General features: G+C 37.7%; 5 protein-coding genes, 1 long non-coding RNA gene, 1 other non-coding gene and 1 pseudogene across 18 annotated transcripts; 5 read left to right on the top strand and 3 right to left on the bottom strand.

Moving 5' to 3' along the window:
- Positions 1-18,059: 18,059 nt before the first annotated feature.
- On the top strand, positions 18,060-19,841 carry LOC139140523 (alpha-amylase-like; annotated as a pseudogene).
- Positions 19,842-23,148: 3,307 nt separating this feature from the next.
- Positions 23,149-24,066, top strand: LOC139139590 (uncharacterized). The gene is made up of 3 exons (XR_011553822.1): positions 23,149-23,249; positions 23,542-23,729; positions 23,981-24,066. It is a non-coding gene; the product is annotated as an uncharacterized lncRNA (long non-coding RNA).
- A 1,512-nt stretch (positions 24,067-25,578) lies between these two features.
- LOC139140020 (uncharacterized) lies at positions 25,579-29,656 on the bottom strand. Of its 5 annotated transcripts, none has more exons than XM_070709014.1 (4): positions 29,496-29,656; positions 28,738-28,867; positions 26,944-27,078; positions 25,579-26,568 (listed from the first exon to the last, which is right to left on the bottom strand). In XM_070709014.1, the coding sequence occupies exons 2-4, from the start codon at positions 28,851-28,853 to the stop codon at positions 26,190-26,192; spliced, it is 630 nt and encodes a 209-aa protein (XP_070565115.1). In that variant the 5' UTR covers positions 28,854-28,867; positions 29,496-29,656; the 3' UTR covers positions 25,579-26,189. The 5 variants fall into 5 exon arrangements, with proteins under 5 accessions (XP_070565115.1, XP_070565116.1, XP_070565117.1 ...); XM_070709015.1 differs by having other exon boundaries at positions 28,738-28,939; positions 29,496-29,638; XM_070709016.1 differs by having other exon boundaries at positions 28,738-28,891; positions 29,496-29,603.
- Positions 29,657-37,861: 8,205 nt separating this feature from the next.
- LOC139140019 (large ribosomal subunit protein eL42-like) lies at positions 37,862-41,685 on the bottom strand. The gene is made up of 5 exons (XM_070709013.1): positions 41,626-41,685; positions 40,385-40,490; positions 39,299-39,366; positions 38,857-38,973; positions 37,862-37,952 (listed from the first exon to the last, which is right to left on the bottom strand). The coding sequence occupies exons 1-5, from the start codon at positions 41,626-41,628 to the stop codon at positions 37,932-37,934; spliced, it is 315 nt and encodes a 104-aa protein (XP_070565114.1). The 5' UTR covers positions 41,629-41,685; the 3' UTR covers positions 37,862-37,931.
- Positions 41,686-51,067: 9,382 nt separating this feature from the next.
- Positions 51,068-51,556, top strand: LOC139140519 (fez family zinc finger protein 2-like). Its single transcript, XM_070709849.1, has one exon. It carries the CDS (start codon positions 51,068-51,070, stop codon positions 51,554-51,556), a length of 489 nt encoding a protein of 162 aa, XP_070565950.1.
- A 6,954-nt stretch (positions 51,557-58,510) lies between these two features.
- Positions 58,511-85,933, top strand: LOC139140018 (116 kDa U5 small nuclear ribonucleoprotein component-like). Its single transcript, XM_070709011.1, has 24 exons — positions 58,511-58,863; positions 59,364-59,599; positions 60,296-60,371; positions 60,733-60,798; positions 61,298-61,333; positions 61,682-61,772; positions 62,230-62,479; positions 63,120-63,311; positions 64,307-64,397; positions 75,837-75,972; positions 76,559-76,690; positions 77,087-77,279; positions 77,994-78,096; positions 78,871-79,020; positions 79,351-79,444; positions 79,908-79,998; positions 80,650-80,736; positions 81,233-81,359; positions 81,804-81,891; positions 82,232-82,350; positions 83,159-83,253; positions 83,536-83,689; positions 84,054-84,161; positions 85,045-85,933. The coding sequence occupies exons 1-24, from the start codon at positions 58,750-58,752 to the stop codon at positions 85,138-85,140; spliced, it is 2,925 nt and encodes a 974-aa protein (XP_070565112.1). The 5' UTR covers positions 58,511-58,749; the 3' UTR covers positions 85,141-85,933.
- A 1,405-nt stretch (positions 85,934-87,338) lies between these two features.
- Trnat-agu (transfer RNA threonine (anticodon AGU)) lies at positions 87,339-87,412 on the bottom strand. Its single transcript has one exon. It is a non-coding gene; the product is annotated as a tRNA-Thr (tRNA).
- A 1,283-nt stretch (positions 87,413-88,695) lies between these two features.
- LOC139140016 (CMP-N-acetylneuraminate-beta-galactosamide-alpha-2,3-sialyltransferase 1-like) lies at positions 88,696-143,176 on the top strand. 8 transcript variants are annotated; one of them, XR_011553926.1, is made up of 10 exons: positions 95,517-95,783; positions 110,670-110,833; positions 120,093-120,572; positions 126,532-126,702; positions 129,722-129,878; positions 131,098-131,209; positions 132,724-132,836; positions 138,290-138,402; positions 138,899-140,136; positions 140,170-143,176. XR_011553926.1 is itself a non-coding variant. In XM_070709005.1 (9 exons), exons 5-9 carry the CDS (start codon positions 129,841-129,843, stop codon positions 139,003-139,005), a joined length of 483 nt encoding a protein of 160 aa, XP_070565106.1. In that variant the 5' UTR covers positions 88,696-88,754; positions 110,670-110,833; positions 120,093-120,572; positions 126,532-126,702; positions 129,722-129,840; the 3' UTR covers positions 139,006-143,176. The 8 variants fall into 8 exon arrangements, 7 of the variants coding, with proteins under 7 accessions (XP_070565106.1, XP_070565111.1, XP_070565110.1 ...); XM_070709005.1 differs by lacking the exon at positions 95,517-95,783 and adding an exon at positions 88,696-88,754 and having other exon boundaries at positions 138,899-143,176; XM_070709010.1 differs by lacking the exon at positions 132,724-132,836 and adding an exon at positions 134,067-134,176 and having other exon boundaries at positions 95,516-95,783; positions 138,899-143,176.
- The last annotated feature ends 1,003 nt before the right edge of the window (positions 143,177-144,179 follow it).

Here is a 144,179-nt window from a genome sequence, read left to right as displayed (position 1 = left end):
TCGCCAAAACAAAAGGCGTGAACAACCTTCCAGTCACTCCTCATGGGTACGAAGCGCTAACGTCAGTAAAGTGGAGGTGCCCAACGTCCACTGTGAGGTGACCGGAATGTTGCTCACGTTTATGTTTTAGCGACGTGTCCGTCGAATTCGGCCGAACACGAAACGAGCGTTTGTGAAGCAAATTAAGTACCCGGTACGAATATGAGAATGATAGGGAACAGTCGACGGTTACATGATAGATGAACTTGCTACTTTTCACGGTAAAATCGATCGTCGAAGATGACATGGTGGCACAATCCCTATACGAAATAGCCGTTTCATTTCCTGACTTGGGTTGTGTCTCGCTTATGTACACTCGTCTATGGGGCGAATAGTCCCACAGCTGAATAGCCCACGAGGGACTGTGTACGGAGTTCAAATAGTGAGTGCATGCAGACCGAAACGAGGACCACAGCGTGGTGTCTTCTGGTTCGTTGTTTTTCCGTGTTTTTTTTTCTTTTGCGTTGCCCTTTCAATGCTGTAGGACTCTATTCCGAAACTTTCTAAACCACATAGTAGCAGCAAATCTATCTTTTACTATGGTACTTGGTGCAGTCAGTCGACGTATTGGTGAGATTACCTTTTCGAGCAAACTCTTTATTGCCCCTCTCTGCAATTCATAGCCAGGTTGTCTCCTGCTTTTGATATATTTTCAAGGTTTTTTTGTCCACTCATTTCCCTGATTTCCTCCAAATCAGGTCGAAGTCATTCGGCGCTTCGCTTGTCAACACAATCTTGATGTCGGCTATATTGATTTGCTTCTGTTGGCAGCTGAATGTCAGTCCGGACCAGAATTCGTTTGTCGACAACAACATGATACAATGTACACAAAGCATCATGCTGGCAAGGTCTATACTTTGTATTTCAACACATTTTAGGGAGCAGAATAAGAAAATGCGTGTCTTTACAGAAACATATAACGAAAACGTCATTAACTTTAAGGTAGAATGCGCCACGGGGACAGATATTTGGACTTTCAAACTTAATCAATTCTTTTCTGATCTACCACTTGTGGAGTGTTTTTTAAGCTCTTGGTGTAAAAAAACTTTACATCGTTTTAGTTTTTGAAAATTTTTCTCTCTCCATAGAGTTAAGACGAGAATGGTGGCCATTTTGAATTTCAAATATTGGTAAATCTTGGGTAATTTGTTTTTCTAGTACAGTACCAAAATTTGCATGGCGACCCGCAGTTTTTATTTTTGGTTTTGAAAGAGAATGGTTAAAAGATTACTTGAGAAAAATTCGAATAAAAGTTTAAGTCTATAACCTTCGAGGCGTATACTACCTTAAAGTAGCCTAAACAGCGAATAACAGACAAACTGCTCTCATTTAGCAACTTAGCAACCTAGATCTTGCTCACATAACCGCGTTTTGGTGAGTGGTTTTAGTAACCAAGGCAATAAATCAAGATATTGTCATACCCGCAATAAGCGCTTCGAAGATTAACTTTTGCTAAAACTCTCCTGAGTAAACTTTTAACCATTCGCACTAAATAAAACAAAAAAAATTGGAGTTTGGCACTAAACAAACAGATTACCTGACATATTTCAAATCCAAAATGGCCGCCATTTCTCAGAACTGTTGCTATACAAAAATACTAAAGCAACACTGCTGGTGCATTTATCTCTGCGTGCATTCCTATGTCGTTTTCGTGTTTTCTTGTTAGTTGAAGAATAAGAAAAATTGAGAAGAAAAAAACCTGCATCATTTTTGCAATATGTCTAGGATGAGAAACACACTTTATATTTTCCTTGGCCTTACAAGAGTTCACTCATACATTCATATTAGATCCCTGCATATTAATCACTGATACGCTTACCTTTTTCAAATACACCCGATGGAGATTTCAAATAACATGAAAAATCGTCAATTGCACGAGTAAATCATTAATATTCACTAATACGCAGTTATATCAGTCCTGAAGGAAAAAGGTCTTCCGTTTTGTAGCTGGTCCAATTACTTTGTTAAAAAATGTTTTGTGTTAATCACATTTATATGCGAAGCAAATAATCCCCACGACTTGTCTGTATGACTTTTGTTGCAGCACGAACGACTAATTAGATCTAAATGTTGCTACACTACTGGAATGGGTTTGGAAAGTTGTTTCTAATCTTGCTATTACAACCATACTTTCTGTCTGAATTGTAGCCATACATAACATAATAGTTTTCTTTCTAGGGAGGGTTCTCTGTGTAAACCAAAAGCCGCTCATTCCGCTGCTTTTGTTTCATCAGTACTTATTCTATCCCTTTAAATTTTACCAAACTAGCCTAAGAACTAAACTGCATAGCTACTATAGCAAGAGTAGAAACAACTTTCCAAACCTATTCCAGTAGTGTTACAACATTTAGATCAACTTAGTCGTTCGTACTACCATAAAAACAGTCGAAACACGATTAATTTACTGCAAAAATTTGTAGTAATTTACGCTAAACGGAAAAAATTAATAGAAGAAAAGAAAATTGAGTACAAGACCATGTGATAACAAATCGATCTGTAGATCTATTGACCAATTTATCGAATCGAGCGATCGATCTATCGATTAATTGATCTATCTTTCTATCGAATTGATAGATCCTTCGTTCTATCGATCGATCTGCCTATCAATTTATCTATCGATCGATTGATCGATCGATAGATCGATCGAACTATCGATTGAGGGATCGATTTATATATCGATACATTGCTCGACCTATCTTTCTATCTACTTATCTATCTATCTATCTATCTATCTATCTATCTATCTATCTATCTATCTATCTATCTAATATCTATCTATCTATAAATCGATCAATCTCTCGCTCCGATGCGGTATTGGTTGACTTTTCTACGTTATCAGTTGATTCAATCCGTTATTGGTGCATTGATACGTTATCGGTAAATTTGTTGATACGTTATCGATTTGGAAAAATTATTTGTTATCGGTAAATCTTTACTACGTTATCGGTTAGAAAAATTTACAACGTTATCGGTTCGTTACTACGTTATCGGTTGTAACACGGCCTCGCTGACGAACATCAGCTTTGCGTGCTTTGGTTGGAGGTCATAGCGCCCTCTTGTGAGATGACTAAGAAGCCGTGATTGTGGATAATCAAATTTTCTCGATATTTTTCTTGTAAAGGGTTGATATCAAGTGGCACACCTCCCTGAGTACAAACATGACATAATTCAAGTTAAAATAAAATCATAATAAAACATGAAAGGCTGACGCTTCTGAGGGTTTTACAAAATAATGTTGTTTCACACAACGATTTTACCCGTAGAACACTACTGTCTGTGACTGAACTGTCTGCTTGAGAGCACTATAAGCAAATGATTGCTCTATTCTATATATTTACGTTGTTGGAAGCTTTGTTGAAAAAAGGTTAGAAGACAAAAATGTCAGAGAAATATGCTCCTTTTGAAACTTAGTACACCTGGTGGGCGGAGCTTTATAAAGTACGTCAGGTGATCTACATAAACGAGTGTTCAGTTATTCGGTCGCAAAATTCAGATATGCATCGGAAACTCAGTCAATACTGACATCGCCTACTTCAATGCTTTATGGGAGTATGTTGTTTAGTCATATCATAGACCTTTATTGTGACGCCAAATAAAGTTTCTGCATCATTCTCTTCATGTGGGGCACTTTGGTGTTAAGGCAATATGACCCGACCTTGTCCCACTTTGGCTAGTCATAGCAGTTCTCCGCTGTTCGGGAGAAATTAGTTTAAAGTGCGTAAATAACGCTCGACAGCAAACCAAACATGTGTTTACGGTTGTTTACATGCGTGAAAAAGCGTGAACATGTGTATCGTATATCTTGTCAAGCACACAGCAAAAGCGTGATATAATTATATGGCGTTAAAACGATTAAATGTGAAGATCTATAAATGTCAAACACCACATGCTGGTTGAAGCTATGTCGCAAATGACCTTTCCATACAAGCGACAGGTTCAAGTTGACCTTTTAAGTTCGACTTTTCGTTGTCGAATACACGAGTTAAGTCTTGTCTGTTTATTTCTGCTTGAGCCGTCGTTATATATTCTTTTGCATGTGAATTGTTTAGTCGTCATCGCTATATTTCTTCTGCAAAACTTGCGGATGTAAACATTATTTCTTTGAGGGGTATTTGGCGGAAGTTAATCCTATCAAGAAATGGATGGTTTGAAATTTGTGGTATTTTGTCATTTTGAATATACTCTGCCAATATGTAACGACATACATAGGGTATCGAAAGGCGGACTGATCGGATCGCAGGTTTGTTAATAAGACTTATAGCATCTTGTGCGTGACACTATAGCCGCCTCTGACAGAAATCCAGCCTTACAAATCAAAACTTGATATGGCATGATCCTTTGATGAGAGAATTTATGGCTTCTTCAGACCCCTTTTGATAATTAGTACCACAATCATCATTCTTGCATGTTGAAATTCCGATAGTCGTGTCCCACATTTCGGACAAAATTTAACTGAGACATCATCATCATCATTATTATTATTATTATTATTATTATTATTATTATTATTATTATTATTATTATTACAAGTTTAGGGGCTATAAGTATTATATAGAAATCTAATAACAGTTCATTGAAGCTGTGGGAATTCTGAAAAAGAGGTGTTGTTTATTTTAATTTTGTCAATAGGGGTGACTTCTAATTGTCGTACGTATATTCTCTCCGCCCAGTTAGGTGTTCCTTTTGACATCACTACCCTTATGAATATTCATATACTTGCAAAAACTGACAGTCGCTGTGTCTGGCAGCGCGTGCTCGAGTCACAGCTGCTGAGCGGCACAGCGTACAGGCCCATCGTGGCAGTCGTGGGCGTGTGTAGAAAACAAGGCACAGCGACTGTGGACAGTCTATGCCAGTGTAATTGGCCTTGTAAACGTATCTTCAGCGTGGCATTTGTAGTTGTGGCGAAAAAAATAACCCTCTCCGTATACTGACGTTGTTGGTTTTATTTTGTTCATGTGCATTAACTGTAAGCAATCAAGGAAGTTTTGGGATGGAAATAGAGCAAAGGCATGAGTTTCCACGAGATCTGTGCTACAAATATAACTTTACGCATGCGCACTCTTTTGCCAGTGGTGCGTGAATTTGGTGCGTGTAGCCTGCCAATATGAGCATGCGCAATTGAGTGAACGTGCGCGTGAATGTGTCGTCTGCACACTACGTCCCGTGTTATAATCATGTCATTCAGCTTTGCATGTTGACAGAAACTGGAATTACTGCAGAGAATAATTTTCAGGACATCACATGTGAGTCTCTAAGGTAACAAGTAGGACGTTTAGGAAATCCTTTCAGAAAGTTCACGCCGCCTGTGGCCATTTTGTGGAGTATATAAGCTTATAGTTATACGTACCTGGAGCGTATACAGTATTTCTACTGTACAGTGTACATATTGCCGGATAATATGCGATGGAATTTTGCGTTTCACGTCGTTCAATCATTCAGATGGAAATGCTGCCCTTCTCCAAACTTTGAAAAAAACAGGGTGACAGATTTGGAATGCTAACAATTGTATATCAAGAATGACGTAATTTAATGAGAAGACATTGTATTCGAGCACGGCTACAGTTTTTGATTCGAGAACTCTCATCATGATGGACCGTGGCGTGGTTGTATTCAACAATCGAGAGGGCAAGGGTGAGTCGAACTTTTTCGTATGTCCATGTAGCACTTGTGCAAAAATAAGCGAATCCACAGGCCTTTGGCGAATCAATAAATGCGTTTTTCACCATGCTGAAAGGTTGAAAGATCCGTCCGTCACTTTGGGACGAGGTAGATAAATGCAGTCAAACCCAGCTGGGCACATAATGTGACTTTGTTCTGGAAATTACGAAGACGACCGGCCGTGCGGTGAAACTTTGCAACAAAGTTTCAATATCTGAACTGACGTACTTGAATGACAGGCACAGGAAACGATGGCCAATAAAAACGCATTCTCGTTGCATTTTGATAATAATGTATCAATCAAAATGACACAGAAATTATGCCTCCTCCCGGCAGAAGGGCCATGGCCAATTTTTAGCCCTGCTACAGTATGTCTCAGTGCTGAAAAGGCCATGTTGTTGTCAGGTTGCCATGGCGACTTTTAATACGGATAGTTTTCAATCGGATTCGAACCCATAACATACGGCATCAAAATAAAATTTGCATACAACTTTGAGAGTGAAACGGGTTGTTAATAGGTCACAAAACTTTTGAGTCCCACTGTCGTCCATTATACCTGTTTCCTTGAGTATTAAAGGTGTGCAAGTATACACATCAAAAGACTAGAAAATTCACTTCATGGGCAGAATCTCGTAAAGAGCCTTTTCTTGTCTGGTTAACGAAAACAGATACCCCTGATTTTAAAATACGCATGGTTTTAAATAAAAAAAACTGTGGTTACCAAATGGTTACTATGGCAACATGAAACAAAAATGAACATGGAGTTCATGCTGTGATAAATACACTTAGGAGAGCATTTGCATAGTAACTGTGATTACTTTTAATGGAATATGGAAAAACTTTGAAATTTAAAAATGCAAATAGGTTACTATGTAACACAGGGCAGTAAAACTGGATATCATCTTTTGTCTTTCTAACCCAAAATAAGCGTTTGGTATAATATTTCTATTGATTACTGGATTTTTACACTGAATATTTGGTTTTTCTAACCCAAAATATCCCTTTGATATAACATATTCTGTTGATTACTGGATTTTAGGTGGAATCTTTGAAAAACTGGTAATTTTTACTCCTGAATGGTTACCATGGAACATCTCACATTAAAATGAGTGTGATTTTTTTGGTGTGCTAACAAGAAAAACCCTTATTATCAATTTTTTACATCAATCAATAGTTCTTTAATAGGAATTAGGGAAAAAGTATCATTTTCAATCCCAAAATAGTTACCATGGCAACTCGAAACATTAAGATAAGTCTTGTTTTTGTGTTCTCTGACCCGAACTCCCCCACTAGGTAATTTTCATATCAATCAAAGTAACTTTTCATGGGATATTAGAAAAACTGAAATTTTCAACCCCTAAAATGGTTACCATGGAAACATGGGGCAGTGAAATCGATATCATATTTGGTCTTTTCGACCCAAAATACCCTTATGGTGAAATTTTCACGGAAATTGAACCTATTATTATTCGCGTTATTATTTCTATATAATACTTATATTAATTATTGTACTTGGGCCTCAGCCCAAGTACATTTGTTTTCATTCCGTGGGAAAAAACTGTAAGGTATAACCATTTCTGGCTGAGACCAGGGAGGGCAAAATGTATTGGCTTCATCTTTCTTGGCATAATAAATGGCGTAATGATGTTAACTGAATGGAAGTGCTGCTCTCAGCCAGTCTTGAATAAGTGAGATGTGAATATAAATGCTTCTCTATCTGAGTTTTTGCCACAAAATCTTCTGAATATAATCAAAATGTGCATCGAAATGCAACAATTAATGCACCCTCCGTTTACTAGGCGATGGCACGACCCTTGCTACACCCACTGGACGAGCCAAAGTGGGAGGGGTAATTTCGGTTTGGTCGAACAGGAGGGCTCGAGACCAGAATTTAACATTTAAACTTGAAACATGTTTAATCACTGACAAGATGTGGATTAGTGTTAATCAAGGAGAAAGTTTGAAAAGGAAAGGTTTTATATCCCGGACACAATGAAAAACATTACGACTGGAAACTGTACCCCCGGTTGAGAATAGTAACGCCCACAGCGATGGAGAACACTTATCCTTGAGCTGAGAAAACCAGACCATCATTTCGAAATAGAGCTGCAGATTCGAGAAGCTCGTTAAAAATAGCTAGGTACACCCCATAAGGGGTGGTTTCGAGTCTTGAGGGCAAATTTCGCCTCCTTCATTTAGAAATCGTACGTTTGTTTTTCCAGGGGAACACATCATTTGACACAAAATTTGCATGAAAAGGGGTCGCCAGTAAGCACGTGGTCAAATCTGGCATAAGAAACAATATGAAATGTTGGTAAAGCCAGTCCAAATAAACTGATTTGAACTTTTGTGTTTTGTAATTTATACCACTGCAGTAACATGACTTTTTTTGACAACATCACACAATGTAATACGTTTTGAAACTGAATACTCCGACGTATTCTGTGTCCCCTTTGCTAAAAAATACGGTATGCCGATTACCATGTAAGGAGATGATGACGTCAAGACAGATTTGTAGTGCGTTTGGTCTTGATGGTGCACGAAGTTTTGTCGAGGTAGCTTGTGTATTTATTTCCTAAATGGGAGATATTAGGGTCGATCTAAAAGGCCGAAAAATGTTATGATACTCTAAGCGAGCTGAACTCCAATGCGAATGGTTGGATAATTTGGAGGATGTCTAGACTGATCTCGTCACATTAAGATTATTGGCGGTCAGTATTGAATTTCAACTGCGTCACAAGTTTGCGTCGAATGGTCAACGAACGATATTTTAGAAATCTGGAGACATGGCACATCGCAGTTTTATTTTAGTATTTTATATTTTACAAAAGATGTAAGAAGCAATGATTTTGTTGAAAATTCTGAAAAAAATATAGGAAGATTTGATCGCGAACACATTTTCACTTGGGGGTCAACTAGCCCTGCGTACGATGCTGTGTGTTCCGCTACAGCTAACCGCCCCGCTCACCACAGCCCTGCAAAGACCCGTACGTTGGATCGGTGACTTCAAATCCATTTTGGGACTTGACGTAAAAAGCCAAATTACTGCCGAAATTCAGCGTTCTTGGGCCCAAGTCGTATCCCAGCCTACCTCAGCTACTCGATCGCTTCCAAAAATGACAGTCTTTTATTCACTTCTCGTAAATAACCGTCGATGTCGGCAACTCTCTCGCTAGCCCTGCGTACGATGCTGTGTGTTAGCTGTAGCACATAGCATCGTACGCAGGGCTAGGGGTCAACATGGGGTCGCAGCCATGTTGCCTCAAAACTTATTTCTGTCTGCACTCAAAACTCAAAAATGTCGCATATGAACCTGAAAAATCGATGTAATTTTGTCAAACTTCGGCGAAATTTCAGCCTATAGACAAAATTTCATCTAGGTAAGGTAAATTTACTGAAATTTGATCGACAAATAATCCTGAGCTTGAACGTGACAGCTCGCCTTCTCCGGGAAGTCATGCATCCGGCCACAGTCGCTCGAGAGCTATTCAGCTCTGGGACTATTCGCCCCATAGACGAGTATACAGAAGCGAGAAATACCTCGCTTCTGTATACTCGTCTATGGGGCGAATAGTCCCAGAGCTGAATAGCTCTCGAGCGACTGTGATCCGGCCAGCTGCCCATATGGCCGGGTGCATGAGATTGTTTTCAAGCGACGGCGGCAGACCGTACGGGGCTCTGGATATGAACCTACCGCCGGTGTAGCTGTAATGCTGTTGCGTTGTTTTTAATCACCACGGACGAAGTCCGAGGGGACTTATAGGTTTGGTCATGTCCGTGCGTCCGTCCGTCCGTTCACGCCTACAGTACCCAACCCCATACAGATGCACGTCGATTTGTTTCACAATCATGATGCTATCAAATTTGGCCGTGTTAGAGGACTTTTTAGTTTACACCTCCATAGACTCCCATGTATAAGGCAGTTCTCCATAGACTCGCATGTATGATGCCAAGAAAAATAAAAATTAGTTTCTCATCGTATTCATATTGCCTAAAGGATGCAGTGACACAGGTTTTTTTGTCCCCACGGATAAAGTCCAGGGGGCTTATAGATTGGCTCATATCCGTCAGTGAGTGCATCAGTGAGTCCATCGGTTCACGCAGATATCTCAGACATTTTGACAAAATATCATGTGACCTTGGTGACCTTTGACCTCAAATATACATTATTGTCCATGACTCAGTAACCACAAGTGCTAAACCTTTCATATTTGGTATGAGGGACACCTTATGATGCCACATATTGTACTCCATTAATTATGTGCATATCTAATTATGAGCGAGCCAATAGAGCAAGAGGTCTGATTTCTGGTATATAGGGATAAGTTAACAATATAATTTGTTTACAAAACTTCACGTGACCTCAATGACCTTTGACCTCAAATATACATATTTGTCCACAACTCAGTAACCACAAGTGCTACACCCTCATATTTGGTATGAAAGGACACCTTATGACACCATATATTGTACCTCATTAATTATGTGCATATCTTATTTTGAGCGAGCCAATAGAGCTAGAGGTCTGATTTTTGGTATATAGGAATAACTTAGCAATACAATTATTATGACAAAATGTGACGTGACCTCAATGACCTTTGACCTCAAATATATATATTTGTCCACAACTCAGTAACCACAAGTGCTACATCCTTCATATTTGGTATGATAAGACACCTTATGACACCACATATTGTACCTCATTAATTATGCGCATATATAATTTTGAGCGCGCCAATAGAGCTAGAGGTCCGATTTTTGGTATATAGGAATAACTTAGCAATACAATTATTTTGACAAAATGTCACGTGACCTCGATGACCTTTGACCTCAAATATATATATTTGTCCACAACTCAGTAACCACAAGTGCTACACCCTTCATAAATGGTATGATGGGACACCTTATGACACCACATATTGTACCTCATTAATTATGCGCATATGTAATTCTGAGCAAGCCAATAGAGCTGGATGTCCGATTTTTGGTATATAGGGATAACTATAGGGTAGAAATCTAAATATGCCCATCTAAATATTAGACATCTACCATCGAGAACAAAAGAAATTTGCTGTAATTTGAATATTTAAGGAGTTTAAGCAATTCCCGCTATAAATAAAGAACCCCTGCCTCAAACTCCACAAAAGTTGCTAGACATATTTTGCCGTTGTCATGCCATTGCTTCGTTTAATAACCAGTTAATCAAATGCCTCATTGACAGGAGGAAATTCAAGACCATATTTGAATAGTAGTATATATTGTCCTCAAAATTACTCTATCACGGCCCAAGTACTCATTGCCTTCAGCAATACTGCCTTGTTATTATATTATTATTATTATTATTATTATTATTATTATTATTATTATTTTTTATTTAACGAGGGTAGTCTGATTTACAAAATGAATTGTAATTTCCATCAGAGCCCTCTAAAATAAGTCCATTGTCATACAAAGAGAAAGCATACATGGAAAAAGTATTGAATTGGGGACATTTCGATAAATAAACAGATTATAAATAAATATGCGAAACTAAAATGTAACAAAGGTCCAACAAGACACATCAATCCAAATCAGAGCCTCGTCCATGAACTTAGCATACAGATAATTACGTAATGTGGATTTAAAGGATAACAAAGTTTCACAGCTACGAACGGACGGGGGAATAGCGTTCCAAATTTTAACTGCTCGATAAGCGAATGATATTTGACCCATAGCCGTTCTAAATAACGGCGTGTATAAATTACCATGACTAGTGTTGCGCGTATTTAAATGATGCATTTCTGTGAGAGGACGGAATAGATTACATAAATAGGAAGGTGCAAGATTGTGCAGAGCTTTAAAAGTCATTACAGCAGTAAATAAGTAATACGAAAGTCTATGGGCAACCAATGGAGACTAGTGAAAACAATTCGAGAGGAAACAGATGTATCGACACCTAAAATAACCCTGCCAGCTCTTTTCTGGAGTTTATACAATTTCTGGAGATTTGTTTTGGAAGTGCTACCCCAGACAGTGCAACAGTAATCGACTACAGAAAGAAATAACGCATTGTAAACCAAGAGTAGTACATTTCTCTGAGTGAAAGGGCGCAGTTTACGCAAAATTCCAATTCTCATAGACAAATTCTTACATAGCTTATTAATGTGATCATCCCAACTTAAGATGTTGTCAATTTGCACACCTAGAAGTGTGTGAGTAAAAACATTTACAATTGGAGTGTTGTTGATTTGAATAGTGAAAGGGGCATCAGAATCAGTAAAAAGCTTGATTTTAGGACGTGATGCAACAACCATACATTTTGTTTTAGTGGTATTAATTGACATAGCATTGTTGGAAACCCAGTTTGAAACCGGTATATATCCTCATTCAAACTGAAGTGACATTTTCTATGGTAGCCCCGGAAACACACATGGTCTGGTCATCTGCAAACATTTCCAAATTGCTCCCATTGAGACACAGTGGAAGATCATTTATGAAAATTAAAAACAGAAGTGGTCCCAGTATAGAGCCCTGTGGGACTCCACAAGTAACTGGTAACACGTCAGAGTTTTCAGACATATAACTGACAAGCTGGTTTCTACCGGTCATGTAGGAGCGGAACCAATTTAAAGATGACCCAGTTACACCATAAGTAAAAAGTTTCTTAAGCAACATGTCATGATCAACAAGATCGAAAGCTTTACACAAGTCTAAAAACATTAAGCCACTGTACAAACCCTGATCCATATTGTGAGAAGTTGATCGGTTAACTTAAGCAGAGCAGTATGACATGAGTGTAACTTTCTAAAACCAGATTGAGAGTCAACAATTAATTTATTACTATGCAAAAAATTGTACAACTATTATAAACATGTTTCTCTAAAATTTTTGATAGAATAGGTAAAAGAGAAATAGGCCTATATTGTTAATGTCACTTTTTGAACCACACTTATGTATAGGAACAATCTTGGCACTTTTGAAAGCAATCAGGAAAGATGCCATTGATAATAGACATGTTGAAAATACTGGTGACAAATTATTGTAAACTAGGGATATCTATGAAAAGATAGAACGCAGGCGTTTTTGCCAACACCAACTTTGAGATTATTGCGTCGTCACTACGCGATGAAATGGAGTGTATTTCAGTCACAGAGATCTTGGTCCATCAGGTCCTGTGGGGGCCCATTAGATCTCGGGGTATCAAAATCGTATGAAATTCTGCAGACCAACATTATTTCAAACTTAGTCATGCCAATTAAAAATACATTCAGATGAAGGTCGGTTGAAAAAAGCATGGAAATTCAGCATATGGGTGCCATACAAAGTCCGAAGGAAAAATGTAGAAATTCGATAACGAAATAAATTCCATATTGTCATCCTGGCCACTCCTTCAAATATTTAATAGACCCTACGATGTTCATTTGAGTCGTAACTTTGTTTTCACAAAATACAAAGACCGGGTCTCCTTCACCAACGCAGGAGCCTTACAGTTGAATATGTTATCACAGATAAATTTCTCCTTGTCTGTAATGTTATTTATGTCTCCAAGCGAAGTTTGCACCATGCCCTACAGCGTGACATATGCGATCACGATGATCGGCTGTGTGAACAAAGACACAGTACAGTAAATTACCCACAACTCTCTTTGATTTGTATCCCTGAAGGTTACTGTACTTACAACTTTTTCAGTTCTGTATGCAAGCAATAATGTGCAGCATCAGAATAATTGATAGATAATATCAAGTAAAAGTACGTTTAGAAATTTCATTGAAAGTTTCTATTAAACAACCCTGGAAGTCACATTCTGTAGGTAATACAAATGCCATACTTTTAGGCACAATTTATAATAATAAATAATAATAATAATAATAATAAAGGAAATTTATTGTGCGCCTAATCTCGCAGAGCTCTAGGCGCATGGCTACAAAAGAACTCTCATCAGGTGTGAGATTTAAAAAGGTGTGTTTTAAGAGTAGAACGAAATGATGCTAAAGATTGAGTATGACGGAGATTTGCAGGTAAACTATTCCAAGTCGTAGGACCAGTATAGGAAAATGATCTTTCGCCGAAGCTTTTCGTGACAGCACGAGGTACTCTGAGTACACGAGTATCAAAGGAAGAAACGCAACTGTCTTGAGGGACAGTACTGTTGAAGAAGGTCTGTAGGTATTGCGGCCCAGATCCAATAAATGAATTGAAACAGATTACTGAAAGTTTGTATTGTATGCGAGATGTAATTGGTAACCAATGTAGCGAACACAAAAGAGGTTGGACGGAGTCAGATTTCTTGACCTTATACACTAGTCGTGCAGCAGCATTTTGCACTCTCTGCAACTTTTGGAGTAAATATTTGGGACAACCAGCTAAAAGAGAGTTACAATAGTCCAGGCGCGAAAGTACATATTTATGACGAACTGAAGGGTCATTCTCTGAGAAAACTTAGAATGCAAATTTCTTTTTTCATTTCCTTTGGGAAAAATCAATATCCTTTTGTTTCAAAAAACAGGTGCAACTAGTCTCCCTACTTTCTATCACATTATTCTGTATGGCTGAAGACACAATCAGTGGAAGATTTTACAAAGACTCTATCTCCTCTCTCATTCTTGCATAATTTGCCAAATCATTTGAAATGAGAATTGAGAAGAATGGTGTCCTTAAAAGTACATTTTCAGACATATGGGAGACCTGGTCGACATATCTGGGGAATCTCTGAGGATACAAATCACAATGGATTATGGGAAATCTACAGTACTGTGAAAGAGTCATGCCACCCTGAAAAATGTGAGAAAATACCAAATTTTAACATGTGTACAAAGATAAGCTTAATGCTTCTGAGAGTAACATATAACTTTGCAGCAGGCTGGCGCTGTGCTGTATATGGCTATTCATGCACGTAGATTTTGACCTCCACAGTCTCATTTCATTACATAGAACTTTCCAAAGAGCACAACTCTTTAAGAATTTAGAATAAGGAATCCTCCAACAACCTTCTACCACGGTTTCTCAAGTCGTGAAACGGGCCAGTGGCTGTAACTGTTGATGATTTTTTCATGATTGTGTGTGTGTGTGTGTGTGTGTGTATGTGTGTATCAATCGCAAGTTCTTGTGCTATCTCCTAAAGCATGTTGAAACATCTACTATCCAGCTTATCAACACAGCGTCTATACGTGTAAAACCACTGTTACTGTTACATTTAAATTCTAGCCCGGGCCAGAATTCACTTGCCAACAACAACAACAATGCAGTTTATACATGTACAGGTTGATTAGGCAAGCTAAATGGTGCATATCTCAACATGCTTTGGGTAGAAGAACAAGAAATTGTAGTTGACATTAAAAACCAATATACGGAAAAAATCATCAAAAGTTACAATTACTGTCCTTTTAAAGTTGACCGGAACTCAAAATATGAACACAGACAAATATACAAAAATACCATTTATCGGGACCAGCAAAGACTAATCAGTTATAGAATTATTACGACCCTCATTATGGGTAAATTATATACAATTATGTGCATTAAGTTTATCTTGGACAAATTAGCAACTTAATGGTGTGTCCATATAAAACTTGCGAAACAGATGCAGTTTTCTCACAAACTTTTTCTGTCCAATGCGATTGTTACCTGATGTATAAAAAGACGTGTTGCTCAATCGGCACGACACCTCTATACCAAAATTTTCGAAGCTGGGATTGGCCGAGTATGGTATAGCGACTGCAGGTACGGATAATGACGGGTGTCCTTCTTTTCCCTTTTGAATTCTGTGAAGTTCATGATCTGTTTACTGCGATGACACAGCCTTCTCTATGAGCGAGTAGTTTTTTTAGGTCCGCCTGAAAATATTTCAAACTGGCCGTTGTACAATCACGGATCTCGTGGCGTCAACGCAGGAGTTTTGAGAGCATTTGACAAATTGCGTTGGGGGACCTACTTCGCGGCACATTCAATGTCTACCACAGTACAGTTGATTACAAACAACGTTCAAAAGGGTTTACTTAAGTCTGGTGACAAATTGTGTGAACATTTTCACATCATGATCATCTCTTCCTCATTATCTCTCTCTCCAAGGATGAGGCTATGTTTGATTTGCGTGTTGCTGTGGGCAACCACTGCTTACTGCCAATGGAATAGCAACATGAGAGACAACCGTGAGGTTATGGTCCATTTATTTGAGTGGAAGTGGTCGGATGTCGCTAAAGAATGTGAAAAGTGAGTGTAACTTATTTGTCTATATGGTCAACACAGAGTGACATTGTTAAGGTTGTAATGGTTGAGATGAATTACTATACTTAGTCTATAGTGATTCATCTCACCATTACAAACTTAACGGAAGCGACCTCCGTAAATTCTGAGACATCATCTTAGTCCGTGGGCTAGAGGGGGTCTACGTGCACCCCCCCCCACAGGATAACAAACCTGTATTTTTCAGAACCCTTGGGATCCCCAGAATACGAAATGGAATTTTAACATAAAAATATCTGTCTTCTGTAAGTCATGTGCTGAGCTCATTTTTTAACATAACGTCACTTGTTTGGTATCATTAGAAAGGAAATTTATTCTTCTTTAAGATGGCATATTGCATTATGCAATATCTTCTACAGTTTTTGTCAAATATAACCAAAACTTACCCCTTACCCCAAAATTTAACATTGTTCAGTAGCCATTTGAATGGTTGGGTACACAGCTTTTAGGTAGCTAGATGTGCTTCCAATATACTTTTTCGGATTCTCAAATTGTCACCATGATTTGCCACTTGTGGTGACTTGTCAGTCGTGTGGAGTAACTGGAATCTTCGGTTGTGAAAATCGTCAATTTAATTTTCCCCATTGAGTTAACAACAGGTATTGCGCCTATTTTCATTTTCAAATATCCACAAAGTCTACTTACTAGTTTGTTTGTCTAATTACCACGGCAAGTCCTGACTTTCATTCCAGACTGATAATAAAAGACAATCGTTCAATATTTTCTCGAGGAAAGTTTGAACGAAAGTTTGAAACTGTAAGTTTGGAGACGCGTACAATCTTCACTGAATATTTTAGTAAGAGCGTGGGCTCCTTATGCCGACTACACGTTGTTGCTGTCAGCCCTGTTTTCCGATGTACGTGCACTTCATAGTGTCCGAGAAGCTACGGCACACATCTTTAGAGGCTTTGATTGTACCAATTCCGACGTCCAACTTTTCAACGTGTACTTCCGCAATTTGACGATTTTTGCATCTAAAGCTGAACTTTGTATGGCAGTTTTGGTCGACCTTCGGGTGCACTTTTTGAAACGTCTTTATCTCTGCACCAATTTGACAACAGCTTCCAAATATTTAACGGTCAACCTGTAAAGCGGTAATGACACTTGTAGATATTAGACAGTAGTAGATAGTCAGTTTAGATGGGTGTTCAATTTTTTCAGTCAATAAAATACTTAAAAATAGTGTTGGATAAAACGGTTTGTACCCAGAGTTGGCATGGTATCAAATCTTTATCTCAATAAATTGAAGTTATCCTAGATGGCAATGTCGAACAACCTAGCGCTTGTAAGGATATTTGCGTGACGGTGCTCAAACGGTGAACAGTTGTTTATAACACCAGTTGTTTCATTCAGGATGAAAAATATATGTACTAGTAAGCCTGATCACAAGTCATATGCTGATAAGGCATTTACCTTTTGACCGTATGCGTAAAACTCCATCGACTATTCACCTGGTAGACGGCCAATGAAATGTGGGCCAACACCGATTTATGCATACGTTGCACGGGTATAGGAATGTGCTCACCTTACGAAAGTAAGCCGCTTACGTGACTGGAAATTACAGTGTCATTGAAACGATGTTCTGCTTGCTCCTGCTAGTTTCCTGGGACCCAGATTGTACGGTGGTGTTCAAGTGTCGCCCCCAAGCGAACATCGCACGGTATGGAATCCATTCCGGCCATGGTGGGAGAGATACCAACCCGTCAGTTACCAGTTGGTCAGTAGAAGTGGTGATAGAAATGCCTTCATTGACATGGTCAACAGATGCAACGCTAAAGATGTTCTTATTTACCCAGATTTGGTCATTAATCACATGACCAGCAACGAAGGTGAGTCTCTCTCTCTCTCTCTCTCTCTCTCTCTCTCTCTCTCTCTCTCTCTCTCTCTCTCTCTCTCTCTCCCCAAAGTAATGTAACATCTCTCCAACGCAATGTAACGTATGTATGTATGTATGTATGTATGTATGTATGTATGTATGTATGTATGTATGTATGTATGTATGTATGTATAGTATGTATGTATGTGTATGTATGTATGTATGTATGTATGTATGTATGTATGTATGTATGTATGTATGTATGTATGTATGTATGTATGTATGTATGTATAGTATGTATGTATGTAGTATGTAAGTGGACATGCAAGCTTATGCACGTGTCTATCTATTCCTCTTTCTCTATGTTGGTATTTATGTATATTTAGGGCCTACAGGCATTGGGTATGGGCAATACAGGGTTGACCATCATAACTTGGGGGTGGATGGTCGAAAAATGGTTAAAATCAGGAAACGGTGACTTATGAAAACAGTTATTCACATGAAGTTGACCGAAAATCCTTGGAAGTTGGGGGCAAAGGATGCATGCCATGGAAATGCGAATGGACCATACTGAAAAGAAACGTTAAATTAATTTATGTGAGTATCGCGTTGAGTCGAGTGTGAAACATATGAAATTGAAAGAGGAATTAACATTTTGCGGATGACAGAAAAAAAAACTTGATTTTTGTACATGTCTTACAGTGAACGGAGTTGGTACTGCAGGCAACGCATACGATACCAGAAACTCTGCCCGTGATTTTCCAGCTGTACCGTATACACACTGGCATTTCAATGACGATATCTGAGACCGAGATATTGTTAACTACAACAACGCATGGGAGGTCCGCAACTGTCGTCTGCTCGACCTTGTCGATTTGAAGTTGTCCGACAACTACGTACGTGACAGAGTAGTTGACTTCGCCAACGACATGATAAACATCGGTGTGGCTGGTTTCCGCGTGGTGCATGTAAACATATGTGGCCCAGTTACTTGGAAGCCATCTACAACCGATTTAACAATCTGATAACACCTACATTCCCGAGTGGAAGCAGGCCGTTTATCGTACAAGAAGTCATCGATCAGGGTGGAGAGCCAATCAAAGCTACTGATTACACACACCTTGGACGCGTGACTGAGTTCAATTACGGTCTGGAGCTGAGCAACTGCTTCTTGGGTTATAACCAATTGAGATGGTTGGCGAACTGGGGTGAACCATGGGGTTTACTGCCACGTAACGATGCACTTGCTTTCATCGACAACCATGACAACCAGCGTGGCCATGGAGGAGGCGGTGAAATCCTTACTCACGAACGATCAAAAGAATACAAGATGGCAGTAGAATTCATGCTGGCACACGATTACGGCATTCCTCGCGTGATGAGCAGCTACTATTTCACGGATACTGAAGCAGGCCCGCCTTCCCATCCAGATGGATCGACCAAAGATGTCGTCTGCTTTGGTGAATGGGTGTGCGAACACCAATGGCGACAGATCGCTGCAATGGTTTGGTTGCGTAGGGCTGCCTTCGGCACGGGAGTTGACAGCTGGTGGGATAATGGCGGTAACCAGATAGCTTTCTCTCGTGGTAACAGCGACGAGGCTAACAAGGCGTTCATTGCGATAAACGGAGACAGCTGGACTATGAATGCCTCAATCTACACAGGTTTGCCCGGTGGCAGCTACTGCAATCTGATTGTGGCTGACTACAACTCTGGTTCAAGATCGTGCACTGACGTAGAACAGAACGGCACCCCTCACATCGTTACGGTCTCTGGCAACGGTTATGCTGATATCAATATTCCGAGCAATGGCGACCCGGTTGTCGCTATTCACGTTGAAGCCACTGTTTAAATTCAAATGGAGAAAACTCTGTTCAATCGATGCAAACGCGATAAACATGTTTATGTGCGTTCTATTAATAAACAATAATCTGAAGACTTGACAAACTGTCCGTTGGTATTGATTTCCTTCGCATCTATAATCATTCTTCTGGCTGACGCCATGCAATGAGATATACAGAGTCAAAATTGTGAGTGAACGCGGACCGAAACGAACAATAGCGAACCATAGGTTGGTTGTTTTTTCGTGCGTGTGTGTATGTGTTTGTGTGTGTGTGTGTGTGTGTGTGTGTGTGTGTGTGTGTGTGTTTGTGTTTCGTTCGTTTTCGTTGCACTTTCGTTGCTGTGGGACTCTATTCTGAAACTTTCCAAACCACATAGTAACAGCAAATCTGTCTTTTACTAAGGTACTTGGTGCAGTCAGTCGTTGTGATGGTCGAGATTACCTTTTAGAGTAAAGTATTTGTTGCCCCTCTCTGCAACTCATTGCCCGATTGTCTCCTGCTTTTGATATATTTTACAGGTTTTTTTTTCCACTCATTTCCCTGTTTTCCTCCAAAATCAGGTCTAAGTAATTCGGCGTTTCGCTTGTCAACACAATGTCCGCTATATTGATTTTTTTGCTTCTGTTGGCAGCTGAATGTCAGTCCGGACCAGAATTCGTTTGTCGACAACAACATGATACAATGTACACAAAGCATCATGCTGGCAAGGTCTATACTTTGTATTTCAACACGTTTTAGGGAGAAGAATAAGAAAATGCGTGTCTTTACAGAAACAATAACGAAAACGTCATTAACTTTAGGGTAGAATGCGCCACGGGGACAGATATGTGGACTTTCAAACTTTATCAATTCTTTTCTGATCTACCACTTGTGGAGTTATTTTAAAGCTCTTGGTGTAAAAACAAAACTTTACATCGTTTTATTTTTTGAAAATGTTTCTCCCCCCATAGAGTTAAGATCGGGATGGCGGCCATTTTGAATTTCAAATATTGGTAAATCCTGGGTAATTTGTCTTTCTAGTATGGTACCAAAATTTGAATGGCGACCCGCAGTTTTTATTCTTGGTTTTGAAAGAGAATGGTTGAAAGATTACTTGAGAAAATTTGAGCAAAAGTTTAAGTCTTTCACCTTTGAGGCGCATACTACCTTGAAGTATAACAGCTAATAACAGACATACTGCTCTCATTTAGCAACTTAGCAACCTAGATCTTGCTCACATAGGCCTAACCGCGTTTTGGTGAGTGGTTTTAATAACCAAGGCAATATATCAAGATGTTGTCATACCCGCAGTAAGGAAGATGACAGATTTATAACTTTTGCTAAAACTTTCCTGAATAAAACTTTTAACCATTCACACCAAATAAAGCACAAAAAATAGGAGTTTGGTACTAAAGAAACAGATTACCTGACACATTTGAAACCAAAATGGCCGCCATTTCTCCATTGTCTCATTGCTATTGGGGAATATATTTTTTTTTATTTAAAAAAAAGACGGTGAAAGTGTAAGAGTTTTAAATGACTTCTCACAAGTGGTAGACAAGAAAGGTATTGGGAAAATTTGACACTTCGAATATTTGTCCCAGAGGAGCATTGTATCTTAATACACCCATTGCGAATCTCGCGAATGCGCAAGGTTACATGGGAAATCGCGGACCGGAAGTGCGGTAAACGACCAGACGACGCCTATGCTATAAGGGACCGTCTCAGATTGTCGCAGAAGTTCAAAAGCGAAATTCATTCGTTTAGGGGGGGGAGGGGGTTTGACCTCCATTCAATTAGTGAACTTCACTTTCGCACTTTTATTTTGTGATCACAAGTTTTCGTGTGTTTATTTTAAATTAAAGAAAACTGCACACTTGTGCCAACAAATTTGTAACCGTTTCCATCTCGTTTGTGCCCCACACACAATTTACTAATACTAACATTGTATCCTAAACCTTTCACTTATCAAATTCAACAAAGACAAAAGTATCATTTTTTAAATGTGCTATTTATAAGCGTATGCTCTAACCACTTGGTGTCTTTATTCTCACATGTTATGCGTCTGGTCATAGTCGTTTTAATATGATTGAACATGCCTGGGTCCCCTTGTCAAAGTTTCTCGCTTATTTACCGCCCCTACCAAGTACAAATTGCGTGTTCGCAGAGACAAAGAACAGATGCAAAAAGGGAAAGTAAAATAAAATGAAACTTTTATGCGGTAAAATGCCCTGTTAGTAGTCAAATCTGATCGATTACTTTAATTGTAATGTGGCATGGGGAATGCGTCTTTAGAAGCTATAGCAAAATGCAACATTGTACCCTCAGGCAGACATAAACATTTCGCACTTTTGAAGTTTCGTTTAGGGGGAGGGGGAGGGGGTTTTGATCAAAACGAATTAATTTCGTTTCTTGAACTTCTGCGACAATCTGAGACGGTCCCTAACACGGAACCGGTCGATTTTTGTGTGTAAAACCCAAAAATACGAAGAACCATATCGTTTTCAAGTAAAAAGAAACCAAGTAGTCGTTGAAACTCTCACTGGTGAAGTATCCATATGCATGTTTTTAGACTGAGATGTTGTTCATTGGAAAGATATCGTAGATAGTTTTTCGTGTCGTTTAGCGGCGAGCGAGAAGTTCCGCATAGTATACACACAGGCCCAGCGCCTTGCTGCTCCTGAGAAAACCCGTTTATTTCATGTACATGGGAAAGTTACGATGAAATTCACTCGAAAGTATTTTTCCTCACTCGTCTGTATTTCTCTGGCATAGGCACATTTAAATATATTTGGAAAAAATAAGGCGTCCACGAAAAAGTGAAGCAGGTGTCGCATCGCGAGACTACGGGGCACACGTACGCTAACGGCCGGGCGCTGCTGTCTCGAGCGCCGCGAACTTGTGTGTTCGCGTCACGCTGTCGATGTGCATGTGACGGCCGGTTCCTGCGTGCGCCCAAGCAAACTTAGGTCGACGTCGATATAGAGGAAATGGATTTGGATATAATTACTCTTTATGTTCCAACAGGTAGCCTGTGATTGATGGTATCAAATAAATTTCTTGGAAGTTCAACTTAAAATATCACAAGAAAATATGGATGAAGATCAGCCTACTTTAGAATATTTCCAGGCATGGACGATTGACTCTCTGATGTCTTTTTTATCGAAACGTGGATTGAAGACCAACGGGAACAAAGCTATTCCTGTAGCTCGTACTTTTAGTGCATATGAGATGAATATACCTGTTCTGAAGTCGCACGCCGAATTACAGGCACAAAAGGCTCTTGAATATAAAGCTTTGTTGGAAGTAAAAGATGATGGGGGCAAACTGGTAATTTTGCCCGATCCAATGATCGACCTAACTGACTGGATTGGTGAGAAAGATGGCATGAAGAGTTGGCCTCCGATATATTTTGATGACATTTGCATGTTCATTCTAAGCAGACATGCAGGGGGATCAGATGTAGACATGCGGAAAAGATTATTAAGCGATTACAAAGAAGGCAAAGCTTACAGATTATACGACAATCAATGGATGAAGGAAGTTTATTTCCATGCTGTTGGGAATTTCTGTTTTCTCAAAGGAGAGTGTACGCCTTCGCAAAGAATAGGTGACATTCCGCATAAGATGTGGGTATGTGTGCACAGAACTGGCGACATAAGAGCTGCATATTGCACCTGTTGTGCGGGGTTAGTATTTATTTTTATTCATTTATGTCACATAATTGATATTGATGGGTTTTTTATCTTACTTTGTATTCTGTTCTCGCGTAATGTTTTCAAATATATATGTTGTGATGTAGTTACCGTAAACATATTAATTCAAAGTATTTTACTGTCTGCTTTATATCATAAGCATTTGATATGTAAAATATAAATAATTAACATGCATATACAGTACACAGTTAAAACAAAATATATGACCAAACCATATTGCCATCGGATATAAATTGACTAAAGAGTACGTGTAATTGACTTCCAGGTTTGGTGAAACATGTAATCATGTAGCAGCATTACTCTTTAGAGTTGAAGCAGCATGTAGGAGAGGCTTGACAAATCAACCATGTACATCAGTTTTATCAAGATGGAATGTGCCTGCTAAAAGAACCAATGTCGACCCTAAACTAGTCTCTGAGATGGATTGGAAACAAAACAAACATGGGCAGTCCGGTAAGCTTTAATCAAATAATTGCGACATTTGTTTTTAAATATGGCGAAACTAATGATATTCTGCGACGCATATCATATCATGAACACGAAATTAACACTTTCGCTGGAGGAAGTTCCAACTGCAAAGTTCGTTTTAAAATATGAGGCCTGTAACTTGCTTCGCCCTTAGTTATCAACAAAACTATCAGTCTGATAGTTTTGAAAATCACCGAAGATTTGTAAATTAATACAGTTATCATTTTCTGCTGCAGGGAAACGGCCACTCAATCATCCAAAGAAGCGGCTTTTTTCATCGGAATCGCCGACAGAACATGAAGACGTCCATGTCACTAGAAATAATTTCGCGTATTTCATCGCTAGAACAGTGCCGTCATCTTGTCTAAATTACTGACTACGCATGCGCAGATTCATAATAAACTATGTAACCGGAAGTGTAGGCACAAGACCACTAATTTACTTCCGGGTTCGAAGATTTATTCGGAAGAAAAATAGTGCAGACCTTGAAGTTTTGATATATGCATGGATGCTTGTTTAGTTGTAACTTTAACGTTAAGAATTTTTGTAAATACATGTATATTTTTCGGCCTGAATAAAAATGCAGACTGTTGTGAATAATGGCTGAAGCATTTGGTGGTAATATGAGGAGTTCTAGGGCTAATAGAAATCATAACAATAAGCCTGAATTTTGTCAAAAACACCACTGACGGCGCTATTTCATCGCTATCTCAAAATTTCTGTGGACTTGCCCACACGAAAAATTAATCAGTAGTCAAGCTGACATTGACCTAACACCTGTTAAGAGGATTCGTGCCGCTGAATGTTTTAAAATAGGAAAATCGAGCTCAACGCTACTGTGGTGACCTATGGGAATTAAGCCTTAATTAGTGGTCTTGTGCCTGTACCCTATTTGCACGGGCGCCGCCATGTCTTTTTGAGTACTCGTAAATAAACAAATATGAAACGTGCAAATTATTATTTTATAACATGCCATTTATAAAATATATCTGTTTTATTAGCCAGTATAAAGTGTTATTATCTACCTTGTCGCTGATACAAAAGATCGTTAATATCACGCATAAAAAATAGAAAAAGGGAGAAACTGTCGTGCATATGAACAGGGGGGGGGCATACGCAAATAATGCTGGGATTGAATTTAGAAAAGCGCCCCTGTCAATAACCAGATTCAAAATTGCCAGTTTTTAGACGGAACGCTATAGTTTTCAGCTTGCAAGTGGAAGGTGGGCAGTGAGGTTACCATTGCAATGATAATGATGCATAATACATCCCTTGTTTACACAATAGGCTGTTATCATGGTAAAAATTGCCAATTTTTGTCCGACATTTTTACACAATATAGAAAATCTATATCTGCACTGCTGCAGGGTTTGACGTCGTGTACGTACGTGAACTGCTATCATCAGAGGGAAACTAGGCATAGTTGTCATACAAACGTATACAGCAAGTAACGGTTAATTCTATTTTATCATGAATATATACAATAGATATCAAATTGGATCCAATAATCATTATCATTCAAGGTAACTATGAAATTTACCAGGTCAATACAAATAACATTGCCAATCTTAACCCCTGGCGCGACATCAAGGGCCGAGCCCTATGATATTATTAGGTACGACATATATATAGTACGTTTTTACACTTATCACGTTTTCCCAGCTGGCTATAAATGATAACCCGAATTCTGATTGGTGTATTGATGACGTCATCGTTTTCACATAAACACTGCTAAGTATTATAAACTTGGCATTCTTTCCAAATATACGACTGTTTATCTCGCCACACGACGTTCTTTCTTATAAGCAACTGAACACACTACTTGTCACGGTGCTGCAGTTTACTGGAAATAACTTTGTTTTATTTCAACCATACAACAGACACTGCTGCGCGTAACTGTTTACAGCCTGATTATAAAAGCAACATCGAGAGACTGTGTCCATTTCAGTGACGTGTACAGTGAAGGAAATGAGCCGAGGCTCGGAAACTGTTTTTAAAAATAGGAGTTTCGTATTGATTAATATGATTTGTGTATAATGAGTAATTATCACCACTTTACGCTATGTCATATGGAACAATATCCTTATCCAAATGAAATTAGGAAATATACTAGTACTTTTTATCGTATAGGTCTGGGTGATAAGTGGTTAGTGTGCCATTCGCCACATAGTGACATCCATTCGCCATTCATGGTTATGTGAGGGATGTATGATTGCTGATCGATGTGACAACAGGCTAGAATCTATTTGAAGGTGCTTTCGAAAAAAATTCTCGATGTATTCCACAGACCTTTACTCTACCGTGATGTGTGTCTGAAGCTAACTGGTTTGTAGTTCGTTTTTTGTATAGGGCCTCTACTGAATTAATAAAAAAAGAAAATCTCGACATAAGTGTTTTTGCCTCTGAAAAAAGTTAACTTGCCAAATTCCCCGGATCACGTTTTGCTCACACAACTCGCAGTTTGCCAGAGTACAGTACACCGTTGTGAATAATTGAACCGCCCTGTATGACAACACGGGTTCGCTCCCAACAATCGCCGTCATTCTGCGAGTCCTTTGCGCAGGTGTCAACCGTGACCGATGCCCTTGCCAGACAACCCGGATGTAGCGACATGTACGAACGACCAATCTCGTTTGGCGTACTGTAGGACCAGTAGTCTTCCTCGCCGATTTTCTTTGGCAGCAACTGAATCCAGTCAATGGCATGCATTGGATGATGGGTCACCTGACTCATAAGATACTCCCCACGGGGCACTGGTCCACTGTAATGCGTGTCATCTTTGATGCTATTGGCCATGGTGCAGCAATGGGACGAGCCAGTCGGGCTACAAAATATGGGAGGTACACACAAAAAAAATCATATGCATTTTTCTTGTATGCAAATACCATGGGCTAAGTTTGCTGTGACGTTTCAATTCTGGCAATGTTACTTGATTTTCGAAGTCAGTATAATTAATGACTTGAAACTCTGGGATCTGACATTTTTTCTCGATCAGCATAAATGTACACTCTATAAACAGTATTTCTATTAAAGTCAAGCATTGATTTTTCGAGACAATGAATGTTAATCAAACCTACACAGAACCTCTAATGCTTTTTCCTCATTGCTTTTTTCAAAAATCCTCCACATACCCTATATTATCACTATGACGTAATTTCGCATATTAGTGTGATGGAGAGATTTCAAAGGTACTTCTCACCTGTTGCATGCCAAACACCCGCTGTCTCGATTAAACACACATTGGGTATAGCTGACTGATCCATCTTCTGATAGCTTTGGATTCACATCAGCCACTCTTTTCAGAAAGTCGCCGCAACAGCTGGGGATGCTGGGCCTATGATATGAAGCATAGATAACAATGTGGTGTTATTCTATGTAGGCTTGATGAGTATAAACAAGTTTTGCTGCTTAGAATCATGGAAAGAATCCAGTGCTGAATTTGTCTGGTTCCCCGCCCCATTTCTACCACTGGCTGCGCTGCTCAAGTAAAGTTGCTTTGGCTTATAACCAGAGTACGATCATAGATGTTTTTCATTCAATTTCGACAAAGAATACTTGGTTCTGCAAACGAGATTTGAGCTCAAAGATAACTCTGTGTGAGAAATAACTTTAATGCAATCACTGCGCTCGTTACAATTGACCAATGACAGCCATGCTTGCAATAGCCTTGCTGCGGATCCGTAGCCCTACCACTCCCTTTGCTGGTTGTGTTGGGGGAGTGGCTCCCCAACACAACCAGCAAAGGGAGTGGTAGGGCTACGGATCCGCAGCAAGCAATAGCCCTGCCTTACCTGACCCTACTTTCGTGAGCAGCGCAAGCCAGCGGTAGAAATGGGGCAGATATGACGCAACAACTTCTGATGTTATCTATCATGTGACCAAAGGCCAGATGTACAGCGTTAATCCAGAGCGATGGGTTCGCACTGACTCTGTCCTGAGTTTATAGGGTGTAGTCTAAGAAAACCTCCGCTTTGGCTATGTGATTTTGTTCCGTCCTAAAGGAGGCACGATGTCAATATTTGGTGTGCTTGCAAAACAACCGTGGAACCAAAATAACATTCTAATCACAGAACCTCTACCCCTGATGTTTACTCACTGAAACTTAACTTACGTATAATGCTCTACTTTTGTCCTTATTTTATTTAAACTGTTCTGGTCCTCAATTATATCTTCTATTTTAAGCGAGGAAGCAATCCTTTCACCCCTTATCACGTAGTAGTATTCCTTTTTACTCCGACCATGGGACAATACATAAAAAACATACATTGGGAAACTGATCTTTTTTCTACCATTTACGCTACGCTGCAAAGACTGTTCCTTGAAGTCGAGGAATTGGGGCATGTGCGTTTAAGATGTTATACCATACTCGGTAATGTGTTCCTATCGAATTCACACTTTAAAGCCCCAGTGACTGTAACTCTTGAAATTTGTTGACCTCCCGGTTCTCTCTGAATTCTACCCTCTGAAGGGGTATGGGTTTTTACTGCATTAGGAAACCATTCCTTTGTGAAACATTTGAAAAGTAAATTTAAATTGTAACGGTCATTTTGATTTCCTGCCATTTTCAAAATTTGGTAATGTTACAAAAGAAACAGAACATACAATGTCACAGTTGAAAATATTCAGCCAAATGCATTACATTGGACTACTCTGTGCAGTTTATGTGAAGATTTCAGTTCAGATATGCACCGTATCCATGGTTTTTGCTTTTCCACATGGGGCTTTAATCGCAGTGTAATCCTATCAAAATTGCATATTCAGTTACAGCGGGTAGTTAATCATAAGTACATACACACGCCTAAATTAGTACATTCTCACACCACTAGTGGGGCTTTAAAAACTCTTTGTTTTGGCCTCCGTTCTCTATCATTGTGAAAGCTATATTCTCCAAATGACTTTATGCAAGAGAAAATCTCGAGGAATTTTCAAAGAACAAATTTCAGTACCCCAACTTCATTTTGTGAATCCAGAAACGGATATAACATATAATCACCCTTCGTTTTCCTCTTCACTGTCCTTGTTATCGGAACGACTACAAGCCTTCACGGTCACTGCTTGCGAAAACACAATCACTGAAATGTACAACCACAGGGATCCAACGAGCGCCATCTTTGAAGAGGTGACTGGAAAATCAAATGACAAATTCACTGTCAGAAGAAAAAAGAAGAAGATGGAGACCTTCTTGAGTTCTGCACCTGTAACGATAACACAAAATGTATCGTTGACTAATGTTCCGCCCCTCCCCCTCCCCAACTTTCAAGGTTGCGTTTCAGAGCTTTAAGAATGATCATAAACGCTCATAACCAAACTTTTTAAGTACAGAGGTCTGCCCAAGTGCATAGTCCCTGCTATGGTCTCAGAAGACGCTACGGGTTCGCCTTGGAAAATTCTACAATCAAACATCGATGGTATTCGAATTCCGTCAAAGGTCATCGGCTCGTTGCGAAGGCCTTATGGCATGAATGGCCACGTAGGGGAACCGGTACGCACGACTGCTACGTGCCGATGGTCAGTCTTCGTCTCCGTAGTTTTGACACGGGTATCAAAACTAAACAGATTCTGAAGTGTCAATCCTCCACTGAGGGACCGTGGTTAAACGAGTCGTACCTCAAAACCTGGCCTTGACCACGGGACCCTATCATATATCTGGACGCTTACCATTTAGCTCTCCATTGTAGTTTGTACGAATGTTTTTTTCAGCTAATTTCTGATTGACTGGTGACAGCGTATAAAATTAGTCAGAAAACTTACCTAGGAATGTAGCGATACACTTCTTACAAAGGCTACGGACACTTTCTTAATATGAACACCAGTACACCCCAAGTGTTTACGGCAAGTTTCTAAATTGTTTATTTCAAAGAATAGACAAAGGCCGTGTAACATCCTGTTTACTGTCTGAGGCATCCTCTGTGTACACACGCAGCGGATTATCGACTTATATGGTTGGAATCTGGCCTCGTCCTGCGCATCACAGTTCCCGAGAACGTTGCGTCACGTCGGCGTACACCACGGCAGAAGCGTTTTTTAGTGAAAAAACGAGGATCTCGGTGATATCGTGTGAAAGGCACAGACCCTTCGAAACGGACGGCAAACAGCGAGAAGCAACGAATTGGAGAAAATACAGTTGTCTACGATAAAGGCATTTGTAAAAGACGAAGTGAACTTTACTTGTTACCATGCTCCTCGGTGACAGGGACCTAAACACTTCGCATCAAAACTAGCCTCATATAGCTTCTTCCAAAACCACCTGGTCTCGGGAACTACATCGTCCCACGCCACTTTGTTCCAAGGATACCACCTCGTACCAAAGTCCCATCAAAAGCAGCATGGGTCGGCTGTTATTCTGTGAAATAGTGAAATGTCGAAATAGCGAAATGAAGAAATAAACAAACAAACAAAGAAACAAAGAAATTTAGATGGATAGAGAGAGGGGGAGAGAAATGAATCGGACAAACAGTACAGTAAATTTTAGGGCCGGTCAAAATATAACAGATTCAACGGGGTCTCACTATGCATGCCACGGAAACTAAGGGTAACCCTTGGGGTCGAAGGAATACGTTAAAAGGTCAGAAATTTCTCGTAACCTTGCCAGCCAACCGTGATGAATTTAATTAAACGCCATCTATGACACACAGAAATGTAATTTAAGGGTACAGCCTGGTTTACCCTGCTACATTACAGTTTCCCGATGAGGGTTACAAAGGGTGAGACAAACAAAATGAAATTCTGAGTCATAACAGAATATAGACTCACCCTATAATCAGCATCCAATCATATAGCATTGTTTAATTTGGATGATGGGTATGGTTTAATGTCAAAACGGTTATGGAACGTAAGTCAATGAAAATATGTATTTCGATGTTAATAAAGGATGAATTCATAACAGTTCAGTTTATTGCTTGGGAAAGGAGAGCACATGGATCACCATGGCATAGAGACCACATCTGATCACAACTTGACATTGTTGAGATGAATGCTTGTAAGGGACCGTCTCAGATTGTCGCAGAAGTTCAAAAAGCGAAATTCATTCGTTTAGGGGGGGAGGGGGTTTGACCTCCATTCAATTAGTGAACTTCACTTTCGCACTTTTATTTTGTGATCACAAGTTTTCGTGTGTTTATTTTAAATTAAAGAAAAACTGCACACTTGTGCCAACAAATTTGTAACCGTTTCCATCTCGTTTGTGCCCCACACACAATTTACTAATACTAGCATTGGATCCTAAACCTTTCACTTATCAAATTCAACAAAGACAAAAGTATCATTTTTTAAATGTGCTATTTATAAGCGTATGCTCTAACCACTTGATGTCTTTATTCTCACATGTTATGCATCTGGTCATAGTCGTTTTAATATGATTGAACATGCCTGGTCCCCCTTGTCAAAGTTTCTCGCTTATTTACCGCCCCTACCAAGTACAAATTGCGTGTTCGCAGAGACAAAGAACAGATGCAAAAAGGGAAAGTAAAATAAAATGAAACTTTTATGCGGTAAAATGCCCTGTTAGTAGTCAAATCTGATCGATTACTTTAATTGTAATGTGGCATGGGGAATGCGTCTTTAGAAGCTATAGCAAAATGCAACATTGTACCCTCAGGCAGACATAAACATTTCGCACTTTTGAAGTTTCGTTTAGGGGGAGGGGGTTTTGATCAAAACGAATTAATTTCGTTTCTTGAACTTCTGCGACAATCTGAGACGGTCCCTAAGGTATCATTGGAAACGTAGCGATACTTCTTTTTTTTCACAAATAATAACAATATAAATGTTCAGCTTCGAATTGTTTTGTGATTGGCTGTCATGATTGTCTACGTATTGATTCTTATCAAGATTCCTTGAGTCCAAGGGGCAATGCAGAAATATAGGATACTCATGACGCGATAGCGAGTTCAATATCACGTTAATTATTGGGGCGACTCGCAGCGATTCGAAGCTGTTATCCAATTGGGTGGCTGAATCTTACCAATATAATGAAAACAATACAAATAGACTCCCTAAGTGGCTGTGAATAGTGACAATCGACCAATCAGATATAATCTTGCAAACACGCTGCGAGTCAGCCCTAATTATTGCTTGGTCGAAGGGAAGGGTTCACCCAAGGTATCGCGGGCAATATTCGTCTAGAAATTATGAATAAATAAATATCATGTATTCAACTTTTTTATTATACAAACCTCACCCGTGTCTAGTGTGTGCCTATCACTTTACCCTAGCTATCTCTGTAAAGTATTTCAAAGAAACAGTCCATATCTGTTAATGGCTATCCCTAATCCCCTTCATTAATTTGTTCTGTCGATCAAATAACTCCTTAGCAGTTCATAGGGTACGTAGTAGACTACCATGGTGATGCCCAAACCGAAGGAGATGGTATATCATGATTAATATTTTACTAGTTTTTTAAAGTAGCGCCTTCGGCTCCGCCAGCTACAATTTTGACTTTCATGATCACTGTGACCCTTTTGGCAAGCAAGAAATTTTGATAAGCCCCTGCTATGAAGGTCTTATGGTTCCATTGCATCCATTGCATCCTTAGTCTGCCGCATGTCCTGTACCTATTGTCTGCCAATCAATCCTTGTCTTTCCCTAGTATTTCGGGCACAATTTGCCAAATACCGGAGTCAAACATAAGAGATCTCACGATGCTTTCGACCAGTGATCAAAAGAATTAAGAAGCCGAATTTATGGTATTACAAACCATTCTATTTTTTTCTTCCGAAAATAGAACATAATCATCTCATCTTAGGTGTTGGAAACAGTTACATATTTAACGACAGCTTTTAATCTGAGTTGCCATGGATGATTAGGAGTAATTTCATTTATTTGTTTGCTTATTTAATTTTTTACTTATTTATTTATTTATTCTTGGGTTCGTTTGGTTTAACTGTTTGACAAAATTTTTAAATGAAATCCTCTGCTTACGTCGAGTGCTTGGTTACACCGACTTAATCATTTGGTCAAACTTAGAAGTACAACCCTATGTTTAAATAGCCAGAATGATTGTGTCTATAAATCACAGACATCAAGACTAACACGCCCCTTTTGACGTCTCCAAAATAAAGTTTCATTGAGAAGAGCCGATAAACCTGTTCTAGTTGACATTGTTAACAGGCGGGCAATTTAGCTCTCGTATCAGCGCTAGTGTACTTTGTTCAGCGTACGGACAACTTTTGACAAAAGTCAAGCGGGTCAACTTTTCGATTTGGTTTTTTATAGAGTTTGCCTACGAGAGGAGACATGATTTGGAAGGAGGGGGGCTAGTGGGTACTTTTCCTGGGTAGGAGTAGGGCGAGGGGGGCATCAGTAGACGCAAGGGCAAATTTTACAAATCGCAGCAATATCATGAATATAGCAGTAACGGTTCCAGTAGTTTTTACCATTCCAAGTTTTAATATTTATTTAAAATGCCTTTATATATTATATTTATGTCTAAAACGATAATTTTTGTTTCAAAATCTTTAATTTTCTACTTTAATATCAGGTTCAACATGAACCATAAAATATAAAACCAATACACAAAATGCAAAATCGCATCACTTATGCAAGTCTGAAAGAACAACCAAAATATGATGATATCGTCGATGCGACTGAGGCACAGAAGCATTTTTGGTCTAGCAATCAATCAAATTGGTAACGCTGGTGGCGTCGTTTATGACATCAAAGTAAGTTGAAGCATAGCAGGACTTCCATAAGATCGATTTCAAAAGACATTGCGCCATTGCAAACCAGGTGAAAAACATACGTCTCCTTCACAGGCTGAAGATTGTCGGCATGACTTGTTGGACACCAAAGACTTCACAACTCAGTTCAAAAGAAAGTTGAAAATATTGCAAAGTCTGGTTTGATGTAAATAAAAACGTGCCCTGTAAATAAACATGGGTGTAAATGGTAAATATATTATCATTGTTCATTACATTTTCAATATTTGTTATTTATTTATTATTTACTTACTTGCTTGCTTATTCATCTATTTGGACATTACGTCATGAGGTTCACTCAAAAGGTTCGCTGAAAATTCTATGCCTTTTACCATAAACTTTGTCGACAGCAAGTTTTGTTTTCTGAAAGTCTTACACAAAATGGTCCAACGTTATGAAAAACTAACTTTTTACCTTGACCAACGTCTCTTTGTTGAGCCGTTATTGTGAATTGGAGTTGTTTTCACATGTCTGACTTGACTCTGTCGAATTTGAAGTTGCAGCTCCACAGAAGACCAATATGCTTGTATCTGGGTCCTTGCATCTATTTTATTAGCAATGGTTGATAACAGTCGGGACACACGAAAACCTGTTCTGGAGCTGATGTCGGAGACGCTTCACGACTGTTCACATACTCCATCATTCTGAACATTACGCAAAGAAATTCGATTCCACTGAAAATTAGCGTTCTAAGGGGCGACGTCAAAAGATCGATGTTTGAAAAAAAACTTAATTGCTTAAGTTTGGGGGTGGGGGGTTTGACGAAATTAATTTCTGTGCAGTCAAAAACGATTTAACGTCTTTTTGGCAAACTTTACGATTTCAAGGCTGTTTTTTGTATGCTAAAACCGATCCAGTCACCTGTATTTTTGTTACTTTATAATGGTTTTCAATTTTTATTTAATTTGTCGTTCGACCAAACAATATGTCTGTTAGTTTGTATCATAATCAGAACCATCGCGTGTACAAATTCACTGAAGAAATTGTATTGGAAAAGAAGCATTTTCACGTACTAGTATATGTTGATACGGTCTTGCCTAGTAAAACTCAGTCTGACAGACAGACAAAAATGTAAAGATTATTCTGAAGAGCACACACATATGTCTTGTCCGACTCCATACTCCTCTGCTTTACTCTTCCTTCTGAACAACAGACTGACCAACACTGACACTGTTAGAAGACCTAACATGGTAAGAATATTTTGAAGTATTTCAGAGAGTCTCAAAGTTTGGGGAAAACACTTGATACACTTGATAAAATGCGCACTTATGATGTGTGCTGTACTCGTCACTTTTAGCATTAACGTGAATTGAACGTTCTAAATGATTGTTCTTGTGACCTTCACATTCATTGGTCAATCTTGACAGAATGCTGTATTATTCCGTGATGCTCATTGGTCGAAAGTGATTCCCGATAGTTGTGGAACGATGTGAATCAAAATGATTTGCGCCCTCTAGCGGCAATTGTTTGTCAATGGCTTTACGGCAGCGATTTGAGTGGCTATGTATAAACAACTAAACTTTACTTCGTTGCTCTACCATGGGCTTAGAAGGCAAATAAGTTACATCTCTACGAGAAGTGATTAATCCCTTTCTTGTTGGACAGTCTGCACAACAGATGACCGCCTTGGTCAGTTTAAAATATAACTAGCGGAGGAAACTGATGACGTATTTTTTACCCCCACACTTTATGGATGTATCACAGGTAAAAGTGTGTAGGCCTAATGTTTATTAGTCTTACGGAAACATTATAATCTCCGCATATTATATTTTGAAATTTCCTACAATTGTAATTGCTAAACAGTTGCTAAAGTATACTCCGTGTTCGAGTTTGCAATTTCTATAGATTCAAGCAAAACCACATATTTGAATATTTTTACGTTTGAATTCAACCAGTGGAAATTTCGATTTCAACCATAAGATCAATCGTTTAAGTACGAAGGGTTAAGGTTTATGGGATTGCAAGTACACTTTGCAATGGCGGAGTGGCAACGTGAATGCGGAGAATTCCGGCTGAAACTCCGGATCCGTACCTTACCTGTAATTATAAACTGGCGTGCGTTGAAATATGTTTGTTCACCGCATAAGCCATCTGTAATTATACGGGATTACACAATAGACGCAGAAAGGGAAGACGACACTAAAGGAGTATTTGTCATGTTGTTTGTGGTAAATACTGTCACTAAATATGTCGTTAATTACAAGGGCCAGCAGCTGTAACTGTTGATGACTTTTCTCACTGTTCTTGTTTTTTTTTATGTCAGATGTAGATTCATGTTTCTAGTACTCCCCAGCTTGTTGAAGTACAGTATTCAGCTTATCAACTCAAACTTGTACAACCTGTATTGGTATTGTTGACAACCAAATTCTGGTCCAGATAAGAATTCAAAATAAAACGATGACAGAGCATTTAACAGGTATAGATGTTGTGTTGACAAGCTAAATATATTTGGTGTTTGCTAATTCTTTGGGGAGTAGAACAAAAAGTGTAGTTGACATTACAAACAAAAAAATCATCAAACCTTACAGCTACTGGCCCTTTAACGATCTCATATGGTCACATTTGAGCATTATTCAATTGATATATCCAACCTATTACATTATTCTCTGTCAGACTTCAACACCGTGCGCATTTTGATCTACGCCAACGATGGACCAAAGAAAGTCCTCTACGGCATGAAAGTGCGACAACGCCCTCAACCTAGTTATTGTCACATAGAGGACAAAGTCAGGGTTCCCCGTGGGATGTTCATTTTAGTTGACTACGATTTTCGAAAATATTCATTTCCTAACATCAACAATTAATATTCATAAATTTATCAATATATGCAAAAGCTCATATTTAACACACAAGATCATGACATTTGCGGCAGCAGCAGATTACATATAATCACAGTCCCTCCACCCACTGTGATATAATGCACATTTCCAAATTTTTAACACAATAGAGAGAATTGATGGGTCAAATTGCAACACCACTTGGTTTAAAGACAAAAAATATAAAAGTAATTTTAAGTTCTCATCGTATGGTTCGTAGAGGTATAGCATTTTTTTTATTCACTTGAATTTGCGATGGAGATAGACATACTATAATGCACATGTGTACGCAAGCCATCATGTGGAAATTCTAGGACGACAATGTCGTTTTTCTTGAAGAGACAGGGGAAAACGTGTAACGGATTCCTTGTAGTTATCGAACTCTTCCTTGCCCCTCCGAAATAGCCTTGGATGTCGTTGAGGGCACCGCGCTTGTAATTTTGTCGATGAGGGACTGAAAAGTTGAATCTTTAAACAGGTGCTGCATTGTCCGTTTAAGAATGAACACTGGAGCAAGTCTATGGTTTGAGACAGAATTGTGCTGTGTGCTTCGTACTTCTTCCATCACTGATTTCAAAAGGTGTCAAAAGCTATAGCTTGGGGTGTCAAAATCTATAGCTTGGACAGTTTTCACACATGAACTTGATTGACAACAGTGCAGAGGATTGTCAGTTCAGAAATGTTGTGTACAGGCAGTTTCTCAAACACTGTGTTGAGGTCTAATTTTCATCCATAGCAGGTGTGGGGGCTGGGTCAAAGGAATAGCTATCAGTGCAACTTGCAGAAATAAATAGTAATTTTATCTTCTTTATACACAAACATGCTTCCAGGGCTGTCAATTTTAGGGTTGCACTGATAGATACTGCATCAAAGTGGAAAATTTAATTCTAAATATGGAAACCACCTTGATTTGGAAGGGAGTCTGAAATGCTCAATCTTTTGTTATGATTCAATGATCACCATAATGTGACTGATATGGGGATGTGTATGTCAGAACACCAATGGGAAACAAAACAGCATTGTAGCCGTAAAACATTCCAACTTCCAGCAACTATACTTCTCCTGTGAAGTTGTCATGTTTGCAACCCTCAATTGCAAGAATTTGTATTCAAATAATATCACAAGGCAGTGCAAGGTGTTTATGCTAGTACGATAATAAAGCATAGTGGTGCAAGTCAAGTGTTGAACGAATCAATACAATAGCTAATCACCTGCTGTAACTTTTGATGATTGATTCACCATTTTTGTTTTTCATGACAACTAGAGTTTCTTGTTCTACTTCTAAAGTATACTTTAAATATGCTGTGTTCAGCTTGTCAAACTCAGCCTGTACGTGTGCAGACTGCACTGTTAAAGTAGACAAATGAATTCTGATCCCAACTAGAATTCAAATTTTAAGAATGACAGTACATTTTACACACACATGCTATGTTCACAAGCTAAATGCTGGGAGTTTCAACATGCTTTGGGGAGTAGAACAAGAACTTCCATTTGTTCAGTTGGTTGAAATATTCAGCAACATTCAAGACTGCATTGGCTGTGTTGACAGATAAATTCTCTCTCACAGTATACACTTCATGAAAATGTACAAAACAAGGCCACACAATTTTTACAGGAAATAGTCAAAATTATTTATTTCCAGCTTTCTTCTCTTCTCTTTACAAATGACTTGATATTTAGAACTGAATCATTTGTCCCTGGGAAGGAAAATCAGAAAAAAAAGACATATTAGTAAACGAATGGCAATTGAGAATCTGCACATTTTTTGTTTGTCTACTGCTTTGGTTTTTATCTAGGAGATCGTGAAATGCCCTGCTGTCAATGAAGATTTCACATTTTCATTGTTGAGCTCTGTGGATATATTGGGTCTCTACACTGAGAAATGGGGGTTATATGGTTAAAACTAAACCATGTGGAAGAAATTGGTGATGACATGTGTAGGTGATTTTCAAGCAGTTGATTGAATTTTTGGACTTAAATTATATATAACAATATTGAGTATCATTTTACATTTTTACATCCGCTTAAAGACTACGAAGTGATTTTGAAGAGAAAAACAAGTCTCAACTTGTAGGAGCATGACCAATAGTTCCCAAGAATTGGTGTTAAAGAAAATACTAGAATTCACTCTGTCATTGGACAGCAAATAAGTATAATAACATCATTCCTAAGTAGTCAGTGATCATGTGATTCAAGTCAGCATTTATCCAGTTTTGCCATTGATGAAAGATTGGAATATATGGCTGCCTATTAACTGACTGACAATAGACCTAACAATGTCTGTTATCAGAGACAATGGACACATCAGACAGCGAAGGTCAGACAATGTATGGAAGCCTATGCATGATGGACAGTCAAGGGGTATGAATAAAGGTACAGACAGCTCTTATTACTGATGTGCTTTCTAAGATAGATAAACACATCACTCACTCATGAAACCTCTCTCTGGTACAAATTTTTTACATACTACAGGTACCAGTATAAGGTGTATAGGTGTATAGTATAGGTTGAGAAATGTGTAGTTCTAGAGCTTACTCAAAATTATTTGTGAGTCAGAGGATACACTGTTGATAGGATAAACTGTTGATAACGTTTTCTTACCTTCCTCTTCTTGTCACCACCCAACTCAAAGTGCTTACATCTCTTTATTGGAAGTTGTTTACGCACTTTGCAGGTTGTGCATTCCAACCTCAGCACGATCTTTTTGGTTGTTTTGGCCTGTGAGAGAACAGATGCACTTGTCAGGATATTTGTTGTTGGAACCATGATAGGTCTAGAGTACCATGGGGACTAACACCATGGTAGCACAATAAATGGCCTTTGCATCATTTGTAGAACACATCAGTCAGTGCAATTACCATTTCCGAGGTATGAATCACAGTCTTTCTGGTACTCATAAACAGACTGCTCATAAACCACTACTGTATCTGAAGATCTACATGGGCAACCACTTATAACAGCGTTAATATGTGTTATAAAATTGCGTGGAATACTTGTACATGGGTCAACTAGTTCATGGCAATTGCATGGATCTGTAACTCACCTTTTTGTGAAAGATGGGTTTGGTTTGACCACCATATCCAGCCTGCTTACGGTCATATCTTCTTCTGCCTACCGGACAGAGCATAAGATAGTACGATTTATATTACTGGAAAGAAATCACATCAGGAATATCAGCTGTCTAAGATACAGCCTAACACCCCATTGACTTTAAGGTCAAATTTGGTATAGCGTAGTTTGTACATGGCCAATGACAAATACGCTTGGATGATTAAAATTCAGTAATTTTTCAGCTGCATTTGAACTCACAACATGCAGTACCTACTCGGCAATCAAAGAAGTCAACAATCAAAACTGCTTGGATACATCCCACCTTAATAAAGGTATGTTCAATAATCAAAGCAAGTTGTTGCAAATTCCACCATGATCCTTCCATACAGCCACAGTTCAATGACACACACACACACACACACACACACACATGCAGTGTTTCATCCAGAATGGCATCAACAGGTGGGATTCCCCCAGTCAAACGCTTGGCCAGTACGATGTTTCATTTCTGTAACATTGAGTACACAAACTGATCTCAAGCTTTTGTCACATTTTGCTAATCCTGCAAACAGAGTTTATGCAAGCTTTTGGTTGACGGCCAGTTCAAATCGCCAACGGTCATTGATTCCCCACCACAAACGCTTGAATTTCCTAAAAATTGTCTTCCAATCACGTTAGACTTTGAATATAACCACAGAGTTCAATCGGCAGCAACTTCGCGCTGCCCGCTTGGCAGTCTGTCTGTGTTTTTGCGGCAGGGGAAAACTAAAAGCTGCATTTTCTGGAGCGTGTGCCTGCATGTTACCTGTTTGGTGTCCACTTACACAGTGAACGCCGCCATAACTTGGCGTCCTTTAAAAGGGAGCTCCGCCTTTAACATTTACTGAAATCTGAAATTCAATGGCTGCCATCCCTGTGTAAACTCAAGGGGGAAAAGTAAAATTTTCTATTTTTGAAAAACTAAGACGGTGAACATTTTTCTTACTCCAACGAAAATGAGCCCCAACAAGTGGTAGACCAGAAAAGAATTGTAGAACTTTGCGAGTCCAAATATATGTCCACAAGCTCACGCTCTTACCTTGAGCATATGGTGATTCTCTACCCTTCTTGTACTGGGTAACCTTAAACATCATGTGCTTCCTGCATTTCTTGCAGTAAGTGCGACGAGTCTTCGGCACATTCACCTGAACCAAGAACAAACAGAGAACATTGAAGCAAATTGCATTAGTGCAGAAAAGATTATGACGAGTCATTTATTCATCAAGGGTACAAACAAATATACCTGTAATAAACATGGATTTCTTAGCCCATTGTATGTGATTTTTTGTTGTTGACATGATTGAGGACTACAAACAACACACAACTGAGCAATGAGGAAAGAATTACAAACAAGGGAAACTATGCAGAGCGTAATTTAATTTCATTTGTTTCAGCAAACCTTGGAAAATTCAGGCAACACGATCCTATCATTCCAGTCATAACACAGCGCAGGTGACACTGACGCATGCATCAACAGATCATTTTACGAAACATCATAACTACATGAACTAGCTTAATTTTTTACAGTTGACTATACTCAACAGCACACAGCAATGCTTCTTATTGTGGAAGTAGGAGCTTCATGCCCCTGTGCTGCAGGAATATGTGTCCAGGTAAACTAAACCATGGAGGTAGTACCGCCATGACTAAACCAAGAAAAACAAGTCAACACATCTCCAGATCTATGCGGTCCACCCTAAGACAGATGATGCTCCGCTTATTATAAGATCATGTCTGACAATGAGATTCTCTTGTTTCGCCCTGACAAAGTTTATTTTGTACAATTCAATCAGTAGCTTAACAAAGTTTGCTTTCTGTAGGGCCATGTATGTCTTGGTTTGCAAAATACTTGCATTCCTGACAGGAAGTACGCCACCGCGTCGTTGTATTTGCAAAGTAACGTAATCAATCGAACGAACTTCAATGAGATCTAATGTCATATAGAAATATTGTTATATTTTCTCCCCTAAACACTGATTTCCATTTGCAGGGGTATATGCAACTGGAAACCAGGAATACCTAGCACAAGTTTAGTCTGAAATTCAGCACTAGTAGAGGTTTATCTCTCATAACATTGCTAATTCGTTGGACCTATGAACCATCGATGTAAAAACATTGAGCGTTTCCTCCGGATGAACTACCTCGTTTGTAAAAATGTACATCGCTCGCAAAAATATATATATTTCTTTGCATGTGAATGTCCACAACAATCAACTCTGTCGATCAGTTAATGAGGATGGAAGGGATATTTCGGGTCTACATGGTATCGTTTTTACCCACCATTTTGAAGCAAGGATGGGAAAGGTCGTGACCTGTATGACATGCGCAGTAGTTGTGTTGTACGCCCTCTACTGAGTGTTTGCGTGGTCATGGCATCGTCTGTCGTTTTATCCATCATGTGATGTGCTTCTTCACGTCTCGTTTCCATGCGCACTCTGTGCAAAATTGATATTGTGGAGTTGGGACATTCGGCAAGCCATTTGTGGAAAGCCTTGGAAAATAAGCCTTTCCGGTTTTACCGTAATTTTACACTTTTCATTTCCTTGTCATATTTGATGACAAAGCATCCGACCTTCATGTAGGCCTAGAAAGTCAGATATTGTGTGAAACTTTTGTACATTTGCTGTCGAATTTCTTCAATCGAATGTTTTCAGTATATTTCATACTGATAAGAAAAATCTACCTCAAAGAGATGACATTTTTTCAGTATATTTCACACTCATAAGAAAAATCTACCTCAAAGAGATGACATTTAGATTCCTTACAAGCGTAAAGAGACCCTGTTCCTCTTTTATTTCTCATCTAACTTCTAATTGTCTCTATTGCCTCGCTAGTTTTATAAATTTCTCTATTTCGTATTCTCCATGTGTCATTAATAAGTTATATCAAATTGTATACCATTAACACAACTGATCACATGAAGGATCGGAATGATGTGACGATGAAAATTGCAAGAGATGGCTAGTAAAGATGCAAACTGCCACTATACAGACAGTAGAGCACGGTATTCAAATGGGATTGAAAAGTGCGGCTTTAAATGTTTATTGTAGCGTTTTACTTTGATCTAGCGCAGATGGATGTTTTCGGTGATTTAGCCATTAGAATTATGTCAGGGCTGCCAACAGTTTTCATCATGTCAGTTTACAAAGATCACTGCGAGCGCCTGTTAAGTACACAGGCACAATAGATCAACATGTGTTTTACCATCATTAAGAACCAATTGAGCGCCAAAGTCAATTTTTGTAGCCTTTATAAAATATATCCCTGTCAATTGTTTTGATAAAAAAGTGTCGCCAATGAAATGTAATACACATTTGGTCAAAAATTATCAAAAAAATTCAGAAAATTTCATAAGAGTTAGTAAAATGTTGCACAAAAATTTTGGTGGGAAAAATTACAGCACTCAAAGAGTTAAATGAAAGCAAGACAAGTTGGGGAAGTGCTAAGATTGATTCAAGATATTTATTATTATACTCTGAAATAGAATTCACAAGGAGCAGTTTTATATATTGATTTTATAAAGGCGTTCGATTCAGTTGACTGGGATTATATACGTGATGTATTAAAAATTTGTCATTTTGGAGAAAATTTTCAAAAATAGTTCAATGTCCTGAACAATAGTATTTCTAGTGGTGTCATAAATAAATGAATGAATGACAAATTTTGTAAACGTTATATATATCGAGGTGTCCGACAAGGATGCCCTTTATAGTAAGTGCACAACTATTCATACTTTGTGTAGAAACTGTAGCTTGTAAAATCAGACAAAGCCCTGAAATAGAAGGGCTCGTCACTGATCGAATCAACGAAGAGAGGCACGAGTAGCACAGTTAGCAGACGACACTACAATTTTTGTCAAGAATAAAGGTCTGTAATTAAAGTTTTAGAAATAATGGATCAATTTCAGAGTGTCTCAGGGTTCAAAACACACAAAGAAAAAAAGCGAAGCCGTTTGGATCGGCAGCTTGAGAGAGTCACAATCTAGATGTAGTAATTTAAAGTGGACATCAGAACCTGTTAAAGTATTGGGTCTTTATATTTGGTACAAAAAAACGAAAGTGTGACCAACTAAATTGGGAGCCAAAAATAAAAAAGCTCGAGAATACTTTTAATTCATTGAGAATGTGGGATCTCACACCGCATGGAAAAGTTCTAATTATTAAAAGTTTAGCGTTTATTTTAATGGAACTCGAAGATATTGCAAAAACTGTTGATAAGTTATTTATGAATTTCCAGACTGTAAGAAGTATAAAAATCAAGAAAGGAGTACTATTGGAACAGATAGAACAGGGAGGTTTAAATGTACCCAGTTTTTATGAATTGTCATTAGCTTCTAAATTTACTTGGTTTCGCAAATATTTTGATCAAAGTAACACAAAGTGGAAAGCAAGTTTTTCTTACTTGTTACAGATAGATGCGGAAAATAGCATTCTTAGATGAAGTGTTGACCCAGATTATATACCTTTACAGATTTTTAAAAGTGTTGTCACTTTTCTGTAGAGATTGTCTTCAAGTTTGGTTTGCTGTCAGATAGAAGGTATTGATGCAAGTAATAGACATCTTATGTGGAATTCCATGTACAAAACTTTCGTTTCTGTAGAAATAAGTGGTTTTGCTTGTGACTCCTTTAGTTACACAATCGACATTTCAAAAATTTCAACAAGAATGGTTTACAGGATATTAATTAAAGACTTTGTGATGAAGCCAAATGCGATGGAAAGTTGGAATAGAGAATGTAATTTTCAATTAAAGGAAAAGGAAGTGTGGTTAATCGCAAAAAACAAGTTACACAAGAAACTAAGCTTCACAGTTTTCACTGGAAATTTACTATTCGTCGATTACCAAATTGTGTTAAGCTTTTTCACTGGAAGAAAATTGATTCTCCTTTATGTAAACGTTGCCAAGTTTATGACATTTAAAAGCATAGATTTTGGGAATGTATTGTCGCAAAAAATATATGGAGTCTATACATAAATACCATGTCTGTAATCTTGAATGAGTCATTTCCTCCTATAATTGTCATGAGAAACAAGCTATATCAAAGAGCTCATGCTCAGAAAATTGAAACTTTGCTTAAAGTCATGTGATTTTTTTTGGTCACTTCGTTGTGGTTTTCAGACATGTATACGTTTTGTAAGAAAAATGAAATTTGTGCAAAAAATAATTTGTACTCGAAAAAAGTACACGGCATCACCGTTGATAGCGCTTTTAGTGTAGTAGAAAGAGAAAAGCTGTAAATACGTTAAGTAGGGCTACCCATCTAACCGACGGGCAGCCCTACTTAACCAACATGCAACATGCCCCGTGGTTGTTGTGAAAAGCGATGCTCATTTGTTTGCGCCTGTACAGTAGTTGGTTGAGGTCAATCCTTCTGGGTCAGATATCCGGACTCTCAAATTGTACTTTACTGATCTACCGCTTGTAGGGACTCATTTTGAAGCTGTTGAAGTAAATAAGGCTTCACCGTCTCATTTTTGTGAAAATAATAAATTTATTTTCCCCATAGAGATAACACAGGGATATTTAAAGTGGACATTTTGAGTTTCAAATACCGTCAAACCTAATGTACTTTGCTTCTCTACTACATAGATTTGCAGGGTATCCTCAATTTCCATTCTTGATTTTGAAAGGGAATGGTTGAAAGTTTCTCTGAGGCAATTTGGGGAAAAATTCAAGTCTCTCACTTTCGAAGCGCGTACTATATTATACTTTATTCGACGTGGCAGCGGCAGCCTCCATACTAAGGGTCGGGTCGCGACTTTCATTTGTAATCTTGGTTCAATATATTCAATAAATTACCCGTAATGCCGGGAACGTAAGGGCAACACTGTGGCGGCACGAATTGGCCTTGAATCTTCAGGGCCGACAGGATTTTTAATGCAATAAATTCCATTGTTGGTAAACATCAGATCACGTATTCCTCCAGTACACGGCATCGTATGACCCTGCTGTTCTGTATTACATCGGTAACATTTTTTACTAATAATTCTAGCTGTGCTCTATAACAATGACAAAATTCTATTTGCAACGGTTTACAACCATAAGATCAGTTACAGTAAACTTCTTCAAGTTGGGCCGCGATCATTCGTTCAGAACTCAATAGGACGAAATTTTTATAAGGAACATTATGGCATGATATCACACGAGAAACGGCAAAGGATTGTGACGAAAAAGCACAGCCTTCCAATCTTCTGCATATATATATAGAGGGGGCATATATATATATATATATATATATATATATATATAAACATTCTAAGAATTCTTAGAAGCACTTTAACCTTTTTCATGTCTTACAAAATTTACGTTCTTCAATATAGTTCATAATATATACATATAAGCCTATAGGTCTATATACAGTTTGTGTGTATATAAGGGACCGTTCAGTTTTTACGGCCGGGGGCGGCAAAATCCAGGGGGGTCGTAATTTTGGAATCCGCAAAGGGGGGGGTCATCGCTTTTTCACTGGTAGGAAAGGGGGGGTCACCACATTTTCAAAAGCAAGGCTACCATAAAGTTCAATATACCGGTATGCCATGGCCATGATCGACCCTCTTTACTGGCGGGCGCCTTCGGCGGCCCACTACAAAAAATTAACTTTATATAATGGCCCATAGCCCTCTTAACAGGCGCCAGCCTTTGGCGGCCCACTCCAATAAAGTTTACTTTACGTAATGGCCCATGACATTCTTAACCGGAGGGCTGCCTTTGGCGAACCACTCCAATAAAGTTCACTTTATACAATGTCCATGGACATAAGTTGTCTATGGAAATGAAGTTAAAAATTGCTTTACAGTTCGTTTGCATGGTGTGGCTGGGAAGTTTGTGCACTGGCATCTCTGCTACACGAATAAAGTGCGCCGCGTACCGGAGTTCAAATCCAAAACGTGCGGGTAAATTTGACATATGGGTTTTGGTTATTTTTCAGCCGGGGGGGGGGGGGTCATCATTTTTTTTGTTACAAAGGGGGGGTCATCTTTTTTTCACGAAAAATGCAGGGGGGTCTACATTTTTTTGAACACCGGCGACAAGATTTTGCCCCCCCCCCCAGGCCGTAAAAACTGAACGGTCCCTAAGCTTGTGTGTGTGTGTGTGTGTGTGTGTGTGTGTGTGTGTGTGTGTGTGTGTGTGTATAAAATTAACGCGGTCACATTTTCTTAGCTCGCTAGTATTGTTGATCAGATATCCCCCGCATCCTTAATTAAAAGAGAGCACTGAATTTCTGATGATATCAATGAGCTTTGGAGTCTTGAAAGATGAAGGGTGGCTGACATCTTAGACCGCAATCAAACAATACGAACACGACAAACTTGCTCATACTGAATCGTGAATCCTGCGTTGGCATTCCTCGAAATGCGGAATTATTTTGCACAACTGATCATTATTGCTTGTTCTTGCTTCCTTTTGGAATTGTTTTCCGCCCTTTGTTGCCAATGCGGGTCATTTTGCCTCAAGCCTCGAGACTCTCAGCATATCAAATAGTCTACCCACTGCACCCGCTGATTACCACAGATGACAGATGGATGACAAATGATGACTCAACTGTTTACAAACTCGTAGTATTGCTCGTCAATAGAGATTTTATCAAATTGGTTATTTTTTAATATTTTTCCCGCGAAAGGAGTCATTTTTACATAAAAAAATGCAGTCTAAATCTCACAAACCGATCATAGATAAATGGGAATATTCTTTCTGGTTGGCGTGCAGACACTGTAGCCTCTCGTACGTATAGGAATAAAGCAAAATATGTAAGGAAAATTAATATTGAAAAAAATAGCCGATTTGTTCTAAGTCCACTGATGTTATGAATCGGCTGCATTTTCTATTCCATGAGTTTCGATGACAGAAGTTTAACAATTTTGACGTGCGATATACATGCCAAACTTCACATTTCCTAATCAACAACAAAGGATTTTACATTTTATTTTGACATCGCCATTGCCATGTGTGTCATGCATACGGTTGCTCAGACGAAATATACGAATAAATGATTTCAATTTAAGGTCACAGAAACAAAAAGTTCAAGCAATTTACGTAAGTTTCATGATGTTGTAGGCCTACTAGTAACCCGGGACTAGTAATACTTGTGAAAGGTTGAGCGGTTGAACGTTCTGCCGCTCAATAACGTGCTACATCCCTCAAATGAAGAGTGGTACATTCCAGTAAATACAATTTGCATTCTCCAGTCGATCGGCGTACACACATGATACAATCGGTAGCATGCACCGACATTCGCTTTCCCGCGAAAGTTTCTAATACAGTGAAAGTGTCAGCTCGAGGTCGTTTGCAGAGATTGACCATCGCAATATATGAAGTAGGGGGAACGGGTAATGTTGATTTGTGCCCATTTTATGAACCGTTCCCAGTGACCACATATTTATCAACGAAAGTGTCAAGACTCGAGCGTTAACCACAAGCACAACGTGTTTGACTGATTATATATACACACGGAACTTCACAGAGGCCAAGGGTTAAGGTGTGTTCAGTGACTAAAACATGCCTCGTTCGTTTCTGGTAAAGAAACAAGATGGGGAGGCTGCAGGTCAAGATAGCACAGGTAAGTTTACTTTCTATTTAGCTTGACTAGAAGCAGTCTCGCTGTCGCACAGCAGGATTTCGATGGTACAGTAAACCGCCAATCGCTACCATTACCAAGAGCGCTGACACAGTGACATGACAGGGAGTGCAGTGGACGTGGGGCATTAAAACCTACTCAAACATTGCAAGTATGTACTTTCATGACGTGAAAACATTGCGAGGACAGTCGTATGGGATACTCCTAAAAACAGTGAAGTGCTTCAGTCGATTCAAAACCCATTATACGAACCAGACGTTTATTTTCTGTTTACTTGTGGAAACTCCTGTGTTCGTGAGACACTGCATATGTGGAGGGAAAGCGATTCAAGATGGCTGCTCTTTTGTTTGTTGCCGTATAACCGGTAGCATTGGCAAGTCTGCGGCAAGGGATCCGAGTGCCAGTTTCTTTGTTGTGAAATTATATTGCTACCTATCAACATAGCGCGACCTTCCGCCCAGACGACGATTTGTAGAAAATTTTGGCAACAGAAATAAATGGTGATAGAGAATTGAAATAATTGCAATGCGTACGTGTTTGGTGTGGTGCAACCTGTCGCCCTGTCTCATAGTCACCCTAATTATTGGCCACAACAGGTAGACAGGTTGTTTATTTTTCACAAGGGGAAAATTAATTGCTTCTACCGTAGTAATAATTATTCATAGAAGTAAGTAGAAAAAGAAGTCTTAAAACGAATAAGTAAACGAAAACTTGAGTTGTGCACCGGTACAGTTTTTGTCAGAATGCTGTAAACTGGTTGTCTCCACGTTTAGGGAAGGGACCAATGTTAAGGTTCATGGCCTTGTAATTGTTTTAAAAAATATGGTTCAAACCTCCCTGATGGCATACTCTTATTCACATAGAACAAGAAGATGAGAACTAGGGTTCTTTCTGTTGATAGATACCACCATGGTCCCTCCACACTTTTGTGGAGGGACGGTGATACCACACAACTTGGGAAGCCCTACAATTTCCAATTTCATAACAATTTTATTGTGAGAGACCGTTCAGAGTACACGGTGATTCACACTGCTTGTTTCTCTTCTTCAAAATATTCAAAATATAGTTATTGCTCGTCCAAGTTGACCTGAAGGGATTCGGTGACATGTTTGCCTACATTGTCTGAGTCAATCAAGAGGATACATAATGTTATCTTGTTGACAGTACAACCACATTACACTCTACAAACTGATAACTGATCATTGTAAGCCAATCTAACAATTACAAGTTCCTAAACACGGATTCTATGCTGCCACTGTTGCTAACATTTTTCCCTGTACCTCATCTTTGGTGCAAACTCCTCCAACTAGCTTCCCATCTGTAAGATACTAGTAATTCACCCCTCAAAATCGAAAAAACATACTTTTACTCAAACTTTCCTCAAGCAAACTTACAACCATTCTCTTTCAAAATCAAGAGTAAAAATTAGGGGTGGGGTGTCATTGTGCAAGTTTTGGTATTGGAGAAACAAATCCCTTAATACTTAATGATACAGACAACTGCAGATTACAAACATCATAGTGAATTTTTACAGTTAAATATTCCACAATGAACCAGAAACCTCTTGTCACACAACAACTTCATTTAGATCTCAACAATTATCAGCTGATTAAATCTATTAAGTGTTATTGAAAAAGATGCATCCTATTAATGGTAATCACAAAATGTATTTTTAAATCAACAACTCTCAAATTGATGACATTTTCACTAGACCCTTTGTTTACTAAAACTACATAATTGACGAATTTCCAATTAAGAGAATTGTTTTCCTGAAAGTAATGGCCCTCGCCCTCCTTCCTATCAGATATCTCTACCAAAGTATAATTTTTGTCCATTTTTATACAGTGTTGCCGCCAGGACGCGCCCTTGCGACAATGTCCCCAAAACAGAACCCGTTGTCCCGCACTCTTGCGTACTGCGGGTCACCTCGGGCGCACTCGTGAGTCGACTGTGATGGGTGTAGTCTACAAGTAATATCTGTTACTAACGATGATCTTTATTTTGCATAATTATTTTGAGGCTTACTCAACTTACTTTCGGAGCTAGCTATGATTAAAGTAATTAAAACGCTGCACTTGATATCATAATTTGCTTGACTGTAGTCTGATTTGCGGCAGATATGGTATACTGCTTCAATTGCCTGAAATTCAAGCATAGCGACGCAGTCCCGGTAGCTTGAATTTTGTTCAGTGAAACTAATGTGTTACAAAATAACGCAAAATTTGATTGACAACTGCTTGTTGTCCCCGAAATGTACAAAATGTCCCCCAAAATAAATGGTAGCGGGACACAGTGTCCCCTGATCTAAAATTCCTGGCCGCAACACTGTTTATATATTGGCATATACCTTTCTATGCCCAAGATTACCATAAAAATTACTAATTCAAAACAACTGATTCGTGTGCAGCATACCTTTGATATTTGAACTCATTCGTCGTCTTGTTTCCCCAAAATCTATCATTATCAATGGTTGTGAGTTGATCTGTTCACAAGGAATTAGGGTGAATGAGTTAAAACTGTCCTTCTCTGATATTTAGAACTACCCATGGACATTTATGGATGACAAATCAAGTTAAGATTGATCTTGGGAGAGGCAGTTAGAGCTGCAAATTGAGTATTGAGAACAATTTCAACTAATTTTTTTCACAATTTCTTCTTTTTAACAGAAGTGAGCGAACTTGTGGAGGAGGGAGACAGTCTTGGAGAGGTAGAGATTGATGAGGATCAGGAAGACAAACGTGAGATGGATCTTAGCAACCAAGACAAACAAGAAGAAAGTAAAAATGTCAGAGATGAGGATACCTCCAGTAAGCAACATTTGATAAACCTGTACAAACTCAGGTCATCAAAATAGTCATCAGCAAAGGAGCAAACAAAACGACGAATCTTCCAAATAACACAACTAAAAGTGTCAAGAAATCCTATCCATGTGAAGTTTGTGGTAAAGTGTTCTCAGCCCAGTACACCCTCAGCAGACATCTGCCAGTTCACACAGGCGTGCGGAAATTCCAGTGTGACATTTGCGGGAAGGCATTCCGCCAGGCCAGCACACTCTGCCGGCACAAAGTCATTCACAGTGACAACCGAACACACAAATGTAAATTGTGTCCAAAGTCATTCAACAGGTCCTCCACTCTCATTGCCCACATGAAAACCCACAACCCGGTCAAGGTCTTTGTGTGTGACGTCTGCGGCAAGGCCTTCCATCAGAAGGGAAACCTTAAAAACCACAAGTATACACACACTGGGGAACGACCGTATCAATGTCCCTGCTGTGAACGCTGCTTCAATCAGCATTCCAACTTGTCTTTCCACCTGCAACAAGCTCACGCTGAGGAGAAGCTTCTGTCCTGTCACATCTGCCAACAGAAGTTTCAAAAGAAATATGAACTGAGGAAACATGAGGCGGATGTCCATAATATCGTTTACCCAAAACAGGATCCCCCACGGTACATGCTCAAGAAACAGTTCCAAATCACAGAAGAGGAAATGCAAAACACACCAACAAACAGTGAACACAGAACGGAAATGAGCAGCGAAAGAGACTTTCTCAATACCGATGTCTTGGAAGAGGAAAGAAAAACAACAACGACGAGAACCTGGACGAGAGTTGTGGCATCCACCCAGAAATTGTGAACTTGCAGAAAACATCACTGATTATGTTTAAACTCAACAAGGATAACCAGCTTCAAGTCGTAACTCAGCCTCCGCAGCAAGATGGTGGAGAGGTGTCATCAGGAGTGAATGAAAACTAGTTGTGAAGTTAAACGCACATGACATGTCGTGGATATGTGTGCTCTTACCTTGATGGCAATAACTTTCTGTTCCAAGTTCACTACAAAAGAAGATATAAACGTCGACTTATTGAGCAAAAATTTTCAGTTAAAGAGATACAAATTCCATCCATGGAAAGAATGGTGCCTCCTCTGTGTCCCGCCATTTACTTGCTGTCTATCAACCACAAATTGCCACCTGTTTGAAAAGTTTATGACAACTTGAGCACATTGATTGGAAGAGTTGAGATTGAAATCCATAGATCTACAGTGTTTTTGCTAAGGTTGGGGAATATTGGTAAATGATTTGGGAACCCTGGTAACATTGCTGCTGTCTCCCTATTTGATTCTATTGATATACCAAGGGGAAGCCCGGTAAAATGACTGGGGAACCCCGGTAACATGTACCTACTTACCGCCCTTAGCAAAAACACTGATCTAACAGGGTATATGCTACACTTGTGGTTTTAATTTATAGGTTACATGTATGACACTGTTTATCTGAAACATTTTTAGTTTTTGCAGCACTTACTCTTTTTAGCAACTCTAATAGACCAAAACAGACTATCTTTGGATATTTTGCTAGCATACATAAAATCGAATTTGCTGGCATTTTATCAATATCTGCTGACAAGTTGGCACTGTTCTGAAGAACTCTCCAGATAAATATTCTGACATGAAGCAATATGCTTAAGGTTGTGTGAAAAGATGTTGATTCTTGATCAAGATATCATTGATTTTGAGCAGACCCCTAAGGGATTCACCTGCCCCTCACACAGATAAACTGTACCGGTATATTGAGGTAGCGGTAAAGGCTATTTTTGCACCAATTCTTTTCTCAGAGTTAATGTCAAGTTTCAAGTGTTAGAATCAAGATATTAAATTGACCAGTTTTCAATAGGTTTGGATGATTGAAATACAAGAAAATTGGGGTGATAGGGCCAAATATGTGTGTGTTAAATTCTCTTAACTTTGCAAAATGTATTTTTCTTGTCAGTGTGGGAATATGCATTGTAAAATTTTCTAACAATGCTCTGCATCAATACCATGTTTGCACCATCAGTGTTGCTAAAAAATCAATCCTCTAGCTTACCCTTTCACCACCATGGTTTGACCCAATCCCAATGTTTTCTGGGGTGAAATTGGAATTCTTTACAGCGAAATAGGGGAGAAAGGACTGATTTACATCAAAAGTGTTGATAACCTTGAATATTTTTATTATGCAGTCATTAACCTATCTGGTCAGGTAACATGAAACTAAAGCACACATCGGCATGCCTTTGAAGTGCGAATGAACGTGCTCACCTCAATTGATTTCACCACTTCATACATATGCATGATAAGCAAAATGTCTCAATGGCAGATGTGGAAGGATGTCCAAATCACAAGATAAATATTGGCTATATCATTGGCATTGTGTCACCAAATTAGGGGATTTTGCAGTGTTTGAATTCTCTGTTAATCATTAAAAGCAATCTGTTGTTTGTCACAGCCCTCATAGACTACTTGACTTTACAACTTGTTTGATGTGCATTTATATGATAGCACATTCGTAACAGGCCAGTCTTGTTATGGACAGTAATCCCACAAACTGTACAAAAAAAACAAGAAACGTTTGGACATTGTAGAAAGTATATTGAAACAATGAAATACTGGTCAGGAATTCAGGATTAAATAGTGAGTGATGTCTTGCTGGACAATTGCTCTGTAGATCTGTAACAGAGTTCTGGGCCAGTTATCAGACGTTCTATATTTGATGTGCTCTTCAGATGGCAAATTGACACTAGGATTTTTATGGTGGGGGTTTGAGTATCTGTGTAGATTTTGTGGTTGATATCTTACCTTGGACAATCACATATCAGTTATTCTATGGGACAGAGGCCCACAGGGCAAGGTCTGTTGAAATTGTATGTTGGTTCTTTTTCTGTGATAGCAAAGTGGAAGAGAAACACACTTAGCCCACACCACACAGTATTTCGTTGTATCTCCTCAACTTGGTTGAGCTCAAAACATTTCAAACATACCCCAGAAGACAATAGCTTGCAGAATACACACCGGACCATTGAATGAAAACTCTGATTGGTCTGGTATAATTTTGCGTCTATCTTGGCTGATTTCAAACATGTGGTTGTACCATATTTAGATAGGGGTTATAGGGTTAAGTGGTGGGATGAGGAGACTTTGTTGTCCTTGGTTGCCTTCATACTGCCTGCTGTACAGTATCATGAACAATTTGATGATTAGAACTTTTGATGTAATTTTGTGTCTATCTTGGCTGATTTCAAACATATGGTCGTACCATTATTGGGCGGGGGTCATGGGGTTAAGTGCCAGGATGAGGAGACTTTGTTGTCCTTGGTTGCTTCATACTGCCTGCTGTACAGTATCATGACAATTTTGATGATTAGAACTTTTGATGTAATTTTGTGTCTATCTTGGCTGATTTCAAACATATGGTCGTACCATTATTGGGACAGGGGTTGTGGGTTAAGTGGCAGGATGAGGAGGCTCTGTTGTCATTGGTTGCCTTGATACTGCCTACTGTGCAGTATCATGAAAATTTTAATGGTTAGATTCTTCTTCATCCATTAAAGTTTATTCATTTTCATTTAACTTTGAGACAGTGTTTAATCATCATTTTATCACAAACTACAAAACTCAGTGTGTAATCAAGTAGTCTTATACAGCTGAAAGTCCACTTTTACTTGAAAGAATACAAATGTGGCCAAGTGAACAGCGCACACTTACACTTGACCTGGACATTATATCCTGCAAAATAGATGTTAGGAAATTCTACATGTGTATGTAGTAATGCGCACACAACTCTGCCAGCCATGACAAAGACGATATTTTGACAGTATTTTGGTAGTTTGTGATGCTTGTTAATGTGCTGTTTTTACTATCTGTATTCACCTATTCTGCCATGCTGAAATATTGACTTAAAGGACAGCAGCCCTGCCTATGTTCCAGCTAAAATAGATTTCATCATTCCAAACCACTTCCAGAGCATAGCTTTGCCAATTGGCATTCCGCCATGTTGTTCAATATGAATTTATTTAATTTCAATTCAACAAAAATTCAATATACGTTAAACTTCTCATGAGTATCAAACAAGCAGACTGATGTAGGAAGAAAGTAGGCATGTACCTTTTGTGTATAGTCTGCAGGTTGTCTCTATGCTCCTTGAAAATCCTTGAATTTTATAGCATCCAGGAAAGTCCTGGAGAAGTCCTTGACACTGAAATTATATCCTGGCAAGTCCTGGAAAATTGACGATCCACCCACAATTTTCAAAACATGACAGGATGACCAGTTGTGATATTGTTTAAATTATATATTTAAATGATATATTGTTAAAATCATACTAAGAAAATGGCTTTTGTACACCTCAGAAAGATCTTGAAAGTACTTGAAAATTGAAGCATGTCTAGTGACTTTTAGCATATGGTCCCTGAAATCAGGCAGTATTTACTAATAGCGCTTTGACATTCTTTGAAGTTAAGTGATTCCGCCTTAGGTTTAGTTGTGCTTATTAGAAGGTATTGATGGCTTTTTAGAGGTGGATATAGACCTGAGATACGAACAAACTACTTTGTAATGTCCTGCCTTTGATTTTTAATGTAAAATTTTTGTTACAGCTTCCAGAAGGCATCATTAGCTTCTTGAAAAGAAGCTATATACCAGAGAAAAGAAACTTAACAGATTTCTCTGTCTTATGTCACTGTCAGTTTACAGTGCTGTACCTAGTTGTATGCAGATACCTACAGTTTTACATTTTGACAAAACAGGGTAATTGTTTAAAAATTTCTGTAAAAGTACCACCAGTTAGTAGTCTACCAGTTTTAAAAATTGAGAAAACAAGTTTGGCTTTAGGTTTAACGGAAAATACTGATGGTTTTAGTATTCTGTGCAATGAACAGTTAGACTGTGGTACTTTGAACTTGATGAATCTTCTTTGCCGAACTGCACAAGCTGGTTACATGTTCATGAACTTGGATCATTTAGAAATGTGAAGATGCAGGAATGAGTAACAAACAAGCAAACAACAGCAACATGATTCCAGGGACAGTACACATGTAGAGATTAGATTATGATTGTATTGTTTACAATCTGTGAAATATGTTATATTTTTACTTTTACCAGTGACCCTTGAGGGTCCATGCTTTTACAAACGGTGAACAGGGATATTTTGTAGCAGGGATTGCGTACTTTAATGTCTTTTGGTCCAATTTATATATTCAATACACATTTCCACATATTGACTGACATCTGGCCCTTCATGTAGTTTTGTCTATCAGTTAATTAATCTGATAAAGCAAGGCTAATGGAATTATAGAAGTACAACCAGTTAAAATTTGTGCGCTGAATTCTATATAGGTTTACATGTTCGTTGCAAGACAGATTTTTTTAATTTCAAGCTTGTTTTTATTTACGTCCAACAACTAATGCAAGAACTAATTTTATATATGTTATTTATATAGATATTGATATTGATATTAATTAAGCATATTTATAATTGTAGTAGTTCACAATCTTTTTAGTTTCTGTATTGTAACAGATCTATCGCATGAGATAGTTGCATTATTCTACGGTTTTAGTTTATTTAGAAAGTTTATCCTCAAAAGTACATTATTCCAAGCTTATGCATTCTTTTACACCAGCTGCATATCACTTTGTAAGGACATAACCTTCTTGTCTAGTGTCAACTTTTATTTCACCTGAAATATTAATAAAATACTCAATTACTGGAAAGGTTTCTGCTTGGATGAACTTCGGTTTTCTAAAAGTTGGTCAGTCCCTCAAGCAAAGTTGCCAACATGAAGAAGTGTTATCGCAAAGTGCAGTCCCAAACATAAAATTGACAAGTTTGCACTTCATTTATAAAAACATTGACACAATCGTGCAACTCACTTCATCAACATATAGTTTATTTTCTGTCAGAGGGATGGACCATTGTTCACACAACTCACATACTGCTCTTTTTTCAGTTTCCAGCTGTGAATTTATTTTTGCCAAAGTAGCAGAGCTCTTGACATTCTCACAATTTTCACTCTGTATTCTCTTCTCTCATGTTTGACCACTCCTGCAAGGATCTAACAGTTGATCTCCAAGGACGACCGTAGCCATAAATCCTTTAGCACCTCCACAGTTAGACTGGAAGATCCGCGCTCGAGCGGCGCTCTCTACCCCCCCCCCCCCCCCCCCCTTACGTACATACAGAGTGCTCTCGAGCGAGGGATCTTCAGTCTACTCCCAATTTTGTGGAGGGACTGTGAGTCTACTCCACCATGACTGTACCACTATGTTACAAAAGCGAATTTCTAAGTTAGGTTAAAATAATAACAGTAGTGCACATTTCAAAGCCGAAAGTTTCAAACTTTTAGCCAAGGAAAGCACTCTCTTTCACAATCAAGAATAAAAATCAGAGGTCACTGGGCAAAGTGTTTGATTATAGAAAGCAGAGGCGATGAAATTAATTTGAAATTCAACATGACCACAATACTCTATGTGATGTTCCTAGGGAAAAGGGAGCTTTTTGATTTTCACAAAAACAAGATGCTGTAAAGTTCATTCACTCACTCTACAGACTTCAAAATGAGTATACACAAGAAGCAGACGAGAAAAGTATTTTAAAATTTTATGATTTCCAAAACTCTTCTTATGGGCACATTATACCATAGGAAATAAAAATTCAAGGGAAAATTGCCACAGCTTGTATAGGTATTCCCATCCTCCTGAACCACTTGAACATGTTCCGCTTTCAGTATACAGGTAGCATCCGTGTTACAAGAGGCAAAAGCCAGTGCACTTCTTGCGTCATTGGGATGGCATTATCTCTGTGCATCTTTTTACTTGTACCCTAAGATTTGGAGATGCTGTAATTTTTTTAAGTTATTAGTATCCAAGAAGGAAACTCAAGGGTGTTGCTATGTTATCTGTATTAGACTGAATAAAAAACTATCGTGCGTATTTGGTAAAACTGTTTAAAACCCTCTGACCCGTAATTTTTTTCACATTTTCAAAACCCATTCACGACTTCTACCAATTTTGTGTTGATGAGTCACACCAAAATAAAAATGGAAAAACAATTTCCCATCCACCCTACCCTATTTCCTGAGGGGATAATCACAATTTTTTTCACTCATTTTTTTTTATTCTTTATGTGATAGAATAACCTTACATGGTTTGCGAACGTGAAGTTGCCCACACGCACATTTGTATGTTAGCTGTCGGTACATAGCTGCGGTGTTTTCAGACGGATTCTTGCCTTTACGTGTTGATTTTGACTTTTACGATTTTTAACGCCTCTGTGCATTTTGTTTGGGTCGTTCAGATAAAGCAGCGATTACTATGCTGCTCTGGATTTGGACGGTTCAGTTTAAGTTTCTTTTCATATCTTAGAAGTTTTGTTGTCGGTTTTATTTTGATGTTGGCACAAGTTGCTTTTACAAAGTTTGGTAAAGTTTCCAGACCTCCAGACTACGACTGCTTTGAGGGAGGTCCCTGAACAGGCAGACCCGTATATTGTTCTTGCGTTGGTAGAACATTTGATATGTATTCGAGATCTTGGTTCGAGCCCAAATGAATTGCAAAAAGCTTTCAGTGACATGGGATATGCAATAAAAGTCTTCCTCACTTCAGATCCGCTCTGAAACAGTCCATTAAATTTCCAATGTTCAATCGTATCCGTCGGATCCGACGCCGCGCTGGGACTGAGTGAGTGCGCGGAGTCCAGTGAGTGATGCGGGTTAGCTAAAGGCTGCCACCAGCGGCAGAGTGGAGAAAGGAGCGTGCGTTCACATTGCGTCTGGGGGCAGCCATCTTGCTCACACCGTTCTGCCTGGAGTTGTTTTGTGTGAATCTCTGGCGGAGACTTTGAAATTGTCCACACAGTATTCGATTTCAAAGAGGTTGTTGGAGGACAGCTTCGGGAAAAGCAAGATTGTATGTTCCGGTAACCAGTTTGGTTCATGCAGTCGGCCCACATTTTTAACAGGACGATACTTGCACTCCGCGTCGCGCAACAAGAAGTAAACCGAAGTGATCTCTTTCATAATGGATGCCGACCTTTACGACGAGTTTGGGAACTACATCGGACCAGAACTGGCGAGTGATTCCGACGAGGACATACCAGATCGAGATGATGATCAAAGATACGATTATGAAGGGGTAAGTAGGATTTTGGTGTATCGCAATCCATGATACCATGACAGCAGTTTACTGTCTATCCAACCGTGTGGCCGACGTCTTGACTCCAGAAAAACCCCGTTTCATGCCTGGAAATATCACCAAACTTCAAAGTTATAAGTGCTTATGTCTAAGAGAGTGAAAGGGAAGTTGCAGACTAGATGCATTATTTGTTCCGGATGATAATGCAGGGAAAAGATCTGAGATCTATATCCGTTGCCTTTATCTAAATGTGCATACAGCAGTGTGCCTAGTACCGGGGCCTAGTAATAGTATCCATGTCAATTAACAATTGACCAGAAGGTTGGCACTAGTGTTCGGTACAACAAACTTGCAATTAGAAAGTGTACGTTAATTTCGGAATACTGTTTTACATTGCTCTCAGATAGTAAATTTGTAATATTGTTATACAGGTTCTGTGTATAGATCTTAAATCAGCTTTCTGAAATTATCTTGGTATGGTGCCGTTCTTGTGCCCGTAGGATGAGGATGACATGGATGAGCCCATGGACGAGGGTGTTACCTCTCAAGCGGTTGTCCTTCACGAGGACAAGAAATATTACCCAACCGCAGAGGAAGTATATGGCCGTGATGTGGAAACCATCGTCCAAGAAGAAGATACCCAACCTCTGACAGAACCTATCATTGCGCCGGTGAAAGTCAAAAAGTTCTCCTTGGTGGAGCAGGAGCTTCCCGTGACAACCTATGATATGGGTATGTCATACACAGGATGCCTTGTGGTCTTCCAAAACTTTATGAAGTTTTGAAAAACAAGATTAAATTGTCCTTAGGTCCGATATGACACTTAGAGCTACAAAAAGTATAACCACATTGTGGAAATATAAGGTTGAAAGCAGTGGTCACTTTAAAGTTCCAGATAACTTTCTTTTTGAGCCCATATTTTTAGTTTGCTCTACAAATTTGCCAAGTCCCAGTTCAGCTTGATAATCAAACTCTTCCCATAGTAAATGTATTATCAATGTAAAAAACAGAATGATCATTCTCACTACCATACCTATAGCAGAGAGTGCCCACAGGACAGTCAGTGTTTCCATTCTTTACAGCCATGCATTGAGTGAACAGTTTTGAAAGCTAAAGAGAAACATTGCACAGTGAATGCAACCTCTCATCAAATACGGGTCAAATGTAGGCAAATTGGTCCTTTGATAAGTAGTTGTGTGTCCAGAATATTTGTCTTGTGATTTTAAAGATTTTAAAGTATTTACTTCAAAGTTTCCTTGAGCAAAGGATGGGCAAAATTTGTAAGATTTTCAATTTTGAAAGATGTGTAATCTTTAAAAATGAACCACAGATGTTCCCTCAACTCACAGAATAGAACAGAGCCAGGCACAGAAATGTCAGCATCCATAGACAAATTAAAATTTATATAATTTTGCTTTTGTTTGTATTACAGATACTTAGCTGACCTGATGGATAATGCAGAGTTGATCCGCAATGTCACTCTTGCTGGTCATCTTCACCATGGAAAGGTAAGCCACTGAATTGGTTCATAGTCCTACTGATGGGTAAATAGGGGTGAGGGGAATGGATAAAGGAATGAGCATTTTCAGAGTCCTTTAATTATTGTCCTGTCAGATTAGTGGGAAATAAGATTTTAGCCATGAGTAAACAATGACTATGTCCCTCAAAAAAAGAAACATTTTAGATTAAACGATTGATTTGCTAATATTCTCCAGTAATGGTAATCCTTCAAGCCATGGTGATTTTCAACTCTATTCTTTAAACTCTTAGAAACTTAACAGCATTGTGAATGTTCCTTGTCTGTTCCTGCTCCATGGTTTGCTGGGAATATCAAGACTTAATGACATTGGTTTCAAATTGCTGTTACAGACTGCATTTGTTGACTGTTTGCTGGAACAAACTCATCCTGAACTAAGAACTAAGGAAGACAAACGGGTAAGGACCATTGAGGATATGTATTCTGTGAGTTACTGTGAGTGTAATGTGGTATGTGCATAAGACAGCAATCTGAATGTTTTTACCTCAATTCATATTAACAGAATTGTCCTCCAGTCAACAGGTATATCTGTTGCTGTTAGGTCAAGTTCATTGATGGACGAAAATGTGTTGTATGATGTTGTAACAGCTCGATCAATTGAAGACTCCCTTGGCAAAAATAGAAAGAGAATTTTCACTGACTTTGCATACCATTGATTAACACTGTGATGTAAACTGACTTGATCTGATCGATAAGACATCAGCGATCTTGTAGACACTGTGATTTTGACCAATTTGATATGACATCTAAAAATATCTTATTGGATACACAATGTCTCATGACTAACATAGTAATCTTATTATGTTTTTATCACACTGAGTCGCAATGAAAAATTAATTAACTATGGTAGATTGCTGGTAATGAATTTTTAAACAATTTTCTGATGTGTTATTTCAGCTGAGGTACTGTGACACTCTCTTCACAGAAGTAGAGGTAAGTTTGTTTCCAGTATTTCAGACCATTTCATAGAGTCTTTCTAGAAGATGATCAGAGACCCATTTCTTTTAGCCGCAATAGTTCTACTGAGCTGTATGACTTTGCCAATAGGACTGTACCAAAAATGTGGCGATGGAAAGGGGTGAATGCACGGTGATTTTCCAGTAAAATTGATGCGACATATATTTCGTGTAATAGTGGACATTCAGGTTCTCTGGAATCAGTAGGTGGGAGATATTGTGAATGGCATTGAATGATATATTATGGGGAACAATATATCTTGCTGCAATAGGGAAAGAAACGTACGTGGTACATAAAAATTTGTTGTTTTGTTTATCTATGCAGAGAGGAGTAAGCATAAAGTCTACACCGGTTACATTAGTTCTGCAGGATACAAGGGACAAATCGTATCTCATGAATGTATTCGATACTCCAGGCAAGTTTACTTTCTGTCTCAGTGTAAACTGATTGGGTTTCCTGTTAATACTCAAACAAGTTTCTTCGTCGATGTTGCAAATAATATTTTGTCCTGTGCACTGAAAGCCTAAGTCTGAAACAAAGCCAGAGTCTTTATTTATATTACACTGCCAAACAGCATTCATGTTGCTGCAGTTAAAGGCATCATTTGAAAGTATTTTCAGTGTTTTTATGTTTTCACGTTTTTAAAGCATTTTACACAGTTTTAGCTTGTCAATATTGTTGTTATGATTTTACTGACATGAAATGTTTATTCTGTAAGTTTTCTTGAAATTTGTTCTATAGTGCAAGAACTGTCAAAAAAAGCCTGAAAACATGTGGAAGAAGTAACTTCTCAAAGATTATTCTGACATTTCATATTGACCATTTAGAATTCAGTGCATTTACAAATGTTTTCATTCTGCTACGTACAACAGGCCATGTGAATTTCTCAGATGAGGTGACATCGGCATTCCGACTCTCAGATGGCGTGATCATCTTCATCGATGCTGCTGAAGGCGTCATGTTGAACACAGAGCGTCTCATCAAACACGCAGTCCAGGAGAGGCTGGCCGTGTGTATTTGCATCAATAAAGTGGACAGACTGATTCTTGAGTTGAAACTGCCGCCAACTGATGCGTACTACAAATTAAAACACATACTGGATGAAGTAAATGCCCTGTTGAGGTAGGCACCAAACCAGGTTCATTGGCAGCCTAGCTCAAAATTCCAGATAAGTGTTTACCCTTTCACTGTCATGGTTCCTTCCAAATCTATTGTTAGCAGTGAGTTTTGTGGACCTGTGCAAAGGAAAATAGGGGCAAAGATTCAGGTCTGTTTGCATGAAGTAGTAATGTCAGTTACAGATTAGATTTCCAATATTAGAGCATGATGACATTGACAGTGGTCACTTCACTTTCTTTCCCAAGGCCATTGCAGTCCTTGCGCCACAAAAAATGTCGTGATCAAGAAATTAATTCTGTTTGCACTTTGTGCCAACATAGTGTTAGCGTACACAAAAACTTTTGATGAAATCCATTTGAGAGTGAGCTCAGTGTGAAATTTCAGAAAAGACTTCTGGAGACACCTGATACTTTGATGTATGGTGATGAAACAACCAGTAACAAGTATACTCAGAATAACATTTTATCACCTTGAAATAGTGAGCTCCAAGCACTGCAAATATGGTGACCTTTACATTCCATTGCTGTGTCAGTAGTTGAATATAAAGAATGGTATATTTTATCATGTTTGATAGCATGTGCAGACACCTTTACTGCTATAACAGTTTCTTTAACACTGAGTTTTGTGTCTTTGTACATTACAGTACCTATGCAGAAGATGACAACGATTACATGGTGTCGCCGTTGCTAGGCAACGTCTGCTTTGCTAGCTCACAGTACGCTCTGTGCTTTACTCTGGCGTCTTTCTGTAAGATTTACGAGAACACATACGGTGGCGTTAACTACGTAGAGTTCTCCAAGAGACTTTGGGGTGATATCTACTTCAATAGCAAAACGTAAGTACATCTGAAGAGGAATGCGTTCTCCTCAACGTCGTCGGTTGTTGAATGTCGCTGTATTCATTGTTCAAACACAAACATTTGGTTTATGTCATGACCTGCCTGTCTGTAGGTGCCTTTTTTATAGGGATAGTAGCTGTAACTATTGATGATTTTTTCAATTTAATTTTTTTGTTTTGATGTCAACTACAGTCTCTTGTCCTACTCCTCAAGCTTGTTGATATACACAGTATTCAGCTTGTCAACTCAGCCTGTATGTGTGTAGACTGCATTGTTATTGTTGATAAGTGAATATTAGGCTGGACTAGAATTCAACTGTAAACAATAACAGTGCATTTTACATGTATAGACACTTTTGTTGACAAGCTAAATACTAGATGTTTCCACATGCTTTGGGGAATAGAACAAGAACTTGCCGTCAGTATACAATTCAAAAATAGTGAAAATTACTCATCAAAAGTTACAGCCACTGGCCCTTTAACAAATAAAACATAACTCTTTGGATACAGTTAGTCGTAGTGTGGTGGTCTCTGAGTTAGTCCAAACCTTCCACCAGAACATTTGTTATGTATCTTCCTTTTGGTTAGAATCTACCTTTGCCTTTGATAATACATAAAATTACTCCAGGGTAAGTTAAGAATTGTTAATGCCAATTTAAGCTCAATATCTTCACCTTTCCAAAAATTTCACAGAGCCTTTTCAATTGCTTGTAGAAGAAACTCACCATGTAGTGCTATAAATACAAAATACGTTCTTTGTACATCTTTACTAAGTGTCAGATAGCTTTGCCTCTGACAGAAATCTTAGTAAATATATTCTTAACCACCGTAAAGTGAAAAATTAGGCAAAAATAGGTAAAACCAAAACATATTTCCATGATGAAATGTTTTCTTGTAAGAAATCACTCAGTGGTGCCATATGTCTGATGAATATGAAAGAGCACATGTGTGTATTTATTTAAGAGAAATATTTACATTTGTACTATTTGACAGACGTAAATTCACCAAGAAACCACCCCACAGCTCAGCACAGAGAAGCTTTGTGGAATTTATCCTGGAGCCCTTGTACAAGTTGTTTGCCCAGGTAAGGAAACTACCAAAACCCTGAAATACCTATTCCATGATAGGTAGACTTGTCTGATTGTAACACAGTGTCACAAGAATATTGCTCACTGAGTTACAGATTTCAGTTTGTGTTCTTGGTACACGAGCAGACTTCAGTGCCATGGTTTAAAATTTTTTAGTCTTCTTGGTAAATTAGCAATTCTCAAAAGACATATAGTAAGCTACTGTGTCACCAAACGATTTGTAAAATGAGTATCAATAAGGAAAATGGAAGCCACTGACTAATAAGGGAAGATTCTCTAGATTCAGATAACAGCAATTTTTAGCTCCCATAGCCATATGTATATATGGCAATGGAAGCTATTCTTATAGGCTAGGGAAATGTCTGTATGTCTGTATGTCTGTATGTCTGTATGTCTGTATGTCTGTATGTCTGTCCGTCAACATCAAAAACTCCAAAACCGCTGCACATTTCATCTTGATATTTGGTGTGTACATGGATGATGGGCTGTAGATGAGATTTTGTTCAAATGAAGTTGTCATTGCCAAAAATATGCAAATTAAATGAAAAAATGTAAAAAACAGTCAAAATTGAAAAACTCAATAACCACTGAGCAGATTACATGAAAAATTTGCATGTAAGTACTTTGGGCTGACCTGAAATGATTGTGCTTTTTTTGATTTTTTGATATTGTTGAAAATATGCAAATTAGTGCCAAAAAAGGCGTTTTTGGTAAAAAATCTTCTTCTTCATAACCGCTGGTCAGACAGCTTTGATATTTGGTATACAGGTCCCTAGGGATAACCCAACTTGGATTTGTTCAAATTGTGATGAAATATGCAAATCTGTATTTTTAAGGAATTTTTTTGTCATTTTTGGTCAAAAATTTATTTCATCAAGGTATACAGGTTCCTACAGATAAACTAAATATGATATATAGAATATATGATGAAATCTGCAATTTTGTATTTTTGGTGCAATTTTTGCCATTTTTGGTCAAAAAATGTGTTTCTCAAAAACCACTTGTCTGATGCTAGTCTGGCAGAGACCCTGCGATTCGCGTTCTTCCCTGTTGGAACACGCGCGCGCCCTTCAGAGACGCGACGCGAATCCCAGGGTCTGGACGTTCTTGCAAGCGACCGGTCGGATTTCTGCCTGATCCGGGTACTTTATAGAACTCAACACACCCGTTAATCAAAACAAAAATGACAAGTAGCATAGCCAAATAAAATGAGCTGAAAAATAAAAACATACCACGTATATAGGTCTACCGGCTACTAGTATATATTCTATCCGCCCAGTTAGATAGGTGTTCTTTTGAGGTCACTACCCTTATGAATATTCATATATTTGCAAGAACTGACAGTCGCTGTGTCTTGCAGCGCGTGCTCACAGCTGAGCGTAGCCTTCGAGGCCCACCGTGGGCGCGCACAAAACAAGGCACAGCGACTGTGGAGAGTCTAGTCTGATGCCTTTGATATTTGGTATACAGGTTCCTGGGGGTTCTCTTAGTGGATATAGTGAAATTTGATGAAATCTTCAATATTTGTATTTGTGGGTCAATTTTTGCCGTTTTTTAGTCCCCACGGACACCGTCCGGGGGACTTATAGGTTTGGTCATGTCCGTGCGTGCGTCCGTCCGTGCGTGCGTTGCGTGCGTGTGTGCGTCCGTCCGTCCGTTCACGCAGATATCTCAGAGATGCAAGAAGCGATTTCATTCAAACTTGGTACAAGGATTACTACATATGTCATACAGATGCACGTCTATTTGTTTTGTGATACGATCCAATATGGCCGCCAGGCGGCCATTTTATTACAATTTTTTCATGTACAGAGCCATAACTCAGACATGTTTCAACCGATTTTATTCAAAGTTGGTACAAGGACATTGACCAATGTCATAGATATGCACGTCAATTTGTTTTGTGATACAATCCAATATGGCCGCCAGGCGGCCATTTTATTACGATTTTTTCATGTACAGAGCCATAACTCAGACATGTTTCAGCTGATTTTATTCAAAGTTGGTACAAGGACATTGACCAATGTCATAGATATGCACGTCAATTTGTTTTGTGATACGATCCAATATGGCCGCCAGGCGGCCATTTTATTACGTTTTTTTTCATGTACAGAGCCATAACTCAGACATGTTTCAACCGATTTTATTCAAAGTTGGTACAAGGACATTGACTAATGTCATAGATATCAGGGTTTTACATGACGCGCATTCTGCGTCCTTTACGCATAAAACCGGACGCAGGACCCCTCAAAAACTGAACTACGCGTCCCCTTCGGACGCAGAAATATCTGTTGCTGGTGTATATTTTGTGAGCTGCTGAACACGCAAAACACATCCAGTAAACCTTACCGACCCCATACTTTAATGGAATGCTCCGTAGTGCATTGGCCTCCACTGTTTGATGACCAATGGTACCCGATTTTACTACCGTAAAGTGACTTTCAAAATGTAAACTGATTCTTAATTGGTCGATTTCTTGTTTGCGGCGATCAACACATGTTTATGCATCATGGCTGGTCGTGTCAAACACCCAAAACAAGCCGATCTGCGAAAGTTTTTCGGCGGCTGCAGCAACAAGCACGATGCCAGGTTTGGTCGAGGCCGAAACAGCAGCTACGGCATGCGATACTGATACATCAGGTCCCCCGGCCAAGTCAGCAAAATTACGAACATTCAACAGAAGTTGGCTCGATAGATTTAAATGGCTTCGATATTCTGAAGAGCGAAACATCATGGAATGCGATGCATGTTTGAAAGCGAATGTTACATGCCCGTTCACGGAAGGTTGTTCTAATTTTCAACATTCAACTCTCACTCGTCATCAGGACTCGAAAAGTCATCTCACAAGTGTTAAAATCCTAAGCGTGAGGTCACAATTTACTACTGCTCGCAAATCTGCAGAGGACCGGCAGTTGCAGGGTAAGAGTAAACGAACTCGAGGCGTACGCTGCACAATTACGTACTTTTTATCTGATCGCTAAACTTGACCTTCCATGCAATGTATTCACTGACATCATGCATCTACAGAATCTGAACGGCTTAGACATTGAATATTATAAACGTCCTCCGATAGTTATGGAGTTTGAAGAGTGTAGGCCTATTCAACGTGTGATCGAAGTCCCTGATTGATAGCATACATGCAAGTCTTAGTGATTTCATCGGCCTATAATGTTGGATGAGACTTGTGAACATAACCGTTCATAAGAAACTTGCCATATATGTTCGATATATTCAGAATGGCGAGGCGAATGTTTCTTTCCTCGGTAACCAGCAAATTACAGATGCCACTACTGCAGGGATCGAAAACGCCTTGATTGAATTTTTGACTTGGAAAGAAATCTGTGACGCGGCCGTAGACAAAATATATGGACTAGGAACAGACCGGGCGGCCGTTTTTGAACGGGTACGGGTTGGTGCAAAATTAAAGCCAGAAATCCCAACCTTGTTCAAGTGCATTGTGTTGCACATCGATTGAATCTTGCTGCTTCTCAAGCAGGCAGAGATATGAATATTGCAAAGAATATCATAATATAATCCATTCATTGTATAAATACTTTAATGACTCTAGTGTGAGATATGACAAACTTTGAGAAATTCAAACTCTGTTGAATTGGAAGGCAAAACACATTACTCAGCCTACATCTGTTCGCTGGTTGTCGGTTGAATCAGCTGTCAAGATGATTTTCATCAGTTTTGAGCCAATTGCCTCGGCACTTGCAAGTGACAAAAAAGGGGGAAAGGCTGATCGGCTGTTGAAATTTGTCTCCAATTCATTGTTTCTGCTATTCACCGCCTTATTGAATGATGTCCTTACTGTGATTGGAATTTTGAGCCTTTTACATTTCACAAAGATTCTGTCAACCTATCCCATAAGTGTTCAGTCTACTAAGGGTACATTGAATACAATGACTAATGATTCACACACTGTCAGAGAAGTCTTTAATGATTTGGGTGATGTTCCTGGCAATGGTCAGAAAAACACATACAAAAACATTCAAATCACTTACAATCAGCCACTCAGACAGAGGTTCTGTACTGTGAGAGAAATTATATCAACAAACTGCTGCATAATTTAGATAGCAGATTTCAAAATGATGAGATGAATATTCTGGAATGTTTTGATGTGATTCTCAACCCACACAGATATCCTGAAAATGTGGCCAACCTACCTGACTATGGGGTCAACCAGCTCGATCAACTGTTGAATCATTATACAATACACCAGGTATTGATGCTAATAGAGCTAGGGCACACTTTCTGTTTACAAACACTTCACAAGATCTCATAGGGACGCACTGAATTTTGATATGTATATCAAGCTGTTGCTGACTGATTTTACAGAGGAGTATCCTGATTTTGCCATTCTTGCTAAAATTGCTCTTGTCATACCAGTGTCCTCTGCCCCATAAGAGAGGGGCTTTTCAGTACAAAATGCCATCAAACAGAGGGCACAAAATACCGTAGACTCAATCCTCAAAGGCTTAATAGACTAATGTTCATCAAACTGGTTGGCCCCATCATAGATGATTTTGACTTCATGAACACTGCTAGGTTATTTGCTGAAGGAGCTGCTGGCAGAGTGTGAACTCAAACCTACTGGACTTGCTAGGTGAATGCCATTTCAGAGTATGAAATTACAGTCCGGGTCAGCTCCAAAATTGGAGACTCATTATGATAATATATTCCGGCATTCAGCCAATCATCGACCAGATTACATCATTAATAAAGTACAGGTCACGCTGGGTCACAAATTACCCACCAAGTGTGATAGTCAGTTTTGGGCCGCTTATTAAGCCCCTGTCTTGTGAATTTCGACGAAGTTCGACAGTCAACATAATCCACGTGTTCTGCAGAAGGTCATGTCCAACAAGGAGTCCGATTAGTGAACAAATATTCGAAATATTGACGATTCATTTCTACCCCCAGTTTATCGATTTCGCTAAGTACCGAGAATCATTTTGTGGATGTTCGTCATCTCTATTAGAAATACTGTTATAAAGGTTATTTATGTAGGTACGCGTATAACATCTTGCAAGAAAGAGAGCAATGTCAGAGCTTTAAAACGATACCTGTTTTGTAGTTGTCAAACGCAGACTAAAAATGGTACGCGATTTTGAAAATGTGTTGACAGAGTGGCCACGCAACTGTTCCCCATACGATAGAATTTGTATCGCTGCCATCTCCGATACAAATGGGGTATTCTGAACGATCTATGTAGGTACACGATTTATATTTCGCAGGACTTCAAGCCAGAGTCTAGGAATCACAGCGATGTATGGGGTTTGGTTCTCTTAGCCAGAATAAAACTGGTACGCGATTTTGAAATTGTGTTTTGACAGAGTGGCCACACAACTGTTCGACATTATGACAGAATACGGCGCGGGAGTTCGACACAGTATGGCGTACGTAACGAAGGACGCATGTGGAGGTTGCCAGGAAATACAATTTTACTGATGGCGCGCTGGCCGCTGATTGGCTAATGAGAGGGGAAAATATTATGGTATAGCGTCTAGCGACGTCTCCAAATTTGGAGCTGACCCGGACTGATTACTTACCTTCTTGTCAATTTGACAAATTTGAATACTTGTTCAAATTTCACAACATTGTGAACTTGTCATTAAAGTTATGAGATCATTTTAATCATGAATAGTGTTCTTTGAATTGATCAATGAGGGCCCTGAGCAGTATGAACTAGAATTTTCATGTAAGAATTATTTTAAGAAATGTGCAACCATTTGCCGTGTGTTATAACACTAATTGAACACAGTGAAGACCATGGCATGGATAAACAATAAAATATTCTTTTGAAATAAATTGGGACCCCCATATTTTGATGTAGGACTCCCATTTTCTAACACCAGGGGTCCCAGGGACTCTCAAAAGTAAAAAGTGATGTAAAACCTGGATATGCACGTCAATTTGTTTTGTGATACGATCCAATATGGCCGCCAGGCGGCCATTTTATTACGATTTTTTCATGTACAGAGCCATAACTCAGACATGTTTCAACCGATTTTATTCAAACTTGGTACAAGGACATTGACCAATGTCATAGATATGCACGTCAATTTGTTTTGTGATACGATCCAATATGGCCGCCAGGCGGCCATTTTATTACGATTTTTTCATGTACAGAGCCATAACTCAGACATGTTTCAGCCGATTTTATTCAACGTTGGTACAAGGACATTGACCAATGTCATAGATATGCACGTCAATTTGTTATACATATATACGTCAATTTGTTATGTGATACGATCCAATATGGCCGCTAGGCAGCCATTTTATTACGATGTTTTCATGTACAGAGCCATAACTCAGATATGTTTCGACCGATTTTATTCAAAGTTGGTAGAAGGAGATTGACTAATGTCATACATATGCATCTTAATTTGTTATGTGATACGATCCAATATGGCTGCCTTGCGGCCATTTTGTTACGACTTTTTCATGTACAGAGCCATAATACTCTGAGGCATATCTCAACCGATTTTATTCAAAGTTGGTACAAGGACATTAACCTATGTCATACATATGTACGTCAATTTGTTTCATGATATGATCCAATATGGCTGCAATGCAGCCATTTTGTTACAATTTTTTCGTGTCCTTAGCCAAAACTTGGGCATGTCTCAACTTATTTTATTCACAAATGTTAATCATTGTACAAGGACAGTGACCTATGTCATACATATGCACATTGATTTGTTTTGTGGCCATTTTTTTCCGATTTTTCATGTCTGGAACCATAACTCAGACATGTATCAAGCGAATTAATTCAAAGTTGGTACAAGGACATTGACTTATTTATGTATGTCGATTGGTTTCACGAGATGGTCCAATATGGCCACATGGTAGCAATTTTGTTATGGTTGTTTCATGTCGAGAGCCATAACTCTGGCAAGTCTCAACTGATCTTATTCAAAGTTGGTACATGTACATTGACTTACTTCATACATATACGTGTTGAGTTTTGAAACAGTAAGATCAAATATTGCTGCATGGCGGTGATTTTGTTACAATTTTCAAATGTACAGAGCCATAATCAGACATATTTCCACCAGTATCATTCAAAGTTGGTACAAGGACATTGACCTACGAGTATTTCATACATATGCTCGTCAATTTGTTTCACGTCATGTAGCAGTAACATGTCAATTATTGAAGTTTTGTAAGTAGGCTGATATGTCAAGAAATATGTACTGCATCAATTCATGAAACTTTATACAGATGATAACTGATGTTAAGCTCACATTGCTTTAACATTGAAAAAGACATTTATCAGTGTCATTTAATTAATTGTAATTGCATAAGTAATGAACTTTCCTAATTAGGGTGATATAGCCATAAATTAATACAACGTCAAATGTGATGAAACTTGATACAGATGTTGATCTCATAGTGTTGTAAATACTGCATCAAACTTTATGAAATATGGTACCAGTGATAATCTGTCAAGTGTTAGAATTGTGTGCACAAATGTTTTGCACATCCTGTTGATTAATTCCTAGTTGACTCATTTTCTGAACTGTAGGATGGTGGCCTACATTGGTTTTATGTTTTCATCACCATGGAACTCATTCTTGGCTATTGAGCGTCATCTGTATCAAAGTATTTTTATCACAGACCTAATTAATGAAGAGGACTCTATCCTCTCTGGGACATGTAATCAAAGTACCCATTACAGTGTTCTCCCCAGAAATTTCTGAAACAGGATCGGCTAATTTGCATAACAATAACTATGTAAATTTTATGTTAATTATGCAATACAAATGTCACTTCATAGCATCAGAAAAAATCCCACAATAAAAGGATAAAGTAAGATCTTTCATGCACTTTAAGCACTTCATATATTACATCCATATTTTCATTCAAAGTCTTCCAGTTCTTTCTAGAATAACATTCAAAATCAGACGTTTTATGTGATCCTCTGTTACTACCGGTACATGTTTGTCTGTAGCCAGATTGCTATTCTAAAACCATGGACGTCTTGTTTATAAACTCCATGGCAAAACAGTCACACGGACAAGTTGTAACACATCTTGATGTACCATACCATACTCTCTGTTAGTATGTGTCGAGTAAATAAAGATTGATTGATGATTGATTGATTGAAGTTCATACGAGACTGAATATTGCACTTACAATTCGGAGTCAGAGGAGCATGCCTGCATAGAAATGTGTTGACTTTAAAACTCAATTCATAATAAAGAGAAGCCCGAAAATATTGATACCAGGTATTTTCAAGAACAAGATTTGAAATTGCATCGACTTCTACTTCGTCAAACATACGAAACTTTGACAATTGCGTAGCGTCAGCAGCGGCCGTGCATTGTGTGGAGCACACTTGAACACACGCGACCTTTGAACCTATACTGTATACCCTAACCGTACGTACATAGCTGCTGTATTCAGATGATTATTTTAGCTCATGTAGTTCCTTTTTCTTTCATTTCATGGTGCCTTGAATATTGTAAAACGGGGCATGGGTTTGAAACTTTATAAAGTGCAATTGTTTCATAAAGTCAATCGAACAAATCCATGCAAGTTACGAATGCGTGACACGAGGTGACACACATGGCTTCAACGTCATGTTGACGTACCGTTACACAGATCTTGAAATGGCTAACTCGGACACGGAACGATCTGAACACGCGGCAGTACCATACATTTTTGCATCTGATTTTTGTCTCAATCAATCGTACGATTTCAGCCACTTCTGATCGAAATCACTTTTCCTGACCTTCGGATTCTTACCAGTGCGAGACATTGGTGGCAACGGCAGTTCAAACAGTTGCCTATATTAAAGATGCTTTGACCATCGAACTACCTCCATGCTTTGACTGAGTGCCCGCTGGCAAAGATGTAACACCGAGCCTTAAGTTTCGTTGAGTATACTCCATGTCCGTTGTATAAAATGGCCGTTATCTGTACGATCGGCAGCGTAACACATTTCATGCTTTTTGAATTTAAGTTTCATCCGTCTTAGCCGATGTTCATTTGCAATACGGCCGGCCTATTTATTCTCCTCACAGACAAGCGGACAAGCGCGACTTTGGGTGCTTTGCACCTGATATAAACCCTGTCTCATCGTGTGTAAAACACCTAAAGCATCGACATGAAAGGAGAACAGTCTATTACCATTTCACACATTTTGGCGATGGAATAAACCTTTTAATCATCTGGCACGTCATGTTATCGCCACATTAGAACCGTTTCACACTTGATATGCTCGCTGAAATAAAAGTGACAAAATCGCCGCCGAGAAACAATAGGTCTTCAGCCACATTTAAAGAGAATCAGCGGAATATGAAACAGGGTCGGCATGAAAAATAAAGGATCGGGCGAAAAAATAAAGGATCGGGCGAAAAAAATAAAGGATTGGGGCCGATCCTGTTAAACGGCCTGGGGAGAACACTGCATTAACAAGTGGGGACTGTGTCATCAACGATGACTTGTTGGTCAAAATATTTGTTTCTCAAAAGTTAGTCATGTGATAGCTTTGATATTTGGTATACATTTTTATACATCATTATGATGAAATCATCAATTTTGTATTTTTGCAGCTAATTTTGCCATTTTAGGTCAGGCCATCCTGAAATGAGCTATCAAAGATCTCAACCTTCTTCATCAATACATATGTCACGAAAAGTTGCTCGCTACATAACACAGCAGAGCTCTGTTGACTATTGGGTCGCTTTTTTTTTTTTCAAAACCGCTGTCAGACAGCTTTAATATTTGGCTAACAGGTCCCTAGGATGACCTTAGTGAGATGATTTCATACAGTCAGGAAATACTTAATTTTGTATCCATGTCTATAGTAGCTTCAGGGACATTGGCCCTATGTTTAAGATAATGCGGTGATTCAGTAAGCATTTGAAATGGTGAACTGTATTTGGTGTTGAAATGCGGTAAAAAATAATGAGAAAACATAGCTGAGGTGATTTCAGCAGGTTTGGTTTCCAACAAATATATTCAAAGTTTTTTTCAATGTTAAAGAGTGATGGAGGAGGGGGAGTCCTGGCAGATTTTGAAAAAAATCCAAACAAATGTCAATAAAAAAATCAGCCACAGAAGGTTTGTCAAAAAGAAAAGGTGGGATAGTGGGAAAAAAAGAATGTACAATGTATCGGATAAAAAAGATAATGTTCCTCATCAATCTTCCAGACAACCCCCTTTTATCAAATGGTACACCCCCGATGTATTTTTGTGTGCAATTAACCATGCAGTGTATTTTAGTTTAAGATGTCAATCAAGTTAGGTAAGGATTTGAAAGGAATAGTCAAGTTCACCACAGTTAAATTTCTTAACTTTATCTCTTGTGTCATCATCCTTGTGTAATTGGTTAAGTTTGTAAGTTGCTCCAGATGTGGATGTACCAGCTGTTCTGGAAGAAAACAATGTTTACTTTTCCCTGTAGGGTTTCTCAGTTGATGATTGTATGTTGAAATCTCTCCATGTATCTGGTGCATGGGCAAAATGTAAATATCGGTTGCATGTTATGTATTTCAGTCTATGTCAAATATTGTAATGAAAAATCATGAACAGTTTGCTGTGTGCTTGTAAAAGATAACATGTTTGTCAATACATATTAAAACTGCCTTGCAGTTTGATTGTCTTAAAAATTATCACAGAAGTAGAAAACGAAAAGAAACTAATCAAATTGCTGTAACATATTCACCCTCAGTGTCTGTAGGCCTATACTTAACTATTTTATCATTACATTCAGCTTTTTGTTATATCTTTATCACTCTTCATGGGCCAAGGCACATTTTGGGTCAATGTCATCACTCTGTGCCAGTCTGTGAATGTCAGTCTGTCTGTATGTGTATGTCCATGTTTCATACAATTGTTGGTTTGTTTTGATAACTCTATGGGAGCGAACAGTGATTATTGTCACTATTTTATAACAAGGATGCTGCAAATCTGTGCATATATGCCAGAATATCATAATATCTGCATGTCTTTGATCCGTTTTGTGTCAGTTCTTGGTCATAACTCGCTTTCACTTCCATCGTACGAGAGAAAATAACCAAATAACCATAGAGAGACATCTTTTTGTGTCACATCAAACACCCACCAATTACTTACCATAGCATTGTACTAGACTTGGCTCAAGTTGTGGTTTAAGACTCTGATACAGATTTGTGATCACATTTGCTAGGAATTGTTTGAGAGTGTTGAACTCAGTACAGGGAGTTATACTCCAAACAGAACTAACTAAATGCATGGCGTTCAGCTGTACTGGGCAGATCCCATTTAGAATTAGTTCACCTGAAACTATTTTAAATATTTGTGTTCACGAAACTCAAACAGTTTTGCATGGAAAACAAAGATATGCATGATAAACTATTACAAATGATCAAGGCCTATTTTTATACACCCACTTTAACCGAGTACACATGAAATATTTAACTTGAATCATTTGGATTCAGGTCATTGGAGATGTTGACTCCACACTTCCAGCTGTTCTTGATGAACTAGGAATCAGACTCACCAAAGAAGAACTGAAGATGAACATACGGCCTCTGATGAGACTGGTCTGCAAGAAATTCTTTGGCTGTTTCACAGGTAAATTGCATTTCAAGTGAACAATATTTACTGACAAAGTGTGCATTCTGATACCTGTGTATAAGTACTTGTAGTTGTAGCAAGTATCAAGGGAAATAGTTGCATAAGTGAAGGAAGGCAGTATTAGTGTTTTTGCCAGAATGGAACTGTGCTGCATAAATTAATGAGGTGAACTTTTCTTGGTTTTGGAAATTGTTCAAAATGTCCCAGCATTTGTGTGATATTCTGTCCTTTTGCAAACTATGCCCTGAGACTGGTACTTCTTCAAAAGACCTCTTTTCAAGCAATGTTGCCCATGAAATGAAAAAATAAACAGAACAGAGTAGAATAAGAAGGACGATAAACGGAGAAATGACCGGGAAACTCCAAGAATCTAAGGGAATACATAGTAGTGTTCTCTCTAGGTTTGATTATTTTTGTCACATTCGTTAGCTCCCATTGATCATATGGATATATATAAGTTGGAGCTTAAAGCAACAGTTGTTGTCCTTTTGTCTGTATGTATGTATGTAAAGTGATATGACTTTTGCTGCCTAACATCTTGACTTACTGTTGGTCTTATGTTTCTGTTTTCTTACTTGATCAGGTTTTGTTGATATGTGTGTTCAGCACATCAAGTCACCAGCGAAGTACGCAAAGACCAAGGTTGAGCATATCTACACAGGACCATTAGACACAGAACTTGTAGACCCCATGGTGGAGTGTGACCAAGAGGTAAGTAATTCAAACAAACAAACAAATGCAAATCCGGCACCATGTTGCCTTATTTAGGGCAGCAGAATATGTCAAACTTGCTGAAGCATTCATATTGATTGATTTATGACCTGTCTGTCCATTGCTACAAAATTGTAACGTCCATTAGACTATTTTTACAGTAACAAGAAATTGTTCGATAGAGTTGGTTCAACACACCGTCTTTCTTAGCATTAATTGTGAAAACACATCAAAATGCTTGGGTAATTGTTCCTGATGAGATAAGACTGCAAATTGTGTCAAGTGAATGAAAAATTCACCATAAAACAAACGCTAGCAAAGTGTAAATTAGAAATGTACAGAGAGAGGATAGGACTTATCCAGCATCAAGAAATATCATCCGCGAAATCTTTACTGTCAGGGACCCTTATGGTGCATGTGACTAAGATGTACAGCACGGAAGATGGAGTGAGTTTCCATGCGTTTGGCCGTGTGTTGAGCGGTACCATGCATGCCAATTCTGACGTACGTGTGTTGGGAGAGAACTACACTTTGGAAGATGAGGAAGATTCCAGAATCTGTCAAGTGGGAAGGCTCTGGATATCAGAAGCAAGGTGAGTCCTCATCAGGCAAATTGGTGCATCAGTATCTTCCATCTAGGTCTCAAAACACCAATCATGAAGTCACATCACAATATCCACTGTTTCTGATACACAGTAGATACTTTTATTGCTGTTGGTATTTAAACTCAATGACTACGGTAGGATGCACCCTGGGTACAGATATTCAGATTCTCAAACTTTATAATACTTCTCTGGTCCACTACTTGTAGGGCCTCATTTTGAAGTTCATTGAGTAGGTAAAGTTTTCAACAGCTTACTTTTAGAAATCAGAAAATTTAATTTTTTCCCATAGAGTTAACACAGGGTTGGCAGCCTTTTGAATTTCAAGTTTTGAGTAAATATTGGGTAATTTCAAAAGGGAACAGAATAAATTGGTTTAAAATATCCACAAAGAAGTTAAGTGTTTCATTTCTGAGGCCCCACAACCTTAACAAGTTTTCTGCAATATTTATAAAGTATACATACCGGTAGTCATAGTACTGCCAAGAAGGGAATGGTTCCTGTCCTAGATGTCTGAAAATAACATATTGTATATTATTGTTGGATAAAGTTTGATAGCCAATTCAGTTGCAAAGTAAATATGGTTTTTTTGCATGGAAAGTGTGCCAAGTACTTACAAAATATTGCAGTATACAGACACACAATGTGGCAGATTGAAAATAAAGCTGTGGGGGAGAAATTACAAGTTTTTGTTGTACTTTGCAGGTATAAAATTGAAGTAAACAGAGTGCCTGCCGGTAACTGGGTTCTCATAGAAGGCATTGACCAACCCATCACAAAGACTGCCACGATAACAGAACCAAGGGCAATGAAGAGGTATGGTATCTGTAGATTATTGATGGACTGGACTGTTCATTCAAAATAAACACTGTGTGTGGTGTAATGTTGTATATCTTTCACATCATTCATTTGTTAGTCCTGTGTTTCCGCTGCCACTCTCAAATTCGTAAAATTACTAATTTTTTAGATGATTTACTAATTTTTTTCATTGTTGATTCGTAAATATACGAATGCAAGGAAGCAGCTAGTTGATTGAGAGCTGAAGGCCCCCAAACCTCAAAATAGTTCTGTCTAAGCACATGTGGTACTTAATTTGAATTTGATTGAATGATATTCCACATTGGAACGGTTAAGTTTACTTATAAATTTCAAAATTTACGAAAAGTTTCAATACCCAATTCGTAAATTTACTAAAAAATTTCAGAAGCCAGAGGAAACACAGTAGTCTGTACAGAGTACAAGGAGAAGTCATTGCATTTTGAAAACTGGACATTTTATATGGTGACATTTTTTCACACTAGTTAGCCGGAATGTATATACATCTCATTCAAAATAGTCAATGCACTAAAATTTCCTGAATCAAAGATAATTTGGTCCTTATTTTAATTTCTTTTAGAATTCAAAAACTATTAATTCGTGACCGTGAAAATTCAGACTCAAGGTTTCATTGCACGGCATGTAAACCTTTGAGTTGTCATCGAGTTTTTTCCATTGACACATAATCAGAACTAATTACACATTAGGAAATCTGCATGGATTTGGTTATACTTTTTGATGAAAACTTTACCATCAATTTTGTAACCATTTTCAGGCATACATCTTCAGACCACTGAAATTCAACACAACATCAGTCATAAAGATAGCAGTGGAGCCAGTAAATCCCTCAGAGTTGCCGAAAATGTTGGACGGTCTGAGAAAAGTCAACAAAAGCTACCCCTTGTTGACCACAAAGGTAGGTGATATGTGGACACAGACATCGGTTGACAAGTCACTATCAAGCTTTTTGTTTACCGGTTGATATTTGTACTTGATCTGTAGTGTCTGCTACTATATGTTTGTGTAAGTAATCTGAAACTTCTGCCATTCGAATCATAGGTCCAGCTGCCAGAAGTAAAAGAGGTTTAAATTGCAAATTTGTAACTTGAGTGAACTAAAAACTTGTAATTTTGTACAGTTGTAGAAATTCAGAAATACATATTACAGAAACCTATCTTTGATTGCTTCTGTTTTCAATACTAGTTAAATTCTTAACCAGGTTTTGTACTTTTTTGATGTATTCCAGGTTGAAGAATCTGGAGAGCATGTTGTCCTTGGTACCGGAGAACTCTATTTAGATTGTGTTATGCATGACCTGAGAAAAATGTATTCAGAGATAGGTAAGATGAACTCTCAGACAAAAAGGCACACTACGTACATGATATTGGTAGAAATCAGAGTTGTTTAAACTGAATCAGATTTATAATTTACTGGAACAGAAATACTTGCTATCAGTGAATTACATTGCATATGAGATTGAACGGTATGTGTACAGTTGTCAAAACTACGACAAAAACACAGACTTTGATGTGTGTTCCATGCCAACATAGGAAGAGATTTTGTATTAAGTACAGTTTCATCATGGTACAGGGATCTGGAAACTGATGAGCTGTGACTAGCTGAAGAGATGACATTATTTGAGCAGATTCTATAACTTTCAAAAGACCGGGAGTTCTGCATTGTCTGATTTTGAATCAATTGTAAAATTCATGGTGTATGTGTACCTGTACACCAAACTGGACTTTGTATGAATTTCTTGCAAGCAGATATTTATTCTTGCTCACCTATTGTGTTCTTCATCAGATATCAAAGTTGCAGACCCTGTCGTGTCATTCTGTGAGACAGTGGTGGAGACATCGTCACTGAAATGTTTTGCTGAAACTCCCAACAAAAAGTAAGTACATTCGCTTAACCTTTACTTGAGGTACAAGTTACCATGAGGTAAAACAGTATTGTAGCCATGTGAAACACTTTCAAGATGTTTTTAGGGTTTTGATCGATGTCTTATGACAAAATTTCTGTGATTTGGCATTTGCAATCTATGGCATGGATCTGACAAGAAGTGTTCTACTTCTGTCTTTTGGATTGTAATGAAATTTGAAATAGACAAAATGAATTTTAAGGACGTTCTTGGTGAGTTATGCTATGTAAGCTAGAGTTTGTAGGCTGCTTCATGTAGACCTGGAAGCAAAACCTCTACCATGGCCTCTTGTTAGCAAGTTTGATATTTGCAGAAAGATGTTAGGCAGAACAAGACAACCTCTGTCTCATCAAACTACTCATTGTGTGATAAAGGGACAAGAATGGTTCTACACACAGACGTTAGGAGTGGCCTCTGGACATGATATGTGGCGGAAAAAATGGGCGATCTGAAGTGTCATCCATAACTCGTAGATTTTTCTGTGAATTATTTTGTTAAAATACCTTGTTGAATACCTCCCATAAAGTTATTCCAATGCATATATAAAACATGGTAAAGACCATTTCACTTTGCCCTTGTAAAGAAAATATCAGATTCTGAGTGAACCATACCCTTGCTTTGCAGAAACAAACTAACAATGATTGCAGAACCTCTTGAGAAAGGCCTAGCAGAAGACATTGAGAATGAAGTGGTGCAGATTACATGGAACAGGTGAATATTTCTCAGCTTTCTTGAATTGATGTAAGCATCTGTAGACCACAAAGGATGTGGAAGTGCACTGAAAATATTTGTCGAAGGAATGATATGACAGTAATTACAGATCTGGAAATTTGCGATGAATGAATCTTAACCCTGAAACTCCATCATGCCACGCCTTTGTGTAGAGGCCCGTCCACCATGTTGAAAGTGAAAATGGGGTATACCGAAGTCTGGTAGTGAAACTGTTAAACCCTTTCACTACCATGTTTTGCCCCAAGCCCATTGTTTCCAATGGTGATTGTGGACCTATATACAGAGAAATGGGGAGGAGTAAGGGGTGGATGGAAAATGTTGTCCCTTATAAGAAAATGCGCAATGGAAATAAGTTTATATGTCATTGATACAGACTAGTCAGTCGCAGAACATCAGTGTCAGTGTGCCAATCTACGATATGCCTAGAAGGTTTTCTTTGACCCATTATTGTGTGTCAATTGTTTTCCATTTCAAGGAAGCGTCTTGGAGAATTTTTCCAGACCAAATATGACTGGGATTTGCTTGCTGCTCGTTCCATTTGGGCATTTGGTCCAGACGCCACAGGACCCAACATCCTTGTTGATGATACGTTGCCCTCTGAGGTATGACTAAGTTGCGTCCATTTTAGATTTCCTGGTAGGAACAGAGATAACAATTATCACAAGTTTCCAGTAATATCAAAAGAGTATATGGTAGAATGATATCCATAGGATTATGAACATGGTCATATCACATTCAGCATTTAATAATACAAATTCCTTCATTTTCAACTGAGCCACTTGTAATTGCGGAAGTTGCATATATACCACAGCATCATTCAAAATAATTATAAGGTGAGGGGAAAGGAAAACACCTTCTATATCTCGAGTATGTTGATTTGCTAATTGTCACAATTGTGTCACATATTATAGGTTTCAATCATGGGAACTAATATGAAATTGTTCTGAGATTTAACTTTTAACCCTGTCATGATCCTCAAAATGCAGTTCCCAGTCTTGTGTGGCAGGAAGATGTACTTCATGTTCACAGTTTGTCTTGATTCTCAGGTGGACAAAGGTCTGTTGAACTCTGTGAAGGACAGTATTATTCAAGGGTTCCAGTGGGGCACCAGGGAAGGACCACTTTGTGATGAACGTAAGTACAACCGAGTGTGTGTGTATGTTTGTGTGTATGTGTATGCGGTGGAGATGGGGTGTAGACAGTTGAACTATATGAGATAAGGGTTATAAAAAAGTAATGTCCATGTTACTTCATGATCTCCTTAGTGAAATGATTTCTTCTTGAGGCAAAATCAAGAGTCAAGAAAATAAAGAAAATCCATGTTTAGATGGTAATACAATTATTTTACTAGGCAAATATTACGAGGTACTTCGTAAGTTGTGTTTTCCCATTCAATTGCCACCTTTGAATGTGTACTCTAGATTATGTTTATCTGTCAAGTATTTTGACTCCAAACTCTTGTTTGTCCTCATAGCAATTCGCAACGTCAAGTTCAAGATCTTAGATGCAGTGATTGCTGGAGAACCGTTACACCGTGGTGGTGGTCAGATCATTCCAACAGCCAGGAGAGTGGCATACTCTGCATTCCTCATGGTGAGTTTCAGTCCTCTTGTTACCACGATATTGTAGACTGCGACTCGGGGAGATATGTGTGGACTCTAAAATTTTCTGAATTTTTTTGCTGATTTACTGCTTGTGGAGGAGCATTTTGAAGCTCATGTAGTTAGTTATGTTTTCATTGTCTTAGCTTTTTGAAACTCAAAATTTAATTTCCCCAAAACAGTTAAGACAGGGATAGCGGCAATTTTGAATTTCAAATGTGAGCTGATTTGTGTCTCTGGTACCAAAATGTGCACCGTGACCCTGATTGTATTCTTGCTTTATCAACAGAATGGTTGAAAGTTTTGTTGATGAAAGTTTAAGTAAAAGTGTAAATCTTTCAATTTCGATGTGCGTACCAACATAATCAGATTTTAAACATGCAAAGAAGTTCGGTCATTGTGCTGTCTATACTGTGAAATATTATTAGCATGTGATCATGACCTTAAGAGTAAACTCCAGCAGCAGTTTACAAGTGTGAATAGTATTAAAACAACTTTGCTAAGTAACCTGTAATTGGTTTTGATAAATAGGTCCTTGTCGAAATTTCATTCTTGCTCTCCAGTGTACTTCAAAATTTCAATACACACACAGATAGAGCAGTCAGAATAACTCAGTCCACGAAACTGATCAATCAGTTTACAGTGTGGAAGTACTTGGTGTACTTACTGCATGCACAAAGCAGATAATCTACTGTAACATTCTGCATTTCAGTCCCCATGTAAATTAATTCCATCCTAAATCTCAAATAAGTTGTGATTTTCAACACCCAAATTCATGTTAACCTTTTACCTTTCCACAGGCAACACCTCGTCTTATGGAACCCTATTACTTTGTTGAAGTGCAAGCACCAGCTGACTGCGTATCTGCTGTCTATACTGTTTTGGCAAGGAGAAGGTACAAAAAATCATGATCCTTTATGTTTTTAAAATTCATTTCTGGGTGTAATACTTGTATGTTACTGTAATTTTGTGCAACTTCTTTTTGTTACTATTTGATTTTCATATGTGCAAGTTTTCATGTACAGCAATGACAAGCAATCCTCTGCAAAAAATTGTATTACTCCTACAGAAAGCCTAAAAAATTTGAAATATGCGGACACACCGAACTTATTGTTTTCACTTTAACCATTTTGTCAGCAAGCTTTAATCATCTTGCCATTTATTGATGTATTTACAGAGGTCATGTGACGCAAGATGCACCAATCCCAGGCTCTCCATTGTACACCATAAAAGCCTTCATACCTGCCATTGACTCCTTTGGATTTGAAACAGATCTGAGGACGCACACTCAGGGACAGGCGTTTTGTCTCTCAGTGTTTCATCACTGGCAGGTGAGTAAGATAATCCTACTGTTTGAACTCAAATTGAGTTAGTATGGATACTCAGTGACATGTTCCATTAGTTTGTTGCTTTGATACACTGTTGTAGTAGAACTCCAAATTAAGGTGTCGCTCCCATAAAATCTTCAGTAACCACTGTGATGTGGCTATTTTGCCATGAACAGTGTATACACTGCTTGGATACAATGTTCGAAGTGAGGTACAGATTTCTTAACTAGTTGCCTGAATGTAACCGTTTAACATTTAGGCTGTAACTCCACAAGTGAATGCTTGTACAGCTTTCTGAAAAATCGAATTATATGCTTTAACTTCGGTATGGCTGCATTTAATTTTTTTTTCCAATTTCTCTCCACAGATTGTGCCAGGTGACCCTCTTGACAAAAGCATTGTCATAAGACCACTGGAACCGCAACCAGCCACACATCTAGCCAGAGAATTCATGATTAAAACCAGAAGGCGTAAGGTATGAGCTCTGAAGTAGACATTGCTAAACAATTGCTTCAGTGTATTAAACCATGTATTACAACTTTCTCCTTAAAATGACAAAATTTTAATATTCCATGTAGACTTACACAATCTTCAAAATCTGAATTTTTGAGAAAGTTCAGAAAAGCAAGAGGGAATTGATTATGTTACACTGTAGTTTGCTTCTCAGATTTGTTTGGGAGAGAAAGACATACTTTTTCACAGGTTTGAGTTCCTTCTCTCATATAAATACAAACATTCATAACCATATTCTCTGTTTCACATGCTATACCGCAGGAAGCCAACTGTAGTGGTTGCTAGCTTAATGCTGGATCAAAAAATCATTGTCTTAAAGTTTATTGATTTATCTGGGGAAAATAATTTCAGTGAAAAGACTGTCTTCAAAAACGGAGCTTGTTTAGAAGTGACCAACATCATGATGAAATACCCATAATTACTGATGAAAGCAACCATGGATGATTTCAAATACACTTGTCACATCACACTGCTGGATCAAAAAATTTCTTTACTAAAAGTTTATGATCTTTAAAGAAAAAAAGAGGGCGAAAAGGGTATGTTTCTTTATGATGGAGTTTGTGTAATTGCAACCAATATTGCAGATGAAAGCAAGTGCATTACTTTAAATCCTCTGGTGTTAGAATCATCAAGAACCCAAAGCAGTTCTTGACTGAGACAACATTTTTGTGGATTTCATGCTGATGTTGTTGTAATGAGCATCTGATCATAATGAATATTTATGTAAGGAAAAATATGAATAATTGTACTCTGTTGAAATGAATTTAACTCTAACAGGTCAGAACAAGGGCCCGTCATTTTTAAAATCTATCACACTAAATACATGGGTTTCTTTGTCTTTTCAGGGGCTCAGTGAAGATGTCAGCATCAATAAATTCTTTGATGATCCTATGTTGTTGGAGTTGGCCAGACAAGATGTCATGCTATCGTACCCAGTTTAGACTCTCAGGAGAAGTCCTGCTTCATGTTTGCCATTGTCCCCATCTCCCGAGAAATACATCCCTTAATTCCAGTGATACAGCAATCATTTGCCCAAGTTTTAGAGTTCAAGACAGTCACCATCAACTTGTCATTCTTTGGTACATACATGTCTAGATCACTTCAGACAGTTTGAATGGATAATTATCCAATGAAATGCCCTGTGCTCAATACATCAGTTTTGCGTATCATTGAATGGATAATTATCCAATTTAATGCCCTGTGCTCAATATATCAGTTTCGTGTATCACAGATGCCCATCATCACTTACCACTGCCAGTGCCCTGCTACATTTTAAACCTTCTCATCACAATGGTTTGGCCTAACCCTATTGTTTCTAACAATGAAGTTGGACATTTAAACAAGTAAATGGTGGTGAATTCCACTGATCATCTGAAGTTTTTGCGACAAGAACTCTCTTCAAGCAATTTTTTCGCATAAAAATCATGTTGGATAGCTCATGGTCTCAGCATCAGTATGCTAATATTGTTCAGAACGAAAAGTGGTAAAATATTGAGCAATGCTTATTTGATGAACATACTGGTGAAATGTTGAAACTCCATGATATATTCTCAGTCATTATGAAGTCTGCTTTTTCATATCCACTGATGTGTGCAACCATTGTATAACACAAATGCTTGTTAGTTAATTTGTCATCAACAAGCTTACATCTTGGTATTTGTGAAGTGTAATGTATCTATCTAGATAGGTCTATGACAGGAACAGTTTTCTTTTTAATAAAAAACGATAAAAATATTTATATGTTGTTTTCAGTTTCTTCTTTGTCAGCTTTCTGCTCTAGCTGTCCAGACATGTTGAAGATATATGTGTCCAAGGTTGCGATCAAAGCGTTAATACATATTACAGCCAGACTTGAAAATACAGCATGATGAAACATCCAAAAGGTCGATTAATGTCTACTAGCATCATGATTTTCTGAAATAACTGGTGATATATTTTACAACTCTGCTCCGAGCCTCAATATTCCAGTTTACTATATGAGATGAAGCTGCATTGCACATTGGGTATTCATTGTGTATTCGGGAATACTGGTTGAGCAAAGCAAGAACTGGTGATTTGTGAAGGTTGTTACTGTGAAATACTTTGCCAGCCTTTGGTGAAAGTTCTCTTGACAGGCTCATGTGTCCGTGATCTCATTTAGGGAAATGTCAATTAAAGTGCCAACAGCTATGGCTTTTTATGATTTTTGTCACTACTTTTTGTTTTGTATGTCAATTGAAAATTCTTGTTCTACTCCCCAAAGCAGGTTGAAACACCAACTATTTACTTTGTCAATATTGCATCTATATTTATAAAATGTACTGCTATTGTTTACATTTGAAATTGAAAGACCGAAACTTTTGCTGAAACATTTAGAAACTTTAAACTATTACCTTTTGGAATCAGGATAAAAGTCAGGGGTCACCGTTTGGTACTACAGAAACAAATTACCCAGTGTTTTTCCATTCTTGTAATTCAAAATGGCCACCAGCCCCCTGGGCACCATCCCTGTGTTACCTGAGTTACCTCTATGGAAAAAAATCAAATTTTCGATTTCACATATATTCTTGACTAGAGTGACATCAGCAGGTGAAACGCACATGAACAAGGTGAATGAGAGATCAGATGAACAGAAGAGCGAATGATACAGAGATTGTGTGAAAAAGCAGACCTTAAAGTTATGTCATTTATATGTATATTGACACTTGGAATATTGGTTTGGTTGCAGAAAAATCTGAAGTTATTTGTTTTCACCGCCCCGAGACACAAAAATGACGTGGGATCCTCTAAGCACCCAGATAGTCCACATAACGGTCGGGAATACACTGTTGAAAACTTTAGTGACTCTGTGAGCTTCAAAATTAGCCCCTACAAATTGCAGACCCAAAATATTGAAAGTTCTGCAAGTCCAAATATCTGTCCCCAAGGCTATTTGTCTTGCAGTTTTCTGAAATTCTGAGGGATAGCGGACAAAAATATTTTGATCATCGTTTACTCTTCTGTGATAAAGAATTTTTTACAAAGTACCATTTTCTCCAAAACATTTTAATTTCAATTATCAACATGTCAAAGATGACAGGTCTAACATATCATGTAGATCAAATAGCCATGTGTATATGACATTCACACATGCAGAAGAATTAGGCGAAGGGGCAAAAGAAGGCACCGCTGGGATTCGAACCCAGGATCTCCTGTTTACTAGACAGGCGCTTTAACCAACTAAGCCACGGCGCCGGTTGCGAAAGGGAGGCTGAATCAAATCATAAGAATACAGAGACGGCTATTGTGTATGCAAATTGTATGTGTCATTTGTGATAATGTTATGTTCAGTTGCAATCGTTGGGTTTTGTCCAGAAAATAAGACTCTAAAACTTCGAATCATTAGACTATTTTAGTATGATCATTCAGAAAAGACATTTGGAACTTGGAAAAGGGGGCTAATATCGTAACAGTCTTACGGTCTGCTGCCCCGGCCGGCCCGGGTATGGTGCATCGTCCCTCGTTCAGAGTCGCGCACGTACATTGCATTTGTACGTACACCGATCATTCGGTGGAACGCACAGCAAGAGTAACAAGGCTGTAGGAGTATCTCATATTCCACCACAAGGGGCTAGATCCCATGTGATTGCAAAACTATTTGGGTAGATGGGGTCGGAAAGTAACACGAAGGGGCGCAATGCTATCACACTTTAGTATTTGACTATCTCCAGCGACTGCGCATGTACCCTGATCTGTTGCGCCCTCAACGATTACGTTGAGTTTCCTACAGGCGCAGGCCAGGCGCACGTCTTTCCACGCAAGGGAGGGGGAGGGAGGGGGATGACGGTTGTCTTGGTCTAAACACTGGTTTCTTGTTGCTGTTGCTTGTGATGGCGTATACAGATTGGTATTTTACCAGTCAGCCAATCTTGCTCACCAGAATGCGAGCAAGTGGCAGAGATTACAGATTTCAATAAATAAATCTCTACAGTATGGTATGATACATGAAGATACACAACACATATTTAAGTAAACAATACAGTAGGGAAAAAAGTAAACATTTGTGACTGCCTTGTAGTATGACATAACAATATCGATTCTAAAGAACAGGCACAGGTGCAGGTGACTGCAAAACCAAGCGATGATTTACACGCACAATGCTATTACCATAGGAAATAAAAAGGATGTTGAGATACAAAAACGACTCAATTGCAGGTTGAGAGGTGACTGAGAGAGAACACGGATTGGAGCGAGAAATCTGGCGAATGCTCTAGCGGCTACGAATAATAAATTTAGAATTTTCTCCTCAAAACCACAACTCGTGCGAAATTAGGCACGATAGTAATCGCGAATAATGCGCCAGTATTATGCAAGATTATACCATGAACTTGGCACTCTGGGGTTAAAATTAATGTTGATTGCTATTGAGAGGATTACCCAGACGGCTTTTAATATACTGTCCCTGATTTCAACTCCGTTAATACTTAACCTCACTATAAACTAAATCTGTGTCACAGAACAGCTCATTACATAACCTTGACCACAAACAGGAGGAGCGGACACGTTTCATCGATTCGGACCTACGATCAAATTACCCGTAAGTATTCATTAAACTACCTTGACTACTGTGGTCAGGCATTATAATAATTCATAAAAGTGGCTGTAAATAGTGGGACACAACAGCAGGAAAAATTGCATCGCAACACCAGCTTGGAAGAATCAGTTGTTGCTATGCCTGTAATTATTTCAGATTGTTGTGTCACCGCATCCCTAATGGGTGATCTAGTAACTTAAATTTGTTCAAAAAACACACCAGAGGCTGTGGTCTTGACAATGACAGATCACCACTGTACTGCAGAAAACGTTGGCCATTCGTACACAAAAACGGACACAAATCGCTGCATTACATAATCGCTAAATGTCTTTTTTCTTTCACATTTTTTACAAAATATATTTTCATAGCATAGCTACGGTAATTTCGGGTAAATTAGTTTTAACGTGTCCAAATCAAATTTGAGTGGTCAATTGACTGTCTGTCGATTGGATGTTATGGACTGCCTCCCAATTAGTTCTGGTGTTAGTGGTCTGTCTCAGAGCCTCTGTTATGTTTTAACATAGAGGGTCTATTTCTTTATCTCCGACTATCTGCCACCGCTGAAAGAATGACACCGAGACGCTATCGGTCGTTGACTCTGTAAGGGGTGGACCATTTGATAATCTGAGCACCGGGAAGATTTCGGGGAAAATATTCCGAGAGGTTGCTTTTGAAAAGAAAATTCCAGCCAAGGATGGCAGAAAAAATAAAAAGGTTGCCAGGACAGATTTTCAGCGCCTCCTCCGGGCGCCCCATTTTATAACATCTTTAGTTTTTGGCATACCCTTTGGGCGCAACATTTGTATAATATCTTTCTATGTCGGCATGCAATAACATCTTTCATTTACAGCGCACCTTTTGATCAAGACATTTTCATAATATTTGAATCCATTACATTTCATTTCATTGATGCTCTGATGTGATTAATATTTCAAGTCACACTTTTGCTGTGTTTCACATGTACCCAGTATTTCGTTTTATTCATTTGTTGAGCTTATGCTAGTTTCTCATCCTTACACTTGAAAATATCTTGAGTACTCAATTCAGCTTGCCTAATAGCCTGTACCAGCTATTCTGCGTCCGTTGTTGTACTTTACAATGATGTACCAGGCTTATCATGACTTGTAAGGGAGCGTTCAGTTATTATGGCGGGGGTGGGCCGGCAAATTCTTCCTGCGCATTAGTCAAAATAAGTGAACCTCCCCTACCCATTGCACCAAAAATTGATTACCCCCTTTTAAGATGACAGAAAATTGATGACCCCCCCCCCCCCATTTTTGAGAAGAAGATCATTCACATCTTTATTCACTTGTGAAATAAATTTCTAATATTTTATTTCCTCCCCTTAGAGCAGCATATACAACTTAGTTTGTAACTTTAAGTTTTATAATTTTGGCCTAACCGTACTCCCCAAGTTTGCTATTGAGCAAATAACATGATTGACTGATTTCATTTCCATACTATTGCGTTCTTCTACGATACATTTTGGCTATTTTTTTCGATTATTTCTGTTTTTTAATGTTACATGTTGAGAATCAGCGGTGTTCAACTTGGTATTACAGTCTGGCTATATTTAGTGAACTGAAATCGATTTTAAAATATAACCTTGGTCACCGACGGTACATGTACACAAAATGTTGTGTTAACAACAACGTCAGGGGAAAAGTTTTTCTATTAAAGATACCACTTTTCTTCCATATCTGCTATAGACCATGTACCGTGTGAAATCAAAACGATGCTCTGGTGCTGCCAATTTAACAGATTACTATCCAGTAATTACTAATCAGGGAATTGCAGGGCTCAAAATATTTTTATCGATATGCATGCTGTGAATATCAAGTTTTGCGTCACTTAAAACGTACATGCTCCCCGGTGTGTGCACAGTGACAGGATTACATTATGTCAATAATATTTCCGACTCATCCCCGTCACCCTTCCGACCCGCCCCGTCTTTAAGCATTGTTGGACAACACACCCATGTTGGGTTATCTGTGTGTACAACATCTTTGCAGCATGGTTCATTGTCAGGACATTGGTTGTTCTATCCGTATCCGGCTTCTATGTTTGGCCAAGGGACTTCTCGAGGTCAAACATTAAGTTTCAGCAAGACTTTAAAATGTAGCATGTTAACCCTTTGAGTTGTGTAATTGTTCCCACCAAAATTTAAGTGCAACATTTCTACCAATTTTTATGAATTTTGCTGTAATTTTTGATAATTTTTGACCGAATGGACATCACGTTTCATTGGGTACAGTTTGTTATCAAAATTTTGACAAAAATCTGAAAGAAACTGACTGGAGTATATTTTCTAAAGGTGACAAAAATTGACTTTGGCGCTCAAAGGGTTAAGATAGAGATCACAATATGTAGAGGCTTTATCGTTTTCAAAATGTGTACAGCGTGCCGTTGGCCTGGCAACCTTCATAAATGTAACATCGATATACATAGGGGAATTTCAACCAAAAGATTCCGAGCCTTGAGCACTGAACTGGCTGTAAGGTGTGGACCAATTTGATTTCGGAGGGGGGAGTTGGAGGAATGGGTATGTCAGCATTTTTATTCATCCTGGCAGCAATTTTTTTCCAAAGGTTACCTTAAGGCAATTTTTTGGGTCCAGTAGAGTCAAAACATATCTTTCAGATAAAATCGCTGATGGCAAAATATGATATCACGCGCACAGCACAATATATTACCCAAATTTCTGTTTGATTTGTACCACGATGGTTGCTTTTCTTATAACTTTTCCTGCTCTATATATGAGCAGTAACGGAAAGGATATCACTTTTGTTCAATAATATTTAGTAAAAGTACGTTTAGATATTTCAGCAAAAAATTAAAATAATCGTCTGCTTACCATATAAGTCACATATTCTGCAGGTACCGTTGGGAAGCAAGTTATGACAAACTCTCTGAGAAAAGTCAGCAAGTAACTTTCTTTTGTCATTTCCTTCCGAAAAAATCAATACCCTTTTGTTTCAAAACCAGGTGAAACTACTCTCATTACTTTCCATTATACTATTCTGTATTGCTGTGGACCAAATCTCTTGAAAATTTTACGAAAATACTATCTCCTCTCTCAATCAAGCATAATTTTCCAAATTATTTGAAATGGGGATAGAGAAGAATGGTGTGCCTAAAAGTATGTTTCTCAACTGTATATGGTTTTCATAATTTTTAAGTAGTCTACGAATCCGTCTACATATGGGAGACACCGTCGACTTCCCCGAGGAATCACCGGTGGTACAAATCATAATGAACATGGGATATCTCCTGTTCTGTGTAACATTACTACATTCGGAAATGACAAGGACTGGCGTCTTGCATGTGGGTGCGTCACGTGGGCCTTCCCAAACTGTAATACCTCTACCTATCTGCAACGTCCCATAATATTTTGTCTTTGTTTGTTTATTTGGAAGTCCTAAATCTTCCCAGAAACAGCTGCAGCTTTTTTAGTTCTTTTGAAATTCACTTTGTTGGTTCCTACAGATCTTCACAGTCAGACACTTAAACATGTAAGTTGAGACAAAATTAACTATGTTGGTTTTAGGACAGCTTAGCTTTTCCGATTTTATCAAAATATTCTGGAGAAAATGCTTTTCTCATTGTTTGAAGTTTGAATTTTGATTTTCAGATACCAAGCATTCCAAGAAATGTGCTGCTTTATAAAACCTATACAGATGATTGTTAGCCGCCTTTTTAAACCTTTTTCGTTTAGCACAATTACCTTTTCTAGGTTTTAGAAAGTTTGTAAGTTTTTTGAGTGCAACAAAGTTTTATATAATGTGTATTTATTCTTCAAATATTTATTCCCAAAATTTTGTTTAGGTTTTTTATTCAGCGATGACTTTGCTTCCATTCTACTTTATTGTTATTGGTAAGGATTTATGCATGTTATTGTTCTTTCATTACCTTTTTAAAGTTTTCACCAGTGTTTTACACACAGTGGTAGCTTTATTATTTGGTGTTTGTAAGATGCAGAGTAGTATATGCTGTTTATTTTTAATCTGTCAGGATTGTTGAAAGTGTTTACACAAATTACAGGTCATGTATCTTTCACAATTTCCACCATTGTATAAAAACCAAGTCTGTGTCAACATGTGTGAGAGAAGACTGTAGTTATTGCAATTACATGTGCAATGAATTGCGCCGGGCTGAAAAGTCTTGTTTTTATCAAACAACATACAACATATATTTAATGGCAAATACGTATTAAACTGATATTCATCAAACATTGACAATCTGTTATCTGACGCTTAGCGGTAATGCATTTGTAAAGAACTTGCAAAAAAAAAAAAAAAAAAACAGAATACAAGTACACATCCATGTATATTTAGGTTTATGCTTGTATATTCCCACTAACCCATTCATACCATACCATATTATAGGAATAGTTATAGAAATAGTATAGGCCTAGTTGGTTTTCAAGGCAATTGACAAAAACGTAGGTTGTTTTGTTGTTGTTGCTGTTGTTGTTGTTGTTGTTGTTGTTGTTTTGTTTTGTTTTGTTTTGTTTTTGCTGAAAAGATACTGTGGAGCTGACTCTGAATCTACGCAATTATACAATGCGGTAGTGCTTAAAAATCAGTGAGCGGCATTGTAAGACGCACCATCATCTTAAGAGGGTACGGATGTGTATAGCTTTTACCTTTTTTATCTTTCGGATTTTTCATGGTGTGATGCTGCTTTTCAGAAATCAACACACTTTGGTAAGCCCATATCCTATACATAAAAAATCAACATAGCTCATCATTTTTGACAACCTGTATCATAAATCTAATTTTAACGGTCTAACCATTGTCTCAGTCTTTCTCGCAGTCCGCAAACGAGCTTTTTTCGCGAGGTTCGCTGGCCCCCGCTATAGCTCGCGATCGCAGCCTCACATTGCTCGGCCCAATCGTTGAGGGCGCGAATAAAAAGCTCCCACGTGAACGAGCGAGGACTGACTGCACTTCGAGAGACGATGCCGAAAGGCCTGCTCATCATGCAGCTATCTATTTATTTACTTATTTATTTAATACGATGGTCAAACGGTCCAGTTCAGGCTAAAGCAAAACAAAGGAAAAAGAACAAAGAAACTGTAGACAATAAACGGCTTCTGTAGGCCTAAGTTTGACGGTCGTACTCGTAGAATGTAGAATTGAAAGTAGAATTTGCCTGCCCACCCCGGTAACAATAATTGAATGCTCCCCAAGACACTGGTTATGCGGAATTTAGTACACAGAAGGAAGGGTTTGCAAAAACAAAACAAAACAAAACGAAACTATTTGGCGATATTTTGTAAATATGTGTAATAATGCTCTCAGAGTGACTTTTCATAGTACGTTTGCAATTAGGAAGGATGCCTTTAACCCTTTGAGTGCCAAAGTCAATTTTTGTCACCCTTACAAAATATACCTATAGGCCTAAGTCAATTTTGTTACATTTTTTTCCAAAATTTTGATAAAAACTGGCCAATGAAATGCTGAGTTCATTTAGTCCAAATTATCAAAAATAAATTGCAGAAAAGTTTACAAAACTTGGTAAAATGTTGCACTAAAATTTTGATGGGAAAAATACAACAGTCAAAGGGTTAACATTTCTATCTGTTGGAAGGGAATAAGTCGGTTACAGGTAAGCCTAGCCATAGGGGCCTAAGTCTCCGATGATTCCGATGATGATATGATGATGATGATGATGATGGTGGTGATGATGATTAAATATTTAAAAAATGAAGAAAAATAAAAATATATTTGGACTCAGTAAATTTGTTGCTGTTGTTGTTGTTGTTGACAGTATTTGCAGAAAAGAACAAAGTATGCGCTGCAAAATGCAATACAGCCTAACTATACACATGGGCTGCAAAATTCAATACAGCCTGACTATACACAAGCGCCGCAAAATTCAATACAGCCTAACTGTACACATGGGCTGCAAAATTCAATACGGCCTAACTATACACATGCACTGCAAAATTCAATACAGCCTTTTTCTGCAAATACTATCAACAACAACAATGACAACAACAACAACAACAACAACAACAACAACAGCCTTATAAGACTTATGCCTAGCTAGGCCTACTTGAAAATGTCATACTCAGCGTGAAGGTGTACGATAGATTGATTATTCCACACTGCAGAAGTCGGCATCCATATTTAGGCTATAGGCCTACTTCAATCCTCTCGCATATTTCAAAATTCTTCTCTTTGCTTCTCGAATGTCTTTCCCATACATTTTGTGGAAAGGTTGATAGGTTGATACTTAGTCAGAAACTGGAGTAGCGTCTTTATCTTTGTTTTGAGTTTGTTGATTCTTTTCGAAAAGTAGACTTTGAGAGATCTCAAACCATATACGACCGAATCACTTCATTGCGCGGAGAATAGTATCGTTTTTCTCCAGTCGTTCGCCTCACCCATTTGTCGCAAAGGACGAATCGTCGATCGGCCGAGGGCTATGGCAAAGATCGATCGGGGCAACGCCGTGCCGGGCTCGTCAATGCCTCCACAAACAGCAACTATCTGTGTTACAGTAACGAGCGATTATTGTTCTCTGCTGTATCGGCTCTTCTTTCATTGACTGGGGCAAAATAAAACTTGCAACTTCTTCCAAGAAAGCATGGTATAATCGAAATCTGTTGCAATTTGTACATTGGCAGTGCGCTGTATTGACATTTTGTTAACGGGAGAGCAAACATACATGCTCACCGAGGAAACGGGGAAAGTCAAGCGCGTGCTGGGCTCGAGTGAAGTGCAGTGACGAGTGTACGTCTGCGCATCCTCTTTTGCGCGTGAACGCATCTGCTGCATTCAAAATCACTACAGCAGTAGATAAACACAGTACACATCAACGGGTGAAAATTTGACCGACAGGCCGTCTTTCTGTATACATTATCATGCCCATTCGTAGCTAGTAAGTGATGTTTGCCACGTCGCATGTTCCGTGGATGTTACAACCACGTACACGTCATCAACGCCTCCCGGATTGGATTTTGCACTTGTAGGTCCTTACTTGTGGCGAAATGGCCATGTTTGCTGTAGCAGATGTGTGGACGTGGTGAGTTTATTTTGCGTCGAGTGAAAATCTTTTTGCATGAGCCATACATCAGTGTACGTTGAAGGTGCTATCATTTCAAGACTACGTGTTCATGCTCTTCAAACAAACGACATACAAATGTCGGGGTAACGATATTATGGGAATGCTCTGCACTTACGCTTTACGTCGGACGGCGACAGTATTATGCCCTTATTCTGGCCTCAATTTGGACAACTGTCGTGCGTGAGTGACATTGATTCAAGTGTCAAGTTGGGGAAACCATGGAGGTAGGAAGAGACGGATTTTCAACAGTCGTATAATTATTTCGTTTATCTGGTAAGTTGAGTGATTGAAAACCCACGCAATAGAGACTCGCGAATATTAACGAGGCCAGTAAGCATTACAAATCTCCCCGAGATGTGTTGTGAAACATTGTCAACTGCTGCAATCCGTCTGCCTTGTGTTTGTTTGATAGACATGGAAATGTGTGAGAAACATAGTTACGTAATACTGTGGTCAATGAAGAGAGACGTCCATGTTTTTTCACAAACGTTGCCCCGTTTAGTTAGGAGAAATGTGGGAAAAGCCTTCGAACCTTCGATGAAGGCTGCATTCCCAAGTGTCGTTGATTGTGACTAAGTTTGAGGTATAATTTTACAACTATTTTATTCTGTAAAATCAATCGCTGAATGTGTTTTTAATTTGAACATGGAAATAGTAATTCAAATACTAAACGTTCCACCTATGACTAGAGCATGTAGAATGGTGCATTGTTTCTCGAGCTGCGAGCGAAATTTCTAAGTATAGCGGAAGGTGACTCTGAAGAGTCAGATGTTTGTTATGGTCTGCCGAGTGTCAGCATGGTCAGGTCTTTGCCGAGTTTTACGTTCAGAGGTATTTGTTATCAGAGAGTTGATAACGTATGAAAGTTTTCACGAAATGCCCCCAACGCGTTGCCTTTGGATCAAAGTGCTTTATAATATTTGCAACCCTTCTTAATCGATTTGCGAATACATGTAATAACCAAGTACTAGGAATAATACGGTCATCTTACTCCAATAAACATCAACTTCTTTTTATCATCGATACTGCAGCCAGCAGGTATAGATAAAGCGACGGGTGGCCGTTGTGTGTGTGAAAAACGATAATTACCTTTTACCTGAGAGAAGGTAAATGTTTTAATATCGGTAGGCGGAAGTAGGGTTTCCATTGATGTAACAGTGACAGCCATTTTTGAGTAGTGAGTTGCAATGAAGAATCAGTCATGAAAAATATCATGTGAGACGCTTTTGATTTACAAAGGGGAATAAAAATACTCCTACTGAGTTACAGGTCAACTTCGCTAGTCAAGGATCAGAAAAAAGTTGCAATGGTGCACAGTGGTGTTAGTTCAGCGATTTGCACGAGATAGAATCGTTTGAGAACACACCTCGGGGAACAGAAAGTCAGACTAGGATTTCTACAATTCATTTCTGATCTATCCCTTGTGGGGCTTATTTTAAAGCTCTTGGAGAAAGAAAAACTTTCTCTGTCTTAGTTTTCCCCAAATCAACATTTTATTTCCCCTTCATAGAGTTATACAGGAATGGCAGCCATGTTGAATTCAAATATTGCAAAATGTGGGGAAATTTGTTTTGCTAGTTCCAACTTTGCATGGCGACCCCCGATTTTTACGATTGATTTGGTAACAGAATGGTTGAAAGTTTCAATGAGGAAAGTTTGAGCAAAAGTTTAAGTGTTTCACTTTAGAGGCGCATACCACTTCATGTAGTATGTGCCTCAAAAGCAAAGAAAAACTTTTGCTCAAACTTTCCCTAATTAAATTTTCAACCATTCGCTTACTACCAGTAATGCGAGAATAAAACTTGGGTCACCATGCAAAGTTTTGCACAAATTAATATCTACCTATATTTGAAATTAAAATGGCAACCATCCTTATGTTAACTCTATGGGGAAAAATAAAATTGTGGATTTTCGAAAAAGTAAGACCTTGAAATTTTTTCGCACTCCTAGAGCTTTAAAATGAACCTCCACGAGTGGTAGACCAGAAAAGTATTGGTAAAATGTGAGATTCTGAATATCTGTCCCTGAGGTGCATCGTATGGGTTCATTTCCACAATAAATATTTATTGAGTATTTAGTTAGCAGCTAATCGTGGCTTTGGAACAATGTCAGTCGATGAAAACAGCCATAATATGTCCATAGTGACAGTTATTAGGTCAATTGACAAAATTTTCATAAATTTTCATAAATTTTTCAAAAAACACCAGAAACACTAAAAAAACCCACTGTTTTATCACTCTATTTCTTTACACTCTAGTCTGAATTATAAATCTGGTTTAATTTCCACTGTTCATGTTGCATGTTGGTGAAAATCTGTGTGCAATACAATGTTCCCTTTAATCCAATATGTGACAAGTCACGACACAAACAAATTGCCTGTGATGCAAGCAAATTTTCTGCTGACACAAAGAATCTTGAAGTTGAACAATTCCTCACATTGATGCAAAGTATATGTTTGTACATGTTTGTTAGAAGGCACACTGATGTAAGATGAGACAATAATTCTTGAGAATTGATGTTTGACATGTCTGCTCTTAACGGGCATGTGGCTTGAAATCTGAAGGCGTAGAAAAGCAAATAAGAACTTCAGATATGGATGATAGCTTATCTGTGATCAGTAGGTGGCTGTGTTGTGGAGCCATTGCCCTTTAGAAAGCAAATAGCAAAAATCATATATCGATGATAGCATACAAGAATCATTCTCTACCCATCAACAAATTCTGTCTTGCATAGTCCTGCATTCAAAAGCAAAATTCAAATAGTTTTATAAAATATAACTTATAACTTGTGAACGTTGCAACTTCCTGGTAATGATAGATTATTTACATAATGGTATACATGGTTTTTTTTATTGCATTTATCAAACATATGTGCATAGAAGTACAGGCGCCAGCATCATATTTTAAAATTTCAAATATTGTAAGAAAAGTTCAGCAGTTATACACATAGAAACTATTTTTTGTGGGTTACATTGTTTACTAAATGTGTAACTCCTAGCAAAATTATCATTGAAACTGTACAATTTGTTGATAAGGTTTGAAAATGGGTTTCAAAATTGTAAATGTGTTGCAATTGTACTGGTAGGCTCATACTATTATATATATATCATGTAAGAAAACTTTTCACCCACTTAGTTTTTCGATAATCGAAAATTTTATTTTTTCTCCATAGAGTTAACATACCGGTAGAGATGGCGGCCATTTTGAATTCAAATATCGGTAAATCTCGAGTAATTTGTTTCTCTAGTTCCAAAATTTGCATGGTGACCCCCGATTTTTATTTTTGATTTTGGAGGAGAATGGTTGAAATACTCTTTGAGGAAAGTTTGAGCAAAAGTTTAAGTCTTTAGGTGCATACTACCTTAATAATGAAGACATTTTTTATGCACAACCAATAGACCATGTACGACACAAATATTCTTCAACTGTGTGCTTGAACAATAACTCCCTTTTTCCCAAGGGTAGCATACAGTTACCTAACTGCATTTCCTCTAAAAACTTCATTGTAATCATACTTATTCATTCACAATAGCAATGTGATCGTACGTTAAAGTGATTTATTTGTGATATTCCACTCAATGAAATGTCCCAGGAGTGACATTTAATTAATCAGTATAGTGGATTCAGTCAAGCTCAACCTAGCATGTATGTTTTCATACATTTACAAATAACAAGACACATTAATAATGAAGACATTTTTTATGCACAACCAATAAACCATGTATGACATAAATATTCTTCAACTGTGTGCTTGAACATTAAATCCTTTCTTCCTAAGGGGTTGTCACTAGTGTGCAGTACAGTATTATCCGACTGAATTTCCTTTAATTAATTAAAATGAACCTTAATTTGTATGACATTGCAGATCAGGCTATTGTTAGGGGTTTATAGATTAAGACACATTTAACCCTTTTCCTGCCAGCATAGACCCTCCAGAAAAACTGCTAGACAGTATCACTTCCCCATCAGTGGAAAGTGGTATTGACCCAAAACCATACGTATCACTTCCCCATCAGTGAAAAGTGGTATTGACCCAAAACCACACGTACTATTTCCACCGATTTGCCTTGCTCTGTTCCAACAGCTTTAGTCCATAAAAATCATGTTTACAGTATCTATGATTTCAGGGGCCTTCAAATGTTCAACTTTTTGTTAAAAATGCACTCAAATGTTCAACTTTTTGTTAAAATGCACCAAGTGTGACATATTGTGCTTCACTAGTTTTAATGAACTTGACCTGATTGTGAATTATGAACTTGACAGGAAAAGCATTAATGTGGTAATCGTCCATTTAATATCTGTCAATAGTCTGTTGAAATATCACAATTATTTCCACGTTTAATGATTGTTTTGAACTTTTATTTCTTGAGTTTTATCATGTCATCTCATACAAGCAACGTCAACAAAATTTAATGTTGTAGAAAGGGATATAATGTGTAAACGTCAGTTATTATCATAAGGGAAAATATGTGGGCAGATATGAATACAAATATTTCTGAATTGTATTGTCCCATGAAAATGTTATGTAGTGTCAGCCAATCATTGATTTCCACATCATCAGTGCATTCCGCGTCAGGTTTTTTTTATTTCACAATACCACTGTATTCTATTTCTAATATTTTTTTGCTGCATTGCTTTCATCCTGTATTTTGAATCTTTGTGAACTACCACCCAGGCTTTCCCTGTTGATAAATTCTGCATTGAAAGAGCAGTATCATGCATGCCATGGTGTATGCTTTCGTGTATGTTTTGAGGCATTTGTTAAGTCGATGTAATCTGTTTTATGTCCATAACCTTTGCTGTGCTGTGAACATAAATAATATACATGCACTAAATCTTGTATTTTGAGGGGGACGACGAAGAATGGCAGTGCGAGACCAATTTTCATTTTAATCTTCACAATTTGTCAGTCAAATAAAAACTGCTTTCTGTTTTGTTGCTACAGGAAACAGTTGAGTTGTTCTGCATTTCAATTTACATTTCAAAATGCAAAGGAGGCAGTGCATCCGTGCATGAGCAGTCCTACTGCGGCACTGAGCTCATCAGCTGATTTGGAATGCAAATTTGCACAGCTGTCTGATCAAATACACATAGGATATTCAATATTCGTCTTTGTGCTTTATGTGTGTCACTGCTTTTCAAGGAGAAAAACATTGAAATGGAAGGATTTCAATTCGAATGTGAGTGTTCACGTCCTTTCAGACCCCATTCAGTATTAACTCCCATCAGCTCAAGGAGAGGAAAATCTGTTGGTCATTTGTTGAAACTACCATATGTGCATTTTCTTTATTCAGAAAAAGAGCAGAATATCAGCATATTTTCTAGCTAGCTATTAGCTTTTCTCAAATAATTAAAATTTAAACCAAAAGTTATTACTCTCAACTGTATTATACAAATTTCAGAACACAGTATGTCTGTCTCAGTCAGATGAATTTACAATAGATGACATTATGGAGTTTTGAAATAAGGTTACTGTACCAATGCTCAAACTCATTTGAATGATGATCACACATTTTAACATGTTCTTTGTCCAGACAGATACAGATCTGTACACTGTAACGTGTCTAGATATTTTGCATGACATTATTTAAAATCTGTATGATGGCAATACCTATTCCTTTATTTCAACATTCTGTATGATATGGCTGCAATATTTTGAGTGGCGACTCTGAAAAAAAAAGGCAGATGTACCCTAACAGTATTCAAGGATCTCATCTCCACTATGTATGTACTTTTTTTTATTAACTGTTCGTGGTAGCTGGTCCTGTCAACTGAGTGGAAATTATTTTATTCGATCAACGGAATGATTAGGCAATGTAGGATTCACTAAAGGTAATAATCAACTGACAGAGAATCCAACGTTGTTACCAAAACTTGGTGGAAAATTTGCTGTGAAATCCATGTGATGAAGCATTCTGATTACACAGGCAAATTTGAAATTTTATCAAGAAATGTTTGCAATGTCACTGTTTTGTGTTTGACGGTAGCATAATCATGTTTTCACCTTACCCCATGTTTATTCATGACAAATGAATAATTTGATTACGTTTTGTGAATAATTGATGACGTCCAGTGACCTGCATTGCGCATTATACGTCAATTCATATCAACAACAGCTTTCACTGACTGTGCACTACAACTGTCAAGTCAGGCCATGACGTGAGCGTGTAATTCTCGCCAACCATAATCAAAAATGCATGCTGGGTGACAGAGTGTTGTGAATGGAATGTCACGCATTGTTGGTGTGAAATCAAAGCAAATACAAAGAAGTACATGTACCTTATCAATGAGCAAACAAGGTAATGTTCAATCATATTCATCTATTCATGGTTGGGTGGGGGGAAGAGGTTGGGGAATTTGTGCAGTTTTTCAGAAAAAACGTTTATATTGCAAAATTTTATCACAGAGTGCATCACGTCATTTTGAAAATTGAATAACATGTTTATTTGTCATTGAGGAAATGAACAATTACTTAGAATGAATGCTCAATGGCAACGCTTTAAAACAGACTGATATGTGGCATTTTAATTTTGTAACCTCATGTAAAAACATTTGTTAGTTTTTGAAAGGAAGATCACCAGGAGGAATTCATGCAGAGTAATATTGACAAGCTGAATAGCAAAATATCAATATGTAATATGTAGATTAAAAGAAAAATCATTAAAAATATAAAAAGCCTTAGACATTGTATTGTCAGCTATTGTCTACCTCTGATAACCTCTTACAGGCATTCAAAGCCAAATAAAGTGCAATTTTGATCCAACTTGAAATCCATCATCATAAAGTCATTAAAAATAATGTGATAAATTTTGCATTTGCAAATGACTAATACTAAAATGCTTGGTCGACCTACCATATAAAGCAGAGTCTGTCAAAGGTCTAGTCTTCGTCAGAAAAAGTATGGTCTGAATTAGTGTTCAGGCATACATGCATATAATAACCAATTTTATGGCTCAGACATATGGCCACGTAATGTTATCTGGAAAGTTATAGAAATGACAAATGTTACAAACATGGAGAGAAATATGCTATGTTTATGAATTATTTGCAGTAGTTACCAATTTGTCACTGTGTTGTTCTGGACCCCTGGATATTATTCATAATTGAAGTTCAGTTTGTGAATATTCATAATTTATAGATTGGTGATCTGTTAACAACTGCCTTCATTACAGTGATTATGCATGTGCTACGTACAATACAGAATGTAACAATCACAGAATTTTGAATTTATTATTTATCGTACCTAGTGGGATTTGTTCTTCACAAAATAGTTCAAAACTTTATGATTACAAACAATGTTGAATGATTCTGCTAAATATTCTAAGTTGAAACTGGTGTTGTGTAATTCTCACTACCTTAATAGCTTTTGTCATGTGCAAGGGGGCAAGCTACATAACATTGAATTGTGGGTAAAAAAGTCACCTTCCCTCCACAGCAAGAGTTTGAGATATTAATATCTCATTAATACTAGTACTTTTAGCTCAAATGTAAGTGCTACCATGGCAAGAAGTTCTGTTTGTTTTTGAAACCAGCTAAATTCATTTATCTTTTTAAACATATCTGGTATCAAATTCCATACAGTATGTAAATATTTACTGTTGCTTTTATAATCTTTGATGTCTTACTATAGAAATCCACCATATTGAGAATATGGTCAACAGCCAGCGACTTTTATGATTCAGCATATTTGAGGTTTTGAGAGTTGAATAAATATTATATTGTACCAGTATATTGATGGCGCAAATACTGTTATTTGATCAGTCAAGATGTGTTCATGACCATGCTGTATTTGCAATAGTTTGAACAAACTAAAGAAAAGTTGTAACATTTCATACCCGAACTTCAATTAACTAAAGGAAGGGTATATACACTATTGACCAGTTCACACTGTAAATGCACTTGCTATTGCTTGTGTATATTTGTTGTGAACTGGTTAATATCTTGCAGTTTACTTATTGCTTGGTGTTGTTTGTTGTATAATTACAAAATGGAAAAACATCTAGAGAGTTTCTCGGAGATAGGTTTGAGCAAACTCAGTTCTGAGGCATGTACTACCCATACATGTATTTGAAACTACCTTACAGGCAAAGTTTATTAAAAAAAAAGTGTTGGTAATGCAATTATGAGCAGTTCGTAGGGTCACAATAAGTGTTCAATAGGACTTTACTGTAAATAGCCCACTACGCAGGTGCAGCCAGGTACAAATGTTTTTACATGTGGAAGTTCTATCAGAGACCATTAGAACAATTAGAAAATTGTCTCCTCCCACACCCTAGTATCCTATTTCCCTACTCCTGAAAAATGTCACTTTTCTCCTCCCCTCCCCCCCCCCAAAAGTTGTTTTCCCTTCCCCGTTGCAAGTTCCCCTCTTGTGGCTGTTTCAAACATATCTTGCCGTACCCACTGGGAGACCCCCAAAAAATGGAATAGTATCTAACTACATCCACTGGGCTTTTTCAACTGCCCACCAGACGGGAGTCCACAGAACAGGGACTTTGAATTGGCTTGCATTTGTCCTTGCATCTGTTTTTTTCTATTAGTGCAAGACGCGAGGTATAATGATATTCAAATATGCAGATTACACTAATGAGTCATTGCTTTGGTATTAAAATTCTATGCTAATGACCCTTAATCAATGTGGAATATTCATGTACCTCGGGTCTTGCATTGTATAGTTTTTTTACTGAGAAAATGAAATCAGTCACAACCTAAATACATGCTTTTAAGAAAGATGCTGTGCAAGGTCACACATAAAGGAAACTTATCAAACAGCAACATACATGTACAAATGTGATATAAAAGTACAAACGGAAACAGGAATTAAAACACGTCATTGGTCACGTATGAAAAAGTCATGGCCGGAAGTTAAATTCGTTTTTTTGAAATTGCTAAATATCAGAACGGTTAAAGTTCACTATATCTATATACATTTGCACTGAAACTATAAACTTTTACTTAATACCAGCGCTATAGGGTATTGAGTTACATACATACATACATACATACATACGCTCACACAAACATACATAAATACATATATACATACATGTATATAGAGACCTACCTACTTACTTACATACATACATACATATGATACATGTATGTGACAGCCAAGAAAATTGTATTTTAAAGAAGAGCACTATTGCTCTGTCTTTGAAGCAATACCACGATAAACAACATGTTTTTTCCCCCCCCCCCCCCCCATTGCCAGAGGCACACTAGGGAACCAATGTCATCACTCTCTTAATCTGTGTGAGTCTGTGTGTCTGTCTATCCATCTGTCTGTCCTTCTGTAGACCAAATTTGTCGATCTTATAACTCAAAATTTATGCGCCAAATATGACAAGCTTTAGTATGAGGAATGTTTGGATGAGTTGATTCTCATAGGTGTGTCTTGTAGAATTATATAAACAAAATTTGAATATAATTTTTCATAAATTTCAAAAATTTCCATAAATAACAGTACTTCTATGATAATTTGTGTATTTGTTGGCAGTGACTATGCATTTAATATTTATTTAAATTAGCGTAATTCTACATGATTTCATTTTGAGAACTCTTTGGTCCTGTTTTATCAACAATTTTCTCTTCAGGAACGACTTGTCTGATTAGATCTTGATTTAGATTTTTGGATCACTTGATTAACATATATCCAAATCATTAAGAAATTTAGGTATATATATCTGTATCATATTTTTCAGAACTGCTTGTGCCATAGCTTTCAAAGGTGTCAATATGTTCCTATCAAATAGTGATTTAATTTTGACTTGTGAAAATTATTATGACATTTCCACATGCTAATATTTGGAGCAGTTTTTTCTTTCTAGTGTCGAAACATATTTTTCATAAAATGCTTGTCCAACGTCTTACAAATTTAGTTTACAGGTTCTATTTGTGAACTGAGGTTTCATGCCACCAGTCAAACATAACTTTCGTTTGGTTTATTACCTCTGATGGGTGAAACCAATCAGTTAGGGTTACTTTGTGAGAATTTATACCACACCCATAATTCAGTTTGGTATCTGTTAACAGATAATCATTAGTTGAAGTCAGGCAAATCTTTTCATTGTAGAGGTGGGTTCAGTCCACAGCTCTAGGTTCTGGTGTATTCTCAGTGCACACTTACAGTGAATTGTGAAATACTTGTACTATGGCTGCATCTTGTTTCATATACAGCCATGCAGTATTAGTTTGGATGGAAAGGGGACAAATGAATGTAAAGACAGTCACTTCTGTAAATACATGAAATAGGAAACTTAATACTGCTCAGAGAATGACTGCCCAGTCATATGAAAATTGTAAAATGTTTAATATTTATGTTTAATGATGATTACTTTATACTGGAAATAGAATTTAACGTTAAATTATCAGCACTTCAAAATAAACTTTTGTTGGATACAATTTACTGTTGGTAATTTTAGAGTTTAATTGTTGATTTAGTTCTGTAAATTAGAAAAAGGTGAATAGAACAGAAATTACATGTATCCAATGGCACAACAAAGCAAACTGGTGGTGACACAGGTGAAGTCCTGATATTTTTCTGTTTTTTGCATATCCTTTCCTTCACTATAAACGACGCCTAGGAGTTTGTCTTTGTGTACATTATCGATCTACTGTTGCATGCAAAGTTGCGGTGTACTGTATTGTTAAGTTTCTGAAAGTGACAAGCTGCTGGAAAGCCTTTTCAGGTCAGGCTATTCAACATCAGTTTATATGTGGCGTAAGGTTAGGCCAAAAAAAAAAAATAGTTTTTTTCTCATCCAAGGCTCTTTCAAAAATGATGCGGTGACACGGTTTTTTTTTTTGCTGCTACTTTTTTTTTTATTCAACGATCAACAACAACGCGCTTACAATATGAGAACATAGGAATGCATGCAGAGATAAATGCACAGCAAATTTTTAGCATATCAACAGTGCTGCTTTTTGACTATTAGTGCAGAATGCAGTTTTGATTGCTTTCAATGACATAGTGTACAGTTCTGAATGGAATGTTCCTAACAGCACTGTGTGATGTTCAATGTTCGGTCTAGTTCAGTTTTGTATATCATAAAATATTTGTGTTGCTTTGGTATGATCTGAACGGTTTAATTTGTTCTTAGTTTTTTTTGTTTTTGTTTTTTTCATTTTTTTTTTCGTTCCCTCTTTAGATGCAAAAAAAAATAGGTTGGCGCGGCGGGTCTACATTGACGCGCGCGGGGATGAGAAACAAACTATTTTTTTTGGCCTTACAGGGGTTCATTACATGACATGCATGCACAAGTCTGTGCCCATGACACATAATATGACTGTCAGGTCAAGTCTAGTGTCTAGCTGTGCAAGGAAAGCCGGTGAAAATTATGCCTTAGTATATATTTTAGGAGCTTCAAAAGATCATTTGTAGTAAAATGATATTACAATGGACATTTTAATGCCTCCGTGTCTAAAATCAAGTTGACCTGATAGAGACAGGTGAACCTAACAGAAGAAGCGTTATGACATTGCTGCAGAGTACATGGCTCCATTTTTTCAGGACAAGGAACATGTTTTATGTGTTGTGATCTGCATAGAGATTGCCTCAGATGGCTATGGACGACAAAGGACACAACGAATGTTGTAGAAAAATATGCTTTTTCACGGGTGACTTCTTTTCACGGTTTCAAACCAATCTTGAAAGCTAGTGTATCTATCTTTACACAGTAATTTAATATGTGCGGCGATCACATAAAGAGAATAGTGCCCATGCCATCACAATTTGCTGTAGAGAGAACTCAACCATGATTGTCGCTCTTTTTTGTGTGCTAAAATTAGCAGCATACCCCCCTACAGGGCTAGGAGGACACAATATGTACCTGGTATGCAGCCAAGCAAAAGGGCCCCATCCCCAAAGTGATGCAAAGTGAAAGATGATCTTGAAACATTTCAGAAAGTATCACACAGAAAAATAGAAACACAAACTCACAATCATCGGAACAGAAAATTTAGACACAATGAATGGCTATATGAGGAAAAATCTGTTATACTATAGATACTGGTAAATTTACAAATGTTGCCATAATTAATGTCATGTTGATAAATTAGAAATATTTGGAAGCTCAACAAGGTTTGAACAAATACCATAAAATCTGCCTTGGGGATAGATATTCAGACTTGAACATTTACAATATTCTTTTGGCCAACGACTTGTTTGGGACTCACTGGAATAAAACAAGTTTTCACCAGCTTATTATTTTGTGAAAATTAGGAATTTTACATTCTCTTATAAAGATAACACAGTGATGGCGGCCATTTTGAATTTCAAATATCAGTAAATATTGGGTAATTTGTTTCTTTATTACAGAGCTGTAGTACCAAACTTTGCACTGTGACTAGATTTTTTATTCTTTATTTTGAAAGAAAATGGTTTGGAGTTTATTTGATGAAGGTTTTAGCAAAGTTTAAGTCTTTCATTTTTGAAGGACTAACTACCTTAAGCAAACTGCTTCTCCACTGAAAATGGTTAGGCCTACCATGATAATTTTTTTTTTCTATCTTTCATAAAACTTGGGCATGAAAAATTACAGTAGAGTTCACCACTTCATTCAATGATATTAAGTGTGTTGCAGAGAGTTCAAAGCATAGGAATGCTGCTTAAATCCTTTCATCACAATGGTTCGTACCCAACTCAAAAAATACTCCATTTATACTATACCATGTATGATTGACCTTTCGGTTATTAGGTCCCACGGGACAACCGTCGGGGGGACTTATAGGTTTGGTCAGGTCCGTGCGTGCGTCTGTGCGTGCGTCCGTCCGTGCGTCCGTCCGTTCACGCAGATATCTCAGAGATGCAAGGAGCAATTTCATTCAAACTTGGTACAAGGATTACTTCATATGTCATACAGATGCACGTCGATTTGTTTTGTGATATGATCCAATATGGCCGCCAGGCGGCCATTTTATTACGATATTTTCATGTACAGAGCCATAACTCAGACATGTTTCAACCGATTTTATTCAAAGTTGGTACAAGGACATTGACCAATGCCATAGATATGCATGTCGATTTGTTTTGTGATACGATCCAATATGGCTGCCAGGCGGCCATTTTATTACGATTTTTTCATGTACAGAGCCATAACTCAGACATGTTTCAACCAATTTTATTCAAAGTTGGTACAAGGACATTGACCAATGTCATAGATATGCAAGTGTATTTGTTTTGTGATACGATCCAATATGGCCGCCTGGCGGCCATTTTATTACAATTTTTTCATGTACAGAGCCATAACTCAGACATGTTTCAACCAATTTTATTCAAAGTTGGTACAAGGACATTGACCAATGTCATAGATATGCAAGTCTATTTGTTTTGTGATACGATCCAATATGGCCGCCTGGCGGCCATTTTATTACGATTTTTTCATGTACAGAGCCATACCTCTGACATGTTTCAACCGATTTTATTCAAAGTTGGTACAAGGACATTGACCAATGTCATAGATATGCATGTCAATTTGTTTTGTGATACGATCCAATATGGCCACCAGGCGGCCATTTTATTACAATTTTTTCATGTACAGAGCCATAACTCAGACATGTTTCAACCAATTTTATTCAAAGTTGGTACAAGGACATTGACCAATGTCATAGATATGCATGTCGATTTGTTTTGTGATACGATCCAATATGGCCGCCAGGCGGCCATTTTATTACAATTTTTTCATGTACAGAGCCAAAACTCAGGCATATCTCAACCGATTTTATTCAAAGTTGGTACAAGGACATTGACCTATGTCATACATATGTACGTCTATTTGGTTTGTGATACGATCCAATATGGCCGCTAGGCAGCCATTTTATTATGATGTTTTCATGTACAGAGCCGTAATACTCAGACATGTATCAAGCGAATTTATTCAAAGTTGGTACAAGGAGATTGACTACTGTCATACATATGCATGTCAATTTGTTATGTGATACGATCCAATATGGCTGCCGTGCGGCCATTTTGTTACGATTTTTTCATGTACAGAGCCATAATACTCAGGCATATCTCAAACGATTTTATTCAAAGTTGGTACAAGGACATTAACCTATGTCATACATATGTAGGTCTTTTTGTATGTAGGTCATTCTTGGCCATTGAGCGCTATCTGTATCAAAGTATTTTTATCACAGACCTAATAATGAAGAGGACTCTATCCTCTCTGAGGACATGTAATCAAAGTACCCATTAACAAGTGGGGACTGTGTCATCAACGATGACTTGTTCAAACAAAAAGTGAACAATGGCAGGTAACCACGTGTCTATTTTTTTCAGCCGTACTGTACCAGTAGTTCTGAACATTGTGTTTGATGTATTTCTGAAAACTATCACAGCCAGGGGTTTAACACGCAACTTGTTACCCTAAACGTTGCCAGTGTCACAGTTCAAAAACACTAAGGGGATATTTTTCTTCTAATAAAAGATGTTGAAACGATGACAGAAAGAGGACAGCAGCGATTGGACCACAACTTCATGACTGTTCATGCACACAATAGGCCATTATACTGTTCTGAAAGTATTTTTATAATAATTTGCATACATTGAATACCCATATCAATCTGTAGGCTTTAATGTCACACATAGTGACGATAGTACTTCACCTATTTGATGTACAGAAAGGAGTTGATTATATTCAATGCTTCCTGTCACATGGTATGTACCTTCTTTCCAGGTTTCATAATGTTATTAAGCACATTTTTACAGTGATGTTGATGATTTTTATGGAAATTGTCACAGCAAGTCAGTGTTCATTAACTGCCCAGACACCCACATGTCACAGCTGTTGTGCATTTTGTACTCCATTTCATGCAGACATATGTTTTGCTCTCTCTCTCTCCGTAGATGTGCTGTATTTTCCACAGATAGCTGGGAGTTGTTGAATTGTTGATTTTCAAAATGTTCCGATGCCGGCGTTTCTTTCGGCCAGTTGTGCTGCTTTCATTGGCCATGGCGTGTTCTATCGTAGGCTACATGCTCGTTCTTCAGGGGGACCGTTCAGTTCAAAGGTAAGTGCTGTATTTATGTGATAAATGACAAAAATTTACACGTTATTTTTCGTACGCAGTCCACAAATAAAAAACAGCAGTGGCCTAGACTCATGAACTTCTCTTGCATTTAGAGAGTTTCTGTACAGCTCTAATTGTTGTCAGAAATTGTGTTGTGTTATTATCATTTTAGCTTATTATATATTCCATCTCAACAGCAGCTATTCCATCAAGGTCTCTACAGATTGATAATTGCAATCCTAAAGTATCCATAACTTTTGATGTAATTTTCTGGTATATTTGTACCATGTGTAAAATACTCTCTCCAGTTTTGCGTTCAAAATCGATTTGAAATAACCATTGTTCAACTCGTCAATACAGCCTATTTGTATGTACTTTACATGTAAATGTCATTGTTAGCAACTAAACTCCAGTCCAGCGTGGAATTCACATTTAATAATATTGAATATTTTACACAAAGTTGAAACTTTGTGTTTCCCTGTGCTTGAGAGAAAAGAACAGAAAATTTACCCATTTCCTTGAACCAAAATAATGGTAATGTTATCAAAAGTTACAACCATTGCCCATTGAAATGACAGGGTTATTGCAACCATTACATGTGCAGAACATGTATAAAGTGTAGTGCAGTTTACTATGTTGTGTAAATCATATTCTGGGATTTTCATATGCTTTTCATATATTTCCATTGATTTTTGTGTTAAATAGCACAGTTTTTCAATAAGCTCCCGGAATTATTGCAAAATGCATATTGCTCCACATGTAAACACAGTCTGTACGGTATGTGTGTAAGGTCAATGTTATTGTTGATATTAGGTGAGTGTTAGTAATGATTTTAGTCCAAACTGGCATTTGTCAAAAATGTTCTACCATAATAGACAATGTATTGGATATGCAAGACAAATGTACATGAATGTACATTAGAAAGAAGAATAAGATAAATGCAAAATACAAACATAACGAAAATATTATAAGAACAACTGTCATCGTCCCTGTTAATGTAGTGTACCGGTATGCCTTGGAACTGAAAGGTTTTCCTTTTTCACCCTCAAACTTTCCCTGAGAAAAATCAAAACCATTCTCTTAAGTGATTGAGAATAAAAATCTTAGGTCACCTTGCAAATTGTGGTACTGGAGAAAACAAATAACCTAAAATGTACCGAAATTTGAAATTCAAAATGGCTACTATGCATGTAAACTCTATGGGGAATTCCTTTTTCACAAAGACGAGATCGTGAAAGTTTCGTTTTCTTGACAGGCTTCAAAAATGATTCTACCCAAGCAGCACTGAGCAGACAAGAAAAGTATTCTAAATATTTGAGAGTTCAAAAAAAAACTCCCCAAGGCATATTTAACCTTTTAAGCAAACTATGTTTTCAATGCAACTTTGTGCTGTCATTTTTGGTACAAAACCCACATCAAATTTTCAAGTCCAGAAAACGCCTGGAATAACTGCAGTTACTTTAGTTATTAGTCCCCACGGACATCGTCCGAGGGGACTTATAGGTTTGGTCATGTCCGTGCGTGCGTGCGTGCGTCCGTCCGTCCGTGCGTCCGTCCGTCCGTTCACGCAGATATCTCAGAGACGCCTGCAGCGATTTCATTCAAACTTGGTACAAGGATTACATCATATGTCATACAGATGCACGTCGATTTGTTTCCTGATACGATCCAATATGGCTGCCAGGCGGCCATTTTATTACGATTTTTTCATGTACAGAGCAATAACTCAGGCATGTTTCAACTGATTTTATTCAAAGTTGATACAAGGACATTGACCAATGTCATAGATATGCACTTTAATTTTTTTTGTGATACGATCCAATATGGCTGCCGTGCAGCCATTTTGTTACGATTTTTTCATGTACAGAGCCATAACTCAGGCATATCTCAACTGATTTTATTCAAAGTTGGTACAAGGACATTGACCTATGTCATACATATACACGTAAATTTGTTTTGTGATACGATCCAATATGGCCGCCAGGCGGCCATTTTATTATGATTTTTTCATGTACAGAGCCATTACTCAGGCATGTTTCAACAGATTTTATTCAAAGTTGGTACAAGGACATTGATCAATGTCATAGCCATGCACATCAATTTGTTTTGTGATACAATCCAATATGGCCGCTGTGCGGCCATTTTGTTACGATTTTTTAATATACAGAGCCATAACTCAGGCATATCTCAACCGATTTTATTCAAAGTTGGTACAAGGACATTGACCTATGTCATACACATGCACATTGATTTGTTTTGTAATACGATCCAATATGGCCGCCGTGTGGCCATTTATTACGTTTTTCATGTCCAGAACCATAACTCAGACATGTAACAAGCGATTTTATTCAAAGTGGTAAAAGGAGATTGACCAATGTCATACATATGCACATTAATTTGTTTTGTGATACGATTCAATATGGCTGCTGTGCGGCCATTTTGTTATGATTTTTTCATGTACAAAGCCATAACTCAGGCATATCTCAACCGATTTTAATCAAAGTTGGTACAAGGACATTGACCTAAGTCATACATATGCACATTGATTTGTTTTGTGATACGATCCAATATGGCCACCATGTGGCCATTTTATTACCATTTTTTCATGTCCTGAACTACAACTCAGACATGTATCAAGCGAATTTATTCAAAAGTATTTTTATCACAGACCTAATGAAGAGGACTCTATCCTCTCTGAGGACCTGTAATCAAAGTACCCATTAACAAGTGGGGACTGTGTCATCAACGATGACTTGTTAGTCCCCACGGACACCGTCCGGGGGGACTTATAGGTTTGGTCATGTCCGTGCGTGTGTCCGTGCGTCCGTGTGTGCGTCCGTGCGTGCGTGCGTCCGTCCGTTCACGCAGATATCTCAGAGATGCCTGGAGCGATTTCATTCAAACTTGGTACAAGGATTACTTCATATGTCATACAGATGCACATCAATTTGTTTTGTGATACGATCCAATATGGCTGCCAGGCGGCCATTTTATTATGATTTTTTCATGTACAGAGCCAAATTCAGGCATGTTTCAACCGATTTTATTCAAAGTTGGTACAAGGACATTGACCCATGTCATAGATATGCACGTCAATTTGTTTTGTGATACGATCCAATATGGCTGCCGTGAGGCCATTTTGTTACGATTTTTTTCATGTACAGAGCCATAACTCAGGCATATCTCAACCGATTTTATTCAAAGTTGGTACAAGGACATTGACCTATGTCATACATATACACGTCAATTTGTTTTGTGATACGATCCAATATGGCCGCCAGGCGGCCATTTTATTACGATTTTTTCATGTACAGAGCCATTACTCAGGCATGTTTCAACCGATTTTATTTAAAGTTGGTACAAGGACATTGACCAATGTCATAGATATGCACGTCAATTTGTTTTGTGATACAATCCAATATAGCCGCCGTCGGCCATTTTGTTACGATTTTTTCATGTACAGAGCCATAACTCAGGCATATCTCAACCGATTTTATTCAAAGTTGGTACAAGGACATTGACCTATGTCATACATATGCACATCAATTTGTTTTGTGATATGATCCAATATGGCCGCCAAGCGGCCATTTCATTACGATTTTTTCATGTACAGAGCATTACTCAGGCATGTTTCAACCGATTTTATTCAAATTTGGTACAAGGACATTGACCAATATCATAGCTATGCACATCAATTTGTTTTATGATACGATCCAATATGGCCGCCGTGCGTCCATTTTTGTCATGATTTTTAGCTCCCATAGCCATATGTATATATGGCAATGGAAGCTATTCTTATAGGCTAGGAAAATGTCTGTATGTATGTATGTCTGTATGTCTGTGTGTCTGTATGTCTGTATGTCTGTATGTCTGTCCGTCAACATCAAAAACTCCAAAACTGCTGTACATTTCATCTTGATATTTGGTGTGTACATGGATGATGGGCTGTAGATGAGATTTTGTTCAAATGAAGTTGTCATTGCCAAAAATATGCAAATTAAGTGAAAAATGTAAAGAAAAAGTAAAAACTAAATGAAAAAACTCAATAACCACTGAGCAGATTACATGAAAAATTAGCATGTAAGTACTTTGGGCTGACATGAATGATTGTGCACATCTTGGGTCAGTATCTTGGACTTGCTATTTTTCATGAATTTTTTTGTAATTTTCTCCCATTTTGGTCAAAAAATCTCCTGCTCTGAAACCACAGTCCGATCGATTTGAAACTTGGTATGGAAGTGCATAGGAGTGACCTTTCCCAAATTTGGGCAAATCGTGGTGAAATTTGCATATTTTTAATTTACACGTCCATAGACTCCCATGTATAAGGCAGATCTCCATAGACTCCCATGTATAAGGCCACAAAAATAAAAATTTAGTTTCTCATCGTATTCATATTGCAAAAAGGGTGCAGTGACACAATTTTTAGTCCCCACGGATGAAGTCCAGTGAGCTTATAGATTGGGTCATGTCCGTCTGTTCGTCCATCCGTGAGTCCATCCGTTCACGCAGATATCTCGGATATTTTGACAAAATGTCATGTGACCTTGATGACCTTTGATCTCAAATATACATATTTGTCCATAACTCAGTAACCACAAGGGCTACCACCCTTCATATATGGTATGATGGGACAGCTTATGACGCCACATATTGTACCTCATTAATTATGCACATATCTAATTTTGAGCGAGCCAATAGAGCTAGAGGTCTGATTTTTGGTATATAGGGATAACTTAGCAAAACAATTTTTTGACAAAATGTCACGTGACCTTGGTGACCTTTGACCTCAAATATACATATTTGTCCATAACTCAGTAACCACAAGTGCTACAGCCTTCATGTATGGTATGATGGGACACCTTATGACGCCACATATTGTACCTCATTAATTATGTGCATATCTAATTTTGAGCGAGCCAATAGAGCTAGAGGTCTGATTTTTGGTATATAGGGATAACTTAGCAAAACATTTTTTTGACAAAATGTCACGTGACCTCGGTGACCTTTGACTCGAATATTCATATTTGTCCATAACTCAGTAACCACAAGTGCTACAGCCTTCATGTATGGTATGATGGGACAGCTTATGACGCCACATATTGTACTCATTACTTATGCGCATATCTAATTTTGAGCGAGCCAATAGAGCTAGAGGTCTGATTTTTGGTATATAGGGATAACTTAGCAATACAATTTTTTTGACAAAATGTCACGTGACCTCTGTGACCTTTGACCTCAAATATACATATTTGTCCATAACTCAGTAACCACAAGTGCTACAGCCTTCATGGTATGATGGGACACCTTATGACGCCACATATTGTACCTCATTAATTATGTGCATATCTAATTTTGAGCGAGCCAATAGAGCTAGAGGTCTGATTTTTGGTATATAGGGATAACTTAGCAAAACAATTTTTTTGACAAAATGTCACGTGACCTCGGTGACCTTTGACCTCAAATATACATATTTTTCCATAACTCGGTAACCACAAGTGCTACACCCTTCATGTTTGGTATGATTGGACACCTTTTGACGCCACATACTGTACCTCAATAATTATGCACATATCTCATTCTGAGCGAGCCAATAGAGCTGGATGTCTGATTTTTGGTATATAGGAATAACTATAGGAGAGAATTTTTTGACCAAATGTCATGTGACCTCGATGACCTTTTACCTAAAATATATGTTTATGTCAATAAATAAGTAACCACAAGTGCTATGTCCTTTGTATTTAGTAGGATGGGAGACCTTATGACAACACACGCTTTACCTCATTAATTATGTACACATCTAATTCTGGGCAAGCGAATAGAGCTAGAGATCTGATTTTTTGGCATATAGGGATTAATTAGCAATATAATTTTTTTTTTCAAAATGTCATGTGACCTCGATGACCTTTGACCTTGATTATACATATATATGCATATTTCAGTAACCACAAGTTCTATACCCTCCAATTTTGATAGGATATTAGACCTTAAGATGTCACATCTTGTACCTCATTTATAATGCGCATATGTATTTCTTGGCTGGCCAATACTGCTAGAGGTCTGATCTTTTTGTCCGATTTAGAACCATAACTTAGACATGCCTCATGTGTTTCAAATTGGGAACAACGACATAGACCTATGTGCCCATAGATCTCAACATATACACTCCAGTGATACTTCTTAATGACCACATTTTCCTGCCCCATCAAGACTAATACTCCTATTACAAGTGGGGACTATGTCATTGTAAATGACTTGTTGATTTAATGGTTGTATCACAGTATTCGATATATCTAATTCTGTATTTTTTCCATTTTATATTCTGAATAATTACATTAAACATATTTCACTGTCTCCAGTACATTTCATTTAAGTATTTTCACTTCATGCACTTTATCCCTTTCACACATGTTCAAATATCTGACCAGAGAACAAACACTAAATAGTCCAGGATGGGAGCTACAGTGTCATTGACGCTATTTTTTAATGTACAGGGCCATAACTCTGGCATATCTCAACCGACTTTTATTCAAAGTTGGTACAAGGACATTGACCTATGTCATACACATGCACATTGATTTGTTTTGTGATACGATCCAATATGGCTGCGGTGTGGCCATTTTGTTACATTTTTTCATGTCTTAGGAACCATAACTCAGACATGTATCAAGCAAATTTATTAAAAGTTGGTACAAGCTAGGAGATTGATTAATGTCATACATATGCACGTTAATTTGTTTTGTGATACAATCCAATATGGTCGCCATGTGGCCATTTTATTACGATTTTTTTATGTCCTGAACGATAACTCAGACATGTATCCAGCGAATTTTTTCAAAAGTATTTTATCACAGATTTTAATGAAGGAGGACTCTATCCTCTCTGAGGACCTGTAATCAAAGTACCCATAACAAGTGGGGACTGTGTCATCAACGATGACTTATTATGTTTATATTGAAAGGTATTAAATGTTTTATCCTATTTGTCTATGACCAGCTACCAACAGACCATAATCATATAATGTTTTATCTAGGTAAATTTTAATCACTTTGCTATCAAATTATGCGTTTCTCAATTACCTTTACATTGTGACATCTGTCACAATTTGGTGCAATAGTGAAGTCACTAATTCTGTATCCAGGTCACAGGAAATTCCACATATTTTGAAGTATGACAATAAATTCCATTGTAAATTGGTATTTGTTCAGTTGAATCAGTCTTTGTCAGTCAACATTGACAAAGCTAGAGCAATGTATCTTCCATTTCTGTTATAATTGTCATAAAATGCCATCATATTTTTATCATTCTATTTCATCTACATCTGTTGCCTTGAAAAAATCACATGACTACATTTTATATTTAATAAATTTTAAAACCACAGAGTGTGTATCGGATCATAAAACCACAGAGTGTGTATTGGACCGTTCCCTGTTAGGGATCATCATTTTGTCTATGGGACGCGCCATGTTGTGTTTTTCTTGGGGCGGTTGGTAGTTATTTTATCACCATCAGAAGGAATCAATAACTTTGCAAGTAATTCCTTTGCTGTGTCAGTTGAGGTGTGTCGATTCACAAACGCTTGGTCAATAGACGATAAATTTGAAGGCAAAGGTCCAGTGGGGGTGCTGTGTCACAATTCCAGTCTAGGGCGTAAACCGCTATGTAGGGTTAGTTCTAGTAAGTTACCAGAAAGTCAGGCCTGAAAGGGTTAATGGGTTTAATACTCTGTCAAACAGGATAGAAAAAGAGGTGCTCAGATGACAGAGCTATATGCCACTTTGACATCTTGACAACTTTATATCCAAAAGTTCAGGTCTAACTCTACCAAAGTAATTAAGGTAGTATGCGCCTAGAAAGTGAAAGACTTAAACTTTTGTGCAAACTTTCCTCAAGGAATATTTCAACCATTCTCTTTCAAAATCAAGAATAAAAATCGGGTGTCAACGTGCAAAGTTGGTACTAGAGAAATAAAACAGCCGAAATTTACCAATATTTGAAATTCAAAATGGCCACCAACCTGTGTTAGCTCCGTGCTATGCAAGAAAATAAAATTTTTTGATTTTCGAAAATCTAGGATGGTGAAAAGTTTTCTTATAGCAAGGGCTTTAAAATAAACCCCCGCAAATGGTGGATCAGAAAAGAAAAGTAAAAGTTTGAAAGTACGAATATCTGTCCCCAAAGCGTATTGTACCTTAAAGGCTGTATCACTTATAGGGGAAGAAAATTAAGTAAGAGACACAAAATATCTGCATCACTTTTTAACTGAAGTAATGATAACGGCCATAAAAAAAGAGTCTGTTTCCACTCCTTTTCTAAAGAACTTAATGCGAGGCTGTAAAGGGTGAGAAAACAGTATGGCTGTCAAAACGTGTAAACTTGCTTTGCTCAAGGAAAAGTGTTTTGCATACTTGAAAACAGAATGCATGTTTTCTGTAACTTTACAAGTTTTGGAGTTTATTTGTGTAGATTATTGCGACACTTTACATCCTGGAATTCATGCATCAGTTTACCCAATATTTAGCAATAGTTAAAACCTTATCACCTTTGTCATTTGATGTGTTTAAGTCTACGTGCAAAATTCAGATCAAATGGGCCCAGAAGTGGAAGTGAAAATGTTCAGGTCACAAAGGCCTATTATGCCACCCTCTATGTCCAGGCTAATTTAGGTGAAAGTACATATAAGTCCAAATTTGAATAAAATACCATGAACAAGTAATAAAGCTAAGAACAAGTGATTTGTCATTGTTTATTGACATATGGCAAAAGTCAGCCAAGGATGGTTTTTTTATCCGAACCACTTCCGATTGAGCTTACCGGAACGCCGCCCACAAAATATTTGATCTTCCTTTAGCATTTCATAGATCCAAAGGGAAGACATGCAGCTCCACACATTATACAGTCTCTAAATTTTACTGGCATTATATTGTAACCATTTAGGTCTTATGGTAGCTGTATGTTTTGGAACACTATTGTGAGGATTTTGTCGAACATCACAAAGAAGGACACAAGAAATTAAAATGCAAGGCTCAAATTGATGCAGACCATGATTAAACACAAATGAAAAAAGTATTTTTGTCCTATTGGTAATTGTCAAAAATTATGGTACAGGAAATGTTGACGTGTATATTTCTAACTATGTTCTTATCATAAAGAACAGCAACTATCACGTATGACTTGTACCAGTTCAAACTCATATGTTAGCTCGTAAATCATCCTATATGTCACAGTGCTGATTTTTGTTTCTTTTATTTGTATGCAGCAGGGTTGTCAGTGTCGCCAATCAAGATTTAAGAGACTTCCAACCAAGACACCAAGGTCAAGGCGAAGTTACGCACCAGGAAAACCCTCCAGTGCTCTCCGATGCCGATAAACTTGGAAAAATTGCAGGACTACTTGGTGTTGAAGCTGGCGCCGGTGGTGGGTACAAGGACATGCAAAATAAAATTTTATTGATTGAGGAAATTTTAGAAAAATTTAGGACTAACGGAGAAGAAAAACAAGCAAGCAGTGTTCTGAAGGAACTTCAGAATGTTTTGCAAAAGGAAAAGAACAAAATGAGAATTTGGTTTCTCCCACTGAGAAGTCAAAAACACAAGGAGTTCAAGTCAAAAATGATATAGCCAGTATTCTGGAACATATAGAAGACGTACTGGAACAGCCAGCAGTTCCTCCGCCGCCAATACCTAATATTAAACTAGACATCAAGCCATATATCAAAGATCCACATTTCAAAACTTCGGTAAGTATGGCTCTACTTTGAACTTCATTGACTACAGCAATATCAGGGGATTGGGGTTAGGTATTCAAGCAGTTATTGTTGTTTCCCAAATATATGCAAGACTGAAAAATAGTCAGCACTCAATTTCATTGATCAAGTTTACAATGAACATCATCATAGTGGCTCGTTGCAGTCACTTCAAGGAGATATTTGAGTGTCCCCTAAGAGACCAGATTATTTCCATGAGAAATTGGTGCCCAGTGTTGGTCAGGTTGTGCCAAAAATCAGATCAAATGATTATTTTAGTCTGTAGAAGTAGATGGTGAGAGTTACATATTCTGTTTACTTCAATTGGGTGTAGAAGTGATGTGAATATTTTTTGTCATTTGAAAAGGAAATTCAGTGCATGGTTACGGTGATCATCATCATCTGCTAATGTATTATTAATCTTGCACCAATACTGATAAGTTAAAATTGAAAAACAATAGTTTGCATATGTTCAGTTTGACGGAACTTTTCCTTTAGGAACACAGTTGCAGAATCCCTGTCATGTATGATGTATATGTACATGTATGAAACCATACACCGGGCACTTTCGTTACTGTATCAAGTGTTACACAGGGAAAGTCTCATAAACATTTAATCATGGGGATAAATATGGTATTAAAATATTACAGTAGTTATATTGAGAGCTGGAAGTTGGTGAAAAGTAGAGTATTGCCTTGATTCCAAACTCTACTACAATATCTGGGTGTATTGAGAGATTTTCAGTTATTTGCCAGAGATCAAACTGTGGTACAAATCATGCAAGTTGCAATACCGGGCACTGTAAGTCTTTTTCAAATATGAAATACAAGGCTGGCTTCCTATCCTACGCATTCTACATACATGTACATGTAATCAAAACTACACTTTACACTTGCCAATATTTTCTGTTCTGTGAGGAGATAGTGATACTGTAACAGTTGAATGTGATGGCTTTATTACCTTGAGCATTTTAACGTGCTACTTGCATACCCTTAATATAATATTACCTTGCTGTTTTAACAGTTACATTTATCAGAAATATACAAGGATTAGCCACTTTGTTATACCATGGATCGAAATTGAATCAAATTTTCTGCATACCAATTCACGTCTACGTGTAAATATTATTGAATACAGACCGATATAACAGGAACACCAGATGTGTTGGCAGTGGAAATAGCTTATAAATGATGAGTCATGGTTTCTCTGCTAGATAAAGATATTTAAAGCATACTGGTTAAAGATGATGGCAGTGTTACAGTGTGATAGGTTGGCTAAAATTAAACACAGGTATTTACTTTCAGGGTCATGGGGCTTTGCTTTGAATACAGTTCCCATATGTAAGCAAAGCTTACTGAAGCCTTAACAAATTGGTAGTGTGTCCTTTTCCATGAGATCAGGTTCACAGATATGATTTACTCTGTATACATGTATTTGGAATATTTATATCCATTCAAGTTATTTGAAACAAAAATATTGTTGTGCATACATGTATGTGGTATGAATTTAAATGTATAAGAGACTGCTACGGGCATTTACAAAGCTAAAGCAAATGGCAGTACCATCCCTATGAACGAACAAATGTGCATTTTGTTGATGAAATATTTTCAAGGTCCTTTTTAATGGGCTTATTGTTGGACACCGTGGTGCGAAGCACCAAAGGTGTCCTATGTCGCCACAATGTCTGTGTGTGTGTCCGTCTGTCCGTCCGTCCGTCTGTCCGTCCGTCCGTCCGTCCATCCGTCCGTAGACAGATTTTGTTCCACTCATAACTTAAGAACCCTTAGGTCCAATGTCATGCAATTTGGTATTTGGTATTATCATGATGAGACTTAGATCTGATTAGATTTTGGTGGGTGTGGCTTATTAATTAATTGCTCATTTGCATATTTTATGACTTTTTTCGTTCACGCAGATATCTCAGAGACGCCTGGAGCGATTTCGTTCAAACTTGGTAAAAGGATAGTACTCTACCTCATACAGATGCACGTTGATTTGTTTCACAATGCGATCAAATTTGGCCGTGTTAGAGGACTTTTTAGTTTTCACCTCCATAGACTCCCATGTATAAGGCAGTCCATAGACTCCCATGTATAAGGCAGTCCATAGACTCCCATGTATAAGGAAGTCCATAGACTCCCATGTATAAGGCAGTCCATAGACTCCCATGTATAAGGCAGTCCATAGACTCCCATGTATAAGGCAGTCCATAGACTCCCATGTATAAGGCAGTCCATAGACTCCCATGTATAAGGCCAAGAAAAATAAAAATTTAGTTTCTCATCGTATTCATATTGCAAAAAGGATGCAGTGACACAGTTTTTAGTCCCCACAGATAAAGTCCAGGGGGCTCATAGATTGGGTCATGTCAGTCCGTTAGTCCATCCATGTGAGTCCATCCGTTCACGCAGATATCTCAGACGCTTTGACAAAATGTCACGTGACCTTTGACCTCAAATATACATATTTGTCCATAACTCGGTAACCACAAGTGCTAAACCTTTCATATATGGTAATGATGGGACACCCTATGATGCCACATATTGTACCTCATTAATTATGTGCATATCTAATTTTGAGCAAGCCAATAGAGCTAGAGGTCTGATTTTTGGTATATATGGATAACTTAGCAATACAATTTTTTTGACAAAATGTCATGTGACCTTGGTGACCTTTGACCTCAAATATACATATTTGTCCATAACTCAGTAATCACTAATGCTACACTCTTCATATTTGGTATGATGGGACACCTTATGACGCCACATATTGTTCTCATTAATTATGTGCATATCTAATTTTGAGCGAGCCAATAGAGCCAGAGGTCTGATTTTTGGTATGTATGGATAACTTAGCAATACAATTTTTTTGACAAAATGTCATGTGACCTTGGTGACCTTTGACCTCAAATATACATATTTGTGCATAACTCAGTAACCACAAGTGCTACACTCTTCATATTTGGTATGATGGGACACCTTATGACGCCACATATTGTACCTCATTAATTATGTGCATATCTAATTTTGAGCGAGCCAATAGAGCTAGAGGTCTGATTTTTGGTATATAGGGATAACTTAGCAATACAATTATTTTGACAAAATGTCACGTGACCTCGGTGACCTTTGACCTCAAATATACATATTTGTCCAAAACCCAGTAACCACAAGTGCTACACCCTTCATATTTGGTATGATGGGACACCTTATGACGCCACATATTGTTCCTCATTAATTATGCACATATCTAATTTTGAGCGAGCCAATAGAGCTAGAGGTCTGATTTTTGGTATATAGGGATAACTTAGCAATACAATTTTTTTGACAAAATGTCATGTGACCTCGGTGACCTTTGACCTCAAATATACATATTTGTCCATAACTCAGTAACCACAAGTGCTACACCCTTCATATTTGGTATGATGGACACCTTATGACGCCACATATTGTTCCTCATTAATTATGCACATATCTAATTTTGAGCGAGCCAATAGAGCTAGAGGTCTGATTTTTGGTATGTAGGGATAACTTAGCAATACAATTTTTTTGAAAAAATGTCACGTGACCTCAATGACCTTTGACCTCAAATATACATATTTGTCCATAACTCAGGAACCACAAGTGCTACACCCTTCATATTTGGTATGATGGACACCTTATGACGCCACATATTGTACCTCATTAATTATGTGCATATCTAATTTTGAGCAAGCCAATAGAGGTAAATGTATGATTTTTAGTATATAGGGACAGACTATAGGATAGAAATTTTTTGACAAAATGTCATGTGACCTCGATAACCTTTTACCTAAAATACACGATTATGTCAATAAATAAGTAACCACAAGTGCTATGTCCTTTATATTTAGTAGGATGGGAGACCTTATGACAACACATGCTTTACCTCGTTAATTATGCCCATATATAATTGTGGGCAAGCCAATAGAGCTAGAGGTCTGAATTTTGGCATATATGGATTAATTAGCAATACAATGGGGGTTTTTTTCAAAATGTCACGTGACCTTGATGACCTTTGACCTTGAATATGCATATATATGCATAACTCAGTAACCACAAGTTCTTTACGCTTCAATTTTGATAGGATAGTAGACCTTAAGATGTCACATCTTGTACCTCATTTATTATGCACATATGTATTTCTTGGCAGGCCAATACAGCTAGAGGTCTGATCTTTTTTCCCGATTTAGAACCATAACTTAGACATGCCTCTTGTTTCAAAATGGGAACAATGACATAGACCTATGTGTCCATAGATCTGAACATATACACTCCAGTGATACTTCTTAATGACCTCATTTCCCTGCCCCATCAAGACTAATACTCCTATTACAAGTGGGGACTATGTCATTGTCAATGACTTGTTACTTCTAGAATATACAGAATATTATCTCACATAGTGAGTGTCTGAATATTATTCTGAATTGTATTCCTAAAGCACATTCTGAAAGGACTCTTCTGGAATATACAGAATATTATCTCACATAGTGAGTGTCTGAATGTTATTCTGAATTGTATTCCTAAGCACATTCTGAAAGTAACTCTTCTGAAAATTTCAAATTCTTTGCCACTGCACCATCTCCCTAATACATACTGATGACCCACGGTGTCCACTCAAGTCTCACTTTGATTTCCTGCATGTATGTGTCAGTATTATCCCTTTGAGTGCCAAATTAAATTTTTGTCGCCCTTGTAAAATATAACCCGGTTAATTTGTCTTCAGATTTCCCCAAAATTTTGATCAAAAACTGAAGTTAATTGAACGTGATATCATTTGGTATAAATGTCAAAAAAATTACAGAAAAAAAATATAGAAATTGGTAAAATGTTGCACCAAAATTGCTGAAGTAAAAAGTTACAGCACCCAAAGGATTAACAAAAGTAACATCTACTTTATGTATTGTGCCTCAGGGTCACAGGTTATCTATTACATTCAAGCAGAGATGTAGATTTGTAACGGTTTATCTAACACTACCAGTTAACTTGTCAGTATTAAAGTGAAGCTGTATCTGCATAATATGATTACAAAAATCATCAGACACTTTCAGCATGAAGTAAAATTGTCACCTTGAAAAGTAGGGCAGTGCTCTGTAAGGGTATTCTAACAGGACAACTCAACTTTGTAGCTGCTGCTTTTCAATGTGATTGGATCTACTTTTCACCTAAACAGTGGCCTAGGGTAGTAGTAATTCAAATAATAAATATAAAAAAGAGAGCAAGATAAGTTGATTCAAAGCATTTTTTGACCTCTGCCAATTTCTGCATTGCCCATAGATTAATGTGAAATTGATGAGTGTATTAGTTAGTGGTGCACAACCAACAAATATTTTTGTTTCCGTAATGCTGAAAAGATCCTACAATCTTCTTTCCATGATTCTGTGGTTACACTTTGGCAGTCATAGAAATACTGTGAAAAATGATCATATTTTCAGGGTTTTTCCCCAACTACACAAGGGAAATGTATGTAAAAACTTTTCAATGTTCCAGTTTTACTATGACATTGTTTTTTGTTTGGTGCAGTATTTCAATTTAATTGTTACAAAAGTGTAGGGACAACCTTAGAAACAGTCAGCCGTCACACAATAATCATTTCACTATGTGATGCATGCATTTTTCAGTTTAAACTTCCCCTGGCAAGGTCTACAAAACAGAGGTTAAAGGTTAAATCATTCAGAACTTTGCAGTGCCATCTCAAAGCTGACAGCTGCTGTCTGTGGTTTGATGTGCCTCACTGATTCTTTCATGAATGTCAAAGGTTACATCTGCCCTAGAAAGATTTATGACAACAAACGTTTTGTCAACATGAAGTATCAGAATTGTATTTCTGACTTGGTGCATCAATCTTTCACTTTTCCTGGCCCTGATGTAACCCTGTAAAATATGATAGATGAAAACCGTAGTAATAAAATAGTGCTGTTTTGTGTTTTGGTTTTCAGACATGTTCTAAGACAGCATCAAAAATTGCTGAAAAGTCTCTCTGGTTTAAGAGTCGTTACATTCCAGACATCAAGGTCTTCATGGACAAGGAAGATATCAACAATTTCACCAACTATTACAAACTCTCCACTATGGACTGCCATTTGGTGTCAAAAGCCAGGATAGAAAATGTAAGTACCAGTAGCATTAGGCCAAAAAAAAAAGAAAGAAATGTTTCTGGTCAGGTCTCCTTTAAAAAAGGGTGAGGCGATGCGACTTTTTTTTTTCTTTCTTTCTTTCTTCTTTCTTTCTTTCTTTCCTCCCTCGAAGGGAGGAGGATCAGTTTTAGTTTATCAATATAGTCACATATATACTGTTCATGCAGTCACTGATCATGCCCCCCCAAAGAATTTTCTCTTTCTCTTCAGCCATTTTGGTTTGGTGTCAGCCACGGCCGCCGGCCACAAACAAAAAAAAAAGGGTGACGCGCTGTTGTTCAAGTGACGCGCGCGCTGACCAGAAACATTTCTTTTTCTTTTTTTGGCCTTATTTCTGCTATGCATTTTGTGCACAATTTTCCTTCCTGCCTTTAATCAATAACAGAAAAATATCTCAAGGATAAGATAGAACTGTTAAAGCTGTGATTTTTTCGTTCATTTTCCCTACATTTATTCTGTTTTTGAAATAGAATTCTTGTTCTTCTTCCAAACTCTTGTTGAAAAGCGTAGTGTTCAGCCGGTCAACACAGCCAGTATGACTGTATTATCCAATATTATTGTTGACAGCAATTTAAAAAAAGTACTGTTGATGATAATAAGCTCATTTTTTTATTCACACAAAGTGCACCATGATATGTTGTCAGCAATATTGTGCGCAATGCATTGTGTGTGTAAGGTTAGTGCTTAGCGTCTAAAACACTCCAGGGAGACTAAGCATAATATTTTCCGTGCATGTATTAAGGACTTGAAAATATCTTATATTCTGGTTCTCAAAGTGATTATAAAATTGCTAAAAATGTTTGTGAAACTAGAATAAAACAAAAATGTACTGTTGATGGTAGTTCATTTTTGATTCACGCAAAGCACACCACCATACATATAATGCAGTTTACTGTTAAGGCACAATTAACAATACTAGAGAAAATGTGCAAGACATAAAATGAAAATTCTTATGATAATGCCGACAGTGTACTTATAATACTGAAGTTGTACCATTTTAATTTTTGATATGCCCAGAGGTTTGCCATATTATCAGTAAAACCTTTAGTATTGAATAATTCATACGAGAGAAAAAAATTAATCAAAAGGAAACAGTACATGTACATGCCGTGAAAAACGAAGGCTTTAAACCTTTTGCTTATTTTTGCTCATCATGGCGCACTATGCCAAAGTTAGAGATGAACAAAAAGCTAGTGCCATATGATATCCTTTGTTACCTGATTGGAAGTATATGCTCTGCATTTTAAGGTCATGTAATTTCATATTTTGAAGTCCAACTTTGGAAATTTAGGGAAATTGCAGGTGGATTCAAAGTTGGCAGTGAAAGGTTTAAGCACCTAAGAAAAGTACAACTTTGGCTATCAAGGAATTGGTTTAAATAGCAAAGTATTGTGTAGAAGACAATACTAGCTGCATCTGTGAAACCTTAGTAACTCATGGTGGAGAGATCTCAAAATAGAACAATCAATAGCCTGCCCTTTGATATTGCATTACAATGAAATTGTAAGGTATATAGAAAAAGTATTTCTACATACCTTACAATTCATTATGCCTGTTCATTTTGTTTCAGCATCATATAAGATTCTGTGTTACTGTAGGTCAACAATCCAGCAGGTTTTCAGTTTGTGTGATTGTTGTTATGCAATATACCCCAAGCTTTGTTCTGTTTTGTCTATGGTACATTGCGCAATAGAATGTGCTTCGCATGTCTGTGGTAAACCCTGAGGCTTAATCTGTTAATCTGATTGGGGATTTTGTTCTTTGTCTATCAACTAAAGTCTTTTGATTGTTCAATCCTGAACATGTCAATAAGCCTGGTGTTTAGTTTCTCTTAGAGTGTAGCCCAGCCTTCCTATACATTTTGGTATTCCATCGTTTAGTGCAAGTCTCGACTTGTTATCTGCACTGCAATACATCAACAATGCTGCAATACACTGTACGATGGGTGTACCAAAACTCTTGATCATCACCAAAACTCTTTATCATCCTTTGAACGATGAAGATGAAGTATGATCATGAATTGCTGAAAAATATCCTAAAATAGTCACACAAAAGTACAGCTGATATCCAGGTATTGTCCCTAGATACAGAGTGCAGTGACCTTGTGAGAATGATTCAATGCAGGTACATAAACCTGCAGTGTTCTATAGGGGCTGAATCACTGTTGGTAAAATTGTTGAATATTAGTCCCATGGGTTTTTGAAAAGGTCGGAATGATATACAAAGTTCATCACTTTCTAGTGAATCCCAGGGCATAAGGACATAATACTGATGAACAATGTCCATGTAGAAATATTCTTTCACACTGTTTGACATTTGAAGAATAAATGTGTAAGCGTTTCTTCAGTAATTCATAATGTACAGCATTGTGGAATCCATTTGCCTTGGACTTCATAAAATGCAGTATTGACATCTCTATTTATTACAATTTTCTACCATGGGAGGGCCAGTGATATCCTGTCCCACACTCAACGCTTTCCTAGTCCAGCAGCTTTTGCAATTACTTTTCATGAAGATCAATGCGTGATTTTCACATCGATATTTATTTCCATCATTCATCTAGTACTATACTTATTACATATGAAAAAATAAATGCATGAAGTCGTCTTCTATCATAGTTTACAGGTTGTACTAATGAAAACGTTGGTTCTTTTACACACTTCATTCTGAAAGAAAAAGACATGCATTGCCTGCAGTAGTACGGAAAAAAATTATTATTTGCTTGAGCACGTTTTGAAACAAAATTTTGGCAATGATGGACAAAAAAATATGTTGACACCACCGCTTCCACTGTCCTCCAGAAATCGTATGGTTATCCCCTAACAGCAAAAAACTCCCAAAACCTACTGTGCTTACGAAGACAGTCTACTCACTGTGTTTTTAGAGTCATGCTTACAGAGAACACACAGACTTGTTTGCTTTGGACTTTGTAAACTCAAGATGGATCTGCCTTAGAATAACTCATGTATTGTTTGCAATTAAAATCTTACAGTATTAGCTCACGTTGTGAACAATCCCAATTTCACAAATCCTGATGTCTATGGTGGGCAGAGGCCAGCGTGTGTGCGGTGTGCAGTAGTTGGCTGTGGTGGCGTACTCAACGGCTCCAACATGGGAGAAACAATTGATGCTCATGATTATGTCTTCAGGTAAGGCATGAAGGGTTTTCTTCCCATGATCCAATGCATTGTCATCTTTTTGGAGTATGTCCATCTATGGATTTATTTATTTGTTTATGTATTTATTCTATATGTTTGTTTATTTCTTTTTATATTTTTTTTCATATATTTACATAATGGTGGTTCTGTGTTGTAAAATGTTCAAAGTACTGATAACTCTAAACCCTATGCTTTATTCCTATTTTCGAAAATTGTTTTTGCTGTAAACTACCAGTATATCTCTGCTTGTGTGCAGCATGCTCGGAAGGTTACATCTAATTGGTTGATTGTCATTATTAACACCAACTTAGGGAGTCTATTTGTATTATTCAATTATAACTGTTAGATTCAGTACCAACCGTTGGACAACAGACTTCCGTGACGCTGCACGTTGGCCGGTATATCTTGCTTGACATATTGTTCTTTCTGACAGCCTTTGGTACATGGCAACTGAACCTATAAATAACAAATTTGCATAAATACAATGTTACAGCTTGTATGAAAGGCTCTGTAGCTGTAACTTTTGATAATTTTTTCACTAATTTTGTTTTGTATGTCGACTACACACTAAAGCATGTTGAGACACAAACTATGTATTTTTTCAACACTGTGTCTATATGTGTAAATTGACCTGTTGTTGTTGACATTTGAATTCTAGTCCAGACTGGAATTTACTTGTCAACAATAAAAGGACAGTCTACACAGGTACAGACTAAGTTGACAAACTGAATATACTGTGTATCTGAACATGCCTTGGGGAGTAGAACAAGAAACTGTTTTTGACGTTAAAAAAAACAAAAAATAATTTAAAAATCATAGGTTTCAGCTTCTAGCCCTGTAAAAAGGTTGATGGGACAATGACAAGGGAGTAAGTGGGTCTTGGAGGGGTTGAAGGCAACTTGCAGTGCTCTGACGTTGTGTTTAAAAAGGACTTGAGGGAAGGGAGTGGGCACTAGGGCTATTCTGTAGATCAAGCCAAATTTAAAAAAATGGATGTATGGATCATTTATGAGAGTCAAAACTTTTTGTTCAGTCTATGACATGCTATCTACAGAAATCAAGGTGACAATTATGTCCAGCTATCAACACACAGGCCACATATGGTTTACAACAATACCAAAGAATGTGAATACAAAGTTGAAATGTCAGTAGGAAAGAATTGTACATCATTTTCAATCACCATTAAGCAGTGTGTTTTGGTTTCATACAGGGTAAACAGGGCACTGACTAAAGGCAGATTTGCCCAAGATGTCGGTACAAGAACCTCCTTCTACACTTTCTTCCCAGAGTCCCAGTATGCAAGGGAGATCCAAAATCAGTCCGTAAGTATCTTGAGGAGCTGAGATGATGAAGAAGGAAGAGAATATGATTTTAAAGTAAACCTATATATATCTGTTTGTCCTGGTTGCATAATTGATACATCATCTCAGGGTATGTTGAGAAAACAAAAAACCAACATGCACTGCATAATGAGTAACTTCAGAATATTTTGCTTCAGCTCTTGCACAGACATGATATCATGTAACACATGGAGATTAAAATAGACCATACTTTAAGTTGAAAAATCTTAGCCATTGAAATCTCTACTTGACAGCCTCAGGAAATATTCACAAAAACAGGAAACAGAAGATTTTATGAGATCTGGAACACAAATAGATCACATGGCTTTCCTTGAGAACAACAGTTACATCACACAATATCTTGTTGATACAGCATTTCTACAGCTAACCATAGACGGTAGAAGGGAGAGCTAACCAATCATGAAAAACATCTTACCATGATCTAGGCTATCAACATGAATCAAATCTTGGCGGTGTAAAAAGAAAAGTCTTGTTTACATTTGTTGTCATTTTAGGATTGAACAATCAACATTGAAATTTGAGGGATTGATGTATCATGAAAACAAGTAGAGAGTAATATTTTGCCTCAGATAGTCTGCTTCCTTTAATCTTAACTACTGCATACAGTCAAAGTTAATAAGTGTATCAATTTTCATTTCCTATTGAAAGCATTTCTTGGAGCTGCATGATATTGTACAGCTGATGTTATTTTTGCCTGTGATAATTTGAGCAAAGATTTATCAAATTCAAATTCAGGTTAGATGTGAAACAAAATCAACAAGATGTGTTGGTAGTCTTATAGATACTTTGTTTGATGGATATGCGCTTCGGATGTAAAAGGCTTAAACATTTGCTCAAACTTTCCCCAAGGAAGCTTTCAACCATTCTCTTTTGGAATCAAGAATAAAAATCAGGGGTCACTGTGCGAAGTTTGGTACCAGAGAAACAAATAACCAAAATTCAAAATGGCTGCCATCCCTGTGTTAAGTCTATGGGAAAAAAATTAAATTTTTGACTTAAGTTCATCAAAATAAGGTGGTGAAAATTGTATTTAATTCAAGAGCTTCAAATGAACCCCCACAAATGCAGTAGATGAGAAAGGCAGTACAAAAATTTGAGAGTCGATATCTGTCCCTGCGGTGCATTCTACCTTGAAATATTCAACCAGATGAGAGTACTTTCAGCATCTTGTAAATTACAGACCATATTTATGTTGCCACCACATACTCCAATGAATCATTTGAAATATAGCCAGTTCAAATGTAGATACAAGGTGTATCCAAGATAATCACACTTTCAAATATTTGGTATATAAACAGTATTTCTAAAAATGATTCCATCAACCATAGATACAATGAATGACAAAACCTTTCAAGTTTTGGTGTGACTTTCTTATCATGTACGGCACACCAGAAAAATTTAATTCTGAGTTAAAGTTTACATCATAGCTAGTTGAGGAAATCATATACCAACTAACATATCTGATGATTTTCTAGGAGACCAAGTTTTTCTATACCGAGTTCAAGACATATGACATTGACTATGCTGATCGAATGCTTCGAGGATTGAAACCCCCAGCCTTGCATTCCAAAAAACGGAATACGAGCTGGTCAGTAAAGGACATTCTATTGCAAGTTGTGCAGTGTGCAAAACCAGCGAAACAAGAGTCACACATCTTGTTTCCATGGTAATGCCCCAAAAGCTGTCATATCAGTGTGTGTCGGCCAACTGATTTGACAACGTTTTCACAAATGAGAAAATTATTTTAACATTCCTGCCACTGAAAATTTATGTTTTTATTGCAAAGAAATGTAAAATGTCTATAACAAGTAAGAACCACAACATTGATATTGACAGCTTTTGTTGAAAAGTGTGATTAATTGTGTGACCAATATATCACTGCCTCACTGTTTGTTTCTGAAATGTGATCATTTATCTGAAAGTTTCTCATTTGTACATAATCTGTTTACCAAGTACACTTTGCAATTGTTAGATCTGCTCATTAAATTTCTGTTATTCATCAGCCCAAATATCTTCAGTTGTGATACAGGCTACAAAGGCATTTTCAGGATGATGTGGAATAGACATTGACAAAATCTTAAAGACATCATGCCTGAGTGGCCAGATTGGAAGTACCCTCCAAGGTCAAAGGCATCAAGCCTTGGCACTGACCATGATGTTGTTTCCTCAAGTGAGATCTCCACACTTTAAAGGGGCAGTCCTCAATGCCTGGTTCTTGTATTTGTGGTTGTTGACATTGACTGTTTATGCAATTTTAGTCCTTTGAACTCCTTTAAAAGTTGTGCACATACCGTATTGTCAATTTCCTCACAGATAATGCTGATAAAAAACCCACACCTTTAAAGGGCCAGTAACTTAATATTTGATGACCTTTTCACTATTTTTGTTTTGAATGTCAACTCTGTAAATTGCATTCTTATTGTTGACAGGTGAATTCTAGCCATGGTGTACCAGTTCACATATAGACGCTGTGTTGACAAGCTTGTCCAGAAGACCTTGTGATTGACCTACAAAAAAAATGTCTAAAAAAGTTGTCCAAAGTTATATCTACTGGCCCTTTAATTCTATATGCTCCAAATTGACAACAATTTGTTAGTAACAAATGTCCTAGCTTGGTGTATGTGCCCTGCACCAGTTCCAATAACCCTGTCTGTGAATTTCAAATGTATCCAAATAAATGAGGCTTTAAAAAGGAAAAAAAATTACATCTAGTGATAAATGACCTTTTCAGAAACACATGTGAGGCTGGGATAGGTCACAGACTTTTGTTTGCTGTGTTGTATTAATTTGTGATGCTTAATGCACTTTCTTTCTCTAGGTTACTTCTTTCTATGTCCTCTTCAAGTCTTACGATATGGACTATGCCATAGCCATGCTAAGAAACAACTCTCCTCCAATATACACCTATGACAAAGGCCAGAAACATTGGTCAGTACACCAAATTGTATTACCTGTAGTGCGTAACTAGACAATTCATCAAGTTCACTTAACTTGGCTGCCTTTTTCGTCATCTGGCTTTTTTAAATTTTGTATTTTTTTTGTGCTGACACGGTGGTAGGGGTGGCTTAAATTGTGTATGCATGCCTAGTTTTGTGGAAATACTTAGTATGAAATGTTTAGAAAGAAATTACAGAGATTTACTAAAATTTAAAAGAAATACAACTGCTAATTTGAGTTAGAAATATTGACTGATCAATAATAACATACGAATCAATATTGGTTTTGTGCTTTACCTGTAGTAGAAACCATTTTCTCAAAGTTCACCAAAAGGTAATCACATCTACACAACAAGGCAGTGCAGTAGTTTAAACTAAGTGTCCATGTAACCATCCAAATCATTAAAGTCATCCAAATCATTAACCATGTAGATTATATAACATCAAGGATAAGCCTTTGTCGGGAACATTTCATCAAATTTGAAGTAGCGGTCAAAGTCAGATAGTAACAGTTGACAAGGTCAAAATAATATTCATTAAAATAATCATGTGTCTGCCCTTTATTCCACACTCATGTTCTCATATAACAAAACATGCCATCTTCTGAAGTCAAATAGGGACTCTGTACAATAAACATTAACTTCATAATCACAACGGTAACGTCTCCTTCACAATCATTTTATTCACTTCCCATGTAGAGTAGAGAAAAGATTAACTACTAGTTGACAGTCTAACCAGGAAGGTGTTCTGGTGGAAAGTTTCAATAGTAAAAAATTCTTAATCTCATAAACTCCTCACAAGCATAGATCTGTGTTTTCAGAAGGGGTTATAACACAACCTACTCAGTGAAATGAAACATTTTTTCCTTCTGTGTCTAATGGTGTAACATAATCAAGTAATGGAGCACTTATAAGTCTGACCATAATTATATAATAATGTTAGGCCAAGTGAACCCCCCCCCTCCCAAACATCACCTCTCATCATCCTTGTCTCTCTTTCTCTTTCTTCTCTTCTTTCTTTGCACTCTTTCTGTCTGTCATTTTCATTCACATACCAAAACCTTTGTAAATTGAACCCTGATTGGTGCCAGACTGCATACTCAGTTTATTCAGGGTACAGTTTAGACAGGTTTTGAAGTATTCAGTTCCTTCACACCTTTTCTATGCTTTTTGGGTTGAACCACACTTGTCCAAAAACCTTCAAAGTTTTGGCAGTGGAAAGGTTAAACTCAGGAATGCAAAAAAATGTAATATTCTGTATTCCCCCACAATGTCAATGCGTACTTTGTGACAATAACATAGACATAATTACACCCAATGAATAATATTAACTAATATCTTTGCAAGATCATTCATTTTACTGGTGTGTGGTGTGATATCAAAAATCAATGTCTGACATTTCATCATCATGACTTTGCATGTATATCATTAGCATTTTTCTGAACAGTTCCGCTGTTTAGCTTCAGTGATATTAGATTTGTATATATTGATATGAGAATTCCCATCATGTCAAGTGGTGTAAAATGGAATACTATTAGCTTGCTTTGCATCTATATATATATATATATATATATATATATATATATAATATATATATATATATATATATATATATATATACACACACACACACACACACACACACATATATATATATATATATATATATATATATATATATATATATATATATATATATACACACACACACACACACACACACACATACACACACATACACACACACAAACATGGAAAAAAAAAATATATATATATATATTTATTATTTATTTATTTATTATTTATAAGGTAGCATGGGACTTTATGTGTGACAATGTGTACTAAATATGCATATAGAACAGTGTAATATGTATGCAAACAGACAGACAGCTACACACACATACAAACACATGTTTATCAACATATATGGCAGACCCCTTCAGCTAAATTTGTTAACACTTTCAGGTTTTTCCAACCCATATGAACTGTACACTGAAAGATTCAGTCTTGTATTGGTGTCCACCAACTCAAACCCACACACCCATTGAATCTTTCAGTCAGTGCACACTGGCGTCTGTTTTCTGTCATTGATTTCAGAGGAAACAGCTTTGAGAGTATCTTCTGTGTTCTTACTATTTCACACAGCAAATAGACCTCGGGATGTAGAACTGACTAGATTGAAAGTTTTTTGTCCACTGCGTGATCAATTTAATATGATTCTCTTCTGCTTTATGCGTTTTTCATGGTCCACATGTCTAGCAATTGAAAAGCAGACCAAACAAGCCCATACATATGTAGTGTATGCACACAGTCCATTAAAATGTTGACACTTTACTGTTCATTCATGTGTGATTGATTGATGACTTTCCAAGATACCGGATCACTCACAGTATTTGCTGTTCAGATTGCCATGACAACATGAGTGTATATTCATGTTTGCAGTGTAATCTATCTTGAATGCCCATAGAAAAGTGAAGCACTAGAACACTATTTGTCAATAAAAATCATTTCAGCTGCTAATGAGAAATTTTTGAGGGCCTCACTGTACACTTGTTAGCAATGAATTCTAGGTGGTCTTTCAGTGTTGTCTTTTCATACAGTCTTTGATACGTTTTTCCATCTGATCAATAAAGCATGCTGTATCCAGACTGGTCATAGTAATCACTGATTTGAACGCCAGGATTTACTGGATTCTCTAATTGTTTCTGTTTTTTATGAAACAGATGAACATAAAATTATAAAAAGTAAAGTATCATGAAATTCATTTCATTTTCTTCAAGAGAACCAAAATCCAATGAAATTTTTATTCTCTTCCATAATTTTATTCAGATTTTCCATAATTTTATTCAGATTCTAAAGATGATAGTGTGAGGAAGAATTTGTGACTACTGTCGACATGGTACATGTGTGATTACTTTTTAAGGTGGAGCTGCATGTTGCCAACAGTTTTTTTCAAAGCAATATTTCTCATCAGAGATGACAAGGAAACCCCCTCATACTATATATTTTCAAAAAGCAGAGACTCTAAAGTTTAGTATGGTAGCAGTAGTTTACTCGAAGGATGAAGTGGGTGTATATTTGTGGTAAAAAACCTCAATTTTGGTATTAATGATAAAAATTAATTTAAGTCAAAAACTTGACACTATTTTCTGAAATGTAATATTTCACTTGAAAGAAGATATATGTAGAAAAAAACGACTATTTTATTTTGCATTATCTATCCTCATTCTAAAATGGCAAGGGTTGAAAAACTGACACAAAAAAGTGATTAAAATCATGATTAGTAAAATTCAAATGCCTCTTATTTAAAATGTAAGAACTTTATTGCCAAACAAAATAGTCGTTTTTTTAAAGAGCATTTAAAGAACATAATGTGAAAATTTCAGAAAATTTGACCCAGCCAGAGTGGAGTTAAATTCTTTGGAAATTTTGAAATTGGGAGGAAAAAGAAGCCAGGAAATCGGGTGATTTGCATTCATTTGCATAAATTAACACTTCTTTATCACGAAACTTACAACTGCTTGACAAGCTAAAAGGTGAACCCCACCAACATTTTAATCTTGGGTTAACATATTAATTAAAATTGAATGAATATTTGCAAAAAACATGATTTTTGAGCAAAATATGCTGTGTTGGGTGCAGTGCCCCCTTAAGTAGTGTAGTGAGTAAATTAAGGCCTTCTCAGTGTCAATGCTTCAAGTTGTGAGAATGTCAGTTCTTTCAGTGGTCAGAATGTCGATTCTGCACTATATTGAGTGTTGTCAGGCAAACTGAATCTCCTGTTTCTCCACTTGTCTATGCTACATGGCAAGATAACACTGTTCTGTGTTTCCAAGTGTTGTGTCAAAGCGACTAATGCTTTCAACGGTTGTTATGAAGCAGTTGAAGTGGTAATCCAGACAGATTCGATTAGCTGGAGGGGAGTTAGCTATGGTTGTCATGGTGACAACACATACACACACGAACATAGCACAAAATGCATACATTTGCAAAAGGACATATCACATATCAACCTCATCTACCTCAGCATCATCAATAATGATGACACATCGTCCAATTTCTCTGATCATGGCCTGAGGATTTTATTTTACCTTTCATGTTTCCAGGAATCCACCAAAGCCAATGCTTGACGTACACAAGTTAAAAATAGTTCACCCGGATTTTATGAGATATGTCTTCACCAGGTTCCTTGATTCCAAGGCTTACAGGCCGACAACAGGTATGCCATCTGTCAATGTATACATGACTGCCTACATAGTGTTATACCATACTACTGAAAATACTTTGCGTTATTCCCACTGGGATGTATATGTTGGTCTTTCAGAGTCCGTGAACTTGAACATTGTGGGGTTGTATTCTTCACTTCAGATTATAGTGATGAGTGCCAGATCAGACCAGTTTCTACTGTTGGCTTCCCTAAAATCACAAACATAGCAAATGTTTTGACTCATACAAGGGGTGTAGACTTAGAGATTATTTCAGCATTTCAACTTTGATTTCTTAAGTTTTCCCACCTAAGTGTTGAGCAGTAACATATTATTGTGGACACTGAATATAACAGGGTAACATTTGGTCAACAAATCTATTGTTAATATAGTCAGTGAAGTCCAGTGCTGTGACTGATATTCAAAAAATCCTATGTGAGAAGAAAACTTGCAAATGCACCATTGATCAACCCTCAGAACCCTCATCTAAAACGTGTTTCCTATTTCCAGGTGCTTTGGTGGTGTTCCTAGCAATACACCTATGTGATGAAGTGAACATGTATGGCTTTGGGTACGATGCCGTTTTCCCATGCACTACTACGACTCACCAAGGTTGAGCTGACGAGGGCATCGGTCGGGTCACATGACGTGGACAATGAAAGGCAGCTGTGGAGGAAACTGATGGATGAGAACATTCTCTATTTGTACAATCGCACTGATGTCTAGTCAGTGACTAGTTGTGTGCTATGCAAGGAGAGTCATAGTTGAACTTTGAGACACTGTATCTACATGTTGTCCGTTGTCTTTGACGGTGTTATGAATAATGAACCATAATGTTACATTTGTTGAAGATTACCTATGATCTGCATACAAGCAATGAAACAATGTGGCCTCCATTGTGCAATGTTCCACAGTCATGAACAAGTCTCACCTATCAAAAATCCTAACATCATGCTACATTAATATGTCAAAGAAACTCATCCACAGTTGGGCAACTGACAGAACAGGTACACATATGTGACATAGAACAGTCAAAAATTTTAAAAGAAAGATAAATGGACTTAAATTAAGGTGTAATTTGTCGTGGGAAATATTTAATAGACAAGGAATGAGTACACCTTGCTTTACAGCATGTTACACTGGACATGTATTATTTTGTAAGTCATTATGCAGAATTGGTAATATCCTCTTCAGATGACATCACAGTGCTAGGCCATGCTGTACTGATGACATCACAGTGCTAGGCCATGCTTAGACTCTCCACAGTCGCTGTGCCTTGTTTTGTGCGCGCCCACGATGGGCCTGCATTCGAAGACTACGCTGTGCAGCTGTGAGCACGCGCTGCCAGACACAGCGACTGTCAGTTTTTGCAAGGGTATGAATATTCATAAGGGTAGTGACCTCAAAAGAAACACCTATCTAACTGGGCGGAGAGAATATATACTAGTAGCCGGTAGACCTATATACGCGGTATGTTTTTATTTTTCATTTTTCATTTTATTTGGCTATGCTACTTGTCATTTTTGTTTTGATTAACGGGTGTGTGGAGTTCTATAAAGTACCCGGATCAGGCAGAAATCCGACCGGTCGCTTGCAAGAACGTCCAGACCCTGGGATTCGCGTCGCGTCTCTGAAGGGCGCGCGTGTTCCAACAGGGGAGAACGCGAATCGCAGGTCTCTGCCAGACTAGGCCATGCTGTACTGATGACATCACAGTGCTAGGCCATGCTGTACTGATGACATCACAAGTGCTAGGCCATGCTGTACTGATGACATCACAGTGCTAGGCCATGCTGTACTGATGACATCACAGTGCTAGGCCATGCTGTACTGATGACATCACAGTGCTAGGACATGCTGTACTGATGACATCACAGTGCTAGGCCATGCTGTACTGATGACATCACAGTGCTAGGCCATGCTCTACTGATGACATCACAGTGCTAGGCCATGCCCCTACTGATGACATCACAGTGCTAGGCCATGCTCTACTGATGACATCACAGTGCTAGGCCATGCTCTACTGATGACATCACAGTGCTAGGCCATGCCCCACTGATGACATCATAGTGCTAGGCCATGCTCTACTCATGACGTTACTGTCGCAGGCATACGTAGTTTTTTGTAATGACATCGCAGAGTCATACTCTGTCATCAGTAGCCATTGTGATTGAGGAAACTTGAATCAAATGCTTTAATAACAATACAATATCGTGTATAATGTACACTAAAACGTGAATCCAGGCAGGTCTATCATAGTGCAATGACCATGGTATTCAAAATGTCTGCCTGAAATTGTTTTTGCCCATTGGCCGTCTGTAGATGCAGTGTATCAAAAGAGTACAAAGTACAAAAGTCTGTCATTACAGATTGAGAAGTTTAGATATGATCGATGTCTTTACAATGTGCTATCAGCCCAGTAAGCTGGGAAATGCACAGAGATGTGAACGGTATTTACAGCTTCAAACTGTATTGCATTAATTATGCTCAGATTAGATGAAACAATTGCAATTACAAAACAAAGAAAAATGTTAATCTGAAGCAATTGTTGAAATGTCAATTGAAAGAGATGTGAGAGCATTTTGAAATGTTCCAAAATAAAATTGCTAAGTATGAGCACTGCCCTATCAATAAATTGAACTGATTCTACATTGTACTCAACCTACGCTCATAGTCAACAATGAATGCACATGGAAATTCTTCTGTGAGGTATTTATTTTTATATTAATTTAATCAGGATAGAACATTAATAAGCCAGTGTTGTTTTATTTTCAAAACCAGTTTTCATTCCGTTCTGTATTTACAAAGTTTTTTCCACTGTTGTGTGATTTTTCAGATTTTGTCATACTTTTCCTTTATTCTGTTATTCTTGTTCCCTGAGTACACACCCCTCATCAGATCAGCAGTCGGCAGATTTCATCATGAAATCTCTGTATGACAGCTGTCAACTTGTCTTCTTCATTTCCTTGGTCTTCTGTACATATCTTGACAAAAAAAAAAACTAGGAGAGAAAAAGCTGAAATGTCTAATGTGGAATATCCCAGAAGATAAATTTACTCCCAAAAATGAGATATTTTGATATGAATGTTAGGGCTACTATATGCCACAGTGAGACAAATGAACCAATAGTGTTTTTGAGTTGCTCATTACAAGGCCAGGATGATCATCACAAGTAGATTTTTCATGTGGTGTTACAAAACAACTATAATGAATTTTGCACAAACCTTTGCTTCAGAAAGTTAATCTTTTCCTCGTTTTCCTTGAAGTGAGAGTTACAAGTTTATGAGTTTTACTACTTTAGCTAGAGTGTCTTCTGAAATCTTTTATAGTTGGAAACCAGTGATGGATGTCTACAAGTTATTTTCAAGTGTGTGGTCATGTCAGACATAATGCCAAAAAAACTTATATTCAGTGCAATGTTTTGTTTAAATGTAAGTTTTGGTAAAACTGCAGATTTGGTATCTTTTGCAATTAGATGATTATTAACCATTCAACATCATTAAAGTGATGAGGCAAGCTGCAATGTCAAGTACAGCTCTCTATTGGCCAAAACTGATCATGTGACTGAATAAGGATGAATGTCCTTCCATACCCCTATTGGTCAAAATGGTCACATGACTCGAGGATTACCATAGCAATCATAAGAGAAGTGGAAAGTCTGATCATAGACTGTCAGATGAGGATTATGAATGGCAGTAAATGTTGATCCCATGACAGAAATACCTTTTGCTCAATTGTATTGCACAAATGTAAGTCTTACATATTATCTCTTCATGCTGACAAGTCTAGAACATCCATGTTTTCGACTTACGTATATTTGTAAAACTTCAAACCTACGCATTCTCCATTTTCTACAGTGTACTCTGATATCCATCGACTTCCTATAGTCATTTTTCTAGGATTGTAGATTTCATCTTCAAAATTTGGCTTTCATCGTTGAAAGAAGAAGATATATCTACTACTGATTGTAAATGTGAGTAACATTGCATTTACCCTGAAATGGACTAATCTGATTGTCTCCAATAATTTACGCTCTTGTAGACAAACAAAGCAAACATCAAATGTCTAAGAACTTGAAGCTGACAATAAATAAAAGGAGCAAAGTTTCCATACATGTCTGCCATAAAAATTATGGGTTGATATTTTACTTTTGTGTGTAAAATGTCAAGTTGATGTAGTACTTTCTACTTCTTATATAGTGATAATTTCATGCTGTTGTGTATAGTCTTCTTTGATGTTAAATATTTTAACCCTCCTCCCCATCTTTGTGGAGGATCCAAAGATCTATTTCAAATAATGAGGTCATACCATGGCTATGCAGGGGAGGTTGAAAGTTTGATAAGACAGGAATTGGTACCCAACAAAACAACAGATTCTGTTGTCCCTCTGTGTCTGTGACAGGAAGAGTTTCCAGTATCTTCCAATGAACTTAAATAAATCATTGTAATTGTAATACATCTATACATCCATTGTGTGTAATTACAATTGCAGTGACGATGTAATTTAATTCTTCAAATGTAATGCCTAGCACATTATTTCTGCCAGACAGAGAGAGAGTGATAAATTCCCAAAGATTGTTTATTGATTCCTTTTTGGAGTGAATTTCTCCATCTTCATTTTGTTGTTTCCATTCTTTTTTTTAAATGTAAAAACCAAAGGTTCAAACGGATGCCAACCTTACCTTAAGATGCATAGGAGACGTTATTTGTGTAATGTTCAGCATTATTTATGTATTGTCTTTATTTCACTATGTGTTTCGTAGAATAAAAGATGAATCGTTTTCCTTTATTCATTTGTTGAATGTTGTCATTTAATCTATATGTTCGTGTGAGTTCCAGTAGCTGAATTTTCGTGATTTTTTGTCACTTATCGATGTCAACTTCTGTATCTCTTTCTACTCTACAAAGCATGTTGAGATACACAGTATTCAACTCGTCAACTCAGCCTGTACAAGTGGAGACTGCATTGTTCATGTTGACATGTGAATTCAAGTCTGGACCAGAATTCAAATGTAAACAGTCAATAACAATGCATTCTACGGGTAGAGATGTATGCATTAGCAAGCTAAACAGTGGGTGTTTCAACATTTTTATGGGATTAGAACAAAACTGTGATTGATATAAAAATTCATAAAAAGATAATCAAAATCCAGCCACTTGTCTTTAAAAGATTGTCTTCTATGTCTGCCTGACAGTGTTCCCCTGTCAAGCTTCTAGCATTTAGTGCACAAAAAAGTGATCTTTCAAATTCCTAAGGAAAAACCTCAATGTTTTAAAATGGAAACATTTCTTTGCCAGTTCAAACCAGTTTAGATTTACTGAGTATCTGATAATGTGTAGCAAGCTTTAGCCAGATGGTTAATCACTTACAAACGACCAATCAACTACAAGTTTTGGAGCAGATGCACAAAAACAGCCAACCACAGCAGCAGTGAACCGCAGTTCTTGTTTGATCAAAGTATAAAGGTGGCTCTTCATATGAAACTTGGATTACGTAATATAAAACCAGTCCGGGATTTCTGCAGGGAAGCTTTTTGGCTTCCGAAACGCTGTAGATATGCTGGGCAGATAAAGATAAAGCATAGATAAAGATAGATAGATAAAGCAGATTTGTGTGTGGAGAAAACTTCATTAAATTTTGAAGTAGAATCTCTTAACTATTGGTGCCAGCTATCCATTGTCGGCCCGTACCACAGTCCATCACCGTGTATAGACAAAGTCACAGCAACACAAGCATAACCACTCCATGGTACAAATTGTGTGTTTTGCGAGCGGCTGTTAATTTTTTTGCC

The sequence above is a fragment of the Ptychodera flava genome, chromosome 9, assembly GCF_041260155.1.
Source record: "Ptychodera flava strain L36383 chromosome 9, AS_Pfla_20210202, whole genome shotgun sequence".
Classification (NCBI taxonomy): Eukaryota; Metazoa; Hemichordata; class Enteropneusta; family Ptychoderidae; genus Ptychodera; species Ptychodera flava.
This window is presented reverse-complemented; position numbering and strand designations above follow the sequence as displayed.

What these genes read in the sequence shown, in the direction of transcription:
- LOC139140020 (XM_070709014.1), bottom strand. Translation starts at nt 28,853, where the DNA reads ATGGCGCTCGTTGGATCCCTGTGGTTGTACATTTCAGTGATTGTGTTT. An exon ending in AGTGAAGAGGAAAACGAAGG is followed by an intron (nt 27,079 to 28,737) that starts GTGATTATATGT and finishes TTCATATCATAG; the next exon opens with GCCCAGCATCCCCAGCTGTT. An exon ending in GGGTGTTTGGCATGCAACAG is followed by an intron (nt 26,569 to 26,943) that starts GTGAGAAGTACC and finishes CATATTTTGTAG; the next exon opens with CCCGACTGGCTCGTCCCATT.
- LOC139140019 (XM_070709013.1), bottom strand. An exon ending in AACCCATCTTTCACAAAAAG is followed by an intron (nt 38,974 to 39,298) that starts GTGAGTTACAGA and finishes GTTCTCTCACAG; the next exon opens with GCCAAAACAACCAAAAAGAT. An exon ending in GTGGTGACAAGAAGAGGAAG is followed by an intron (nt 37,953 to 38,856) that starts GTAAGAAAACGT and finishes TTTCCTTCCCAG; the next exon opens with GGACAAATGATTCAGTTCTA.
- LOC139140519 (XM_070709849.1), top strand. Translation starts at nt 51,068, where the DNA reads ATGAAAACCCACAACCCGGTCAAGGTCTTTGTGTGTGACGTCTGCGGC.
- LOC139140018 (XM_070709011.1), top strand. Translation starts at nt 58,750, where the DNA reads ATGGATGCCGACCTTTACGACGAGTTTGGGAACTACATCGGACCAGAA. An exon ending in CTCTCTTCACAGAAGTAGAG is followed by an intron (nt 61,334 to 61,681) that starts GTAAGTTTGTTT and finishes TTATCTATGCAG; the next exon opens with AGAGGAGTAAGCATAAAGTC. An exon ending in GTGCAGATTACATGGAACAG is followed by an intron (nt 80,737 to 81,232) that starts GTGAATATTTCT and finishes TTCCATTTCAAG; the next exon opens with GAAGCGTCTTGGAGAATTTT.
- LOC139140016 (XM_070709005.1), top strand. Translation starts at nt 129,841, where the DNA reads ATGGGAGAAACAATTGATGCTCATGATTATGTCTTCAG. An exon ending in AAAAAACGGAATACGAGCTG is followed by an intron (nt 132,837 to 138,289) that starts GTCAGTAAAGGA and finishes TCATGTTTCCAG; the next exon opens with GAATCCACCAAAGCCAATGC. An exon ending in GGCTTACAGGCCGACAACAG is followed by an intron (nt 138,403 to 138,898) that starts GTATGCCATCTG and finishes TCCTATTTCCAG; the next exon opens with GTGCTTTGGTGGTGTTCCTA.